At 45.0% G+C, this 141,453-nt stretch overlaps 9 protein-coding genes and 1 long non-coding RNA gene across 12 annotated transcripts; 8 read left to right on the top strand and 2 right to left on the bottom strand.

Annotated features, from left to right (window-relative positions):
* The first annotated feature begins 102 nt into the window (after positions 1-102).
* Positions 103-39,739, top strand: LOC114785734 (noelin-2-like). Of its 2 annotated transcripts, none has more exons than XM_028972278.1 (7): positions 103-189; positions 15,465-15,614; positions 25,137-25,292; positions 28,088-28,307; positions 29,085-29,191; positions 37,732-37,846; positions 38,554-39,739. In XM_028972278.1, the coding sequence occupies exons 1-7, from the start codon at positions 133-135 to the stop codon at positions 39,114-39,116; spliced, it is 1,368 nt and encodes a 455-aa protein (XP_028828111.1). In that variant the 5' UTR covers positions 103-132; the 3' UTR covers positions 39,117-39,739. The 2 variants fall into 2 exon arrangements, with proteins under 2 accessions (XP_028828111.1, XP_028828110.1); XM_028972277.1 differs by lacking the exon at positions 103-189 and adding an exon at positions 2,268-2,866.
* A 22,218-nt stretch (positions 39,740-61,957) lies between these two features.
* LOC114785941 (uncharacterized) lies at positions 61,958-63,255 on the top strand. Its single transcript, XR_003749143.1, has 3 exons — positions 61,958-62,001; positions 62,109-62,147; positions 63,189-63,255. It is a non-coding gene; the product is annotated as an uncharacterized LOC114785941 (long non-coding RNA).
* Positions 63,256-65,571: 2,316 nt separating this feature from the next.
* LOC114785443 (microfibril-associated glycoprotein 4-like) lies at positions 65,572-67,664 on the top strand. Its single transcript, XM_028971722.1, has 5 exons — positions 65,572-65,577; positions 65,671-65,859; positions 65,932-66,028; positions 66,097-66,264; positions 67,393-67,664. Exons 1-5 carry the CDS (start codon positions 65,572-65,574, stop codon positions 67,662-67,664), a joined length of 732 nt encoding a protein of 243 aa, XP_028827555.1.
* Positions 67,665-68,349: 685 nt separating this feature from the next.
* LOC114785853 (microfibril-associated glycoprotein 4-like) lies at positions 68,350-75,537 on the top strand. Its single transcript, XM_028972490.1, has 7 exons — positions 68,350-68,491; positions 68,597-68,638; positions 71,272-71,460; positions 71,559-71,655; positions 71,905-72,072; positions 72,184-72,424; positions 75,504-75,537. The coding sequence occupies exons 1-7, from the start codon at positions 68,486-68,488 to the stop codon at positions 75,535-75,537; spliced, it is 777 nt and encodes a 258-aa protein (XP_028828323.1). The 5' UTR covers positions 68,350-68,485.
* A 457-nt stretch (positions 75,538-75,994) lies between these two features.
* Positions 75,995-87,125, top strand: trip10b (thyroid hormone receptor interactor 10b). Of its 2 annotated transcripts, XM_028972265.1 has the most exons (15): positions 75,995-76,161; positions 78,191-78,306; positions 78,414-78,467; positions 78,571-78,718; positions 78,819-78,881; positions 79,789-79,893; positions 80,491-80,619; positions 81,507-81,653; positions 82,211-82,378; positions 84,184-84,207; positions 84,770-84,879; positions 84,974-85,106; positions 85,451-85,512; positions 85,902-86,014; positions 86,096-87,125. In XM_028972265.1, exons 1-15 carry the CDS (start codon positions 76,138-76,140, stop codon positions 86,236-86,238), a joined length of 1,539 nt encoding a protein of 512 aa, XP_028828098.1. In that variant the 5' UTR covers positions 75,995-76,137; the 3' UTR covers positions 86,239-87,125. The 2 variants fall into 2 exon arrangements, with proteins under 2 accessions (XP_028828098.1, XP_028828099.1); XM_028972266.1 differs by lacking the exon at positions 84,184-84,207 and having other exon boundaries at positions 75,997-76,161.
* A 266-nt stretch (positions 87,126-87,391) lies between these two features.
* sh2d3a (SH2 domain containing 3A) lies at positions 87,392-97,414 on the bottom strand. Its single transcript, XM_028972112.1, has 15 exons — positions 97,246-97,414; positions 96,664-96,768; positions 95,874-95,991; positions 95,206-95,464; positions 93,460-93,493; positions 93,261-93,377; positions 92,972-93,115; positions 92,593-92,867; positions 91,970-92,052; positions 90,618-91,285; positions 90,012-90,127; positions 89,758-89,929; positions 89,563-89,674; positions 89,298-89,483; positions 87,392-88,222 (listed from the first exon to the last, which is right to left on the bottom strand). The coding sequence occupies exons 2-15, from the start codon at positions 96,751-96,753 to the stop codon at positions 88,047-88,049; spliced, it is 2,550 nt and encodes an 849-aa protein (XP_028827945.1). The 5' UTR covers positions 96,754-96,768; positions 97,246-97,414; the 3' UTR covers positions 87,392-88,046.
* A 6,696-nt stretch (positions 97,415-104,110) lies between these two features.
* vav1 (vav guanine nucleotide exchange factor 1) lies at positions 104,111-126,061 on the top strand. The gene is made up of 28 exons (XM_028972113.1): positions 104,111-104,513; positions 104,618-104,734; positions 105,506-105,622; positions 107,633-107,691; positions 108,065-108,133; positions 108,382-108,490; positions 109,220-109,315; positions 110,088-110,156; positions 110,251-110,354; positions 110,500-110,599; positions 110,693-110,788; positions 110,893-110,961; positions 111,267-111,353; positions 111,473-111,555; positions 111,651-111,786; positions 112,503-112,612; positions 114,371-114,472; positions 114,787-114,881; positions 114,988-115,010; positions 116,296-116,335; positions 116,424-116,560; positions 119,353-119,418; positions 119,637-119,668; positions 123,652-123,762; positions 123,850-123,937; positions 124,024-124,150; positions 124,239-124,387; positions 125,584-126,061. Exons 1-28 carry the CDS (start codon positions 104,427-104,429, stop codon positions 125,635-125,637), a joined length of 2,532 nt encoding a protein of 843 aa, XP_028827946.1. The 5' UTR covers positions 104,111-104,426; the 3' UTR covers positions 125,638-126,061.
* Positions 126,062-126,307: 246 nt separating this feature from the next.
* On the bottom strand, positions 126,308-127,313 carry ubl5 (ubiquitin like 5). The gene is made up of 5 exons (XM_028972553.1): positions 127,218-127,313; positions 126,937-127,002; positions 126,760-126,843; positions 126,635-126,672; positions 126,308-126,557 (listed from the first exon to the last, which is right to left on the bottom strand). Exons 2-5 carry the CDS (start codon positions 126,990-126,992, stop codon positions 126,514-126,516), a joined length of 222 nt encoding a protein of 73 aa, XP_028828386.1. The 5' UTR covers positions 126,993-127,002; positions 127,218-127,313; the 3' UTR covers positions 126,308-126,513.
* Positions 127,314-127,624: 311 nt separating this feature from the next.
* pin1 (peptidylprolyl cis/trans isomerase, NIMA-interacting 1) lies at positions 127,625-131,294 on the top strand. The gene is made up of 4 exons (XM_028972528.1): positions 127,625-127,752; positions 128,375-128,575; positions 130,676-130,786; positions 130,862-131,294. The coding sequence occupies exons 1-4, from the start codon at positions 127,695-127,697 to the stop codon at positions 130,969-130,971; spliced, it is 480 nt and encodes a 159-aa protein (XP_028828361.1). The 5' UTR covers positions 127,625-127,694; the 3' UTR covers positions 130,972-131,294.
* A 5,052-nt stretch (positions 131,295-136,346) lies between these two features.
* On the top strand, positions 136,347-140,476 carry LOC114785839 (uncharacterized). Its single transcript, XM_028972473.1, has 8 exons — positions 136,347-136,457; positions 137,143-137,293; positions 137,392-137,506; positions 138,062-138,221; positions 138,351-138,418; positions 138,573-138,676; positions 139,237-139,329; positions 140,196-140,476. Exons 1-7 carry the CDS (start codon positions 136,347-136,349, stop codon positions 139,323-139,325), a joined length of 798 nt encoding a protein of 265 aa, XP_028828306.1. The 3' UTR covers positions 139,326-139,329; positions 140,196-140,476.
* The last annotated feature ends 977 nt before the right edge of the window (positions 140,477-141,453 follow it).

Genomic DNA, 141,453 nt, shown 5'->3' with positions numbered 1-141,453 from the left:
TCTCTCCCCCTCTGTGTCTCTCTCTCTCTCTCTCTCCCCCCCCACCTCCCTTTCTCTCTCTCTCTCTGTGTGTGTCTCAGGTGGCGCGCGGGGACACGGCGCGCGAGTGGCTGGTGGACGGACACGGACAGGATGCGCGCGGACCCGGTGCTCGTGACCCTTGTGACCTCAGCCCTGTCCTGCTGTCGGGTGAGTCGCTGCTGCTGCTGCTGCTGCTGCTGCTGCTTCAGGTTCCTTTGAGAGGCGCAGAAAGTTCGGGCTTTTATTTGCGGCCAGTCGGGGACTTTAAACCTGGAAAACGTCCAGCAGTACACATAATGGACACAATTTTATCATTATTGTTGTTTTTGTTCACTAAAATTAAAAAAATAGTTACATCACAGGCTGCTGTCAGATAAATGGCCACCCAGGTTTTAATGTATATCGACCGCACGTGAAAAAGGAATCTATACAGTCTGTGTATGAAATTGGCGGAAAGCACATCTCCTCCTCCCTCGCTTTCATCGTGGCCAGCCTCTGAATTATTTAATCTGACACTTCATCTATATTCCGCTAAAAGGGCATCTTGGCAGTTTTTTTCAGAACAAATAGAGAGGGGGGGAGCAGGGAACAGGAACAGGGATAGGTGTAAGACATGCCGATGGACGGTTTATGAGACAAACTAGAGAAGAGAAGGACACAGACACTGACCTTTCTACTCTTAAAGTGTACACACACACACAGAGACACACACAGCATACACAATGTAGTTACACATATAAGTCTCTAACGTGTCTAATCCGTCCTCCCACAAGGCATGTCTCTACATATATTAAGCGATGAAAACAGTCTTCGCCCCTTAAATTGGCATCCTTTTGGTGCATTAATGATCGTAATTCAGGCACAAGATCGGGTCATGCTGTTAGACCCGCTTCTTCTGGACGTGTGGACGGGTTTGTCCAAATGCCTCGATCCCACCATCCATCCATTTCTCACACCCACATTCCAGTACGGGATCATGCAGGGCTGGACATCTGTCACTTGATAGATAGATAGATAGATAGATAGATAGATAGATAGATAGATAGATAGATAGATAGATAGATAGATAGATAGATAGATAGATAGATAGATAGATAGATAGATAGATAGATGTGTAGTTTTCTAAGCAAAGAACCTGATTTTATAATCTATGCAATGGCAGTACCATTGTTATTACAGGACTAGATCTAATATCTGGCCTAAAAGGCAAACCCAGAGTCATATGATTCCTGGTATAATGAATTGAACCAGTCACATGGGGTAGATTTATAGTTTTCCCTTAAATATTCAGCATATATAGAAATAAGTATATTCTATGATGCACCTTGAAGAACTAAATTAATCAGCATCTACAGCTATGAAGTTGCTTGCAGGCATTTCTGGGCCGATTTTTTTGTGAGTTATAGTTTAGCGTGCTGACATTGAGGAGTCGGCAAGCCTGAAAAGGCAATGGAGAGAGAAACTCACCAGACGCTCCTGATGTATTGATCGACACTTTGTAGGGAATCCAGGTCCAGCGCCACCCACTCTTACATAACTTCATAAAACCTGTGTGCACGAAGAAGTGAATTTTGTCCTAATTTTACATAAAACATACTAAGTGGTGGACAACACTGGGAAAATATTTAGAAATTACAAGCATAATCTGCATGAGCCCATGCAAATAATGCCAATTTTGTTACTACAATTACTGCGTGTTCCATTCTGTTGATATGGTAAGGATTATGTTAATATATGGCAGGGCGACAGTTTTGCTGACAGTACGCTGCACACGATAATGGTCTCTGGTCTCTGTGTGTGGTTTATTCCGTGTGCGGAAATGTAATGTAAACTCCTCGGCAACTTGCTCTTTTCCTTTTTTCTCCTCTGCCCCCTAGCGGTCGAGTTATGATATTACGTGTGCAGTACCACCAACCGGCCACCAGAGGCCAGTGTTGCTCTCCGCTGGAAACCACTTGGTGGAGTATTAAGACTGTTCCGAGTGGACTTCTGCTAGTACCGTTAATAGATGTGCTTTATCTTGTGCTAGATTAGGAAATATGGATATAATGGATGAAATAATGTGATTGTCTGTGTGTGTGTGTGGGGGGGGGGGGGGGTAATGGGAGAAAGTATGTTTGCATTGAAGGGATAATGAGGCTTTTCCACAGGAGGTGGGGAGGGCATGTGGGAAGAACAGAGGAAGAGAGAGAGGGAATATAAACCAGCAGACGGCGGTGAGAGTCACAGTCTCTCTGGCTGGCTGAAAGAGAGCAGAGCTGCGCCCTCTCTGAGCCACATCTCTTTCTCTCCCTTTTTCTTTCTCTTTCTCAGTTCCTCCCCCTTTTTCCTCTCCATGTTTCCTCTCTTTTCTCCCTGTCTCATGCATTCATTTTACGTTCACATCTTATCCCAATTTCTTTTTCCATAGGCTTTTCACTTTCCCCTTCTTCCCAGTACCTCTCGTTTTCTATCGTAAAGGAGCGAGGGATGAGGCTCTGCTGAAACGCCGTGGACTGCTGGCTGTGCACCGGTGGCATCGGACGAAAGGTCGGAGAGGGTCTCCTGAATGTTGTGGAGCGCTGTGAAGTTGTCAGGAGAGCGTGCAGAAGTAGCCGAGGAGCACCGTTAGAGCGCTGGGCCGACGTTCGGTGCACCTTCACAACGCTCCTCGAGGAAAAGCGACTTTATTTGCACTCTCGGAACATTGCTCGAGCGTTGTGAGATGAGCGTTCCTCTGCTGAAGATCGGTGCCGTACTGAGCACCATGGCAATGGTGACAAACTGGATGTCCCAGACACTGCCTTCTTTGGTCGGCCTCAATGAAACCATCGCCCATGGGGGCACTTCGGAAAAAATCATCAGTGTACGTATTCGCTGTGCGTGTGTGTGTGCTGTTGGTGGGCCTGGGTGTTAAAGCATTGGAAAACGTGTCTTCTCTCTGGACCTGGCTCCGGTCGCCGCGTGCGGTGAATTGATTGGAGCAGCACGACTCGGGTGGAAAATGCAGTTTGCTCGGTTGTTGAGGCGCTGTCATGGTTTGTTACCTCCGGTTTTGGGTTGGACGAGACTGCGCTGATGGCCGAGATCTTTCGCTCTCCCCGGTCCAGTCTAGAAACAGAATCTACCGTCATAAATTTGGTGGGCAATAGTTACATGGAATTAAATGCCTGTCTATATTAACACAATACAAAAATATAAATAAAGCACGCAACATAAAGTCAAACATTAAAATATGAAAAAATAGATTTGTTTTATATCTGGAACTGAGACAAAAATATATAGTGTAACTAATTTAGCTTGCTTGATGCTTGCATGTGCATTTGCAGCACAGCACCACCACGGTTGAGGCGTTTAGTCAAAAACACGCAAAACCACGTTTCCGTTACAGATACCATTACAAAAAAAGATATACTTTTATAAGCGAGCTAACTTGTGTCTGCTGTTTCTCTGAGTGATTCTCATCGTGCAAACTTGGATGACCGTACGTCTGCAATGAAAAGGCTAAATCGAGGGACTGGTCCAGTGAGGGGCCTGAGAGGTATCTCTGAATGGAACGGAGGCTTGAAAGATGCACGAGAATGACATTTGCATGACCCAGAACCCAACCGCAAACCCAAACCTCAGTCTTTAAAGGCTTATTGTACGCCTTATATGTGATATGTGCAGAGATGCTCTAATTTATTTGTATTATTTCGAAATGTGTACAATGGTCGTTTTTGACAGGCAGTTCTCCCTGATTCTTGACTCTTCCAGCATTTTCCTTGTTTTGTAAAAGTTTAATGTTCATTAATGTTCACATTTGTGCCCCAGAATGACCCGATATGTCGACTGTCACTCGTATTTGTGCCGCGCCGCAGCGGAACATCCAGCGTCTCTGTGACTGACAGCATTTCATTTCACAATGAGCGATGGAGATAAGAGTGGATGTGGGGACATGGGAGAGATCAGTAAATCACCAAATCACGCCTTGTCTTCAACAGCAACAATGTCAGCAAAAGATGTCAAATATTTTTAATGAAATCCCAACTCAACCTTAATGTAATGTAAAGTGTCATGTGACGGCTGAACATGTCCTTAATGAGAGTGTGAGCTTCTTCTTGCAAGACATTATATGGAAGGAGATCAATCCAACATAAGAAGTCTTGCCGGAAAACTTTCTGGACTCTTCAATACTTTATTAATCTGAGGAAGCGAGGAAGGAGCACGCATACGCACGACGTCCCAAGACAGGGGACAGGGGAACATCCCCAGACAATGACCCGACAACCAACAGACACAGCAGGGCAGCTTTATACACTCATATAATTATACACAGGTAAACACGATCAGAGAACATTGCACAAGACTAGCCCATGCTGGACCGGATCATGACATTCACCCTTGGTGAGCAGTGGTCAGCCATGACAGGCGCCCAGGGAGCAGTGTGTGGGTGTAAAGTGTAAAGTGTAAAGTGTAGTCACATGTGATACACAGCAGCACAGCACATGGTGCACACTCTGCATCAGTGTGTGGGGACGGTGCTTTGCTCAGTGGCACTTCAGTGGCAACTTGGCGGATCGGGATTTGAACCAGCGACCTTCTGATTACGGGGCCGCTTCCTTAACCGCTAGGCCACCACTGCCCCGGTACCTTGCTCAGTGGCACTTCAGTGGCACCTCAGCAGATCGGGATTCAACCTGCAACCTTCTGATTATGGGGCCACTTCCTTAACCGCCAGGCCACCCTCTGCCCATGAAGTCGATGTCTCGTTCCAACTTTCAGCCTTGTCGAAGAATTACAGCCACTTTGATCCAGTCACAAAATGAGATTTCCCAGGACGTGACGTTTCTGTAGCGGTGTCTGTAGCTTTAAATGCTAATGAGGAAGAGAGAGGTGGGACGAGGAGGTGCGCGGCCTATAGAAGTTGAGAGAGTGTCATCTATTCCATTCACCATCCAGAAAAAATTAATTCCCTTGTGACGACATAAGGGGACAAATTCCAGATCCGACCGTCCGAGCTGCCGCTCTCTGAACGGTGAGGCAGAATGAACAAAACCTGCTTTACACCCATCGCCATTTCTAGCCACTGCAGGACCATAGACAGGCTCGGGGTCGTCGTCTCACAAAGTGACATTTTCATGTCCGGGGACCTTCAATGAATCTTTATGCTCAAAGCTCTTCTTTATCTGATCCACTTAATCTGAAGGCATAAATTCGATGAAGAATGACACACGACTTTTATTTATTTATTTATTTTTTTGTGGTGGCCTAGCGGTTAAGGAAGCGGCCCCATAATCAGAAGGTTGCCGGTTCGAATCCCGATCTGCCAAGGTGCCACTGAGCAAAGCACCGTCCCCACACACTGCTCCCCGGGCGCCTGTCATGGCCGCCCACCGCTCACTAAGGGTTATGGTTAAAAGCAGAGGACACATTTCGTTGTGTCACTGTGTGCTGTGCTGCAGTGTATCACAATGATAGTCACTTCACCTAAAAAATCTCAAGAACGCAGCACAGTTTCATCTTTAAATTTGTTTTTTTTTACTCAGAAGGCGTGTTGATCTTTCATCTCGACTGAACTCAGCTGCCATCATCATCCAGCCGCTTATTTACAGTGGACATAAATTTAAAAAAAGCCTTTTTGCATTTACAGCAGAGTTGCATTTCTCGTCCTGCAGCCCCCTCCCACCCACAACAAGACCAAAGGGCCCCGACAGCAACTTGCCAGGATCAGCGGAAAAGCACTTTTATAAGTCTTCAAGAGAAGTATTTCCGTTGCATCAGTGGCCTAGAAAAACACAGAGATTCCAGACATTAAAAAAACAGCAACAACAATGCCCTTCACTGTCTGCCCGGGATGTTTGGAAGTCGGAGAGCTGCACAGGTCGGTTTGGGTTTTCATTTGCAGCATTTATCAGACGCCCTTATCCAGAGTGCCTTACAATCAGTAGTTACAGGGACAGTTCCCCCCCCCCCGGAGACACTCGGGGTTAAGTGTCTTGCTCAGGGACACAATGGTAGTAAGTGGGGTTTGAACCTGTGTCTTTGCGGTCTTCGGCTTGCCCACTAGGCCCCTACCAACCTGATTCTACCAAACCGAATCAGGAACGTACCTCCACCCTCAAATCCACATTATGCAAAATAAGAGATGCTTGCAGCACACTCAGGCAATGCGGCATCTCCTGACTGTCCCCGCCAAAGGGAACGTTAAAGAAACGTTCAGCCGATCATCGTCTTCCAGCCTGTCACTCTCAGAGCTCAACCGGTGTGTTTACTGCAAGGCACATAAATCAGCTGCAATTACTAGTCCCTGCTCACCTCGGCTCTTTTCGTCTCGATCCATCATCTGTCCTCGCCTTTGTTTCGTTTTTTTTGGCTTCTTTTTTAAGCCCTGACACATATGCCTCCTGCTCCCTCAGCTTTGTCACTGGCTCATTATTTTCACTCATTTCTCCAAAAAAAACAGACGGGCTTGAGAGAAATTCCCGTAGAGGCGTACGCACCAACCGTTTCACGACACGACTCGAGCACGTGCCTACATTTTCACTCGCGTCCCCCCTCTGCCGCTTTTCATTCCAGTACATCTGTGTCCCATGTAATATATTGGGATTCTGGGATTCAATTCCATCTAATAAAGAGGAGAAATGCAACTTAAACTAAATTTATGTCCACTGCAAATAAGCGGCTGGATGACGATGGCGGCTGAGTTCAGTCGAGGTGAAAGATCAACACGCCTTCTGAGTAAAAAAGTTGAAAGTATGCTGCATTCTTCAAAAAATAGAATATTATGCGATTTTATGTGGTTCCATACTAACACTATATTAAAAAATACTACTAAGTTATTCTAGAATATTAAAGTATCAACAAAAAAATTAGCTTTATTGAACCGTCACTGCATTTAACCCGTCACCCTTGGCGAGCTGTGGGCGGCCGTGACAGGCGCCCCGGGGAGCAGTGTGTGGGGACGGTGCTTTGCTCGGTGGCACCTCAGTGGCACCTCGGCGGATCGTGATTCGCACCGGCAACCTTCTGATTATGGGGCCGCTTCCTGAACCGCTAGGCCACCGCCGCCCGCGCTGTGTCTCACCCTCATTCTGTCATACGTCGTTTTAACGTGCTCCATGTCCATGTGAGTGTTTGATTAGATCACTGCGCTTGTGAATTTTGCACTCGCGTCCTCCTTCGTCCCCGCCACATCGTTCAGGGGTCCTTCTTTTCTTGACCCTTAAACGCCAACAGTCATGCTGCCTAGCTATAAATTAAAAAACAGGTCAAAGTCAAGTGGTGCAACCTTGTCTAAACGACCCAAATATGACCAAATAAGTCCCCAATGTGTCTTCTAGACCACTTAAGACAAAAGCGTACCATTCTTTGCGATCAGACTTTGCTCTGCATGTTCAGTTTCTCCCATTATTGGGCTTTACATATTTTTTACACAGTAAATTGAAGTACAATACTACAAAACGTCAAAGCCCACTTCAAAATGTACAAGTGCTCAAAAAATCTGTATGCAGGTTTATTAACACACACACAGATACAGATTCCGGCCCAGCAATGTTCTCCGTGTCCCGCGGTTGTTGTTTTTTCATTCCCGGCCGCCACCGAGGATTTGAAAGGGGCGAAGGTGTCTGTAGATGAGGCAGCAGAGAGATGTGAAGTGAGAGCTGAGTCTGTCATGGCCAGGAAAGCTGTTTAGGCGGCGGGGATGTGGGACGAGGAGGTCGTGAAGACATGAGCAGGGACGTGACGTGGGAGGGCGGCGGTGTTGCGGGGCGTTGCAGATTGCGATGGAGGGCTCACCATTTGTAAGCCCTGCTGTGGCGGTCGATGGTGGAGCAGTGAGTCATCGGCTGTCATGTTCTCACACACACACACACACACACACACACACACACACACACACATACGGCAGAGCTATCCATATTATATTATACAGATATTATACAGATATATAATTCAGATATAATCACAGACCCACACAATTTTCATTAAAATGTTTAGGTAAATGTTAATACATTTTTTATGACAACACAGCGAGCATGATCCAACTGGCGCTTGAAAAGTTGAATGTCTAGAACTTTCTGCCGCAGGCAACATGAAGTGACGGACCCATAATTCAGTTTGGTGGCGCATGGCATGACCTGTTGTTGCCTCCACCACGTAGGTGTGAGCGCAGCCCGTGTTGCTGGGGAAGGTAAAGCTGGAAGGGAGCAGAAGGAGCAAAAGAGAAAGTGATGGTGGACAAAATTAGGATGTCTCCTCCAATGCTGACGTCACCAGTGTCATGATCCGGGTTCCGGACCGGAGTTTCACTGCTGTCCTGTGTAATGTTCCCTAATCTTTTTACCTGTGTCCAATGTATAAAGGCGCCCTGTTCGGTTCTGTTCGGGTCTTTGATATGTTAACATGTTCACAATGTCTCGGATGTCTCCCCTGTCTCCCCCGTCCTGTTCTGCACCATTAAACCCCTGTATCGTGACGTCGTGCGATCGCGTCCTTCTTCCTCGTCATCTCGTCACCTCTTCGTCCTCCTCTCTGTTCACCTGCCTCGTCGTGCCTAAAGGTTGTGACAACCAGAGACTTTAGAAAGTTACAGAATCTCAGTTGTGCAACAGGAAAATCATGTTGAATATTTTAGAGATTTGTTAATTTGCTATTTACATGTAAAATTGGAATAAGAGCAACTGTTTTCTCATAATTCTTTATTTTTCCTTTTTTAACTTGCTATTTTGTTTTAGATGTTGTTTAAAACTTGCCAGGGTTTCTGCTTTCAGTTCAAATGGTCAAAGAGTAATAAAAACTGGAAAATATACTGTCAATATATCACCCAACCCTAATATAACCCTTAACCTTTAACAAAAACTTGAACTCCCCTCTAGTTTTAAATCAATAAGCATGCGGCCTTTAGAGGACCAAAAAAGGACCCCACATTTACACACACACACACACACACACACACACACACACACACACACACACACAGTTTTGATTTACGCTCCTCTTTCTTCTTGCTTCCCTTTCCACACATGAGCACAGTATAATGCATTATCACTGACATTTCCTCTTCGGTCCCAGGGCGGTATGACCTGAAATCCAGACGTTCTCGCTCCATCATCACATAAGGGATCTAAGTTACATTTAATAAATGTTATTAATACCACAGCCAGTCATTTTGGATGAGAAAAATCCAGGAAATCTATTCATTCCATTTCTCTTCAAATTATAGAGGTGTCATGAGCCGGACCGGCAGGGGTGACTCCGGGTCCGGAATCCGGACCGGAGTTTCATTTTTGTCTCGTGTAATGTTCCCTGATCGTGTTCACCTGTGTATATTTAAATAATTGTATAAAACCCTCCTGTTTGTGTCTGTTCTTCATCAGGTCACTGTGTGTTAATGTTCCCTTGTCTCGTGCAGTTTGTATTAAACCCCTGTCGTGTGAAATCGTGCGAATGCGTCCTCCTTCATCGCCATGTCCAGCCCGACCGTGACAAGAGGGTTTACTCAGGGACTAAAATTCTGCATGAAAAAATATATGTTCGAAAATACTAAAGTGCCATATTTTCTCAATTAATTGGGGCATTGGACGTCTTTATAAATATTTAGTTATATTTAGTATTATTGCCCAGGGACTGTAATCTCGCTGCCATTCAAATATTTACTGATACGTATTGTACATTTTGAACAATCTGAAAAAGGAATGTATTATAATGCATCCTATTGTACTGTAGACTTGTCTTCTTTCCATCGTGTCCCTGAGCATGACACTGTATTGACAGTAACAATTGATTGTAAGTTGGATAAGTTGTCGACATTGGTGCAGGTTAAACAGTTCTGATAACAGGAGGTCTAATGTTTGGGTGACATAGGGCCTAAAAGTGGGGGACGCTGATCCCCGAACAGTGCATGCTAGTTAAAAGCTTCCCACGATCCATTCATCATTTGTTCTAGCCATTTACCAAATAACCTTTTTCCCCCTGCTTTACTAAAACCCTACACACATCACTCAGTGCACGCACCCACAGCATGAGGTTAACAGACAATTGTCATGATGTTTCTCAACTCATTTTACAAAGCCCATCATTAGAACAATGGCCTAGAAATTTGTGTTATTTAAGCTCTTAACCTCTCTATCCATTTCATGCCCTGTCCATTGCATTTATAGAGCAAAAACATATGAGAGGTAGTACTGTTGTCACGACTGCGTGCAAAGATAGAGAATCTCCAACTCTTAGGTTAAAGGGGTGGTGGTAGCCTAGTGGGTAACACACTCGCCTATGAACCAGAAGACCCGGGTTCGAATCCCACTTACTACCATTGTGTCCCTGAGCAAGACACTTAACCCTGAGTTGCTCCTGGGGGGGACTGTCCCTGTAACTACTGATTGTAAGGCACTCTGGATAAGGGCGTCTGATAAATGCTGTAAATGTTAAAGAGGGATTGTGTCCGCTTTTGGACTTTGTAAACACCTTGCCTCCAAAGTGGCTGAAAATGTCAGATGTATCTTTGTATCAGAGATGTTTACAAGTTATTTTTACAAGTCCAAGTCAAGTCTTGAGTCTTTAGTCCCAGGTCCAAGTCAGATCTCAAGTCTCAAATTAATGAAAAAGAAAAATCTCTCATCAGATGCTAAGATAATACTGCATTGCTGTATGTTTTAGATTAAAGGCATGTACTGTGCTATATCATCTATTAGCATACGCAGTATTAAATTTGATCAGAACATGCACTTCAGAGGGCTATGAACATGCAAATTCATTTACAAACCGGATTCCAAAATGTTGGGACACTATACAAATCGTGAATAAAAACTGAATGCAATGATGTGGAGGTGCCAACTTCTAATATTTTATTCAGAATAGAACATAAATTTAAACTGAGAAAATGTATCATTTTAAGGGAAAAATATGTTGAATCAGATTTTCATGGTGTCAACAAATCCCCAAAAAGTTGGGACAAAGCCATTTTTACCACTGTGTGGCATCTCCCCTTCTTCTTACAACACTCAACAGACGTCTGGGGACCGAGGAGACCAGTTTCTCAAGTTTAGAAATAGGAATGCTCTCCCATTCTTGTCTAATACAGGCCTCTAACTGTTTAATCGTCTTGGGCCTTCTTTGTCGCACCTTCCTCTTTATGATGCACCAAATGTTCTCTATAGGTGAAAGATCTGGACTGCAGACTGGCCATTTCAGTACCCGGATCCTTCTCCTACGCAGCCATGATGTTGTGACTGATGCAGAATGTGGTCTGGCATTATCTTACCTGAAAGAGATGACGTCTGGATGGGAGCATCTGTTGTTCTAGAACCTGAATATATTTTTCTGTACTGATGGTACCTTTCCAGACATGCAAGCTGCCAATGCCACCCGCACTCATGCAAAGCCGCTGAGAATGCTGAAGAAGTCCGTCACCTCTCATGCAAACTAGTGACAGCATAGTGCAATTTGTCATCTGTTCACTAATAACATCAGCTAGCGAAATAATAAGTAGTTTTAGAAAGACAATTCGAAAAATACCATTCAACTAAAACACATAATGAGATAATGCACAGACCAGGGGTGGGCAAACTTTAAATCTCAGGGGCCACATTAAGTAGTCAGACGGGTCAAACCAGCACCAGATGACATGTCAGACATAAACATAAAAAAGTCATTACAGTGTTAATATTTACATACACCTTCAGTGGGAACTGTGTTGCTGTGTTGTGTTGTGTCCACTTTGGAGAAAGGCTTGCTAGACTAAGAAGAAAAAGAAAATATGCAGGGAAATGAGTGTGTGTTCGTGTGTGTGTGGGGGGGTGGGGGGGTTGTTGTAAATAGTTGAATGTTGCATGGGGGTTAAACACAGTTTAGTGTAGGTTGGCGGTTAGGCACTGTTTTCATCACGCAGTGCCAAAGAATAATGGAATGATGGAATCTTTTTTTCCATCATTTCTCCGTAAGTAAAAAATGGGCGTGTTATTCAGATGTGCACATGCACACAGCTCTTTTACTTTGTCAAAAATGTGTCATTTATACACTTATTAAGTTCATGGTCAAAGTTTTTCTTCACCCGGTTCAACCAAAACATAATCAACAGTCTGTTTCAACTCCGCACCTCCTCACCATTCCTGCATCTTTCCCGCTAGTCGAAAGGCATCACCTGACCGCTCATTTCAGTGTAAAAACCTGTCGGGTTCGAGCTCCATCTGCAACAAGGCACTGCAGGAAAAGTACAAATGAAAGCAGTTATAATTATGACTATATTTCTGCCATAGTTCACCCACCCCTGGCTTAGATGTATCATGTACGTCTCCATAGGCTAGAAATATGGAGCTGTGGGAAGAGGGGGACGCAGTATACATTCGTTATGTGACTGTCCTGGGCAAAATATAATACATCTGAACTGAGTTTTTGGCTTCCATGAGCACTGATTAATCGTATTCGTTAAGTAAGGGACACCGGTACCCACAGGTAAAAGAAGAAATATTAATAGAATAAAACAGGGAACAACAAATCTCTAATCTACATGTAGCCTATCCTCTACATGACCTGTCCGTTTGCGTTTCGAGGTGCCTGATGACGCTGGACTTGACTCAGGTTGACTCGGCATCATTTATCCTGACGCCATACTCTTCTCAAGTGGACATTCGCTTGTTAGATGCCTGTGTGACAGCTTTATAACCAAATGTGATAATAAATGGCATGGGTGAACAACAACTGAAATGAATGAAATAAATGAAACAATGTTTTATTCCATTTGAATGCAGGACAACAGGAGCTGTAGGAATGTACTTTTAAAGATAAAGTGAAGTGATTGTCACTTGTGATACACAGCAGCACAGCACACGGTGCACACAGTGAAATTTGTCCTCTGCATTTAACCCATCACCCTGAGTGAACAGTGGGCGGCCATGACAGGCGCCCAGGGAGCAGTGTGTGGGGACGGTACTTTGCTCAGTGGCACCTCAGTGGCACCTTGGCGGATCAGAACTTGCAACCTTCTGATTACGGGGCCGCTTCCTTAACCGCTAGGCCACCAGCTGCCCCTTCAAGGCTTGCCGTAGCCGGGATTGTGCTCTTGTGAGAGTGGGGGTTGGCGGTCGGAATATTCTTGTGTTTTTGCGTGTGCCTTCCGCTCGGTTACATAAATAATTCCATGATATGAACATTGTTTATGAGTTCAAGTTCAAGTAAACTTTATTGTCATGTCTTCTATATATTGTGCAGATATACAGAGAGACGAGAAGACGTGGCTCCAGTTTACACAGTGCAACATAAAAGTAGACAACAAAAAACAGATGCGTCACATGAAATACAATATATAAATAAATAAGATACAAATATACATTTTGGCTAAAAATGAGTGTTAAAAAGTGACCAGTGATATATACATGTTTAGACTGTGCAAATAAACAACAGTAGTGATAGTACAGTTATTGGTTTCAGTGCAACAAGAAGAGGTAGTCCGTATAGCAGCGTGTGCTTAATTGCAGCAATGAGGTGTCTCAAGTCACAACGTCCAAGTCTGAGTCAAGTCACAAGTCCACTTTGTGTCTCCATCTCTGCTTTGTATCTTTCACGCTGGAAAGAGTTCCCTCTAGTGCCGCCAACGCCAAACCAACACAGAGCTGCACTCATCAGGTTCCTTAGGGTTCAGGAGAAGGAATCAGTCTTTCACCAGTGAGGATACACAATGCATACAAAGGAGAAGAGAAGGAAAATAAATGATGTTCTGTTCATAACAGATTGTTTGATTATTTAGATGCCCCTCCTAAGGTCAAAGCACACCTACACGCCACATGAATCATGTTGTTGTAAATATTCTAGGGCTGTAAATCAATTCAAATTTGATTTAAAAAAATCGCAAGGTTTGCGATAACTTGGGATTCATTCTTAAGCTTGCTTAAATGGAAATTGAAAACAATGACAGAGACTTCTGTGGGAAAGAGGCTCAGACAGGGGGTGACGAGGAGATGATCTGGTCAAACCCTGTAACAGTAAAAACAGTGTAATAAAGAGGTGCTGATCTTTAATGAACAGTGAGTTTGTATGTTTAGGTTGGATTGATATTATAATATTAAACTGGTGATTGTTTTCAGCATGAAATATCTAGAATAATTTACAGAAGGCTGCTTTAGTAAAACTTGTGGTGGGGATTTTCAAATCTTGCATCACAGTTCTGCAGAATACATTTTGTCTTTGTGTTTATTTTCACATTAGATAACATATTGTTACACTAAAATACAAATAGAAGAAGTCAATATTATGAAAAACATGATTTGATATATGAATATTTATAATGAGTATAATGTTGAGCCCAACATTACTGTGTATGTGTGTTTTAAAGATGGGGATATCTGGTTTTGTGTGTGTTTCCCTGATTTACTAGGGGCTGTGACTCACACACACTCACACACTCACACAGACACTCACACAAAAACGGTAATTGGTTTAGAGCAGATGGGAGAGGTGTGAGAGGTGCAGTGCTGCTAATTAAAGAGCTCAGCATGACTGCCGTGTGAGAGAGAGGGTGATGTGTGTGTGTGTGTGTTACATTAACAATTTTAAATTTGTGGGGTATTTTTTGTCTATAAGCTTAGTCATGACAGAATTCCACCTCTTGGGAATGCTTAGCAGATGCCAGATTTAAAAATGACTTCGAGGCTCATGTAGTTTAAAATGTGTCAGTAATAGTTTATCCTGAAATGAGCAGACATTTTCATACGGGTCACGGTATTTGGTAGGGAGATGAAAAATTGGTTACAAATTCAGAAACCAGAACAAATTTCATAACTTTTTGCATATTTATCACCTTGCTCTCCGGGCAATAGGATGCAGCTGGTTGCAACAACCCTCACCCAGGACCAAAGCCTATTTACGATAGTTACAGGGAGATACTCAGGGTTAGGTGTCTTGTTTAGGGACATAAAGGTACTAAGTGGGGTAAATCTTCATGGGAAGTTTATCCAGTGTATTCCGGTTGCTCAACTTGTACATTTACATTTAAGGCATTTGGCAGACGTCCTTATCCAGAACGACTTACAACGTGCTTCCATTTTACCATTGATGAAGTGATCAATTCTGGTTCACTAGGACCCCCAACTATGAATACAATCTTTTTATTCACTCTGTTGTAGATTCTATACATAAAACGGTTACAAATTAATCTAATATTCTCTAAAGAGGAAGGTCTTGAGCTGCCGTTTGAAAGTGCTCAGTGACTGAGCTGTTCCGACCACCACCAAGACAGAAGAGAGTCTAGATGAGTGTCTTCCTTTAGATTTGTAGAATGTTTGCGAACTGATGGGACTGATTAGCGATTCAACGTGTAGATATTCTGGCTGCACGCCCAATCCCTGCTGCTGCATATCACAGCAGGGGTGCCGGTTATCCCACAGCACATGCACGCTCTATTCCACATTACAATCGGGAGCCAGTAAAATGAATTTACTATCAAGACATGCTAGTGTGTGTGTTGGTAACAGCGTGTGTTAATTTCCCAGGCGCTGTATCCCGGGCCTGATGAAGGCTGGCAGATCTACAGCTCCGCCTCCGATGCCGACGGCAAGTGCGTCTGCACGGTGGTGGCCCCCGCCCAGACTCCCTGCGGCCGCGACCCCCGCAGCCGCCAGCTCCGGCAGCTGACAGAGCGGGTGAGTGACAGCCAATCAGAGCACGGCCGAGCCGTACGTGCTCCAGTACAGACACCAGCCACGCGTGGCACCTGCTGCTCGGAACTCGGGCAGGGGACGGTCTCGGCAGGGCCGGGCCACTGGTAATTGCTGAAATCATGCTTCGTTCCATTTCCCGGGGGGTGGGGGTCATGGCTGACAGACAGGCGCACCTGCCATCACAGTGCTGAGCCTCCATCGCTGTGTCCCTCAGCATTCACCCACTAAATGAATGAACATGGAAAGCGATTAGGGGCGCTGGCCTGCTCGGCATTCTGGATCCTGTTCCTGATGTCCGTAGGGAAAATGCCAGATTGGCTGCATCTATCAGCACTTTAGTGCTGGGAATGTGCCCGAAACGTTACAACCTTCATACCACAGAGCTGATTCAGAGCTTCTGTGTTGATTCTATTATTTATATATATAGTATCTCACAAAAGTGGTTACACCCCTCACATCTTTGTAAACATTTTATTTTATTACCTTGGGTCCTAGACAGGCATATGTGAAGAGGCAGACAGAAATGGAGCACACAGCCGCAAAAGAGGTGGGAAATTGTTGGGGGGTTGTGCTCTGGATGACTGTTTTTGTCATTTAACTGGATTGCACTTATCAGGCCTCTACCATAAGACCTGTCCAAATTGGCTGTCCCACCTGAAGGCTGAGCTACAAGACTGAAACTGTGGGAAGAACAATGGGCTAGTGCCCCATTGTACAATTATAGATGTATTTGTAGATGTATGCATTTATCTCACCAGTCGCCAACATTTTTAAGTGAATCGGTGATCATAGATCATGTACACTGTACAATACACGACGCACAGCGCATCACTTTTTCAAGACTTATTCCAAAGATTTCAATTTCATCAGGATTCATCACCCAATAATGACAATGTGGAAAAAAAAAGTTTACTTGTGGTTTTGGCAAATTTATTAAAAGAAAAAAATGAGAAAGCACAGCCTGAGCTTTGTATTCGCAGCCTTTGAGAATACTGAGAAAGTATTCACAGCTTCAACTCAAAGGCGCATCCTGTTTCCCCTGATCGCCATTGAGATGTATCTACAGCTTAATTGGAGTACACCCGTGGAAAAAACACTTGATTTTACATGATTTGGAAAGATACACGCCTGTCTATATAAGGTCCCACAGTTGACAGTTCATGTCAGAGCACAAACCAAGCATGAAGTCAAAGGAATTGTCTCAAAACCTCCGAGACAGTATTGTCTCCAGGCACAAATCTGGGGAAGATTACAGAAAAATATCTCCTGCTTTTGAAGGTCCCAATGAGCACAGTGACTTCCATCATCCATAAGTGGAAGGACTCTTCCTAGAGCTGGCTGGCCACCTAAACTGAGCAATTTGGGGAGAAGGACCTTAGTCAAGGAGGTGACGAAGGTCCCAACGTTCAGAGGAGGATCTCTAACCATCTCCTGCATACCTTGTCCTACCTGCTGTCCTGGAATGGGGGACACAAACGGAGATGACCGCTCCCTATGTGGATTCCGGGGCAGCAGGTTACTTCATTGACAGCACCTATGCCTGGCAACTCCCTCCCTCTCCCTCCACCACCCTGTCACCATCACCTCAGTCGACAGTCAGCCGGTAGGTTCTGGTCCCATAACACACCAGATGACATCCCTGGCACTTCGCATGGCCTGCAAAGCCGAGAATGGACATCTGTCCACTGTCTCTGGATCCGCCATCTCCTCATATCATCGGCGGTGGCCTGGCCTACACGGTGGAGCTGATCCTGGTGGCAGGGGCCTGGACCTGGGACGGGACTATGGGCCTGAAGAGTTGTCCTTGGTCCCAAGCCTGTTCATCCTGGATCCGGCCCTCATCACTGAGTACCGTCAGCGAGCTGCCTCCACTCTGGGGCCATCGGGGGGGACCTGAAGATTGAGGAAGTGAGTGACGCACCAGGTATTTAACGCTGATGAGTGCCAGCTGTCATTGCTCAGTCGTTGTTTGACTCACCAGGACTCGGCTCCTTCAACCACCACTAAAGTGAAGTGAAGTGATTGTCATTGTGATACACTGCAACACGGTGACACAAGGAAATGTGTCCTCTGCTTTTAACCATCATTCTTGGTGAGAAGTGGGCAGCCATGACAGGCACCCGGAGAGTAGTGTGTTGGGACGGTGCTTTGCTCAGTGGCACCTCAGTGGCACCTTGGCAGATTGGGATTTGAACTGGCAACCTTCTGATTACGGGACCTTAACCTATAGGCCACCACTGCCCCCCACTAAGCCTGATCCTCATCTTATTTCTCGCCTTCTTGTCTCCTTGTTCCAGTTCTGTCTTTCCCCTCTTTTAGTTTTCCATGCGTCAACACCCGTGTATGTTCTTTTCAGGTCATTTAGCCATCTGTGAATTTCCTTATTAAAACCCCTTTTGGAGGTAAATTCATGTCATGTGCCTCATTGACATGGCATGACAATATATGTATATGTGTGTATATAATGAGCATCTCATGAAGCGGCTTTTGATGATGATAATAGTAAACAAATTGTGAAGCGATTGTCATAATGATGCACAACAAGCACAGCACACAGTGACACAGCAAAATGTGTCCTCTACATTTAACCCATCACCATGGTGAGCAGTGGGCAGCCATGAATGGTGGCCAGGAAGAGGTGTGTGTGGATGGTGCTTACATTTACATTTACATTTAAGGCATTTGGCTAGACGACCTTATCCAGAGCGATTTACAATGTGCTTTGTATGAATACAGTCTTTTTATTCACTCTGTTGTAGATTCTGCACACAAGTTAATCTAAATATTCTCTAAAGAGGAAGGTCTTGAGCTGCCGTTTGAAAGTACTCAGTGACTGAGCTGTTCTGACCCCGAGGGGAAGTTCATTCCACCACCGAGGGGCCAAGACGGAGAAGAGTCTAGATGAACGTCTTCCTTTTACTTTTAGCGATGGGGGGACCAGGCGAGCAGTACTGGAGGCTCGGAGTATACAAGGTGCAGTGCGAGGTGTAATAAGGGCTGTGAGGTAGGCTGAGGCTACTCCATGTTTGGTTTTGTAAGCCAGCATCAGTATTTTGAATATGATGCGTGCAGCTACTGGGAGCCAGTGGAGGGAACGTAGCAGAGAGGCGGTGTGGGAGAACTTGGGAAGGTTGAAGATCAGTCGTGCTGCTGCATTTTGTCAGAGTTGTAGAGGTCGGATGGTACATAGAGATAGACCAGCTAGAAGGGAGTTACAGTAATCCAGTCATGAGATTACTAGGGACTGAACCAATATCTGGGTGGCCTGTGTTGACAGATAAGGAGGGATTCATTTGATATTGTAGAGAAGGAATCTACATGAGCGGGAAAGATTGCTAATGTGACTCGAGAAGGAGAGTTGGTTGTCTATTGTTACTCCAAGGTTGCAAGCTGTTGTAGAAGGAGAGAGCTGTGAATTGTCCAGGTAAATAGCAAGATCCTGATGTGGTGAAGAATCTGCTGGAATGAATATTAGTTCAGTTTTGGTGGGATTGAGTTGGAGGTGATGGGCTGCCGTCCAAGATGAGATGTCGGTAGACATGTAGAGATTTTGGAAGCAGCATGTAGATCAGAGGGAGGAAAGGAGAAGTGATTATGTGTGTCAACTGCATAGCAGTGGTTTGATAATCCATGTGAGGAAATGTGATCTCGTGTAGAGGGAGAAAAGGAGAGGGTCTAGCACCGAGCCTTGAGGGACACCAGTGGAGAGTCTACATGAGGTAGAGGTGGATCCTTTCCAAGTCACTTGGTAAGATTGCTCATCAAGGTAGGAAGCAAACCACTGCCATGCTGAGCCCTGAATTACAAGCCTCTTCGGGATAGACAAGAGAGTCTTGTGGTTAACGGTGTCAAATGCAGCAGAGAGGTCGAGGAGAATAAGAACCGATGACAGTTTTGCCAATCTGGCCGCATGTAGCTGCTCGGTAACAGTCAGAAGAGCCTTGTAAGTAGAATGAGCTGTTCTGAAGCCAGACTGGTTAGGATCCAGAAGGTTGTTCTGTGACAGATGAAGTGATATCTGATTGTAGACACAGCACTCAAAGATTTTAGAACGAAATGAGAGGTGAGAAACTGGTCGGTAATTGTTGGTGTCTGTAGGATCAGCGGTTGTTTTCTTTAGGATTGAAAGAACCCTGGCTGTTTTAAAGGCAGATGGCCAGATGACATAGAGCTGTTTATGAATGAAAGGGATGAGGTCAGGGGAGATGGTTTGAAGCATTGCTGAAGGGATTTGATCTAGTGGACAGGTGGTTGGGTTGCCTGTAGATATTATATGAATGATTTCATCAGATGTGAGCTTAGATGTGAGCTTGCTCAGTGGCACCTCAGAGGCGGTTCGGGATTCGAACAAGTAACCTTACGATTACAGGGCCGTTTCCTTACTCGCTAGTCCAACCACTGCCCCACAAAAGCATGTTTCTTAAATTTGTTTCTTGTATTGGATTGTCCAAAATGGCTCAATCTTATTCCCCATAACTGCCACAGTGAGGGAATTACAAATAGTAGGTGTGTCCAAACGTTTGACTGGTAGTGTGTGTGTTTATATATATATTTATATATAGACCTGACTTTGCATCTGAGACGTCAACACATCCTTCCCCCTCACAACCTCAGGAGCAAGTTGCAGTGGCCTGCAGGGACTGGCGCTTTTAGAATGTCTTGAGAAAACATTATAAATAATGAGGCATCTATGAGCGAGTTATTTACGCATACATAATTCAGCGCATTCCTCAATGAAATCATAAAAAATGCATGTCAACGACCCGAGGGACTGTGCTTGAGAAATTTAATAATGTAAAATGAATACGGGCAACAATACTCATTACGGAACTCTTAATGAGAACAGATGATGGACACTGAAAGAGATTCACAAACTTTAGAGGCGTTGTAATGTTGCATAGTTGCGTTTCCGTGCTTGTGCAATCACTAATGCCGAGTTGGAAATATGCCGAATGACCGCAGAACCACTGCGTTCATCTGTGTGCACGGAAGCCGTTTTGACTCAGGCATAATGCACCATCAAAGCCTTCAGGTCATCGTCAGGCAGTTTGTGGTCACCACACAGGGGACCATTTTCAAACTAGCACTAAACGTCATTGCTAGTGTGAGGTCAAAGGCGTCAGGATTCAGAACAAAGAAGGATAATAGAGAAGCCTGCTTCCTTAAATGATGTGTGAGAGCTGCCAATCATCTGGCTCCTCCCCTTACAAACTTTGTGTATAAAGCCCTGATGAAACGTCTTGTTCAAGGCATGATAACTACCAAGCGATTCTTTCTTGTTTCATCAATACGTGTAAACTCTTTGACCTTAGCACGTAGCGCCGTGCTTAGCGCTAGTTTGTCCATTTTAGCTTATTGTGCTTCACACGCATACCTTGCCTTCAGAGGGGGCCCATTGAGTTTTAATCGTCCTCTGTGCTGCCCGAGGGGCATCATGGGTAATTTCACGGTGAGGAATGTCTTGGGCAAGAGCAAAAATGGAACTAAAGAGAGGATGAACGGAAGAGAAAAAGTAAAGAACATGTGATCCGACCCAGTATACTGGGTGTGAAAGAAGGGCAGCTTCCTGCCAAATACAGCTCCGTTTGCTGTCAAACTCAGCTTCAATTACGCGTCCACTTCCTGACAAATCCGGCTCCGTTTCCTGGCAGCGACCACCCGCCTTTTTGCCAAATGCCTCCTTAAAGTCTCCTGGCACCTTATTCATGCTGCGGAGGAAGCTCTGTGCATTAGTATGTGGACCGGCATCCTCCGTCCAGCCGGCGAGGAGGAAGTGAAGCCGGGAGAACCGCAGAGCCGCACGAATTGAAAGAGGCCGAGTCGAGCCGAGCAGAACGATGGGCTGAGGTTCTGGCAGGAGGTGGTGAATAATTAAGTCTTCAGGGAACCAGATAGATGCTGTTGCGCGCACCCCCTCCCGCCCACCCGCTCATTCGGATTCTGGGTGTTTCTGTGTGTTCTAATGCGCCATATGTGTGCGTCTCCCATAAAGAGTCTCTAATGACAGGGATGTCACATGTTGTGTGCCATGTTTTTACGAAAATGCTTGTTAATGACAGTGTGTGTGTGTGTGTGTGTGTGTGTCTCAGTGAGTGTTTTGTATTCGGGAACATCTGGCTGGATGCCTCACTCTTAAAGATTTACTGCTTCGTTCTTGTCGCATGGTGCTTCGGCAGTAAAACTGAAACTGTGTGTGTTGGTGTGTTGCTTTCATATGCGCTTCTTTGTTGATGCATGTGTCACTCTAGACTTTGTGAAAGAGGACCTGGTACTTCACTGTTTTTAGTAGATGTAATTTTCCATGATCAGCAGAGTGAAGCTTGCTGAAAGAAAAAAAAGTGCACCACGGCACATGGTGCTCACAGTGAAATTTGTCCTCTGCATTTAACCCATCACCCTGAGTGAGCAGTGGGCAGCCATGTGTGTGGGGACGGTGCTTTGCTCAGTGGCACCTCAGCGGATCGGGATTCGAACCGGCAACCTTCTGATTACGGGGCCGCTTCTTTAACCGCTAGGCCACCACTGCCCCATAGGGTTAGAAAGGTTCTGATTCAGAAAGATTCAGAAAAGATTCCGAAATATTCTGATTCCGAATGCCGACCAGGATTCATCTGGTACAAAGTATGGAAATATTTGTGCGTCCAGATTAATAACTGCTTTGACACCGGTACTCTGGTATTAGCCTAGTGGGCAACGTACTCGCCTGTGGACCAGAAGACCCAGCTTCGAACCCCACTTACTACCATTGTGTCCCTGAGCAGGACACTTAACCCTGAGTGTCTCCAGGGGGGGGACTGTCCCTGTAGCTACTGACTGTAAGGCGCTCTGGGTCAGGGCGTCTGGTAAATGCAGCTGTAAACACTGACACTAGGCGTGACACACAGCCTGGCAGGAATTCAGGGGTTTATAGTGCAAACATAAATGTGCAAAACTGTACAAATATTTAACCCCCACAATGACAACTGGAGCGGAACTGATGTGAATACGATGCGAAACGAAGTGGAAATGAAGACTCCCGCACTTTCGTTCGGTTCCAGTAACCGCTTTATCAGCGCTAGGGTCATCAGGTGCAGGGCCAGCTGGCCACAGGACACACACACACACACACACACACACACACACACCTCCGGCCAGGTTAGTTGCCAGTTCACCTGGTGTGCATGCTTTTGGACGGTGGGTGGAAACTGCGGTGCCGGGCGGAAAGCCACGCCAACTCGGGGGAAGCATGTAACGGCACGTGCAGAATATGATGTAGCGGTATGAATTGATGACACATTTAGCAAAAAAATCCATTGGGATTCTTAAGACTGGAGCTTAAAGTAAAAAATGTGGGAATTGAATTGTGGGTCAAAAAAAAAATGCCAAGCAAGCGTCAACCAATCAAAGCCATTTGTGCGATTTTCCCGGGGAACACGTTTTTTCTTGCGTTATGTCGCCACGAGCGAGGAGCTCACCCTGACATGTAAGAGTTTAACATTTCACATTTAACGCAGCGATTAACACATTCGTTTTGACAGCCCTGCTTAATATAAAAGATTTAATGTTTGATTAATGGCCTAGGCCATGCGTCTACAAGCTTTGGTATTAGTGTGATATCAGGGTATTCTGTGGGGCGTAGCCCTTGTTTAGATATGCCCTGATAAAGAGCATTCATATATTTATCTGTTTTTTTCACACAAAAAAAACAGCCTTTGGCTAAAAAGTGTGAAATAAAATGAGTTTTTAGACTTTTAAAGAAATGAATGTGTGTGTGTGTGTGTGTGTTTGCATGTGACATGAAAGAGGGACAAGTTATGCACGTGTGGCATGTATTTATGTATTTAATAACTGAAGCTTATTAGCTGCGTCCCAGACCGGGGTTTTGTGCCGGCTCTGCTGTCCGAACAGATCAGTGTTGACGTTCGCTGCACTGAAAAGAGGAAGCATAGCTGCCATTTGTTCAATGTGCTTTTACTCTTTTATGCTTGTGTGTAATTTGTTTTTTACTATAATTTTTAAAGGGTGGTAATAGCCTAGTGGGTAACACACTCGCCTATGAACAAGAAGACCCAGGTTCAAATCCCACTTACTACCATTGTGTCCCTGAGCAAGACACTTAACCCTAAGTTGCTCCAGGGAGACTGTCCCTGTAACTACTGATTGTAAGTCGCTCTGGATAAGGGCGTCTGATAAATGCCATAAATGTAAATGTAAATAACTGTAAATGTTGAGCCAGTGATTTTTTTTTCAGTATGTGCACATAGAAGCGCATACAAGTTCATACTCGTCCCCCACTCATTTATACAAGTTCATACTCGTCCTCCAATCATTTATACAAGTTCATATGCATCCTCCACTCAAATATACAAGTTCATTCTCATCCTCCAATCATTTATATACGTTCAAACTCGTCCTCCACTCATTTATACAAGTTCATACGCGTCCTCCACTTATTTATACAAGTTCATACTCGTCCTCCACTCATTTATACAAGTTCATACTCGTCCTCCACTCATTTATACAAGTTCATACGCGTCCTCCACTCATTTATACAAGTTCATACGCGTCCTCCACTTATTTATACAAGTTCATACTCGTCCTCCACTCATTTATACAAGTTCATACTCGTCCTCCACTCATTTATACAAGTTCATACGCGTCCTCCACTTATTTATACAAGTTCATACGCGTCCTCCATTTATTTATACAAGTTCATACTCGTCCTCCACTCATTTATACAAGTTCATACGCGTCCTCCACTCATTTGTACAAGTTCATACTCGTCCTCCACTCATTTATACAAGTTCATATGCGTCCTCCAGTCATTTATAGAAGTTCATCTGTGTTGTCCACTCCTTTATACAAGTTCATACTCGTCCTCCACTCATTTATACAAGTTCATACGCGTCCTCCACTCATTTATACAAGTTCATATGCGTCCTCCACTCATTTATTCAAGTTCATACGCGTCCTCCACTCATTTGTACAAGTTCATACTCGTCCTCCACTCATTTATACAAGTTCATATGCGTCCTCCAGTCATTTATAGAAGTTCATCCGTGTTGTCCACTCCTTTATACAAGTTCATACTCGTCCTCCACTCATTTATTCAAGTTCATATTCGTCCTCCACTCATTTATACATGTTCATACGTGTCCTCCACTCACTTATACAAGTTCATACGTGTCCTCCACTCATTTAAAAATGTTCATACGTGTCCTCCACTCATTTATACAAGTTCATACTCGTCCTCCACTCATTTATACAAGTTCATACTCGTCCTCCACTCAAATAAAAATGTTCATACTTGTCGTCCACTCATTTATACAAGTTCATACTCATCCTCCACTCGTTGTACGAGTTCTTATGTGCCCTCCAGTCTTTATACGAGTTCATACATGTCCTTTTTTATTTTAGATTCCATGCATGTGTGTATGTTATTTTGGCAGCGGTTCGGTATTTGCAGTAGTAATTTCTGATCGAGATTTTAAGCATGTTTGTTTCTGTTTGTGCTTTATTGGACAGGTCCAGAACGTGACGCAGTCGATGGAACTGCTTGACCTGCGGACGTCGAGAGACCTGCAGTACGTCAGAGACTCTGAGGTTCTACTCAGGAGCGTGGAGAATCGAGTTAAAACGGCCCATAGCAACCCTCGCAGCCTGAGCCCCAAGGGCTTCCAGGTATCGTCCCACATTCTCACTCAAAGGAGCCTTCATAGAACCTTGAATTGTTCAGGAAAATAAAAGTTTGCTAGAGCCCCTCACTCAGTCACAGCATTGTGGAAGAACAAGTGCATGAAAGGCCAAACAGTGCACCAACGTGGTTGCTAATTCACTGTTAATTACCACCAGGGATTAGAAACATTTAAAAGAACTAAAGTGACAGCTGATATGCAGCAACGAGGCCTTCAGTACATTTCTAACGATGAATCCAATGACATGTGTGAAAACCTAGTTCAGTTTTATGAGGCCAAATCTTCTCAAAGGTCCTAAATGTGCACCGATGATATCAACATTTAGACCCTTCACTGGTCAGCCCACATTTCAGAGGAGAGAAGGATGTTTTATTGTAGTCCGACGAGAGCAATTAAAAATTATTTCAGACATTGCTGGAACATCCCTCAAGCATACAGAAGCAGGACACACATATGGGGATTGTGTGTGTGTGTGTGTGTTTTGTGGAAAAGGTCCACTTCTATTTCTCAGTTCCCATAAGTCATTTAGCTAATTACACTTTCTGCGTTAGTCTTTAATGAGCTGGTGGGAACTGAGTGTTCAAGTGAAAGAAGAAGGGAAGAGAGCGAGCGCGGGGAAAAGAATGGGCCAAAAGGAGCATTAAGATGAACGTCTGACGTGTTGCACTGTGTTTGTGGAGAGACGAGGAGACAGACAGGGAGAGGGGCCGGGTTGGTGGAAGATGTCGGCTCCAATCACGGTGATGTTGCTGTAGCAGCAGTCTGGTCTGCAGTGTGTCGGCTTGCTGATGTCTCTCTTATGCAGTGGAGAGGATGAGGCTGGATCATGTGCACATTTGAAGACTCTTCTCATTTCTTAGGCATGTATACCTTTATGCGTTATAACACATGAAGGGCTGCTTGCTGATTATTTCATTCTGTTATTTCACACTTTCAGAGGCGTCACATGATATATGCAATTCATTCAGTTGTCCTTTTGGTCTGGAATAAATATTACCAAGTTATCCTGCTTCCATGTATGACACTAAACCATCTCTATAGGTGTCACGACTGACTGTAGGTGGACTCTATAGGTGGACTGACGGGGGAAGGAAGCGCAGAGGTGTGACATGCTGGGAACGGGGTTTTATTTCAAATAAACATGGCTCGGTGGCCGAAAACAATTTAACTTAATGAAAGAACATAAACTAACCCACAGGCGTGTGGCGATTGCCAGAACTCAAAATCCAAACACATACACGGTTGCAAAGTCAAGTTCACAAAAATGCAGAAGATTCCGAAGGGGCGGAGATCTCCGGCTTTTATGCATTGTCAGGATTGGGTACAGGTGATGAGCCCAGCTGCAGTCAAATCCTGACAATAAGACAGGAGCTGCTGAAGTTCCATGCTTTTCAGATTCTTCACATGATTTGTGATTATGATATAAACGTTTGATTAGCCGGTGGGATTTCTGTAGTAATGTAATGCGCTGCAAAATCTGATGTTTCAGAAATCGCCTTTTCGTTTTCTCAAGACCATCAGACAGCACATTCCAGTATTTCACACCTTTTTTTCCGTTCGACACGGTGATGCTTTTACATGATGATTATGGCATAGGGATGACAAATACACGATAAAGTCATATTTGAGTTCACACCGAAAGCACTAACAAGATAAATGTCCTCGCAGCACACCGAGCCTGGAATGGAATTGTTAATAGTGACTATTTAAATGTATAGGCTTTTCTCCGACCCATTTACCCAAACTTGATTGAAACAATTAATTACCTTTAGGTGGCATTTACAGAAAAAAATTACAAAATGTGTTTCTGTTTTTCCGTGTTTGTTTGTTTGTTTATTTACAAAGCATCTCTATGCCTGACTCTGTGTGTGTGTGTGTGTGTGTGTGTGTGTGTGTGTGTGTGTGTGTGTGTGTGTGTGAGAGTGTTCCTGGCGGGCATTGGGAAAAACTCATTCACTTAAGCCTCAGTTTAACTTTGCCTGCTGCCCACAGTGAAACATCTCACAGCGATTATGAATATTTACACAGCATGCGGCTAAAGCGCGGCAATAACTAAAGCATACAGACGTGGAGAGGGGGAGAGAGGGAGAGAGGGAGATTGATAACAGGGCCAGGGAAAGAGAGAGAGGAAGGCCGGGTGGGAGAGCAACATCGTCAGTGAGAGAGAGAGAGAGAGAGAGAGAGCAGTGAAGGGCACAGGCGTCGTTTTTAAGGCGATAATAAAACTTTGGATGGAGGGGTGAAGATTAGAGGAGGGGGAAAGAGGAGAGGCAGGGATGAAAGGAAAAGATATGGAGCGAAGGATTATCCACGTGAACGGGGGTGCAAGATGGCATGCTGTTGGCCTTTCCAGACTGTGCGTGTGTATGAAAGGCAGAAACCGAGATGGAAGTTATTGGCTTGTTAAAGAAATGATGAAATGACATTTTTTTGTCATGGTTTAGTCGTATCCATGGGGGTCAATCGGGGAGGTTTCGATTATTTTTGGTTATATTACTCGCAAAAATGTTTAATACTTTAGGCATCACATCAGTGCCTGAGACCTTCACAGCCTTCTGTTTTGAAAAGACAATAGTGGAGTCCAGGGGTTGAGTGGACAGGTGAACACTGGACAGAGGGTGGGATCTTTAGCAGCTTTTCCTCACCTCAGGGTCACCAGAATAATCAGTAACACCAAATAATAGACGACCGAAAGCTTTTTTTAATTTTATTTATCTCATTCACCCTCGCAAGTCCGCTCCCAGTCTCATCCTCTCCATCGCTGCCCCGCTTCCTCCTCAGGACCTGAAGCGCAGCGTGTCTCAGCTGCTCCCCCTGCTGGGCGTGCTGGATCAGTACCGCGCCGACGCCGCCCTGGTCATCTACCTGAAGGAGGAGGTGCGCAACCTGAGCCGGGTGCTGGCCGCCATCCAGGAGGAGCTGGGAGCGTACGACTACGAGGAGCTGCAGCAGCGGGTCGTCCTGCTGGAGACCCGCCTCCAGTCCTGCATGAACAAGCTGGGTGTGTGTGTGTGTGTGTGTGTGTGTGTGTCACAGCAGCTCCTGTGTGGGTGGCTGGAGCGCACGCTGACTTATGACATTAATAGTGTGTGTGTGTGTGTGTGTGTGTGTGTGTGGGAGGTTAGAGCTCATGCTGACTTGAGACATTAATTGTGTGTGTGCGGTGCGATGTGAGTCACAGCTTCGGTAGGGAGCTGACAACAGTATGTTCTAATCTGCTATCTTTCTAAATTCACAATAGAAATGTTCAGTGCACATCAGAAAAGCTGTTCTGTTAAACATTCTTCGTTTTGTCGGGATGTCTTTGGGGACGGCATAGGGCCTATTTTCATCCGTTAGAGGAACAGGAAGTGGCCGCGGGATAGATATCTGCCTGGTGGGGAGGAACTAACTACCCTCCCAGACCTTTTTGTGGGTGTACCCAGAAGATCATGTTTTTTTATTTTTTACACAAAGTTTAAAAGGGGGAGGAGCCTTTAGGCGTGATTGGCAGCTCTCACACGCCCGACCTCCTCATTCTGGATGAATCAGACCCCATCCGGTCAATCCGTGTCCATCTCCTCCCTTTTCAGTTTCCTTTTGCTCAAAATACCACCAAAACGCTGATAGTTTATCAGCATCCTGGTTGAACTGGTGAACGTGACGTTTGGTGAACACAGGCCATGCACCACGTCTTATGTAGAGCCACCAAAATATGCCACTTGAAGTGACTCTGCGCTTTGCACATGCTGCTGTGTTTGCACGCGTCTCATGTGTGATCATGCATCCATCCTTTCAGGCTGCGGGCGGCTGACGGGCATAAGCAACCCAATCACCGTTCGTGCCTCCGGATCCCGGTTCGGCTCCTGGATGACGGACGCCATGATCCCCAGCTCCGACAACAGGGTGAGGGCTGCCAGCTCTTCGTCACGTGCCGCTTGCGCCGTGGTCAGAAGTGTAAAGTCTGTGAACAACAGGCTGCGTTCCGGCGAGATTATTCATGAAGCAGCAATTCTTACTGGCCCAGATAGCTGAAATTGGAATTTGTGGTTTGGAATTACATTTAGAGGGATAAGGTAATAGGATTATTGAACTGATTTCTATCAGTTGTTATGGGTGCATACAAGCTCTGGACATGGGTATATATATTCGTGTCGTGCCTGTGAAGCTATGCAATGGTCAAGAGAAGGTAGATGTCAGGTCGACCAAACATTACCACTGGGAAGACAACAGGGTTTTATTTTGTAATGGGGCCGCAACTAACGTCGAGTAGTCATTGACTTATATAACGATTAGTTGACTAATTGCATTATAAATTGCATAATTATAAAGTGGCTGTTATTTACCTACCAGCTTTTACACTCAAACTGAGGTTATTTAAATTATGTAGCAAATAATAGTCAGATGTTATTTCACTCAAAATAGATTTTAATATTATATTATATTTATTTTGCGTTAAAAGATATGTATTTTTATATAATCATATTGATTATGATATTGGGGCGGTGGTGGCCTAGGGACCTGTAATCAGAAGGTTGTGGGTTCGAATCCCGAACCGTCAAGGTGCCACTGAGCAACCGTTGGTAATAATAATAAATAAAGTGAAGTGATTGTCACATGTGATACAGAGCAGCACAGCACACTGTGCACACAGTGAAATTTATCCTCTGCAATTAACCTGAGTGAACAGTGGGCAGCCATGACAGGCGCCCGGGGAGCAGTGTGTGGGGACGGTGCTTTGCTCAGCGGCACCTCGGTGGCACCTTGGCGGATCAGGATTCGAACCTGCAACCTTCTGATTATGGAGCCGCTTCCTTAACTGCTAGGCCACCACAGCCCCAGTGGTGTTCTTTGTATCAATGTGAGATATTTATAATGACTGAGAACAATACTACACTAGTGAGTGAGTTTAGTGATGTTTAATTTTATTTACATATTCTCAGCCTTCCAATGGATTCAAATTGTCCATGTAGAGGACAGTAATGGGTGGAGTCAGGGGGTGTTTATGGAATTACGTGCGCTGGGTTACATGGGCTGGTGATGGCAGTATCAACTATTTGGAGCTGGAAGTGGTAAATGGGTGATGGGGGAAAGTGTACTTTTGCTGACCATTATTACCAACTGGTTGTTTTAAAGATGGAATTCTGTACAGAAGTAAAGAGTTAACTGAAAGACTACTGCTTCAGAGTTGTGCACATCAGACAGGTTAGCTTCAGTCGCCTAGTGACTGCATGAAAACCCTTAATGGTTTGGCACGGGTTTCTTCCAGGTTGCTGGATTTATCTACTTATTTTAAATTTAAAATGCGGCAATTATAAATGATCAAATTTTAATTTGTTGTTTTTTTTCCCCACAATCTGGACTAGTCATTGCACCCCTAGTTTGTAGTCAAAGCATTGGATTTCATGTTGTGTTACATTTGAGTCGAGGAAATAGAATTCATCAAAATCATTTATATGTATGTGCATTTTCCTAGATAACCAGACAAGGTACAAAGTAGTTGGGAGTTTTTTTAGATGCACTAGAATTTGAATATTTACAACCAGCATATTCGTCTTCACTGCTCAGAATCAGATGCGGCTTGGCTGATATGTTGCCGCCTGGTTCAGACGTCTAGTCGAGGAGTGCACAGGTTGTGCTATTTTCTGGGAAAACGTGCCCCGAGGATTTTCCCATGGATCTTCTGCAGCCACAGAGCATTCAGAGCAGTCAGCCCCGTCGACCTTGCGTGTGACGAGATGCTCAATCAGAGACATGGAGGCTCTCAGGTTCTCCTTTTACCTGCCGTGTTTGTCCATGCAGACAGGGTCAAATCGGGGCCATGTACTGTTCTTCAGGGCATCTATGTTCTACAGCATGTATCTGTTTCTGTCCGTCTCGTTTTGGTTTAGTGGTGATGTGCCATCGCAGTGTTTAATTCCTGAGTCTGTTAACAGGTCCCACTCCACATAGAGACCCCTTTACACAGATCCCACTGAATCTTATTAGCTGCAATGTTGACAACAGTGAAAGATTCTCAAGAATGTTTCTGTTCCTTGCCTGCTGTGTAAGGTCCAAATAAAATGGTGGAGGACTGGAGGTCCTCCCGTCCCACCTCACTTTGTTTTAATCTCTGCTGAAAGATCATTCATGCTTAATAAATTATGCACCCTGCCTGTAAAACGGATTTATCTTATTTTTCCAATCTCGGGCCCAGTGCCACATCGGTAGATCAGTGATGGCAGGTTTGCTTTCTGGGGTTAAATCAGGCATTATTAATACGCAAATCAGGCATTAATCAGCTGCTAGGTAGCTGTGTATACATGGTTTATCAGTGTAAAATGTACACATGTATGGTACAGTTCAGGTTTGATAGTTCATAGGTTGTCATATAGTTCACTTGTTGTTATGAATCAGTTAGGTCCACTCAATGGAGACTGTCACGTGATCCCGCTCATGTGACCGGGAGCTCCATGGAAACGAGGTGACGTGACTCCTTTCAAAGGGCAAGATGGCCTGGCTGATGGCTTTGGATGAGTTTACATTCGCAGATTAACGTTGTGGTAATTCACCAGCCTCCTCCCGCTTCCAGCGCCCCTTCTCCTGCCAAGGAGCCACCCCTGGAACAGCTCCACTCCCACAAGCTTCCCAGTTCCCAAGATCCAGCCATGACAATTTACAGTAGTTACAGGAACAGTCCCCCTGGAGACACTCAGGATTTAGTGTCTTGCTGAAGGAGACAACGGTAGTTAGTAGGGTTTGATCCATGTGAATCTTTGTGGTTTTCTGGTTGGTAGGCGAGTATCTCCCCCACTAGGCTACTACACTGCAGATCAAATGTGCAGATCAAATTACTGTGCAGATCAAATCCTGTATCTACTGTAGGTTCTATCGATGTGTATTGGCAAGGGTTCCGTTGAGAATTATCAAAATGGTTTTTGGTTTACAGCCTGGCTGTCCTCTGTACTTCAGATTACAGTATGCTGTGAATCACTTGGCGGATGCTTTTATCCAAAGTGACTCACAATGCAAGAGCAACACTTAAAAGCCGGTGCTGTGGGAGACCTCGGGGTGAGCAATAAGTTAATAAGATATGAGGCATGCTGCGTGCAGATCCAAGTAAAGATATGCAATTGCATGCGAGTTACGTTGTGAAAGGTCTAGGAGGGGAGGTCCGCAAAGAATTTAGATTCATATTTCATCTTCATGGTTGCTGTATAACTCTTGACATGAACATTATATATACTGCTCCAAAAAAGGCAACACTTAAAAAGGGGCATTTAAACTACGCAACATAACAAGTCAATCACACTTCTGTGGAATCAAACTGAACAGTGTGTGGGGACGGTGCTTTGCTCGGTGGCACCTTGGCGGATTGGGATTTGAACCGGCAACCTTCTGATTACTTCCTTAACCACTAGGCCACCACTGCCCCGTGACAGACGTGATAGAGTCTGGAGACCCATGGAGAAAATCTTCTGCTGCCTGTAACAACCTCCAGCATGACTGGTTTGGCAGTAGGTCAGTAATAGTGTGGGGTGGCATTTCTTTGGGGGGCCGCACAGACCTCCGTGTGCTCACCAGAGGTAGCCTGACTGCCATTAGGTACCGAGATGAGATCCTCAGACCCCTTTTGAGACCATATGCTGGTGTAGTTGGCCCTGGGTTCCTCCTAATGCAAGACAATTCTAGACCTCATGTGGCTGGAGTGTGTCAGCAGTTCCTGCAAGACGATGCTGTGGACTGGCCCACCCGTTCCTCAGACCTGAATCCAACTGAGCACATCTGGGACATCATGTCTCGCTCCATCTACCAGGAATTGACGGAAGTTTGAGTTCAGGTCTAGGAGGAGACCTCAGGAGACCATCCGCCACCTCATCAGGAGCATACCATAGCGCTGTAGGGAGGTCATAGAGGCACGTGGAGGCCACACACTACTCAGCCTCATTTTGACCTGTTTCAAGGACAATTTGGTGTGACCTAGTTGTCAGCACATTCAAAGTATTTATTAAGAATATCATTCATTTGAGTAGTGCGTATGTGTGTGTATACATATATTCATATATACATATGAAGGTTGTGTTTATTGATTGGTTTGGGTAAAGAACTCAACAGCCTTTCCTAGCCTGATGTGACCATTAAATCCATACTGTCTGAAATGTGGACACACCCATGGACCTATTGAAGGTTTTTACATCTGCTGCTTCAGATTGAATGTAGATTTTTCACTTAACACTCTTGCCTCAAATGTTGAGCCCCCCCTCTCCAAAAAGCCACAGAGGCTACGTCTTACGTCCAGTGGCGGCAGAACCAATTTTTAGCCAGACCTTGCCAAAGGCATGGGCGAATGTCAATTGCTTAATTAACACAGGAACCACACGCGTGCGGAAGGCCCAGCTCACGTCAGCTCACCCACTGGCTGCAGCCAGTAAGCTGCCGGGGGTCGTCTGGCAGCGACTCCTGCTGAATCCTGATGCCCCTGGATGGCGGCGCGCACTGACTCACCGCTGATGTCCCAACGGGCCGTTTCTCATTTACTACCGTCTGCAGAGGCGAACACACACGCACTCAGACGAGTGCAGTTTGAGGGGATGTATGTTGGGTTGGCCGGCACGGCAACTGTTCCCCAGATGCCCAGGTGTGATTTATTGAGTGTCTTTGACCCACATCTGTCCCCCTTTTATAGTAACCATGGAGACCAGGGGTGTTCTACATTCCGGAACACAATCCCAGCTGCTGCCAATTTCTGTAACCCGGTTTCCACGGCTCCCTTAACCCGGTTACCATGGACGTGGCTGCCTGGTTGTCATCCAGGACGGAGAGCGGGTCTCTCCGAAGGTCATTTGGTACAAGTGCTCAGCCTAATGGGGCAGTGTTGGCCTTGCGGTCTAAGTAAGCGGCCCGTAGTCAGAAGGTTGCCGGTTCAAATCCACTGAGCAAGGCACCGTCCCCACACACCGCTCCCCGGGCGCCTGTCATGGCCACCCACTGCTCACCAAGGGTGATGGTTAAATACAGAGGACACATTTCACTGTGTGCACTGTGTATCACAATGACAATCACTTCAGTTTCTTTCTTAATGGGGCGGCGGTCGCGGTCGTGTGACGTCAGGACTGTCAAGAATCGAATTTTGGTTCGAGTCCGGTGCCTTTGGCCTTAAAAGGAGCCTGAAGATGGAGGAAGAGAAACAGGTGGACTGGCGAGTTTTCTCTCATCTCTCACCGCGGCGCAATCTTTCTTCCTGTCTCCATGACTACGGTGTCAGTGCATTGGCCTGGCGTGGCATTTATAAATTGTTCATCACTGTGTGTGTGTGTGTGTGTGTGTGTGTGTGTGTGTCTAAGAAGTAAAGGAGTGTCTACGAAGGCTTGATATTTATTGATTTAGGCAAAATGATTTATTATTAATTGCGTACATTTTACCAGCGGGGACCCTCGAGGCAAACAGGTCCATCATCTGCCTTTCTGTCTCACACACACACACACACACACACACACACACACACACAGAGCAGTACAGATTTTCATGTGCCTGGCTTCGTCCAGATGTCTTTGTTGATAGCTTTTACCCTGAGAGATTGGAAGGGAGCGAGTAAAGGGTGGTATTGTTTGGAGGGGTCGTACGGCAGGAGAGGGATGGTACCAAGGTCAAAAAAGACCGTCGGTATGAGGAAGAGGAGAAGATTGGACGAGAGGTTGGCAGGCCTGAGATGATGACGGGAGAGAAATGGACAGTTTTAGAGGCAAACAGATAGAGTATGCAGCAGGACACCCAGTGTACGTTTGTGTGTCCAGCGTCCCATGTCTCCTATGAATGGCCTGACCTTATTAATGTGATGTGCGGCAACCAAGTACATCGATTTGCTTTATCCACCTCAGCGGCTCATAAGCAGAGCAAAGCAAGTAGTCACGTGGGACTGACCTCCCCGTCTATACGGCCACCACAGAGGAAGCACCGCGACCGCGCCGCTGGGTACGTCCTAACGAGCTTCACGGAGCCGGCAGTAATTCACTTCCCAGCGTCTGCCGAAGCCATCGATTATTCAAAGCTGGTCGTGGTGTAGCGTCCCTCTGGCGATCGGCCCGTCTCAAGAGTGAGTCTTGATGGGCCAGATGGATGGGCCCGTGGCTGGATTGGTAAAGGGCAGAGAGCTCCAGTCCGACTCAGACGCCAGCAAGGTGGAGGTGGAGTACTGGTTTGGGCTGGTATCATCAAAGATGAGCTTGTGGGGCCTTTTCGGGTTGAGGATGGAGTCAAGCTCAACTCCCAGTCCTACTGCCAGTTTCTGGAAGAGACCTTCTTCAAGCAGTGGTACAGGAAGAAGTCTGCATCCTTCAAGAAAAACATGATTTTCATGCAGGACAATGCTCCATCACATGCGTCCAAGTACTCCACAGCGTGGCTGGCAAGAAAGGGTATAAAATAAGAAAAACTAATGACATGGCCTCCTTGTTTACCTGATCTGAACCCCATTGAGAACATGTGGTCCATCATCAAATGTGAGATTTACAAGGAGGGAAAACAGTACACCTCTCTGAACAGTGTCTGGGAGGCTGTGGTTGCTGCTGCACGCAGTGTTGATTGGTGAACAGATCAAAACACTGACAGAATCCATGGATGGCAGGCTTTTGAGTGTCCTTGCAAAGAAAGGTGGCTATATTGGTCGCTGATTTGTTTTTGTTTTGTTTTTGAATGTCAGAAATGTATATTTATGAATGTGGAGATGTTATATTGGTTTCAATGCTAAAAATAAATAATTGAAATGGGTATATATTTGTTTTTTGTTAAGTTGCCTAATAATTATGCACAGTAATAGTCACCTGCACACACAGATATCCCCCTAAAATAGCTAAAAATAAAAACAAACTAAAAACTACTTCCAAAAACATTCAGATTTGATATTAATGAGTTTTTTGGGATCATTGAGAACATGGTTGTTGTTCAATAATAAAATTATTCCTCAAAAATACAACTTGCCTGATAATTCTGCACTCCCTGTATATCTTTTATTTCTTTGTGGCTGTCTCTCTTTGTAGGACATTCGAACACAGACACTGAGAATCCAGAACCGCTCAGTCTTTAGCAGGGATTCACCGTACGTTTACATCATTTACCAGACGGCCCTTATCCAGAGCGGCTTACAGTCAATGTAAATGTAAATGTAGTGGTGACAGGGACAGCCCCCCCCGGAGACACTCAGGGTCAGGTGTCCTGCTCAGGGACACGATGGTAGTAAGTGGGGTTTGAACCTGGGACTTCTGCGCGTACATCAGCGTTTGAAGGGCTTCTCAGCCCGTTGCCATATCACGTATTCTGTCTCCCGGCAGCATCGCGTGCTTCGTGCCATTTGACGGCAAATTACCTGATTAAATTAAGATTCTCTGCCCGTCTCCGGCGCCGGCGCGCCCGACTCCCCGCAATTAAGGCGTAATAAACGCCGGTTTAATTAGGTGCGCTGGTGGTGCACGAGATGTCGGGCCTGTTCGTTCCGCTGGTTGCAGGCCTCTAATTTAGCTGTCTGCGCCCCCCTGGTCGGCGGGGGCCGGGTGGGCGTGGCATGGCGTGGCGTGGCGTGGCGGATTGAGTCGAAGCCGCGCTTGTTCCTTGCTGATAAATGTGCTTGTTTACATCAGTATGCAAAGCCTCGGCTTGGCGCCGCTTCTGCGAGTTGTAACATGCCGTCTCGCCGGACGGACGGGAACAAACAGCAGTTCAAAGAAAAGACATCAACTCGGCCTGTGATTTCATTTCATTTCCGGAAATTCCGCAAATCGGATTATTGTTCTGTGCCAATTGCGTTTTATTGTCGTGCTCTTTTTGGTTGCATATCCCGGTAAGGATGAAGGATGGTCGCTATGGTGACAGCTGATGGAGATGAGAAGAAGGTGGGGGGGTGGGGGCACAGCTGCACAGTTATGAATTACGCCGCCGCGGCTCTCAGCCATATTTACCATCAGCGCTGATTGTGAAACGGTTCTGTTTCCCTCTTGTGTAATGTCAACATGTTCTACGCTTCTTTTTTTTATCCGGCAAATGCTTGAAAGCGCGTCTCTGCAACAGAGCGCTTGTACGTTTCTTTAGCAAGCGTTGGGATTGAATCATAAATATTCCTGTTCCTGGCCTGTCTATCGACATCAGTTCTTGTTTTCTTTTATTCATACGTTCTTCTCTCATTTTTCCAGCTTCTCGTGTTTTATATCAAACATAACATATTAAATGAATAAGGCTGGGCAACATATCACTTTAAAAAATCCTATTTCTGAGCATTAGTATTCTGATGCAGAATAAATAGTGATTTTTTTTCTAATCATTATAACTGTCCAGTTGCTCGATTGAGAGATTGAGAGTTTTCTGCATGTAAAATATAATATGCGATCAATGTATATGAATACTGTTCTGATATGGATTACAGGTAACCATGCCTTTCATTCACACGGGGCCACACACCCCCTCTCTTTTTCCTTTAGGTCTGGTCTATGGATGGATATTTTAAAGGCCGCCGGGTTTTGGAATATCGCACCCTTGGTGACTTCACCAAAGGCCAGAACTTTGTGGTTCACCTTCTCCCGCACCCTTGGGCAGGTACGTCCAAATCTGTTTAATACTTAAAATATTAATCATGCATGCAGTTTGTACTATAACATAATAATAATTAAGTGTTTTAGTAGGCATTTGCTTCTGAATGAATCTTGCCTAATCAGAACACAGTAGATATGATGAAAATTCCCTTTTAAATAATTTTCAAAATCTGCAATTTATGCAATTGTTTGCCACATTGTAATGGGAAATGTGTGGATTATTTTTAAAAATATTCAAAATATTTCAATAATTCTATGGTTACTCGTGTTTACTCTGCCTGCTTAATTACTTTAGGCAAGATGGAGTTATATCAATCACTAATCAAAAATTGTCATGTGTATCTGCCACAACGTGCCATTTGTAAGATAATAAGGCATACAATAGTGTCCAAATCGAGGATAAAGCCGGTCAACTAGTCAAGTCACCAAATCTTCAGAAAGCTGCGATGACGTGGGGACACCTCAGAGCTGAAAAAAATGCTCGAGGTTTGAGTACTTGCCGTAATTAGATTCATATTCGGGTAAATTCTACTTTCATCATTCGAATGAATGATTTACGACACGGGTTAAACAGCAGTTTTCGTTCGGTTCTCTTGAGACCTTTGGTTATGGAGTTACTATTTCCAGACACCAGCCTGTGGTTTTAGTGAAGGACTCTGTTGGTGTGAGTTGGGTGGGGAGGCATCAAGTCACCTTCTCCCCTTTCTTTAGGTACGGGCCATGTGGTCTACAACGGCTCCCTGTACTACAACAAGCACCAGAGTAACATCATTGTGCAGTACCACCTGCGTTCCAGAGTGGTCCTCCTGCAGCGCAGCCTGGGCGGAGCCGGATACAACAACACCTTCCCGTACTCCTGGGGGGGCTCGTCTGACATCGACCTCATGGCCGACGAGACGGGGCTGTGGGCCATCTACACCACCATCCCCAACGGCGGAAACATCGTCATCGGCCGCGTCGACCCGCAGACCCTGGAGGTGCGGCAGACGTGGGACACGGGCTTCCCCAAGCGCAGCGCCGGAGAGTCCTTCATGATCTGCGGCACGCTCTACGTCACCAACTCGCACCTGGCCGGCGCCAAGATCTACTTCGCCTACCACACCAACTCGTCCTCGTACGAGTACACGGACATCCCCTTCCACAACCAGTACTCGCACATCTCCATGCTGGACTACAACCCCCGCGAGCGGGCGCTCTACACGTGGAACAACGGCCACCAGGTGCTCTACAACGTCACGCTCTTCCACGTCATACGCAGCTTCGGCGACGCCTAAGAACACCGCCGACGAGTCGTGACCGCGGGAGGGTGGGACAGTAATAAGAATTCGTGCCGAGGGAGGAGGAAGATGAATAAGACAGCAGATTTGGTGGACGCGTAACCACCGACAGAAAGGAAGACCCCCCCTCGGCACACCAGACGCATCAACAGACTAGACGGAGAAATTAACATATCAAACGACACTATATGGGGCTTCCGGGACGTCCCTCAACTGTCAGCGGGAGACATGAACGGACAAACGTAAGAAACGAAGGACGAGGGTACAAGGGACGCTGTCCAGGCTGGGCGAACAGCCGGTGTCACCCATGTGTTTGTGTCTCGTTGAGTGTCGTGACCGTAAAGCGGAGCACTACGGCAACATGCCGTGGGACAAGGAACCAAAAAAAAAAAAAAAAAGAGCGATTATTTATTGGTTAAGTTATTTATTTATCGATTTGCTAGGCATGGTTGGATTTTTGTGATGAGAATGAATAAATCCATCTTTATCACCGGCGAACATGACGTGACCTTTCATTGACGAATGGCAGACAGGGAGGGACCCGTTCCTGCAAGTCCTACCAAGGCCCATGTCCCTTCATTTGGGGATTTTTTTAATGGATGCTTGCAGTGATAGAGTTCGGGGGAACAGGGCTGTCAGTCAAATACCTGCTGGCAAAAGAGCAGAGAGGAGGTCTGTGCCACAACGGCTAGTGAATCCTCAGGCAGCGTCAGCATAAATTGAGACAGAGAACTTTAAAAAAAAGGACTGAAAAGCCAGCAGCAAAATATCCCCAACATCTTATTTTACATTTCAACGTCTTATTTTTTTTTTCTGTTTCAAATTTACATTTACGGCATTTACCAGACGCCCTTGTCCAGAGCGTCTTACAATCAGTAGTTACAGGGACAGTCCCCCCCTGGAGACACTCAGGGTTAAGTGTCTTGCTCAGGGACACGATGGTAGTAAGTGGGGTTTGAACCTGGGTCTTCTGGTTTATACCCGCTTGGTGTGTTACCCGCTAGGCTACTACCACCTTACCAAATTTTTAGCACAAATCTGATTCCATACATCTGGGAGATTCTTAAAGTAAAGGATCCTTCCACGTTGGAAACATGACAAGACTTCTTACGACCGTTTGCAGGCCACACCATGGATAGATCGACAAAACTATATTTCTTCAAAACCGAATCCACTACACACAATGTACTCGGTATTACAAATTAGAATCTTTAACCGAGACAAACTCAGAATTCCGAAAAGACGCAGTATGGGCCAGTGGTGGCCTAGTGAAGCAGCCCCGTAATCTGAAGGTTGCCGGTTCGAATCCCGATCCGCCAAGGTGCCACTGAGCAAAGCACCGTCCCCACACACTGCTCCCCGGGCGCCTGTCATGGCTGCCCACTGCTAGGGTGATGGGTTAAATGCAGAGGACAAATTTCACCGTGTTCACCGTGTGCTGTGCTGCTCTGTATCACAATGACAATCACTTCACTCACTTTAATTTAATTGTGTCACTCGGATGAATTCATGTAATATTGTGGTTTTTTATTATAATTCCTGACTCTACAGGGAGATTCTTAAAGTAAAGGATCCTTCCACAATGGAACATGACAAGACTTATGTTCACATACAAAGTATATTGCTTTACATTTGCTAACTTACGCTAGCAAATACGTAAGCAACTCTGCAGAAGGCCTTTGCAAACTGGTTTATACTGCACGGACCAGTTGTGCGTCATTTCAGATGTCGTGGCCTCACATCCACGCCACTTCCCAGGGTTGCCATGTCAGTGTAAACTGCGCAAATATGAACATGTTTTTTTTTTGCTCTATAAAGACAGACATGGGAATGTCTGACAATGTCAATCTTTTAAGGGAAGGTGGGTGAAGAACAGAACATGAGTTGGAGAACGGTGTTGGTCAAGTTGGTCCAAAAGTTCCTGTTTTTCACCCACCTTCCCTTAAAAGATTGACACAACTACCGAATCCACTTTACACAACATACTCGGTATTACAAATAAACCTCCAACAATACACAGTATCACTTGGATGAATTCATGTAATATTGTTGTTCTTTATTATAATTCCTGACTCTATTAGATTTTGGAGAAAAGATGGAGAGACGAGTAGGAATTTGCTACTCTAACAGGCCGACATCGGTGGAGGAGAGCGGAGGAAGTGCTGTGTCCAGCAGGTTGTTTCCCAAAATCCTGGGAAAATGGATGTTGAAGCGAGAAGGACGAAAGGAGGGAGAAAGTGGCGGATTATGGAGCAGGGAGGAAGAGGTGTGTGTGTGTGTGTGTGTGTGTGTGCTGGGGATAAAACGAGAGAATATAGATCACTGTGGAAATTGAGATGACACAGCAGAGATCAGCCGCATTCTCCTCTTTTTCCCCTGTTCCCGTTTCCCCCTGTCCTTGTCGTTCTATATATGCTTCGCACACACAGTTTTGTTTGAGATCACTCTGTCTTTCTTCTTTCTGTGTTCTTGTTTTTAGTGACGCAAAGCCTTTCCTTTATCTACACCGATGGTAAATTCCGATAGCGACCGTGTGGTCCGTGCTCCTCTGATGTGTCAGAAACGTTCCGCTGACAAGATGGCTGATAAAACGCTGCTGGCGGGTTGTGAGTAATTCGAAATGACTCAGCTGAACTCGTCTTCAGACTCGTCTTCAAAGGTTCGTTTTACTGTGTCACTGCTCGGTTTATGGCTGCGAGTGGACTGGACGATGACTCAACTCCATTAAACCGGCACCCCACCGCTGACCCTAACCCAGCAGACGCCTCGCTCGGGGACAACAGGAAAATGAGCGTCCGGCCACCGCTGAAAATGTTCATTTGTTCGTTTAACCCTTTTCATTGTTGATCCATCTGATCCACCTACATGACCTACAGGCACGAAATGGAATCAAATCATCATCAAATGGAATCAACACCGAATCGAATTGCTTTTATTGTCACACGACATCAGTACACAGGCACAGTGTACTGATATAAGTGCACAGTGCACATATAAGTGAAACTCTTCAGCAGTGGTGCTACAAAAAGGATAAACACTCCATGTGAACGGGAACAGGAACGCTGCCCTGAGGCCGGTGCCCAGTCATTGAGTTCCATACCCTTTCGTTTCAAATCTCCAAGTAAGTCTCATCCTGTTCTGTCCATTTTTGGCATGTTTATATCAGCTGCTTCACGTAAACCAGCAATACTCGCCGACTCCTTTGCACTCTCCAGCAGTTGGGTTCGGCCCATGTTGCTAACAGCCTTATTCCACGCTGCCGAAATCCGTTTAGCCCGTGACAAATGTACAGCAATAATTGAGTTGCACGTGCTACAGTGGATACGTATGCAGAAATATACCTCAACAGTCCATGATTATTTTGGCCGTACCATTATAGCCAGTATGTTATTGCGATTATACTACAGATAAGCCATTAAAACCAGGTAAAACCTCTGCACTTTATCTTCTGTGGTGATACAGAGGCATCTATGATGCAACATCGCGCATGCAGCAAATGGGCCTGTAAACAGTGGAATGAGGTGGAGGTGCAGTAATTCCTCTCGGCCCACCAGAAGGAGAAGCGGTGCTGAAGCGGTGCTGGGTTCGTTGCCTCGCTACAGTTACACGGCTGGTGGCATGAAATCAGAGCCACTTTACAAGAAAGGCACTTTTTTACCCACTTTGAGCACTGACTATGACCTTCTACATCATCTGAGGAACCAGACTACTGTTCTTTGACCTTCTACACATTGCTGAACTCACATCCCCTTAAAACATCTTATTTGAGTCCCTCTAGTCCCTTTACGTGACATCGATTCTGTGAACTGTCTTTTGGGATCGTTTTCGTTTGCTGCTCATGTGAAGGGAGATGAGAAGGTCGCCGGTGAGTCAGGGTGGATGCAGCAATAGCGCCGGCGATGCTCACCATCTGTCTATGAGTGGAGGGGAAGAGGCGGGCGGGCGGCCGGGCGAGTGGGTGGTGGATCGAGGGGAGGTGGAGTGGAACTGGCCCAGGCCATTGGCATTGGGCTTTTCCGCAGTGGAGGGTTTCCGCCCACTCTGTTGGCATCCATACGTCTGTGGAGCTCAAAGGGAGGAGAGCCGATCGCGGCACGGGGAGATTCCGGCTTGCGGTACTGACACCGGAACTGGGGCGGGGGCGGATGGAGGGAACCCTGGGAAACATAAGCAATGAATATTTCAGCAGTGTCAAACCGAGCTATGCTCCTCTCATAGGTTATTTGATATGAGGGTTCTCACCACCAGCAGAGCGTCCAATCAATAAACTTTATTAATGAGGGAGGATAGCAGAGCATAACGAGGAAAAAAGGTAAGGAAAGTCGGCCAAAAAGCAAGGGCTCCAGCAGAGGAGGAGCAGGACGCAGAATTGAGTGTGTGTGGGAGGCAGGCCCAAGGGAGGGGTAGGATGAGTTCAGCTAGACCCACATCCACAAGCTCACACACTCTCACACAGCACCTCCACTGAAAGAACGTCAGAAGGAGACGGAGGAGAGGAGGTTCATCGCCGACGAGTCTGCAGACTTCAATGGAAAAATAAAATCAAATCAGCTTCTGACTCAAACACACACAAGCACACACATTCCTGAATGTGGCTAATAACTATATCAAAAATAAGATATAACTGTAACTAATTTTACCTGAATGTAGATGAAAAATAACCCATATGGACCAGGAAAATTTTCCCAATTTTACTAAAAACTAACATTTGGTGTTCTAATGTGGAATGGTTGTAGCCTAGTGGGTAACATGCTCGCCTATGATCCAGAAGAGCCAGGTTAAAATCCCACTTACTCCCATTGTGTCCCTGAGCAAGACACTTAACCCTGAGTGTTTCCAGACTGTCCCTGTAACCACTAGTTGTAAGTTGCTCTGGATAAGGGCGTCTGGTAAATGCCATTAATGTAAATGTCAAGTTGGGCTGTACATGGCAAGGAAGGAGGACGCATACACACGACGTCACAGGACAGGGGTTTAATACAGAATGCACACAACAAGGGAACATCACTAGATAATGACCTGATGGCAAACAGACACGAACAGGATAGCTTTATACAATTCTATAATTACACACAGGTGAACACGATCAGGGAACATTACACGAGACTAACATGAAACTCCGGTCCGAACTCCGGGTTCGGAGGTACCCCTGTCGTACCGGATCATGACAGTAAATGTAAATTCTAGAACAATTTTCAAAGCACATTTATATCATATGATATCGTAAACATAATTTTTTCATGCAATCCAATCACCTGTCCATTGGACTTAATCCCCTCTAAAATGCTTCAGACCTTCTCCCCTTCATTTCTTCCATCACAAATGGTTGTATTACATCCAGGCATGTGCCAAATGCCTTTAACACAGACAGGGTTCTTCTAACCCTGCAGACATCAACAACTACCGACAAGTAGCTCTTCTGTCATTGCTTTCTACTGCTTGCCTGGTCCCTCCACCTATGAAGGTACAAGAAAGACACTCATCTAGACTCTTCTCTGCCTTGGACCCTAAGTGGTGGAATGAACTTCCCCTCAGAACATCACAGTCACTGAGTATTTTCAAATGGTAGCTTAAGACTTTCCTCTTTAGAGAATACTTACACTAACCTGTAACTTTCTAATAGTCTGACTTATTTAAGAAAAGTTTTCTATCAGGATGATAATTCTCACCAGGTGACTTAGAAGGGGACCACATCTGCACCTCACAAGGTCTCGACTGGTGTCCCTCAGGGTTAAGTACTTGGTCCTCTCTTGTTCTCCCTTAGGTTAACTTAATTCTTCATTAACTCAATTATGACACATATTTCCACACATTTGAGTTATGCTATTTGAAACCAAGGCAAATGTGACCCTTCTATAATTATAGTTTCAAATAGCATAATTCAAATGTGTGGAAATAGGTGTCATAATTGAAATAAGTTAACTCAACAAATCATTTTTTGAGTGTTTACACCTCACTATCTCTTGGTGAGGTCATATCTTTGTATGGGTTATCCTATCACTGCTATGCACCATTAGATGTAAATGTGTCCACCAAAACCATCCTGGATGGCAGGGCATCATCTGAAACTCAATCCAGCAAAACTGAACTGACATTCATCCCTGCAGATTCCACTCCACAACAGGACCTTAAAATCTCCCTGTATAATTCTCCAATCTCTCTCTGTGCCACTGCACATCACCTCCAAACTAGACTTCTCTAACTCACCCCTGCCTGGTAAACCTTTAGCGCTACTTGACTTCTCCAGCTGATCAGTATGCTGCCGCACGACTTGTTTACACCCTTCCCAAAATGTCCCACACCACTACACTGCTACATTCCCTCCACTGGCTTCCTGCTATTAAAAATACTCATGCTTGCCTACAAAGCCAAGGAAGGGTCAGCAGCACCCTCCTACCTCAGATCTCTTATCACTCCTTGTCTCTGCAACTCGATCTCTTCAACCCTCCAGCACTGCCCGACTGGTACCACCATCTCTTAAGGTACTAGGAAAGTATTCATCTAGACTCTTCTCTGACTTGACACCTTGGTGGTGGAATGAAATTCCACTAGATGTCCGAACAGCTGAGTTATTAAAGATCTTCAAGCCCAAACTATTTTTTTTTTTATATTTTGACTTTAACGTACACTATATATTTTTTTTAAAGTTTGGGTTCTGAGCTCTTATGCAAACATTATGTAGAGATGATTTCTAGTCAACCAAACAAAGGAGTTCATTGATGGATATTTTAAAGAATTTTAAGAACACTAAGAGTGTCTGCCAAATGCTCTAAATGTAAAATGCAAATGTCTTCCAAATGCCATAAATGTACATTTTTCTCACTAAGGGGGGGATACAAATGAACAAACATTTCTTATTTGTCTACTAACTATGTACTAAATAAATGTGTGTACTTATAAATGTGTGATTTATTATTTATTAATGTAAATAAACATTTTGTCACATAAGGAAAATGTTCCCGGTTTTACTGACAACTGACATTTGGGTGCCACAGAGGCAGGAGGGCACACACACACACACACACACACGCACTATCATCACGGCACCACAGCATTCTTATAGATACTGGCTTCTCTATAAAAAGAAATTCACTCCCATAAGCCCCTCACCATGTTCCAGGCTGATCCCAAAATCCCCCTGATTTGGCCCGTATTCGGTTCTGCAGAGCAGGTGCAGGACCTCTTTGCTCCTATTAAATCGTCAAGCCAATTAATTAGCGCCTAACGAGAGAAGCAGTGGGCAAAGCCCTCATGCATACAAATGAGGATGGAAGATGGATCATTCCTTTTGCCCCTGTTTACTGAGTATGTGTGTTTGTGTGTGTGCTTGTCTGTGTATTTGCTGTGTACCCTGATGTATGGGTTTGGTGCATGTTTGTTTGGTGTGTGTGTGTGTGTGTGTGTGTGTGTGAGCAGATTGTATGTCAGCAGGGAACAGGAGGTGGATGTGATGAGTACAGGGCTCCCTGTATTCCATCCGTTACCAAACAGAACTGCCCGTTCAAAACATTTTGTTTCTATTTGGACTCCGCCCCCCCCAATTGCCCCTCACACACACCCTCCAACACACCCCAGCTCCATCTCTGAATCCACTGCCGACATCTGACCTTCTCACACCAGGAACCAAGACAGGAAACTTGACTCATAGTCCTGACCTTCAGGGTCTCAAAACTTCGCACCCCACTCCACGAAAGGCTCACAGTGCATTTACTTCATTTGTGTGTGTGTGTGTGTGTTTGTGAAATCTATGTTTTATTCATGTGTACTTTTTTAAGATTAAGGGATCGAGATGGAGGCAGAAAAAAGAGAAGGAAACATATTTTATTTATGTGTGTGTGTGTGTGTAAGTGTTTGAGTAATAGAAGAAGGAAGGTGAATGCATGTCTTTTTATGGGGCAGTGGTCGAATCCCGATCCGCCAAGGTGCCGCTGAGGTGCCACCGAGCAAAGCACTGTCCCCACACGCTGCTCCCCGGGTGACTGTCATGGCTGCCCACTGCTCACCAAGGCTGATGGTTAAACGCAGAGGACACATTTTGTAGTGTCACTGTGTGCTGTGCTGCACTGTTTCACTTTCACTTTTAAAAGAGGGAGTTCTGCATGTTACATGTTTATAGCTCTATGTCCTCATAAAGCTGTAAAATCATGTGTGTGTGTGTGTGTGTGTGTGTGTGTGTGTGTTTATTTATAGCAATGGGTGGGATTCAATTTCGTTGAAAAAGTTATTTGACAGTCGCAGTTTAGCATGTCCAGGGTGAGTTTGTGTTTGTAATGTCCTTTTGTGAAATTTTGGCATTTTGTTTCCTTCCGGAATTCAACTTTGTGTGTTTGTGGAGCCAGTCTCTGTGTCTCCTGTGTGTGTGGAGTAGGAATAGAGAGATGAAGCGAGTAGAGAGAAAAGTGATAGAATTAGCAGAACAAATAGATGGATACTAATACATCTACGTGATCAGTCTTTTATGACAGATTCATAAAACCCGACAACAGGTTGTTGCAATTCTGATTGAATTCTGTATATGTGAGTATAAAAACAACAGTATTTTTGTGCGCATATTGATCTGACGACTTTGGGTGTGTGTGTGTGTGTGTGTGTGTGTGTTGAGGGACCGGATCAAAGAAGCAGACAGAGGAGCACAGCAGAGTTGCGTGGGTGAGACTGAAGAACAAGACGCTCCCTAAAGAAAAAGACAACAAGCAAGCGTGCACACACACACACACACACACACACACACACACATGCTCATTACTGTTGGATGTTTTCATGCATGGTGTGATTTGCGCTAGAAGGAGTTTACGGGGGAAAAAAAGACTTTATTTCTTTTTAAACCTGCCACATGACTTAACCCTGTCTGTCCCACAGAGGACACCGTCAGGAGCTCGCGTTCTCACAGCAGCGGCTCAGGCAATGTTAATGACGAAAGTGTCCCGAAATGGCCGCGGAAACGTGCCACTTCCCATAGTTAATGTCCCTCTTCCCCCAGGTTGTTCAGCAGATTTATCGTCCTTTCAGCCATCCATCAATCCACTGTTCTGATATTGACAGAAAGACAACAGCGCCTCCCTCAGTCGGAGATGGGAAAAGAATTGGCAATATACAACCACAAGTTTCCCTTGAACTGACTTTCTCTTTTAAAAATTAGCATTGCATCCTGTAGAACAAGCACGCAGACTCATGCTCAGACTCAGACTCCATAAAACAGTGAACAGAGCATTAGCATTTAGTCCTTTAGAAGATGCAGCTAGTGTAGTGTAAAAAAAAATAAATAAATCAGAAGGTTGCCGGTTCGAATTGCGATCTGCCAAGGTGCGACTGAGGTGCCACTGAGCAAAGCACCGTCCCCACACACTGCTCCCCGGGCGCCTGTCATGGCTGCCCACTGCTCCCTCAGGGTGATGGGGTAAATGCAGAGGAGAAATTTCACTGTGTGCACCATGTGCTGTGCTGCTGTGTATCACATGTGACAATCACTTCACTTTCACTAACACAAGTAACGAGCCCGCTAAGTGGAACAAGCTACGTGACACCTACAAACGAGACAACAGAACACTAATAACATGTTAGCATGCTACATAGGCTAAAGGCTAATTGCCACCCACAGCTTGCGTGAAAGAAAGGTGCTTATCACAGGTGACATTTTTAAAGACGCAACTTCAAGAGCGTGGTGAACTGTCGCATTTACATTTACAGCATTTATCAGACGCCCTTCTCCAGAGCGACTTCAGTAGTTACAGGGACAGTCCCCCCCTGGAGACACTCAGGGTTAAGTGTCTTGCTCAGGGACACAATGGTTTGGGTGGTAGTAGCCTAGTGGGTAAGACACTTGCCTGTGAACCAGGAAACCCAGGTTCAAATCCCACTTACTACCATTGTGTCCCTGAGCAAGACACTTAACCTTAAGTTGCTCCGGGGAGACTGTCCCTGTAACTACTGATTGTAAGTCGCTCTGGATAAGGGTGTCTGATAAATGCTGTAAATGGTAGTAAGTGGGGTTTGAACCTGGGTCTTCTGGTTCACACTCGAGTGTGCTACTACCATTCTTCACGTCCATTTTCAGATGTCAGCCAGTTCTGATCCTGGCTTGAGCACCGTTTTGGTGACACGGTCCCTGCGAAACGTTCATCAAGCCGGGCAATTTAGAGGAAATAAAAATGCATAATGGAAGGCGTAGCGCTGCCGTAGATAAATTGGCTAATACGGCTCCCACGGAGGCTTTTTACCACCGCTGCCGTTGCGCATTCTGTTGACATGAGTAGTGGTGACGTGTCATTGGGACCCGGCAGATTACGACGACCTGATAGCGCAGTAATGAGTGCTGACTAGAAAAAAAAACCCAATTTGGATTATTCTGCTCCCTGCCCTCCCGAGCGATGCGTGGAGCTCAAGGTTCCATTCGACGGACCGAGTTCATTGGCCTGCTTTTGGACAATTTTTTTTAGATTTAACGATTACTGTGGCCATTTATAACACCGTTAGGCATTGTTAACAAGGCTCGCACTGCAGTTAAGTTTTTTTTTTTTTTCCACTGGGTTAACATGGCAGCTTGAGCCATATGTGAGGGAAGGCTTGCCAATAATTCTGCGATAACGGTGACAGAGTTCAACTAGGCCTGCCAAAAATGATGGATTTTAAATGTCTGGTACATACACTCGTCCGCCAGCGTTGCACCAACGATCGAGGGAGGGTGTGTCTGTGTTTCGTTGTGTCATGTTTCACAATGACAGTCACTTCACTTTCACATGTGGACATTAAAGCACAGGACAAGGGAACTTGATAAAGGACGTGGATTTCAGGGACAGAGTAACAGACATACAGCCAGACCAGGCTGCAGCCACTTGCGGGCAGAACCTGAGAAGTCGTTACTGAACATTTCTTCATTTAATCATATCCTGTTTAGCAGAGCCCATGGATCTCTGGTGCTATCTACCGCTCAGTCATGTTGCACGCAGATGCCAGTTTTTCAATTTAGCCCCCAGATATTAGAAAACTTGGCCTAAAAAAACAATAATTTGTGAGTTGTGCATGTGAGTTGGTGTTGTGCAACAGCAACGCAGGTGTAAGTGTGTTGTCTAATGGAGCATGACACTGTAAGCCCCTCCGCCAAGATAAAAGATGGAATGTGTGATTAGACAAAACACAGTCTGGTTCAAAGTTATAGAGATGAAAGTGAAAAAATGAAGCGAGGGGATTTTATGGTAATCAGACAGATTACCAGAATTCAGCTACACTGCATTTCCATCTTAACTGGGACTTAATTAATAAACACGTTCTTTATGCCTCAGTTGCATGGGGAAAAGGAGAAAAACACCATACATCACCATAATTCTTCCGAAAGATGTGAACTCACCCCCGCCATCTACATGAGGCAGTTAAAAGCAATATATGTAATGTTAATACTTATCATCGAACCTGGTGCTAGATTACATCGGATGGTTGCCTAGAACCTAGAAAATATACATTTCTCAATCACAGTGTAAATGCAATTAGCTATGCATGTATATAATATAGCATGCAACATGGTGTAAAACTGGGGAGAACAGAGTAAAAAAACTCTCTCTACACTCAAAAGCACTGTATTCAAACCACTCCAACTTGATGTTACCTGGCAGAAAGAGGCGTGGCACAATAGAGGTTAAAAGATGAACAATTTCTAATTTATTAACACCGGTAAATTATTATTGCAGTTACATGTGAATATTGTATGTAAAAAGGTACCAAGGTTACAGATAAAACCAAAATGAAAGGAGGAAAGATAGAAAAGGACAGCACAGCCTAAACCAAGTTTCAGAGACATCACCAGGAGGAGGATCAGGTGATGGGAGGAGAGCAAAGACTCGGATGCCGGAAGGCTTCCGATGGAAAAAAGCTGAGAAAGAAATAAAGGGCCCCTTCCCCACATGTGAAGAGATCTTTATACCCCTGGCCTACAGGAAGCTGTCACAGACCTATCAGAACCTGTTGTTTCTGACGTCACGCCCCCGGTGCCTCCCCGATGGCCGACACCTCACACGTTTGGCTCGGGGGAGGGCTGGCAACTGTTGCAATGCCGTTCGGCAAAGACATGCAAAAACGGAGGTGTTGAATCTCCATGCACAACAAAGGCACAAAAATGTCATGGCTCCGCGACGTCCCATCTTACAATGGCTGCCCACTGCTCACCAAGGGTGATGGTTAAAAGCAGAGGACACAGTTCACCGTGTCACCGTGTGCAGGGTTTCACTTCACTTTTTTTGTCATTTAATTATGTCATTATAATGAAATTCTGATTTATTCAGATTTTATAGGCCATATGCTCAAGTGAGAAAAAAAGGCTACATTTTTTGTAGATGTTTATTTGATTTGCTTATATGGTTGATTATTGTAGTTCTGATGGTTTCTATAGATGGTTTGTTGGTGATTTTGTTGTTCCAAATTGTTTCTTGTTTCGAATTCAAACATTAAAATAAAGGAAAACCATTCATTTACGATTCGGTTACCAAGGCTATGTTTAAGGATAGGGGGAGGTTTAGACGTCTTATGTAAAGGTATTGACAGGCAGTTGGTGCCTAGCAGTTAAGGTCACCACCGTAATCAGAAGGTTGCTGGTTCGAATCCCGATCCGCCAAGGTGCCACTGAGGAAAGTATCGTCCCCACACACTGCTCCCCGGGCGCCTGTCATAGCTGCCCACTGCTCACTCAGGTTGATGGTTAAATACAGAGGACACATTTCGTTGTGTCACCGTGTGCTGTGCTGCAGTGTTTCACAATGACAATCACTTAACTTTCACATTAAAGATGCAAACGTTAAATAGTAAATAAAATGAAACTCTTGTTTGTGTGTGTGAGATTTTTCTTGGCTCTTGATTATTCTCTTACCTCCTGCACTGGACTGATAGGTGAACTTAGTGAGTTTTAATTAAAGTTAGAGCAGAAATTGAATGAAAGAAGATAGTTAGTCAGTAATTAATTGCATTCCCTCTCCCTGTCTGTCTGTATTCTTTTCATTCATTTTATCAGAATGCTGTGCAAATGCAGAGGTAAGATTTTCTTCTGCAGTTTTCAACACTGACATACAGTAATTAAAATGAAGAGTGCTGCTAATCTCTGGCTAAGTTTCCTATAAAGCCTTGTTGCATATTTATGGTCATATTTATGATATTAGGATCAGAACCAACAATAGCATTCTGTGAAAAGCTTAAAGATACTCATTTTATGATACCTCATGTTTCACTATTTCATATCACAGATCATATCCTACAATATGAATTAGAATATGTGCTAATATGCTCCTTTGATAGAAATTATCATATTGGCCCTCAGTAATGCTTAGGTTTTGTCAAAATCAAAGTATACTTTATTGTCATCTCAGGCATATACAGTAATATAGATGTTCATGTAAAAGACATTGTTCTAAGACAACAATGATATTCAAAATCACCAACAGTACTCTCATTACTTCAGTATTGATAAAACTATTTTTTGGGCTGCTGAATGGAACGTTGCGGGCTCATCAGGGACAATGATTCATAAACAATGACCCATTCTCATCAGGGACCCATTCCAGAACAATGATTCTCCGCCCAGTGGGCATGAATCACCTGGTAAAGTCTCACAAGAAGACATGTCTCAGCCCAGAGTGTTTCCAGCACTGACAGTCCTGTCTGCGCTGTCTCTGCCTGGCTTGGTTGGCATAGGACCGGTCTTAAATAATTAAGGGTATGATTTGGCAGAAATAATACTTGGTTATTAACAGGTCTGCAGAGTTAAAACAAGGTAGAGAAAGCCTATTCATTCAATTTTGTATATTAGTCACAAGCATGTGTACCAGACAGAACTGCAAGGGCTTTAATTTGTCATTCGAAACATCGTCATTGAAATTGAGGAATTGAAAACAGTGAGAAAATGATGGAATAGTATACAGTAGAATTTGATAGTTCTGAATATACCAGCAATCGCAAACATACATAATCACATACATAACCTTGCATGCTTGTTTATTTTCCCGAATCGTAAGGCAGATGACTCCAGATGCTGCCATTAACAGGTTTCCATGGCAATCGACTCCAACGCATTCTCCATCTGGACCAAAATCCTCGCCGTCCTTGAAGTTTCCTCAGCACTAACACAAGGACGATGCACTTCATGGTGTTGATAAAGCACCCTTCTTTTCTTATCTGTGGCCAAATATGCTACAGCGCTGGCTCATATATCATAAAGCCATTTATGAATAACCCAAAAGACCAGACAAATCCTGTAATGGTGACTTTATGAACTCTTAAAAAGCAGCGTAAAACTGCACAAGTCCTCCAGGCCTCCAGAGAAATTCCAGGCATTAAACTGTTATTATAAATCAGGTTTCTTTATCAGGTTTCTTATTAGTTCTTATTTCTCAATATTTCGTTTTTTGTCTGTTCCAAATGTTAATTTTTTTTTATTACTTTTATACTTACTATCTTTAATGTGTAACTTTAGAAGGTACAGGTCTTTGTAACTCTGTACCATGTTTACTGTGCGTTACCTTATTTTTAATTAATTCTGTAAATATATTTTGTCATTAGTCAAAGTCTGAAAATCTTGTTTTGGGACGTTTGCACGTCTTCATGAGATTTTTTGGCACACACACTTTTGGCTGATGTCATTCAATACATGGTAGTAATTTAGTTTATTTTTCCATTTCTAGAGTGCGTGTGTGTGTGTGTGTGTGTCTTCATCAGTAATGCAACAGGCCACCACACTCATTTACCAGTATGGATTAAACGTCAACGCCAGAAAGACGTGCATCTCTGAGATCCAGCTACATCCCCCACAAAGACACACACACACACACACACACACACTTCTCTCTCATCTTCCATTCCTCTCATTCACTTGTCTCTCCCTCTGTGATTAGCCTTTTTTCCGTTGTCCTGCTCATCTCTTCTCTCTCTCATTTGTTCTCCCCTGACTACTTTCTGATTTCACTCACCACTGGATCTGTTTAGTCTGTTGAAAAAGGCACACACACACACACACACACACACACATCCACACCGAGCCCTTGGAGTCTTCATCTCCAGACGAGATCCATCTAGGCCGGACTGAGCCTGGAGCTCCAGTTTGACTCCTGATGATTCATCTGTATCTGGGCTTGGCCAGACTCCACGTCCATCGCTGCCAACCCTGAGACAAATTCACCCCGATAGCTGAAGTGGTTCAGTTCACATGCAGCTTGTTCTATCAGCTCGATGTTAGTAGTGGGGTTTGGGACGTAATATTTACAATTATGCTCAATTAATTTGGTTGAACGTGTGAGCCAAAAGTTGCAACCTAGCGAGTAAGGAAGCGGACTCGTAACCGAAGGTCAAATCCGGAACTGCCAAGGGTGTCGCAAGGTACCATCCTCACACACTGCTCCCCGGGCACCTTTCATGGCTGCCCACTGCTCACTAAGGATGATGCAGGGTTAAATGCAGAGGACACATTTTGTTGTGTGTGACAATGACAAATGTCTTTCTCTTTATTTGTGCCACCTGGTGAGCATCACAATGTGTATACAACAGACGCAGCATTTAATAGATTACAGCAGGCCATCCAAGATTGCAAAAATTAACACAAGTTCAACCAACCCTCAAGAAGAGTAATTCAGTAATTATCCACCCTGTAAGATTGAGGAAGTGAAAATGTCATTGTGAAACACTGCAGCACAGCACACCGTGACAACGAAATGTGTCCTCTGCTTTTAACCATCACCTTTGGTGAGCAGCCCGGGGAGCAGTGTGTGGGCATGGTGCTTTGCTCTGTGGCACCTATGCGATTCTGGATTCAGACCGGCAACCTTCTGGTTACAGGGCTGCTTCCTAACAAGCATGTAAGATTTTACATGAACTATGAAGAAGTAAAAAAGTCATCAAAATTCCACACAGTGCCATAAACTGAAGTGGCATGAATTCCTCAAACGTTTTCAATGAATCATACCACATTGACAGGTTGATACCCCCACAATAGGACCTTCGGACCCAGAACATTGGTGCAGAAACTCCTTTAAAGGAGGGAAAACAGGTGTAGGGGATCGGGAAGGGGCGGGACCTGCACTCCAGGACCAGCAATCACACCAGGGAATACCATCGTTACAACTTGTTTTCTAATGGATCGAAATGCTTAGCTGTCATTACAAAGAACTGATCTGTAGCCTCTGATGGAGCATAGGTATTGTTCTAGCATAGATATGATCATTTTTTTCCCACAAAAATGGATTTAAAATATTTGTGCTGAATATAGGATCATAGAGAGTGGTTTTAGTTCTTTATGTTTGTGTTCTGTGTTTATGAAGGAATATTTATATTTTGTGCACTTTTCCCCTTCGCGTCCTCCCGTTGTGACCACTTTGCTTGTCCTGGGTAACATGACATGAGTCTCAGGTGGTAAACTGTTATTCTAGAGCTCCTGTTAAGTTCAGCGGTCTTCATAAATAAAACTTCTACATAGTCCACCTTTAAAGCCACTTGTGGGAATCACTATTAAATGAGGGGCTATTTTAGGGAATTGCAAATGTTAAATTAATGGCATGTAAATACCTGATTATAAACAGTGTTGTGTTTCCTGACAAATGTCCATAGAATGCCCCTTATTTGCTAAGATTGAATCGAGTTCTTCAATCTGGTCACAGTGAGTGTCAGGGCTGGGTGGGACTAAATTGACCTTATGCTGTACATATCTCTCCACAGCCCATCTTGAACGCAGTTGTGCGTCCTGGAGCCCCACAGGCTGTTGTCATTGAAACTTCGCCAGGTTCCTCCTATGGTGGGTTCACTTGAAAAAAGAAACGCTGAACTCGTAGATATGGAGTCTCCAGACCTGCTGTGTTGGTGGTCCTCTGTGAAAGGTCCTCAGGTACCCATGACCCTGTCACTGGCTTACCTGATGTTACCTGAATACCACAAACACCTCAAACTTTAGCTTTTTCGTTTGTCCAGTTTTCAACATCTAAATTAAGTTCTGTCTGCTGCTTTGCAAACTTGGGGAAAAACAGACAAAAATATAACAGGCTTCATTTATTGCATGGCAATTTATTGCTTTAGTTCTCTCATTATCTCATCAGTACGTACAGGAGCATTGCTTAAATTAAGCTTTTCTGGTGAGATGTGCGCATTGCTGAACCTTCATTTGCTAATTAAACAGTATAAAATGCATGCCGGCAGCTGATTGGTGAATTGTATGACCAGTCAACATTTACAGCATTGATCAGACGCTCTTATCCAGAGCGACTTACGATCAGTATTTAGGGGCACAGTCCCCCTAGAGACACTCAGTGTTAAGTAGGGGTGTTGAAATTAATCGTATAGTGATTCTGCATCGATGCAGCGCAGAACATAATCGATTATTTCGTAATAATGTTGCTCGGTGACTTTTCTCGTTAAAAAGTAGTGCTAGTCGTGACTGTGGCAGCCTGATCTGAGTACAGCCCCGTTCCAGGTAGGAGTTTCACACTGCGAGGTGCGGCACCCCGCGGCCTTGCTCTCGCAGCCTGGTCATTTTTTGAACTTTGAACTTTGACCTCTGCATGCCGCGACATGTTTTTGCGCAACCAATGGAATCCAAGCTGGCGAGTTTTCTTTCTGCCACTTCGAAACACACACATGAAGCGGGAGGAAAATGGAGGAAAAGCTGATCTTTCTCCGAGTGTCCAGAGATCTACAACACGACATTATCATCAGTTTAAAAAACCACTTTTGACTTTTTGCGCTGAGCCCTGCGGCGCTGATGCGGTTGGTCTGATCTTCTCCAGTGAGCAGTAAAACGGTCTTTTACTGCTCATTGTAGCAAATCAACGAGTCCACACAGGCGCATGAGACCTTAACTCTTGTATTTGAAAACATCATGTGACCATGTAGAAAATTAATGGGCTGCATCGAGATTCATCGAGGCGCTGATAATCGTAATTGTAATCAAATCGTGAGACCTTTTTTGGTGTGATCAATAATTTCCACCCATTTATTTTTCTCTCTCTCTCTCTCGACCCCTTGTTTGTTCAATTTTTAGACATTTTATTTGTATTACAGAGTTCGTTCTAAAATAGTTTTAAGTGAATATGGTATCAAAACTTGGTAGAAATGGATGCAGATATGTTGAAAGAAATATTAGCTCAGTGTTTTTAAGAGCAGTGGATGAGAAATAAATCTATGACGGGGCAGTGGTTGGCGTGGCGGGTAAGAAAGTGAACCTGTAATGGGAAGATTGTGGGTTCAAATCCCAAACCGCCCTTGTGCCACTGAGGTCCCCAAGGTTCCGTCAACACACACATTCATGGCTGCTCACCAAGGGTGATGGGTTAAAAGCAGAGGACACATTTCGTGGTGTCACCGTGTGCTGCGCTGCAGTGTTTCACAATCACTTTCACTGTAATATAGAAGGAGAAAGTATTAAACTTTTTGTTTTACAGCTGGGAAAGTCAAGCGGTCAAATACTGTCGTATGAAACAGAGGACATGCCCAGACCTTCTGCCCACCTTCATCATTGTATGTGTCTCTCCTTTAACTCATGGCCCACGCCCCAAACAAACCAATACACTGCATCCGTTACTGCCTTTTAACCTATAACTACATTTGTAAGGATGTCTGAACCAAGATGGTGGCGTGACAGTAGCTCGCAGCGGCCTCTCTGGTTCCACAATGGTGCTTTTTTTTGTATTTATCTTTCTTCACGGAGTTCTCAGAAACGTCCCGGGAAGATGCTCAGAGAACGTGCAGACCAGCTGGCAGATGTTCTCACTGTCTTCTACAACATCTCGCCGAGCACCATCATCGTGCCAACGTGTGTCAAGGCCACCACCATTGGCACCGCCCGTGCCTAAGAAGTACTGAGTGCCGTGTCTTAAAGACTACCGTCACGATGAAAGTGCTTCTAGAGGCTGGTCATAAGACATATGAAGACACTGCTGCCCTCCAGCCTGGATCCACTGCAACTCGGCCGTCGTCCAAACCGCTCCACGGACGATGCCATCGCCACCGCCCTGCGACCTTCACCCACCAGTAAGGACACAAACGCTGTTCATAGACTTCAGTTCACATTCAAGAATACAAAGTTCCTCTGTGTTCATCTAGAGGAATGGTCCTGTACCGTGGAGGTTGTAGCCTCGAAACAACCAGAAGACCCAGGTTCAAACCCCACTTACTACCATTGTGTCCCTGAGCAAGACACTTAACCCTGAGTGTCCCCAGGCGGGGGGCTGTCCCTGTAACTACTGGTCGCAAGACGCTCTGGATTAGGGCGTCTGGTAAATGCAATAAATGAAAATACATGGAGGGAGGTTAATATATGGTGGAGATGCTCAGAGTTTATGAAAGTTAGTGAAAGTAATTTTTTTTGTTCTGAAAACTATGTTGGGGGCAGAGACAGATTTACCGACCGAACGCGATGCCTCTATTTGTTGTTTTCTCCTTCTGATGTAGCTTTGAACCGCATCCAGCTCAGACCTCTGGGGTTTCGCCGCTGCTGTAGCTCCATCAAGAGCCCAGGGGTGGAGGAGGAAGAGTGCAAAGCCTTAGCTCTGAAATAGCAGGCCTCAGGCAAAAAGATAATTCCCTGTTTACAGGTGCAGGCGCCGGATCCACTTCCTGTGGCGGTCCTAGCACCACGCGGTGTGCCGAGTGTGTTGCAATTTTGCATGTGGGGTGAATTAACAGCAGCTGCTGGAACAACATGTGTGGAAGCACAGGTAACATCTGGAACCTTCTCAGGCGCTGTCACATACATACAAATAAAACACACACACACTTTGCCTACTAATGTCCTTGTAACATTTTGTGCAACATGGTGTTTTCCTGATGACCCACTTTCCACACATGCTGGTGAAGCAGCTATTTTCGTGTGAAATCACAACTTAGTTTTACACACATCTACAGGGTGTGTTCTCCGTACGGAAACGAATTCTTCACGCTGCTAAATGATGCCTTTTCACCATTGGCTGTTGAAAGAATAAATACATTCATGTGTGTAATGCTGTGTCGGGTAAAGTAGGAGCTACACACACAAAACATCATGAAAATGGTGATTTAAAAAAAAAAAAAACCTGGTAACTCTGACGCAGGCTCCTCACGCCTCCATCACCCTTCCCTCCCCAGCAGGCCAGAAACACACGGACCAAAAAATATATACACCTCACACATGGGTTTGGGCTCTTCCTTATGTTTTTTGGGTTCTAATCTGTGGCACCGTCCCCACACACTGCTCCCCCGGGCACCTCATGGCAGCCCACTGCAGAGAACACATTTCATTGGGTGCAACGTGGCATCACAACGTGTACACAACCTCTGCATACATCACAATTGACCAAATTAAACAATGTGTGAACAAGCAAATAAGATTTTATATGAACTATAAAGTAGTAAAAATGGCATCTAAATTCCACACAGCGCCATAAACTGAACTGCGCCTGTGCACATGCACACACAGATCATGCATGAATTCTTCAAATGCCACAACAGAAATGTCAGTGCTGTTCTCACTGTGTTCAGTTTTTAATAAATCATACCACTCTCTTCCAACCACAATTCCCAGTACAGCACTTAAAAATCTGGAGGGACTGATTAAGGCTTTCGTCATTCAGTGTCAAATCATCAATCAGTTCTGTCCCACCCTGTTTATGATTCATTTGCCCATAATTACCCACTTGAGGTGTCAAACTGGGCCAGTTCATCATTTTCGGCTGTTAATAGAAGACTATATCTATTGCCTAATTACACACTCAGCAACAATAGTGTGTCAAAGATTCCATTATGAAAGCCACTCAAGTTTTAAAATGTCATGGACAATTATGCAAATGGTCCCTTAATTGTATTTCTCTCTGTGCAGCTTGTTGTGTGGGGACAATGGGGGTAGGTGATGATGACTGGCACATCTACAGGGAGGAATATGAGGAAATATAGCAGAGGAATGGTGTTTATGTGTTTAATAATCTTTTTTAATCTTCATTTTAACAATCATTCTTGTTTTGAAGAATTTATTGAAAAATAAATGCAAAAGTGTCTCGATTCAGAGACACGGCTTCTACCTTAAAACCACACACATTAAATGTCATGCCAGAACAAAGGCATGAGGCGCAAGTGCACAAAAGAACTAAACATGGGGTTCGAAAACATGAACAGGGCGGGTTTAGTCACGGCAAACAATATAGGGGTACAACACACAACCAAGGGATAGCGGGACAATTGACCCTATACCCCAAGGTTCACCAACCCTGGTCCAGCACATTTTTATGTTTACTTTCATTTAGCACAAGATCTATGTTTGGCAGGACTGGCACTTTCCTACACAAATTCTAAATCACACCAAAGGGGCAAAAGACATGTGGGTAATTAGGACAGTTAACTATAGGTGCCACCTGGTAAAAAGGGGCAGTGGTGGCCTAGCAGTTAAGGAAATGGCCCAGAAATGGCCCAGCAAAATGTTGTCGGTGCCAATCCCGATCCGCCAAGGTGCCACTAAGGTGCCACCGAGCAAAGCACCGTCCCCACACACTGCTCCCCGGGCGCCTGTCGTGACTGCCCACTGCTCACCAAGGGTGATGGTTCAGAGCAGAGGACACATTTCATCTTGTCACCGTGTGCTGTGCTGCAGTGGATCACAATCACTTCACTTTAAAGAATCTCATTGCACTTACTCTTTGTGTAGCTGTGAACTTGGGGCTCGAACGTGAGGCCATTTTGTTGTTAATGATGATGATGATGATGATGAAGTCACGCTTTATCAGCACTTGATTATGATTTTTTCATTGATCAGTGCCTCACATTGTGGCGCCCACCACCGGTTCAGCTGCTGCACTACAGGCAGCCATTTATTCCAGATCACTCTCACCTGTGATTTAATAGGAGATCATTACAGACCACGCCTACCCCATACTGAGGTCATGTGACAGCACAGTTATTGAGACTCAACCCAGATGTTTCTTTGTTGGTGTAATAAACTCACAGGTTACCTGCACTTGTGTTCCTCACCTTGTTCCTTGTGGTGTTTCTTGTGTCTCCTTGAGAAACATCTAGTCTGACTGCTGTCACAAAAGCCCCCCTTCCCTACATTATCTCACACATTTGATGCAGTTTAACTGATCCCGGTGCAACGCTGCAGAATGCCCTGCAGACCAGGTTGTTCTGTCTGACCAACTGGAGGTTTGCTTCAAACTAGGCTCAATATAAGTTTCTTGCAGGACAGTAGTGTTTTCTCATAATGGCATAGAAAACTATGCAGATTTATCATTTAGAAAATGAATATGCTTTTAAACTATGCCAAGGAATGCTTTCAAAAACAACAATTTTTTCCCAAAATCCATTTTCCAGACCATATCTTTTCACGGTTCAATCAGACTTCAACCAGGACTTTAAAAGTCAGACAGTAACAGCAACTGCACACAGTTTTCAATTTTGTCTGCATTGTACAGAATCTACAATCACAGACAAATGAAAGTAAGCTTTTGTATTTTACTGTCGCAGGTCAAGGAACTGCAGATGAGGAATGGACTGTCATTTTGAGCCATACAGAAGGCATTAAATATGACATTGTGCCATGAATTGAGTTGAGTTTCCCAATGGTGGATTCAGCAAAAGTGAAAACTGCAATAGGGAAATTTTAAACACATTTCTGACTAATTAAATCAAAGCTTTCATGCATTATCCTTAGAATGGGTTGACAAGGAAGCATTGCTGGAACAAAGCTGTGCAAAAGAACAGTTCATGTAAGCTTTTACACCACCAGGAGGCAGTGCAGAGCAATAGCATGATTGGTGTTAGTGATTGTGTGAAGTCATTGGTCATGAGTCAGTTGTGGTGTTGATAGACATACCCCTTAAGCGTGTGTGTGTGTGTGTGTGTGTGTGTGTGTGTGTGTGTGTGTGTTATCAAGGGATCTCATATTCAGCTCCTGCTGCTTCCCAAGGTATTGCACTCCTAAGGTGTTTGTGCCAGTAACCTGTGCCGAGATGCTGGGACCAAATCCAGCGAGTCTACACAATTTTCCCAGGTTGACCTATCTCCCCCCTGCAGGTCTACTGCAACCTGGACAGTGGTACAGGAGGATGGACGGTGAGCATGTACAGGGAGTGCAGAATTATTAGGCAAATGAGTATTTTGTCCACATCATCCTCTTCATGCATGTTGTCTTACTCCAAGCTGTATAGGCTCGAAAGCCTACTACCAATTAAGCATATTAGGTGATGTGCATCTCTGTAATGAGAAGGGGTGTGGTCTAATGACATCAACACCCTATACCAGGTGTGCATAATTATTAGGCAACTTCCTTTCCTTTGGCAAAATGGGTCAAAAGAAGGACTTGACAGGCTCAGAAAAGTCAAAAATAGTGAGATATCTTGCAGAGGGATGCAGCACTCTTAAAATTGCAAAGCTTCTGAAGCGTGATCATCGAACAATCAAGCGTTTCATTCAAAATAGTCAACAGGGTCGCAAGAAGCGTGTGGAAAAGCCAAGCCAAGAAATATCTCAAGACTGATTTTTCTAAGGTTTTATGCACTGATTAAATGAGAGTGAGTCTTGATGGGCCAGATGGATGGGCCTGTGGCTGGATTGGTAAAGGGCAGAGAGCTCCAGTCCGACTCAGACGCCAGCAAGGTGGAGGTGGAGTACTGGTTTGGGTGTCCTTTTGAGTGTCCTTGCAAAGAAAGGTGGCTATATTGGTCGCTGATTTGTTTTTGAATGTCAGAAATGTATATTTGTGAATGTGGAGATGTTATATTGGTTTCACTGGTAAAAATAAATAATTGAAATGGGTATATATTTGTTTTTTGTTAAGTTGCCTAATAATTATGCACAGTAATAGTCACCTGCATACACAGATATCCCCCTAAAATAGCTAAAAACTACTTCCAAAAACATTCAACTTTGATATGAGTTTTTTTTTTTTTTTTGGTTCATTGAGAACATGGTGGTTCAATAATAAAATTATTCCTCAAAAATACAACTTGCCTAATAATTCTGCACTCCCTGTATTTACATCTTTGCATCCAATAATCCATTTAAAGCATATGTGTTTTTTTTTTGTTTTTTTTTTGTTTTTTTTTACACCTAGCATGTGTTTGCTCTGCTCACCCCAACTGCAATGTTTTTCAGCAAAGATCTGATGGTTCCGTGACTTTCTACAGAAACTGGACAGTATAAACAAGGCTTTCGGAATCTAAACAGTGAATTACGGTAAGTTAAGTCCTCGTGGTGTTGTGCACCACTGAAAGCTGCCTATCAAAAGTCCTACCAAGTTTAAATGAGGGGACTTGTTTCACAGCTTATCTTCATGAAGCTTACATTCATCAGATGCCCTTGAACCTGGGTCTTCTGGTTCATAGGCAAGTGTGTAACCCACACTTTTAGCTTTTAGGCCTTAGTTACAAAAGCCAGGTAGCATAGAAGCCTTGTCTTTTAGAAATGTTTTAAGTGAAGTGATTGTGAAACACTGCAGCACAGCACACAGTGACACAACGAAATGGCACCTTGGGATTCAAACCGGCAACCTTCTGATTACGGGGCCGCTTCCTTAACCCAGTATGCCCCAGAGCATACTGGACCCATCAGAGAAATGAATACATTTACTACAGGTCCGGACAACCTAGTCCTGCTGACAATGAGGAAGTTGAATGAGCTGAGAGTGGACATGGAGGACTGGAAGGAGGGGAGGGGGGTTTGTGCCCATAACAACCACTTCTCTGTGGACCCAGAGACATTTGGCTACACCTTGCGTAGGAAGCTACATTGATGGAGGAGCAGGTATGTGAGTGCATGTCTTCAGAAATAAAATATATGAAGATTTTTTTTTAGGACTATTCATTTTCATCTCATTACTAAGAGAATAAATCTTTCCTCCATGTGCTTTCAGGTGATGGCCTGGCTATTCACAATGGCCTGAAGTTATTCATCTTTGACAAAAAACCAAGACCTAGAAGAATCTTCATCTGCCAAATATCACTCATCAGGGTTTTGGCTAAATAACTGTGCCCAGGTAAACCCTAACGGCCTTTATGTACCACACATAGATGCTGTGAACAAAAATGTGGAAATGACCTGGAGCCCTGTTACGCTCCCACGTGTTCTGTGTGTTTGGCTGTGTTTTTGTGTCCTGTCCCTTTTAGGTTGACTTCGTGGGAGGAGTTGAGGCCTACCAGCTCCATCTGTCATTGGTCACCTCCACCTATTTAAAGAGACTTCAGATGGTCTTCGGGAGGTCCCCAGGGTCTGCTAGGCCCTTATGCTTTTGGGAGGTCCCCAGGGTCCACGGAGATCTGCATAGAGCTCCGTTGGGGATCTCATTCGTGTTTCTTGTTTCGTTGTGTGATAGACCCTTTGTTGTTAGCCTGTTAGCTGTTAGCTTGTCATGTGCCGTTTTTGGTAACTTGTACGTGTTTTAGTTATCCCTGCTGTTATCCCATCCCTTCCATTAAGCTGTTTTGATGTTAGTTAGCTGTCCTGAGTCCTCGGTCTTATTGAACCTGTTAGCACACTGTAAATAAAAGCACTGTTTGTATCGTTTGTTTGGTTGCATGTGTAACAGTGGACCTCCTCCTCTCCACACCCTTGTTGTGTTTATGAGACCCCTTAGGAATAGTGACATGACAAGCCCATGGAAAGGGTGGAGCTATTATATGAAAAGCTTGTCTTTCAAGATGGGTGGGATGGATAGGAAATGGGTGGGATGGAAAGTGCAACTCAGTGATGCGTAGTCTTCTTTCAAATGTCTTGATGCTGTTGGTTTCAGTATTAAATATGGCCCATCAAGTGTCGTGGTCACATGTTTCTGGTTGTGTTAGAAGACGCTGGTGTAAATCAGAGTAAGTTTGAGTTGAAATTACTTTTCAATTGGCAATAAAAAAGCTAAAAAAAAATCAAATGGCAATTCATTTAGCAATTTTGCTAAATGCAATACGAATTGCAAATACGAAATGTAATTAAGTGCCTCGTTATTCAATTTTTTAATGAATTAAGGATTGCGTCAGCACTTTGCACATTAAATTGCCAATTGCAAAATGACATATCAAATTACACGCTCAGATTGAATATTGAATTGCCAATTGCAAAATGAACTGCTATTTGATGTTTTGTTCTTATTATCTTCCATAGTCCTCGTTGGGTCCTTGAATGGTAAAATCTGAAGGGATGTATGTCTCTGTTCCCCTGGCCTTGTATTACATGCTTTGTTCCAAGTAAAACCCCTGTTTCATGTAAGTTGTGCCTTTTGCGTCTTTCCCTTCCTGCACTTACCCGCTGTCCCTGACAGTCCTGTTTTACGCTGCACAATTCTGTTGAAAGAGTGATGAAAGTGAAGCTTTCCGAAGGTCTGTCACCTTGTGAGATTGATCAGAGTTTAACCTGTGACTGTGATCTGTCTCTCTGAACTGCGTGGACAGTTGCGTAAAAGACACACAGTCCAAACATTCACCAGAGAGTGGGAGGGAACAGCACTGGCCATTACGCCCTTGCAGCATAGGGGGAATACAACAAAAAAAAGATGAAGGTGAGGTAGTTTTGTAAAATTTCATTTTTAAATCATAACTTTACACATCCAATCACTGATCTGTTTTGATCTAAATGAAATTGTGGTTCTCAGACCCTGCTTGTCCTCCTCGAGTTGCTCCCCACGACTCTCTGTCTTCAACTGCTTCTGCCTCTGGACTGTTCAGACATCCACAACCACGACAGCACCAAGCCCAGTGGGGTCTACAGCATTTACCCTGGTGGTCCCATCTCCCCCCTGCAGGTCTACTGTGATATGGAGACTGATGGAGGAGGATGGACTGTGGGTGTATTTTTTATTTTTTGGTGTGTATATATTGCATCCACATTGTTAATACATCTGTCTTCTCTCCAGGTGTTTCAGAAACGACTTGATGGATCTGTGAACTTCTACCGACCCTGGGACCACTACAAGAAGGGTTTTGGGAATGTCAATGGCGAGTTCTGGCTGGGTAGGTTCTAAGCACCTCTGGAGAAAATACATACAACACACAGGAATTCATGTGCTGACTATCTGCAGGTCTGGACAACATCGTCTTGTTGACCCTGAGGAAGAAGAACGAACTGAGAGTGGACATGGAGGACTGGGAGGGGACGAAGGTTTATGCCCAGTACTCTTCTTTCTCTGTTGACCAAGAGGCCTTGGGTTATGCATTGCATCTGGATGGCTTCGTCGATGGAGGAGCAGGTGTGTGTGTGTGTGCGCGCGTGTGTGTGTGTGTGTGTGTGTGTTTTGTGTTAATGTAGCAGAATGTAAAAGATCAAATCCGATGTAAACATAACAGTCAATTACCTTCCATTGAGAATGAGTGGATAAATATTCCTGCACTCACAATGAAAGAGATTCATGGATTAAGATTGAAAATCAGTGGCTATAAATAGAAAAGAATATAGTAAGAATAAAGAGTGACAAAATGGTGAAAGCTCTAGATAGATACAATTGTGTTTCTTAAGGCACAGACAGCAACAGTTGGATGCACTGATATCATGATGTGACGAAGTTTAGGATATGACATCATATTCAAAGCGCAAAAAAATATGGCACAGGAAGAGCAAGAAGCCCCTCGGAATCGCCCTTGGAATTGAATTGAATCATGTATCGTTTTCCACCGTCGGCGTGGGCAATCTTTGCTTCTAACCATGCATGAACATGAACATGGACAATTACACACAACTTAACTTCTGATTCTGATGAAGGGAGTGTCTCTCTCCAACAAAATGCTGCTTCAACAGGCTGCTGAATTTCAATAAAAGGACCGTTTCATAAAAAAAAAATCTGAAAACTACATGCAGTAGTTTCTGGAGCATTATCACTTTAAAATGTGTAAAGTGGAGAGTGGAGACTGTGGAAATGTCCTCTTTAAAGAACATTTAGATTAACTTGTAAGTTTCTTATTGTCGAACTTGTGCACAGAATCTACAACCGAGTGAATAAAAAGATTGTATTCATAGTTGGGGTCCTAATGAACCAGAACTGATCACTTCATCGATGGTAACTTGAAAGCACGTTGTAAGTCGCTCTGGATAAGGGCGTCTGCCAAATGCCGTAAATGTATTTGACAGCTTATGTCATGCTACAGCTGCGCAGGCGTGGCACAGAATTTCAACAAAAGGGGATTTGGCTTTCGTGCACAAAAAAAGCTGAATTTAAAGAAACAGCGATCGCTGTAAGAGATGGCTCAGGCAGAATGAGGCCTGATGGAGATATCATGTTGCTGCAGGCCGATTTTCAAGGCCCCATGCTTTGTTTTTCTGACCTTTATTCTGTATCTCCCACTGCTCATATGACAAGTGTCAAAAAAAACTGCCTGCTCAGGTGATGCTCTGAAGAACCACAACGGCATGAAGTTCTCCACCTACGACAAAGACCAGGACACATGGGACAATAACTGTGCCAGACATTTCATGGGAGGATTCTGGTTCCTGAACTGCCACGATGCGAACCCCAACGGGCTCTTCATACCAGACTCCGCCACGCCACACGGACCAGTGCTGGTCAGCTGGGACACGTGGAAAGGGAACAAGTACTCACTGAAGGGGATCTCCTTTAAAATGAGGTCACCTTGCACTGGGATAACCCGCTTTTAGAGCAGTCTTGTCATTCTTACATGAATTCTTGTCATTACAGCAATCCTTACAAAATCCAGTTATTGAGCATTTCACCATCAATTCATTTATTAGACTTTTTATTTTATTTTATAGAATTAATTTCAATGTAGTTAAATTGAACTGTAATTTTCAGTCGCCCGTGTCTTACTTTGATTAATGTGATGCTACGTGCCTGTGTGTTCAGTTGAATTTATTGCAACCCTAAAATTTCATTGTGTCATCATTCTCCCGATGCGGAATTATGTTAGGTTTTATGCAGAATAGAAATACATATTTTATCATTTTGACTATTTTGTTCTTCCCTTTACGCTCTGTTGTCTTTTTTCCTTTTTGTCATTTGACCAAATGTTTGGGATCCCGATTTCTCAATTACAGAGTACGGCTGTTTTAATTAACTGTTTTCCCTGACTTGTGTACAGATATATATGACTATAAATTGCCCTAACTAATTATGAAATGTTGAATTTTTGTTTGTCACTTTCTCTATAACTCGCTTACAGCTCCAAGCCGAGCCCTGTATCTGACCAAGCACTTTTCTCTGCAGCCCCGCCAAGGCTGTCATGAGCCTTATCAGAAAACCCCACACATTTTACGACGTCTTCTGTACGCTTGTGCAAACCTTAAAACAAATATTTAAATGTGTGTTGCAAGCGAGGGAATTTTCGCTGAGAACATTTGTTTACATTGGGGGTGTCCTGTTGAGTGTGTGAGTGTGTGTATGAGAGTGTGTGTGTGTCTGTATACAACAGAGTATAAGTGCAGCACAAACAAAAGAGAGGCAGTGTGGACACTTCTCAAAAATGAAGGTAAGACAGTCAAATTTTTTTTTTTTGTCCAGTTTGGACTGATATATGATAATACTGGGGTCCCCACAGCAACTGTTACAGCAGAAAATGTTTTGTTTTTTTTAGTGCCAAAAATGGGCAGACGACCTGAGTGTTTTCATAATCGAGGTGGGTAAGACATAGGTAGTAATGATGAGGCTATCATAGTTAACATGCCACTGAAAAAAACTAGTTAATCAATCTTACTGTGGAATTATAATAAAAAAAATAGCTTGATAATAGAGATAATAACCACATTTCTGTTGATGTGTGTCTCTACAATCTCTGCATGTATCATCAAGAAAAGAAACAAGACTTAATAAGTGTTCATTTTTGAAATATAATTCTATTTCTCATCATGAACAGAGGCAGTGGTGGCTTAGCGGTTAATGAAGCGGCCCCGTAAACAGAAGGTTGCCGGTTCGAATCCCAATCCGCCAAGGTGTCACTGAGGTGCCACTGAGCAAAGCACCGTCCCCACTCAGGGTGATGGGTTAAATGCAGAGGACAAATTTTACTGTGTGCACCGTGTGCTGTGCTGCTGTGTATCACATGTGACAATCACTTCACTTCATTTACATTTACGGCATTTCTGAGATGCCCTTATCCAGAGCGACTTACAATCAGTAGTTACAGGGACTACTACCACCCCAGACCTAGAGAGTGGGCTTTGTCAGCCCCCTGGTGGTGGTCCTTGATGTAGGCATGTCTTGTGTAGACACAGTCGGGGTTCTTTTGTTTAGCAGGAGCGTTTGACAATGGTGAAAAATATGTATACAAAAGATTAAAAAGATTCAACAGAGGTTTATTGTCAGTACAACAGTATACACAGCATATAGTGTCTTGAAATGCTGTTTCACGCATACATTCTATAGTACGATTGAACAAGGAACACACACACAAAAGAGCTTCTGAAAGAGCTTCTTTCCCCATAAGCAGTCAGAGCTCTCAATGCACCGCCATCCCCAAAATACTATTAAACTTTTCAACAACAATAGACTTCCAGCCTCTTTTGGCACATCTCTTCTCTTTTTGCACATGTTTGTCTTGTCTTGTGTGTCCTGTTTGAAATATCCAGCATGCCCTCTTACAAGCATCTTACATGATTTGGTTCTGTTTGTCCTGTTTATTGTACAGAAAGTTTTATAATATTCTTTTATTGTCTGTACAGTATTTAAGTTCTCAAATTCAAATTTTATTTGTCACATACATAGTCATACACGGTATGATATGCAGTGAAATGCTTTTAGTGACTGTTACAGACCACAGTATTGCAAATGTTACAAGTACACAATGCAAATATTGCAAAAACCAATATGCAAATATTGCAAACATAAGCAAATATTACACTTTAACATAAAATATGTGTAACAGGTAGGGTGGAGGTGTGCAAATGAGTCAAAGACAATGTATACAATTTAAAAAGCAAAAAAAAAAAAAAGAGTAAAAAGAGCAGAGATTGTTCAAAGAGAAAAAAGCGCAAAGATTTTGTGCAAAGTGATTTTGTGTAAAGAGTCCGGAGTGATTGAGAGTGAAAGTGCTGGAGTGTATTGGAGTTCTATGTAGTGTTGAGGCTGAGAGCCTCAGCAAACTTGATGATGGTGGTGGAGTTAGTAGTGGCTGTACAGTTGTATGTGTACAGGGAGTACAGCAGGGGGCTCAAAACACAGCCCTGGGGGGCTCCAGATAAAGGCTGAGACATGTCCGCCCATCCTTACTGCCTGTGGTCTCCCGGTTAGGAAGTTGGAGATCCACTGACAGAGAGATGAGCTGAGTCCCAGGTGCTCCAGCTTGGTGGTGAGTGTGGAAGGGATTATCATGTTAAACGCTGAACTGTAGTCAATGAAAAGCATTTTAACATAATTTCCCTTCCGAGTGTCCAGGTGGGTGAGTGCTGTATGGAGGAGATGTTAGTTAGTATCGTTTACAATATATATATATATAAATTGAGAGCTCGGACTGCTTGGGGGAAGAAGCTCTTGCAGTGTCTGGCAGTCACAGTTCCGATGCTGCGGAACCGTCTGCCAGACGGTAGGAGGGAGAACAGGGCATGTGAGGATCTGACGATCTCAACATCAGATCCATCGATGTGCAGTGGGGTGGGGACAGTCGGTTTCTTCCCGAAGTTGACGACCGTCTCTTTTTGTCTTGGTGACCATTGAGAGTCAGGCACCAAGCCACCAGATGTTTTATCTCCTCTCTGTAAGCAGACTCGTCGTTGTTGGTGATGAGCCCCACTACTGTTGTGTCATCTGTGATCTTGATGTGGTTGGAGCTGTACTGTGCAGCACAGTCGTGTGTCAGCAGAGTGAACAGCGGTGGGCTGAGCAGCATCCCTGTGTGGAACCTGTGCTCAGGCTGAGGACCTTGGAGGTCTTATTTCCTATACACACAGACTGAGGCCTGTCTGTTAGGAAGTCCAAGATCCAGCTGCAGAGTGGAGAGCTTATTCCCAGCAGGTCCAACTTCATTACCAGCTTCTGAGTGATGACAGTGTTGAATGCTGAGCTGAAGCCAATACACATCATCCTGGCATAAGTGTCTTTTTGTCGAGGTGGGAGAGAATTGCGTGACGAAAGGCCAGACAAAATGGCATTTTTCTGTGGAGGCGTTGTGCCAGTAAGCAAACTGAAGCGGGTCCAGATTCTGTGGGAGTTGGACCTTCATGTGCCTCAGTACCAGCCTCTAAAAAGCACTTCACAATGATGGTGTGAGTGCTATGGGCCGGTGATCACTGAGGCAAGTGTGTTTGTGATTCTCAGATGCTGATTTTCCTCCTCGAGTTGCTCCCCGCGACTCTCTGTCTTCCTCTGTCCCTGCCTCTGGACTGTTCAGACATCCACAACCACGACAGCACCAAGCCCAGTGGGGTCTACAGCATTTACCCTGGTGGTCCCATCTCCCCCCTGCAGGTCTACTGCGATATGGAGACTGACGGAGGTGGATGGACTGTGAGCATAAATATAACCATCAAAATAAACCAGAATTCATATTTGTTATAATCTGTATCATCTGGATCTATCTATCTATCTGTTTGTATTTTTCTCAGGTTTTTCAAAAAAGGTTTGATGGGTCAGTGAACTTCTACAGACCCTGGGACCACTACAAGAAGGGCTTTGGAAACATTGATGGCGAGTACTGGCTGGGTGAGCTTCACCATTATTCTTCTCAAAGTTTGCTTAGTCGTTGATCCACCGATTGCGGTTGAAAAATGAAATACATCTTGACAGTGTCGGCATCCATCCTGCAGCACAGCACACGGTGACACAACGAATCGTGTCCTCTGCATTTAACCTTCACCCTGTGGGCAGCCATGAAAGGCACCTGCGGAAGGGACCTCAGCGGCACCTTTGACCACTGCTAATCTGACATGTTGGTGTTTTGTATTCCGACAGGTCTAGAGAACATTCTCCTACTGAGCATGAGGAAGAAGAACGAGCTGAGAGTGGACATGGAGGACTGGGAGGGGGAAAAGGCGCATGCACAGTACCTGTCCTTCGCTGTGGACCCTGAAACGCTTGGATATGCTTTGCACCTTGGGAGCTTCACTGACGGAGGCGCAGGTGTGTGTGTGTATGTGTGTGTGTGTGAGAGAGAGAGAGAGAGAAAGAGAGAGAATGTAAACACACAGTAGATGCCTTGACATACTGAAAAGATATGAATCTCCCCCTCAGGTGATGCTCTGAAGAACCACAATGGCATGAAGTTCTCCACCTACGACAAAGACCAGGACACATGGGAGAATAACTGTGCCAGACATTTCATGGGAGGATTCTGGTTCCTGAACTGCCACGATGCGAACCCCAACGGGCTCTTCATACCAGACTCCGCCACACCACATGGACCAGTGCTGGTCAGCTGGGAAACATGGAAGGGTGATGACTATTCACTAAAGAGCATCTCCTTTAAATTGAGGTCATTGCCTTGGTGTAGCTAATCAACCTTTTGGACACCCATAATATCTGTTCATCAACAACAACAAAAATTATTAATTAATCAATTTAATTATTAAAAAATGAAATAAAGTTGAAATTTATTGTCATTTCAGATACATACATATTAGACAGTCCATAGTAAAACGAAACAACGTTTCCCCGGAACCTGGCGCTACATGTAACATTTCAACAATTAAACAAGGTTACGTACTGACATAAAGTGCACGTGTGCAACATAGACAATTCAAGGAATGTTGTTCATTGTAAAAAATGATAGAATTCATGCTAAATTTATGTAAAATAATTTCTTGACCTGCTGATCAATGTTTAGATTGTCTTTAATGTATTGATCACTGTGAAAACTTTGCAAATGTCCAATAGACTGGTTTAAGGATTTATTGCATCAAGTATCAAACTGAATTACAATGTTCAAATAAAAATGTTTATTTGTCACGTACACAGTCATATATGGTATGATATGCAGTGCAACAGCTATTGACCTCAATATTACAACTATTGCAAATAATCAAGAATTACAGATATGCAAATAAAACAAATATTACAAATGTATGTTTTAAACATAAATTATATGTAACGAGCAGGGTGAAGTTGTGCAGATGTGTAAAGTGAAGCTGTGCAAATGACTTCAGAAATATTTGTAAAGGCGTGAAGATGTGCAAATGTTCCATATATGAGTCCAAAAAGTTCATGTGACAAAAGGTTTACTGTATTTGAATAAAATTATTAATTATGATGGGTCAAGAGAGGGTCACAATTTTGTCTTTTTGGCATGTTTTAATGCCACACATGCCTGACATTGGTGCCTCTTCGTTGTCATTGATCCTGTTCAGATGACTCTGCCTGCAGCCGATGTGAGGAGAACCCTCGCCAAGGTTGACCCACGAAAAGTTGCAGGTCCAGACAACATTCCTGGTCATGTGCTGAGAGACTGCGCTGATCAGCTAGCCGAGGTGTTCACAGACATCTTCAACGCTTCGCTGAGCCAGATGATCGTCCCAGCGTGCTTCAAGTCCACCACCACCATCATCCCAGTGCCGAAGAAATCTTCAGTTTCCTGCCTGTATGACTACCGGCCCATCGCTCTGACCCCCATCACCATGAAGTGCTTTGAGAGACTTGTCATGGCACAGGTGAAAAGCAACCTCCCTCACTCACTGGACCCTCTGCAGTTTGCTTATCGCACAAACAGGTCAACTGAGGACGCGATATCCACTGCACTTCACCTTTCCCTCTCACACTTGGACAATAAAGACTCTTACGTTAGATTGCTGTTCATAGACTTTAGTTCAGCATTCAACACCATCATCCCCCGGAGACTGTGTGTGAAACTGAGCGAGCTGGGACTGAGTACCTCGCTCTGTAAATGGATACTGGATTTCCTGTCAGAGAGACCTCAGTCCGTCCGAATCGGCGAGAATGTTTCCAGCACCATCAAGCTGAGTACCGGAGCCCCTCAGGGCTGCGTTCTCAGTCCACTTCTGTTCACACTCCTGACTCACGACTGCACCGCCCTGCACAGCTCGAACCACATCATCAAATTCACCGACGACACGACCGTGGTGGGGCTCATCAGCAACAACGATGAGTCGGCTTACAGAGATGAGGTAAAGCAGCTGGCCGCCTGGTGCAGTGAGAACAACCTGTCGCTGAATGTGGACAAAACAAAGGAAATTATCGTCAACTTCAGGAGAACTCGCCCCACACACACCCCACTCAGCATCCATGGTTCCACGGTTGAGACTGTAAAAGGCACCAAGTTCCTGGGAGTCCACATCTCAGACGATCTCACTTGGACCACCAACATCACCTCCATTACCAAAAAGGCCCAGCAGCGTCTCCACTTTCTGAGACGGCTGAAGCGAGCAGACCTGTCCCCTCCCACCCTCACCGCGTTGTACAGGGGCACCATAGAGAGAGTCCTGACCAGCTGCATCTCCGCCTGGTTCGGTAACAGTACTGTTGCCGATATCAGGCAGCTTCAAAGGATCATCAAAGCAGCTGGTAACATCATCGGAGCGTCTCTTCCGCCGCTGCAGGACATCTTCTACAAGCGCTGCATCAGAAGAGCCTCCTGCATCGTGCTCGACCCCTCACATCCATCACATGGACTTTTTACACTCCTCCCATCCGGCAGACGCTACCGCAGCATCAGGTCTCGATCCTCCAGGATGCGTGATAGCTTCTTCCCACAAGCCATCAGGCTCCTGAACACACTACCTGCACTCATACTTCCCCCCACACACACTCGCACTGTGGACTAACTCTGTTGCACCTCTGCACTTTACACCTCATTGCTGCAACTATGCACACGCTGCTATACGGACTACCTCTTCATGTTGCACTGAAACCAATAACTGTACTATCATTACTGTTGTTTATTTGCACAGTCTAAACATGTATATATCACTGGTCACTTTTTAACACTCATTTTTAGCCAAAATGTATATTTTGTATCTTATTTATTTATATATTGTATTTCATGTGCCGCATCTGTTTTTTGTTGTCTACTTTTATGTTGCACTGTGTAAACTGGAGCCACGTCTTCTCGTCTCTCTGTATATCTGTACAATATATAGAAGACATGACAATAAAGTTTACTTGAACTTGAACTTGATAATAGCTGCTGCAACTCTGTCGCATCCACTAGATGGCGCTGCAAGACAGCAAAATGACGGTTACTGTGTCTGTGCACTAGCGTGCTCACCTTTTTTTAATGGAATCTGGCCATAAGTGACAGGTGACACACCTAGAAGTAGCTCACACCCAAGACTGGAAGGATCTGCCACCTCCCAATGGTTTTTAAATGACAGAAACATTCCAGTTAAACCAACCAGTTTATGCTGTCATCAATCATTTCATTTCCGATGGCTGCAAAACAGTTTTAAGCCTGAACTATTAAAAAGGTGTAACCATCACCCTCGGGGAGCAGTGTGTGGGGACCTCAGTGGCACCTTGGCGGATCGGGATTCGAACCTTCCGACTACGGGGCCGCTTCCTTAACCGCTAGTGATCTCCTATCCGTCACTCGTCCGGCACAGGCAGCAGGCCCTGGAGGAGCTGATCTCGATCTGATTCTCAGCAAGGCTTCATCCACTCTCACAGGGGAGCGGCTGCCTGACGAAAACTATTGAGGACAGAAGCCAAACCCGAATGGTTGCCAAAGCTAGGATTTTGATGCCAAACTAGAACATTTCAAAAACAAACGTGGGGGTGAATTGTTTTCATTTTTTTATTATAAAGCACGCTCTTGTAGCCAAAGGAATACTGCAGGCGTAGTTTAAGTCACATTTAGTCATTAGTTTGAAATTAATGGTCAGCCATCCGTAGCTAAATCCATTTTCCAAAAAAGAAGCTATGCGTTTTTTTTTACAAAGCATTTCATGCTTCCGGTCCCCTACACAAGACACGCCCATTAAATGTCAGTCTCACCTTTAGTCTTTCCTGGCAACAGTTTTGTCATTAGTTGACGTGTGGACGCGTCACCTGGTACTGCGTGTCGGGGATTTGAGTCCCGACCTGGCAACCCACCGCGGCCGCCTTAAGTGGGCGGGGCGCCACCGTCGACTCCGCCACAACTTGCCGGACTCTCAGCTCGGTCGCGACGCGTCGAGCCTGCGATGTCGCACCTGTCCCGCCGCGACGACGAACAGGGACAATAAACGCCTCGGAGCCATGACGTGGGGCAGGGACTTGTGGGTGAGTTCTGCGCGGCGCCCTCCCTGCTTATAAAGTCACTTTTCTGCGTCTCGGCGGTCGCCTGGTGGAGGAGGCGAACAGGTTCTTCTGCTTCTGGACCACTGGCGTGTTTGCGTTGAACGGCGACTCGTTTCGATAAAAGGTAGCCGGAAACCGGCGGCTTTACGTTTCAATTCCAGTTTTTAGTAAAACCCCGACACTCGGGGGTTAAGGGGGGGGGGGGGCTGCCATGGGAACGCGCTCACCTTTGGAAATGGGCGGGGCTCCGGCGTCACGTGGTCGCACCTGTGCCGGACCCCGCATTACAACGCGCCCACTGCAAGCGGCGAGAGAACCAGTTTCCACTTATAGCCAGATTTCTGGGTCACTGTAGCGATTTACAGAGAAAGGATGTCATCACACACACACACACACACACACACACATACATGCACTTTTCTTTTGCCTTAACCGAGAAACGCAGGCCTGCTTTAAACATAAACTAGGCCTTCGTGTTCTCTGTGGAAAGAAGCAACAGTGTCCTGCTTAAGGAAGGACACTGGGATTTCCTGGAAACGTGTGTGTGCGCTGTGGGCAGAACGTGTGACCTCACTGGGCCAATAAAAGAGAGGTGTGACTGTGTGTGTGTGTGTGTGTGTGTGTGTGTGTGTGTGTGTGTGTGAAAAGAAAATGAGTGAGAAAGTCAATGTATCTTGATTTTTGTGTGTGCTTATTTGGGAGGAATTTTGAGTGTGTGTGTCTACCAGGATCACTGGGAGTCGCCCTCAAAAAGCAGCCAAGTAAGATGATCTAACTGAGATGGCAGTGTGTGTGTGTGTGTGTGGATAATTGGGGGGAAATGCTTGTTTTTGTGAGCGAGTTGTGGATCACCGTGATCATTAAGGAGCACCGCCCCTTTGTTTTGCCTTTGCCAGCCAATCACAAGCATGCGCTGCTGTTCCCCAGAGTGCAGCGTTGCCCATGATCAGTGATGAAGTAGAAGTGTAGGTCTGGGGGAGGATCTGAAGAGGTCTGGTTGGGTCCGAAGCTCTTATTTAAAAAAAAAAAAAGATATGTGATCAGAACAAGGAGAAAATTATTATATTTTCTGCATGGGATGTAACTCATGCATCCTTTGTATAATCAGGATGGTTTTTTTTTTTTTTTTTTTTTTTTTTTTGGACCACCTTCATGATGACATCAGTATTGTATCTCGATATAAACCACATGTATTTGTTTACATATTAAGATAAATAGGTGGTGAACGGTCTGTGCTATTTAAATAGGAATTTCCCCTTTTAATTCAATTCATTTCAGAGAAATCGTCACTATCGTTTCACCAGTTCTCCGTCCTTCACCGAACGTCGCTTTGTTGCTTTAGTTACAAGCCATTTCACGTCCACACAATAGAGAAGGTTTTCCTGTCCTGCTGGTTTTGTGTGTGTGTGTGTGTGTGTGTGTGTGTGTGTGTGTGTTTACCAACTCAGTTCTCCTTTAAGCCCCGGTTAAGGGTACAGGTCAAAAACTCTTATCAATTATCAAATTTTCATTCTGTTTTTTACGGCAACAGCAGAAAACTGGATTTCATTGGTCCACGATGTTTTAAAAAACCGAACCAATCAGATGTGACATCAGGCCACTGAGGCTTATAAGAATGTCATGATGGTAAACCTCGCTGGTTTTAGTAGCTTTCACCAGATGAAGCATTTTATGGGCACATAATAAATTTTACAGAATCCTCTACTCATATGCTCAATCCGATTGAAAAATCGTCTTTAACAAGTCACATACGATTCTAAAGCATGTTTTACATATAGGCAGACTTTATATAAGCTTCAGAGACATTAATTACCAAATAGCATTAATTAAAAAGTTCAGAACTCAATTTAGATTTAACATGGCACTTTTGTATATGTATTATTTTGTAAAATATAAGGTGTTTAGCTTGCGTTTGAAGATCTTTAGAGACTCTGGTGGTTCATTCCACCCCCCAGGAGCTATAGATACCATGCATGTGTACATATATACATCCATGTTTGTATTTATTTAGGACCAGTATGAAAACATTGAGAAGCACACACAGTCGGGCCTGGACCTGACTGAGCGATACGTGAAGTTTGTGAAGGAGAGAGTGGACATCGAGCTGAACTACGCCAAGCAGCTGCGGTAAAGCTAGAGAGATTTTTTTTTTTTTTTTTTTTTTCACGTCCATTCCATCCAACATCTGAAAACAAAAAAAACATGTTTGTCCCTTTCGGTTGCTGTCCTAACAGGAACCTGTCTAAGAAGTACACCCGGCGAGGAGGCAAGGAGGAACTGGATTCTAAGTGAGCAGACAAAAAAAAAAAAAACATTATAAGTTTTTTTTTTTTTTTTTTTTTTTTTTTTTTTTAATGCACATTTGCTTCTGATTGGTCCTTCCACCTTCAGGTTCTCCAATCACCAGGCATTCCAGGACATCCTGACCGAGCTGAACGACTATGCGGGCCAGCGGGAGGTGGTGGCCGAGAAACTGACCACCATGGTCTGCGCAGAACTCACCAGACACCTCCACGAGCTGAAAATAGAGCGCAAGGGTGTAAGGGAGAGGGGTGCGGGGTCAATGGCTAAATGGTCACGTTGCCAGGTGGTGGTGGTGGTGGTGGATCTTTATTTTTTGTTTTTCTGTCGTTGTGTAGCACCTTGCGGAGTACAAGAAAGCCCAGCAGAACCTGGAACTCAGCTTCAAGTGTATGGAAAATGTGAGCGACGTTGGTGAACAGAAACCTGGAGTTTTTACAGAAAAATAGGGTGTAGCTGTATTCAGTCTATAAAGAGAAATTATGGCAAGCTATAAAAATCTGTATTTATAGACGAGGACATAAAACAAATGGACATAATTACTTTCATTCTGTCTGTAAAATACAAAAATTACTGAGTATGTCTTCCCATAACATAACATAGTCTGGAATATTAAAGGTCCCCTGACATGAAAATGTCACTTTGTGAGATGATTTAACATTAATACTAGTTCCCCGAGCCTGCAGTGGCTAGAAATGCGGTCAGACGGTCAGATCTGTAATTTGTTCCCTTATCAATTTCTATTGACCAGGGGCAGTGGTGGCCAAGCGGTTAAGGAAGTGGCCCCGTAATCAGAAGGTTGCCGGTTCGAATCCCGACCCACCAAGTTGCCACTGGGGTGCCACTGAGTAAAGCACCGTCCCCACACACTGCTCCCCAGGCGCCTGTCATGGCTGCCCACTGCTCACTCAGGGTGATGGGTTAAATGCAGAGGACAAATTTCACTGTGTGCGCCGTGTGCTGTGCTGCTGTGTATCACAAGTGACAATCACTTCACATCTATAGGCCGCTTTCCTCTTCGTCCTCTCCACCTCATTAGCAGACACCGAAACTTCGCATCCGGGGACTGGATCAAAGTGGCTGTAATTCTGCACCAAGGCTTCAGATACAGAATTAGGGGACCGACAAGACCGATATAAAAGCAAAAAAAATGTATGCCAGGGGACCGTTGAGGCAACAGCTCTCCGTTTTCATATGCAGATAACAATGCAGCATTATTTCCTGTAATAACATTTTCCAACGCATGGGTTGGTGTGAGCGATGGCTGTGTGGTTTCGTCTGTAAACTCTCTGGTTTTGTTGTGTGCAGAGCAAGAAGAAATTTGAGAAGGAGTGGCGGGAAGCAGAGAAAGCAATACAGCAAGCAGAGAGAATAGAGCAGGAGAGCGCATCAACCAAAGCAGATGTAGACAAGGTACATACACACATGCAGTGAGGGCGCTTATTGTAAGCAACTAAAAAAAAAAAAAAAAAAACACAACTCGTTTACTTCAGGCCCTGACGAGAAATCAATCTTGAAAAACACCCCCACCTGCTGTCAGAACCACACACTACACGAACATCCTCCTTCGCACACACACACACAGAGCAGATAAGCATGGGCAGTCACCTACCTGAAAGACATTATGTGGACACTCTCAGGAGCTGCTGCAGACGCTCCGATTTCTTCTTCTGGGTGGTGGTGGTAGCCTAGTGGGTAACACACTCGCCTATAAACCAAACCAAATTCAAACCCCACTTACTACCATCGTGTCCCTGAGCAAGACACTTAACCCTAAGTGTCTCCAGGGGGGGACTGTCCCTGTAACTACTGATTGTAAGTCGCTCTGGATAAGGGCGTCTGGTAAATGCCGCCAGCTGACCACCCATCAGGGGTAAAGGGTGTCAGAAGAGACGCACTATTACACATAAACATGCAAAACAGAGGTGGACAGACACATTTACACAAAGATGTCTGGCATAAATACTTCCACCTCTCCGTTCTGATTTGTGTTTTGTGTGTGTGATCCAGGCCAAACAACTGTCACACTTGAAGACGCACATAGCAGATGAGTGCAAGAACGATTACGCTGCCAATCTTCAGAAGTACAACACGGAACAGAAGGGCCTGTACTATATTGAGATTCCCAGCATATTTAATGTGAGTACACGATTCCCCCACCTCAACACACACACACACACACACACAGAGTCTCATAGTTTCTTAAAACATTTTTTAGATTCATTTAAAACTGGAAGATGAACAGAGATGTCTGGAATCACATATTTACCGCTGTAGAAAAAAAGGTTTTCATATGTAGACTTATTATCGTCATTGTTCAGTTGCCTGGACAACGGAATTTGCAAGCAAGTGACAAGTTTCAGTACAAGATATATACAAGGGCATTCTATACAACGGCATCATAAATATATAAGATTGGGGGAGGGGGCTTTAGTCAGTAAGAATAATTATTTTGATTAATTACCTGTGCCAAATAAATCAAAAAGGAATATAATAGAACTTGTTAGCAGGCCTCAGAGAGGGGAAATGTGTCCGTATGTTACGCATCTGCAGGCAATTAGAGAGCGTTGTGTTCCAGAACTGGAACGTCAGTGTGTCGGAGTGTCAGAGACCAACTTCTTCAAATCCTCACCACTACAACCCACACAACCTCACTGGGGATGGGAGTCACGCCGAATCCAAATCAATATATATTCCCTACAAGAACACTGCTGATTTCACAATACCAGCAATTCTGTGATCTTCAATATTTGATTGACCAGGATACATTTATAACGAAGAAAAAAACAGAGTTTCTCACTGCTGTCTGGTGAAACTGTATGTATGTATATTATATACATATGTACTGTACTTATGAAGTTACCTGTTGACTTCATTTTTACTACTTTGCTGCTGCACAAATGCAAACTGATTTATCAATTAGTTTTTGTGCTATCCGTAGCTTCTTTTTTTTTTTTCCATATTCTATCCACCTGAATATGAGCACATCCTAATTGTTCTGTGCATGTGTGTTTGTGAAAGCATAGAAGCTGCAGGACATGGACGAAAGGCGGGTGGTCAAGTTGGCTGAAGGCTATCGGCTGTTTGCTGAAACTGAGAAGGTGGTCATGCCCATCATTGCCAAATGCCTGGATGGCATCAACACAGCCAGTTCCAAAACCAGTGAAAAGCAGGTACAACCACACACACACACACACACACACACACACACACACACACACATACTTCTTTGATGTATGTCTTTTCAAGGTTCTTATGGTCATGAATAACCTGGAAAAGTAATGGAATTTGGAATGCGAAATAAACATAAAATTATGGAAAAGTCATTGAAATCTGATGCACACAAACACACACATATGAGGTACATAGTTCCCGTAACGTTTCTCTGCGGTTACAACTACAACGTTTAAAACGACACATGGTGCTGCGTGCGTTGCTGCCATATTCCTGCACCTCCGTCAGCTTTTAAAAAGTCGTGTAAATTACAGCTGATCTATGCCGGATCATGATGGGTCCATTTTACTCGGCCTCGGGCTGCGCGACCTTGGAGGAAGAAACACTGTTTAACTTAAGCTTTTCAGGCTTGTCGTAAATTTAGTTTAACAGTATTTCGGTAAATCTGGCTTCTTGTGAAATTCTTTTCAAATGGTCAGGAATACTTGCCTTGGCATAATTTAAAAGTCATGGGAATTCTTTTTGTAAATGTGTGTAAGAACCCTGTCTTTCGCAGGACTCTCAGCTGTTCATAGAGCTGCACAAGACGGGCCTGGTTCCGCCTGCGGACGTTGAGTTTGAAGATTACAGCCAGGGCATCAAACCTGCCGGCTCCGACACCGCGGTCAACCAGACCAAACTCCGCATTGGGAAAAAGGGCTTCTTCAACAAGAAAAGGCAAAAGGTACATCCCAAAAAAACCACAACACAACCTCCCTGCCACCGCAGGTGGGACAAGGACCGACACGCTGCACGCCATGATAGCGACTAATGGTGCTTTTATTGTAATGTTTTGAAGTGAAATGATGCATAGAATAATCCGGACAATGCTATTTAAGCTCCCTAAACCAAGCATGCACAGGGCTGCCATTTACGTTTTTTTTTTTTTTTTTTTTTAACCACGCTGTCCCTTTAAGAAGTGGAGTCTACAATTAATGATTATCGGGGGGGGGGGGCCTTGACGCTCTTCCTGTCAGAACATTCTTTCTCCTCAACTCACCCTTCCTGTTTCTGCGCTCCCTCGTGGGCATTTAGCACCTTTCACCTCCTCTCTGATCGCGGCGGTGTGTGAAACTGCGATCTATGAATTGGATCACACAATAAAAACATTCTGTGTGACACGTACATATCAAATGAAAAGTCTTGATGAGTATATGAAAAACAATAAGATAAAATATGAATAGTTTTGGAGTTATTAAACAAAACCAACTGCAGTTGGTGCACAAAAGGCACTCGTGAGTATTTGAAATGTAAAAACTATGATTGAATAAAATATAAAATATTGCTATGTATACCATCATCCAATGTTTTCTTAAATGAGATCAAGCAATGTAATATGAAATATGGCCCATATTGCCAATATGGTTCTCAGCACATGATATTTTGCTTGAGCATTTCGGAACATTACAAAACACACAGAATTTTAAACAGACGTGTGCCGGCAGGAGTAAAACCACGAGAAGAACACGCGTAGGTCTGGGCTCAGCCCACAGCACCACAGAACAGAATCGGCATCATCACCCCGACGTTTAACACGGAAGGATAGTAATCATGGATGGACCCGTGGCAGTTTTACCAGGTTTCACACTATTAACTTCAAAATTAATATAAATGTTGGTCTTATTCAGATTTACTCATGAGCATGAAGGGCAACGTACATGCTGGATGTTTGGAGCAGTGTGTGAAGTATGCATATCTCGGCACACCACATTCCACACATGCACGAGCATGTCACTGGATGGGTAGGAAACGGGAGGCCCATCTGTTCTTCTCCCCTTTTTTCGAGCTCCTGCGTGCGGGTTTCTCGGCTGTTCTCTTCTGTCTGAATGCTAACTTCTCTCTTTCTGTCTATGTATTTTCTCTTTGATGTTGTCGTCTGTTCCTCCTCCTCCTCCTTTTAGCTCTTACCCAACACCCGCAAACCCCCCGACTCCGGCTACGGTCCTCCTAATGGACAGACGCTGTCCAAATTTGGCCACGCCCCTCTATCATACTGTCTCTTGTCGCTGCGTCGGCCGCTCAAGTCCGTGAAGACCGTCCACACCATCAGTAGCCCCCTGGTGAGCTGGACGTGTGGACATGTGAGGGGTCTCAAGTCCTACCTGATGGCAGGAGACGTTCACTTCCTGTCACTCACCCAGCCACCGTAAAGTCATGTAAACCATTGATTTACACCGTTGTGTCCAAAGCATCTTAAAAGCATGGGGAGGGGTCGATATCTGAGCGGAAGAGTGTTGAAGAAGCTTGAGAGTCACCGGTATGATGCTGAGCTGATGGAGATGCAGAGAAAGCAGTGTGTGCTTTGTGTGTGCATGTGTGTGTAATTTAGTCATTTAGAATTAGATGTTTTAATAAGGCCAATTCTAAATGATTGGTTTAAGCTTTGAAACAAATCATATTATTAACTGAACACTGGTATATGAAAATCAGTGCATCCCCCAATTCCCATACATTTATTGTACATATACACCATTTTCTCCCTCTTCCCAGATCTCTAGCCCTGAGAAGGCAGTGGTACGGTACCTCCCGTTATCTTTCTTTTCAGGGCTTTAAGAGGTTTAACTCATACTGAGCTTGAACGAATCTGAGTGTTCTTGCTTTGAAGCGCATGTATAAACCGCATTAACTGCAATACATTTCATCTGGTTACTAGTCCATTCACTAATGTGCAAGTGACTCGTGGCTTTTACTGTTGGGCATGGGGGTTGTTCACCTCTGATTTGGCCCTGCTAGGGCTGCATTAATATATTAGTATATATTAATGCAATTTATTCAATGCAGATATAACTCTTTATCTATATATGTGTATGTATTTTTTTATGGTTAATTTTATACTGTTCTGGCAAAAATTTTAAAGGTGATTGTTTCCATAAAACTATAAGAATTCTGAATGTGAAAGTAATTTTGCTTATTATATCGATTCATTTGTATAGTAACAGTCTGAATAATGTTTTTCGCAATCGTGCAGCCTTACCTGCTGGTGGAGGTTTTAGCTACACAATGCATACTAACAGTTAATGGTGAAGCATTGCACGTGTGGGAAATATGTATTTGGTCTGTGTGCTACCTTCCGAAGCCTCCTTCTCTTGAGGACTTCTCCCACCTCCCTCCGGAGCAGAGGAGGAAGCGACTGCAGCAGAGCATCGATGAAATTAACAAAGAGCTACAGAAAGAGAAAGATCAAAGGTGAGCGTTGTAGCCACGGCCGCAGTTCTTTTGACTTTTTTTTTTTTTTTTTTGGTGTGTGTGTGTGTGCTGAACTCCGCGGTGTCTCGTTCAGTGTGGCCCTGGAGAAGATGAAGGAGGTGTACGTGTCCAACAGTCAGCTGGGGGACCCCAACAGTCTGGAGCCCCAGATGACGCAGACCTGTCAGACAATCCACACACTGAAGGGGAAGCTGGCCAAATATGAGGTGTGTATAAATATGAGGAGTTTTCATCAGAAAACATAGCAGATGTACAATTTTTTTACTGGCTTCTTCCTTAGGGGTACGGGTGTCCATAACTTTCCATTGAAATCAGGCCTGTGTTGTACTGTACTGTACCGGTTTAAGAATTTTCTCTCCACATTTTTGCTTTAATGATTTCAAGTCTTCTGTGCTTTTGAAGAAGTCATCACTTTAGCTCATCAAGACTGGTTTGTGCAATGAAATTTTCAAATATTGAGATCAGTCTCTAGTTTTTTTTCCTCCCCTGTTCTACATGATAAACAGCCCATGGGCACATATGGACTCACCTGCTGAACTTTTCTTATCAGGCATGGCTAAGTGAAGCAGGAGGTGAAACAAACACTTCTGCCATCAACAACAACCAGAGCAGGTGAGAGCATTGCATTAACGCTTTCAGAACGTATCTAGAGGGGAAAAGTGGAAGAGTGTGATGCGTTCAGGCCCTGTTTAGAGCTGATTAGATAAGCGATAAAGAGGATATCTTTGGGTTCATAGATCAAAATCAGAAAACTTTATTAATCCCGAAGGAAACTGAGAAGCTTTGAGAACAAAGGAACGATGACCAAAATGTTGTTTTGAACTGAGAATAGAAAATGGTTCAGATTGGAGGCTCAGGTCACCTGCTTCATCTTCACTTTAAAAGCTTGTCAAGCCTCCAGCATCACCAACTTTCCCAGGACGATCCGGAGTGAAATTCATGCTTTTCATACTTTTCGTGTGTGTGTGTGTGTGTGTGTGTGTGTGTGTGTGTGTATATAGAACTGTACCTGTTAACACATCACATAATCAGGACAACTTTTATGAGGACGATGACTTTTATGAGGACTTTGATGACCCTCTTGGTCAGTGCACAGCACTCTATAGCTTTGACGGTAAGTTGGCGGAAGTCGGCTTTATTTAGCAAATTGTGCAGGATCATAATTAAATATCATCTTTTGTTTTGTTTGGTTCAGGGTCCGGTGAGGGCACAGTCTGCATGCAGGAAGGCGAGCTGCTGACACTGATGGAGAAGGACCAGGGTGACGGCTGGGTGCGCGTACGCCGCCGCACTGGAGACGAAGGCTATGTTCCCGCCTCCTACGTTAAAATCTCCTGAAGAGGTGCATCGCTGTCACCCATGCCACATCAGCCGGAGAACCACCACACTGCTGCGACCCTCGCTTTGTGGTCCATAATCAGTGTTGGAATGGACAGCTTGAACAGCCCTCTCTTTCCCCAAGCACCCAAACACTCCCTGCAGCAACATATTTCATAACAGAAATGGACATTATTTCCTAAAGCGTGGTGACATTTTTTTTTTTTCTTCCTTCTCTCCCACTTTCAAGCAAGCAATCAAGATGCATTTTTACTGTGGGGAGGTGCAGCCTCCACCGGCATCAGAGGTTTTCCAAATGCTGTGTGCTGTATTCTCGAGTTATTGTACACACAAATGCTAACCATTCTCACCACAAGCATAACACATTTATTATATTATGATTTCTCATGATCGCAATTATTTTGGATCTTACTAATTTAAGGCTTACAGCGGTTTTTGTACTTGCGTGTATTTATTTCTCAATTGATGTGGGGACTGAGAACGCATCCCCTGTGCCAACACTTGTTCGCATCACATTTAAAAGTGGTGTTAAAGGCCCTCTTAATGTAATTTTTTTTTTCTGCTGTTACATTCATCATTTTCTTCTCAAACATGGCTTCTCTTATCTGGCTTTTCTGCAGAAGGTATTTTGTCAATTTAAATTAATCAGCAGAAACATTTTTTAAAAATGTGATTGGGAATGATAAAATGTGCATCAAAATCATATGGTGGTCTTTACAATGTTTCTCCATCACATCCAACCTCCAAACCAACAGCAATTGGTATCATCAAATACTTTTGATTATTATTCATTTTTAAATATGTTTAACATGTTGACATTCTAACTTTTGATCTGGTTTTAACACTGACATTTTGTCATCCTCTGTAAATAAAGTCATATATACATATTTACATGTGGTTATATCAACTTCTTCAGACACTTTATGAAGATTAATGCATTATTAATTATTATGTAAAATTATCTGTACTGTTCCTTATTTGCACTGAATTTAAAACATCTGAATAATCTGCAAAGGTTATGAGGATCTTTATACAAAATGTACACATTTGTGTTATTTCAGGACATTCATAGTCCAGCCCCATAAGCCTTTTTTCCCCTCTTCACTCATTAACAATGTAATTTTTTTTTCTTGTACAAAAATTGATATATTAATTTATGGTATCATCAGAAAGCTTTATTTAACAATTAAAATCTTTAACAGTTAAAATCTTTACATTCCAGTGATTTTTTATTTTTTTTTGTAAATTCCAAGAGTATTTGTCACAATAATTAATTCTCAAATAAAAGACAGAATCATACTGTAAAAGAACATTGCACCAGAAATTATGATAATTATTATTTTTAGGTCATCCTTGCTTGAGTAAAATTAAAAGAAACCATCAGACCCCGCCCCCATAAATGTGATAAAACACTGACTGGTAAACACTATGACCGTGGACATTTATGCACATAGGTGCAAGTAAACAAAGATGCATCATTCCAAAAAAAAAAAAAATTGCACACCTAATAAGTCAACATTGGCTGAAGGCTCTGCGGTTCATACCTGGGCGTGGCTGCGTCGGCATTCCTTATAGCTCCTGACGGGAGTCAAGCCGTGCTGGAGGTTCTAGACCTCCCTTAAACCCCCTTCTGTGGCCTCACTGGTTGCTAGAGCAAGAACTGCGTTTTTCCGGAAGGCTTTAAGGCTACACGTTTTGTGAATGTACCAAACACGTTGTTGTTGATCCGAGGCCAGCGCTGGGGTTTAGCTCCTAATTCTGATTCTGAGACCACACAAGGACTGCCATCGAGAACAGGAGTTTGGAGGTCAGACTTCAGAGTCCTTGACCGATTCCAGTCTGCTGGAGAGCACGGTGAGGATCTTGTCGAACTTTGTGTAGCGCTCCTCGCGCCCCACTTTGGCCCCGGCGTGGCCCCAGAGAAGCCGAAGCGCGAACTCCGTCCTGAACGCTTCCAGCAGCTCAGGGATTGGCTCCCAGCCTCCTGCACGTGGAGGGAAAACGGGTCAATTGCAGCCTTTCTCTGGTCACCAAATTCCGCTCCCTTCCTGCCCGAAATGTGTGAATGTATTTGGCGGTTGTGCGGATGAAGTCATCCTGACTCCTGCACCGAAGAGCCGAGTCATCGCTGTATTGCTGGTGTTTGTCGCCGTTTGTGGGGCAGTGTTGTGCAATGGCTTCAGTCTGTGTTCAGTGTGTTTTGTAAGTGGAAGAACCCATGAGATAACATTTAAAAATTAAGATGTGGTTATGACCTGGAATGGACATTGAGCAGTCATATGCCACCCCACAAGGTTGAAAACTGCCCATGACCTTGACCCTTAAACTTTCAGCAGCTAATTCCAAGGAAATTCAGGAATGAACAGTGGGCTGGACAAGCCAAAAAAAATCCTAAAGGTCACAGCTGAGGTTACGGTTATGTGAGACCAGGGTTGCGGGTTCCAACTGCCAAGGTTCCACTGAGGTCCCCTTGATCAAGGGGCCATCCCCACACACTACTCCCCGGGTGCCTGTCATGGCTGCCCACTGCTCACCAAGGTGATGGGTTAAATGCAGAGGACACAACACTTTGACATGTAGGTGTAAGGTTGCATTTTACTTTACTTTACTTTACTTTACTTGGCAGACGCTTTTATCCACAGCCACTTACAGGAGGAAGACACCAGAAATTCTCATTTGGTTTCTATAGATATAGAGTTTACAAACTAAGAGCCCTGATAAGGCCCAACTTGTCAGGAATAGAACATGCCGGGGAATTGTTAAGTGCTAGACGATTTTTTTTTTTGTGAGTGTATGTGGGTGTGTTAGTGTTGGACTCGTTTGAAATACTTTTCAAATGTTTCTTAGAGGTGGTGGTAGTCTCGGCTAGTCGAATGGAGCAGGGCAAGTTGTCCCACCAGCCAGGGACAACAAGGGAGAACTGAGTCGATTGGGACTCGGAGACCCCGTGAAGAGCGAATTTTTAGTCTTGTTTCGTTTGCAAGGGCAAAGTTACATATTTATGATGTGTGTGTGTGTGTGTGTGTGTGTGTGTGTGTGTGTGTGTGTGTGTGTGTTACCTGACAGCAGGTTGTGGGCGTGCTGCTGGTACTTCTGAGCATTGAGGGCGGAGTGGCGCGCTGACTGCAGAGTGTTGTAGAGGAGCTCACACCCTCTCTCCGTGTGCTCGTCGTTGTCCTCCCCCTCCATCAGCTTCAGCAGGGGCACGATGTGGGGCACGGAGAGCGGCCCCGGGGCCACTGAGTCTACAAAACACACACTCACACACGTTTCCATACATTTCACACACACCAGCTGTAGTACTTTACCCTGCGATAAACTCACCATCCCCCTCGTTCAGAGACTTCATGAAGGGCTTGTGTGTCTTCTCAAAAAGCACAGCACTTTCTGTGTGGTTCCTCCTCAGAGCTCTCCATGTCTGCTCCAGCCGCACCACCTAAATGCACACGAACACACACTTCAAATGTTACCTTCTTTCTGTTACCTGAAGTGATGTTTAGTCCAAGCCTCCTGTCGTACCTGGGGCATCTCCAGGGCTTTCATCACAGCAGAGAACGCGTAGAGGTCGTGTGCTGCGCTCCTCAGCTCCTCGGCCAGCTGAATGACCTTGTGCAGGACGGCCGCCCTCTGAACCATCGTCCCCGTGCAGCCCAGGACGTCCACGGCAATGGCCAGCGCTATCACGTGATGCCTGGTCAGAGGGAGGGGTACAGTCGGGGGTTTTACTCCGAGCAGCGGCACTGGCGGGACGACCAGCAACGCAACCAGCGCACCTCTCCAGGAGATCCTGCCTCAGCTGGCTCCCGTGCGGCAGCGTGATCAGCTCCAGGCCCGAGCCCACTCCCATGAGCCTCCTCTGCTCCGCCGTTACCCCGGTGATGCGGGCCACCTGTCCGATAGGGAAGGGCGGGGAGGAGGTTGTGAAATGTTTGAAGGCAACACGCCACTGAAGTTAATGACTCACCGGGATAAGCCGGACTTCGGCTTGTTAGCGCGCCTCGCGTTAGTACGGAACAGAGTACCCGTGTGCGTGTGTGTTTGTGCAAGTGTGACCAGAGGCAGGAGGAACGTGTGTTTACATGTGTCCGGTGGTTTTGAACACACACCCCTTGGTTAAAATGTTCCTTTAACGGAATGGGTAGTAGTAGCCAAGGGGTAAAACACTCGACTATGAACCAGAAGACCCGGGTTCAAGTCCCACTTACTACCATTGTGTCCCTGAGCAAGACACTTAACACTAAGTTGCTCCAGGGGGGGGACTTGTCCCTGTAAATACTGATTGTAAGTCGCTCTGGATTAGGGCGTCTGGTAAATGCTGTAAATGTAAATGAGAAGTGGCCATGTGATGTGTTGCCAGGTCTTCGAAGCCGTGGCCGTACCTGGCAGTCCACGCTGAGCATGTGCAGGGCGGTGGTCTTGGCGCTGGTTTGAGAGAACAGCTCCTTCACCTTCACCAGTACGCTCTGCTCCAGCGGCCGGTTGTTCTCCGGCAGCAGCAGCGAGTTGAACTGGTCCAGGTGGAAGCAGGAGGTCGTCTCCAGCTGCGGACGCTCGAACGCCTCCCCTTCCTCCTCCTCCGTCACCTCCTCCGCCACCTCCTGTCGAGGAGGCGGCAGCAGCGGGTCAGGTTCTTCTAGGAAGCCGAAGCTGGTATCGGTGACACGGGCGCGGCTCTGCCACTTCTCCTCGGCACGCAGGCGGGCCGCGTGGCCCCGGGGCTGCAGGGAGGGTGGAATCTGTGGCCTCAGCTCATCATAGATGTTTGACGGGTCCGACTGAGAGTTGGATGGTGACGGCGGTATCCCAGGTAACAAGATGGAGATGCGTAAGGGTTTGGGTGGTGCCCGCGAATGGAGCTGTCCATCAGAGCCTCGGAGAGTGGAGCCTCCTTGGGAGAGGGCGGAGCCTACGGAGGTCTGGGACCCTGTTTGGCTTGTCTGTTGATGACGGTTGCCACATGGGCTCAGAACAGGGTCACTGCCGGTGCGGAAGACAGGGGAGATGGGGGAAGGGCTGGTGGTTTCTGATTGGCTGCTGTGAGGAGTAGCTATAAATCAAAAGGCACAAATAGTAAAGTGAGCGGATATTTTTCAATCTGAGGATGGGCCAAAATTTCTGGCCTAAATCTATGTATTAGTGTGACCCTAATGCCCTAATAAACACTGTGGTCCCCAAAAGGTTTTTGTGGTCCCCGAGGGGGCGGGTAATGATTACGTTTGTCAGATATTCATTGCATTTTACAGTCCTCACAAAAATTATACAAGTGTGTGCATGTGTGTTTCCACACTTTACCAGGACTGTAATGTATATATTAGTATAAATGTATATGTCAGTGTGGCCCTAATGTCCTCACAAACACTGTGGTCCCCAAAAGGTTTTTGTGGCCCCTGAGGGGAAGGGTAATGATTACGTTTGTCAGATATTCATTGCATTTTACAGTCCTCACAAATATTACACAAGTGTGTGCATGTGTGTTTCCACACTTTACCAGGACTGTAATGTCCTGTAAAATATATATTAGTATTAGTATACTAATATAGTATACTTTATATTAGTATAAATGTATATGTTAAGGTGGGCCTAATGTCCTCACAAACACTGTGGTCCCCATAAGGCTTTTTGGTCCCTGAGGGGAAGTGTTATGTTTAGTTTGTTACATAGAGGTAGTTAGATATCTATTACATGTTACATATAAATTACACACGGTCCCCACAAAAAAACTGTGGTTTACCAGGACGCAGGTTGCTGTCGGACTGGGCTGACTGTAATGACGGTCTTCCTACGTTCTCCAAGTTAGCCGGCTGACTCCCACTTCTGCAACACAAATATATAGGGCTGATATTGTTATCCTAAACCAACACACACACACAAACACATTTCAGTGTCATTTCATCTATAGCATTTCAGTTGTCATTTCAGCTGTATACGTGTTAGACAGTACATAGTGAAACAAAATAACCTTTCTCCGGAACCTGGTAATACATGTAATGGCAAACGGCAGCTCAAGACCTTCCTCTTTAGAGAATATTTAGATTAATTTGTAACCGTCTTATGTATAGAAACTACAACAGAGTGAATAAAAAGATTGTGTTCATAGTTGGGGGTCCTAGTGAACCAGAATTGATCACTTCATCGATGGTAACATGGAAGCACGTTGTAAGTCGCTCTGGATAAGGGCGTCTAGCCAAATGCCTTAAATGTAAATGTAACATTTAAACAACGTTACACACCGACATAAAGTGCACGTGTGCGACAACGGCGGACACAGGCAGAGCAGGAATAACATTTAACAAAAAAACATGTAGACAGCAGTGAGACCAGAGGGGTGAGTTAGGGAATGGTGGGTGTGTTTACCTGAGCAAGGTGTTGTGCACCTGCAGGGTGTCCATTTGGTTGGTGTTAAGGCTGCACCGCTTGCTCCTGTCCCTAGAGGTGGCGCTGGATGTCCTCGCCGCTTGGCGCTCATCGATGACGCGCAAGGGCACGGTGCGAGTGACCGGATGATGGATGATGACGCCCGCCGAGTGTGAGATGGGCTTCTTGCCCCCGACGTGAAAGCGCACCAAAGCTGGTATGTTGTCGAACTGGTCGTCTTCAAACTGGAAGCGTTCCATTAACCCCGAGGAACCCTACATAGACACGCACACAACGACGGACCGGCTGGTTTGAAAACGTTCACGGGCAAAACGAACCATGGAGCACACGCGGAAAAAGCTGGACGATGCCAGTGCACCTTCTTGGGACGAAGCATTATCCGGATGATCTTGAAATGCATCGGCTCGTCCTTCCATCTGCAGCTCATCACGTAGTCTCCTGTGCTGGTCTTTGAGTCCCGGACCAGGAAGTCCCCGTCCTTCTCCAGCAGAACCTCGGCGCTCTGGCCAGAGAAGGAGAGCGGTGGAACCACGTGATGAATAAGGAGAACCTCTTTCCTCCTGCCTGTCTCAGATGACTCAGGACCAGCTCCTGGTCCTCCAGGCGTCTATTTCAAGCTGTGAGTAAGCGGCAGGAAGTGCGTGTACCTCTCTGCTCAGCGCTCCGTGGTACCAGGCGTGGCTTCGCACATCTTCCGTGCTCAGCTTGAGCTCCTCTTCCAGCTCCTTTTTCAGGGCGTCCATGTCTTTACGCCCACCGAACACCTACAGGCGTGAGGACAGTTACCTGATTGTCCCTCCTGTCCTGCTTCCTCCCCGGTGGGGGACTGAGAGGTCCAGAACTCACCTGGCTTATGAAAGCAGCAACACTTCTCCTCCGACTGCAAGAGCAAAGCAAAGAAGAAACACGTTGGCATGATGTTCTGAAGTTTTGGCAGGAGGGCGTGGTCATTTACATTTACATTTACAGTATTTATCAGACGCCCTTATCCAGAGCAACTCACAATCAATAGTTACAGGGACAGTCCCCCCCTGGGGACATTCAGGGTTAAATGTCTTGCTCAGGGAGCAAGTGTCTTCTGGTTAATAGGCGAGTGTGTTACCAAACTATGACAGGGCAAAGGTCACGGTTATGGTTCGGACCGACTCGGAAACGGACAGGCGCTCCGACGAGGGACGCGGGTTCGAACCTCCCTGCCGCGGCAGCGCGACGTGGGAGTGACACTGGGTCAACTCGGTTCGGGGACATTATACACCCGGCGACACATTACTGTAGTGTATAATAAATAGAACCCGGGAGGCACGGGGTCTACTCGGTGGACAGGGTCGTTTTAGGGAAGTACCCGCGACACACATGCGACAGAGTGACAGCGGGACCTGTTCAGCGCGACATCGAGGACCCCGGGGGACCCCAGGAGGGAAACGTCGCTTACCTGCGCGCCGACGACGCCTTCAAAGTTCGGTGTCGCGTCCCCCCGCGTCCGAGGTCCAGAAGGCAGAGTTAGAAAAAGAGCAACTTTCCGCGTCTCCCTGCGTCTCGACTCGCGGTTTTCCGACGAGTCCTCACACGTCCCCTCGTTTCCTGGATTTTTTTTAACCTCCACGCCTCCGAGCGGCAGATCGCCGCGACCTGCATTCCGCGGATTCCGCCGTGCGCTGCCGACACCTCCGTCACACCTCCGCGACCCCCCCGCCACCGGACCCCGAAACTAGCGACACCCCCCCCCCTCCCCACCACCGGACCCCAAAAACCAACGACCCCCCCGCCACCGGACCCCGAAACTAGCGACATCCCCCCCCCCCCTCCCCACCACCGGACCCCAAAAACCAACGACCCCCCCGCCACCGGTCCCCGAAACCAGCAACCCCTCCGCCCGGTATATTACACAAGATCCCAGCTGTACAAAGAGCAGGGGGTCCAGCCACAACAAACAACAACAATATATTTTTATTATTATCATTATTGTTATTGTTGTTATTGTTATTATTAATGTGACTCCTATGTGATTTTAAAAAAAGTATATAATTATAATTATTGTAATTTGTCATTTGCTATAATAATGAGAATAGTTTTTAATAGTTGTCCATAAGAGCCAGAGTTGTAGCAGTATACCTAATGAAATTCATATGAACAAATACTGAGAATTTGGTTTCCAAATGATCAAAACGTAAAATAATGTATTCAAATAAATGCATTTTATAATGCGATGTGGCTGATTAAAACTGTGTAAAATTAATATTGAGTAAACAGCTCCATTTTATGAGGTTCTGATTGGACGTCTTTAATTTGCATTATTTTGTATTTGTTCGGGGTTGGGATTGCTCAAGAGCTCAGGATCTTTTCCAGCTGTAGACCCGTGACGCATTTGGAATGTCTGACTACATCCGGGACCCTGGGGGGCGCAGTCCTGTAGAAGTGGGCCTGGCAGCTCACTGCCCCACCCCGGCTGTGTGCTGGTGCGTCCAGCAGAGGGAGCCCTGACCACACGCCCATTTACAGCTGCTGCGGTAGGAAGTCACTGGCTACCTGTCCCTGGCCTCCCGGAGACCCTGCAGTGGTGCAGCATGGGAATTTTGCACACATATCACACACCTGGCCTTGTTTCTTCGCTTGTACACTGGGGGCGGAGGCTGGTCCTCGGGAAGGGTCTGCAGGTCATCGCAGGGAGTTATGACCACCTCGTCGGGTGGGCGGAGCTGAGAGCAGGACGAGGACAGGGTGTTGTAGTCCTGGCGCTGCAGACGGGGGACGATGTTCTGGCGGTACAGACTCGTCCTCGGCTTTATCAGGTCCAGCGAGGAGCCCAGGGAGTACTTCCTGCTCACCCGGCCCCGAGTTACAACAGGCGGATCTGGGGCAGACAGGGGGACATTTTCATGCTGGACAAGGTACTAGTGTGTAAATGCTCCCAGTTTGTGATAATATTACAGAACACTGATATACGTTCCGAATTATATTTACGGCGTTTATCAGACACCCATTTATCCAGAGCAACTTACAATCAGTAGTGACAGGGACAGTCCCCCTGGAGACACTCAGGGCTAAGTGTCTTGCTCAGGGACACAATGGTAGTAAGTGGGGTTTAAACCTTTGACTTTGCGCTCTTCTAGGCATCTACCACCAATTAGATGAGCTCCTTTACCTCTGTAATAATTATGGCGTGATTTACAGCTTTCACAATGCACACTATATTCCAATTATTGTCCATTGAAATGTCACATTAACTAGAGTGTGTGGTACGAACTCTTGTGTGTCCATACCTGTCTTAGGCAGCAGTTTCTGTCTGTGTTTTTGTATCTGGTTTAAGAGGGTTGCTCTGTGGTCCGCATCGTCCACGCCCACCTCTTTCAGATCACCATCAGTGATGTTAAACAATCCCTGCACCACAACACGTTGTATGCATTATATGCAACGATGAGGGTAATAACATTCTTACAAATATATTATAAATGTGTAACTTGTAGACTGAAGGCAGTCCCATCTCTGTAGTTAAACTAAGTGAATGAACCGAAAGGGTGTGGGGCTCATTCAGAGATATTTTGGAGGCGGTATTTAAAAACGTTGGATATGTTCAAGAACGTCAGAATCCTCAGCCGATCACTCATCACAATTCCTAGAATCTATTTAATGCCAGATTGGGGAGGCAGCAAAATGTTTCTCAAGAAGGAAAAGTGAAAAAACAGGATCTTGGTGTTGCCAGATTGGGCAGTTTTTAAATTGCTATATTGGGGAAAATTGCTGGTTGAGAATAGGTGGCAATTTTGCGTAATAACAGGCAGGTATCTGGCAACGCCGCTTGCACTGCTTTGCAGAAATAATCACACACCAACAAATGGGAAAGTTCCCTTGTCGCAGTTATTTCAGGTTCAGTGTATGGTGCCGTCGTGCTGTGTTCAACATAAAATTATTTCGACTTTCCCAGCGAATTTCTTGCGAAAACAGACTGAAAAAGATCCAGTCACTCTTGTGGCACAGGCCTAGTCGGTCCATGAGAGCAAGAACGCTGCATTTCGCATCGACTGCCACGGGGGACCAGGCGGAGCATCTCACCTCAAGCCCATAGTACGAACTCTCCAGGGTCTTGGTGTACTGCGGGAGCCCGATCTGTCTCAGCCACCATGCGATAGAGCGATTATTCATGCCTGGGTTTACTGGCTGAAAGAGCATTATCAGATGGTTTTTGCATACACCATATAGTTATAGAGAAGATTCAGACTTAATCACGGAAACTCTTGCATTGTTGCGCTACCAAAAGCACACACTAAATTGTACTATTTACACAAGCAACACAAAATCAGCATTAGTTTATCATGTTCTAATATTATCACAATGTACCAAGCCTCACAATGAACCACCAAAATCCGATCTTTTTTTTCCTGCAGTTTGTACTGTTTGTCTAGATTTTACTGTCCTTTAGACATTTCCCTTTGTAGAATCAGTAAAAGTCTCAGCTTATCTAACCCTGTGACCTTTAGTGACCGAAAATAACACTTTAAAACATATTATCTTAATAAATCTGATTTATGTAACTTTGGTCTAACTTAGTGTTCTATTTAGTGCCAGTAGAAGTTTGGCGAAGCCACAACTAATAATTAGACACGTGAAAAGGCTGCGCTGACATGTGACACGTACCTGTCTGAGGTGCCACAATGAAATCTTCCTTCAGTCTGATCTTCAGGCTCTCAGAGTCTCTCTTTTTAGCAGTTTAGCTGTCTGTGCCTCTCCGCCTGCGTACGTTTGAATACCAGAAGACCATGATGACCCCAAGGTGCAGCCAATCTGAGGCATGGGACTGGAAACGGGGCTCACTGGCAGCCAGTCACAGCGCAAGAATTTGTCTGCGAGGTGAGGGGGTGGAGCTTGCATGTTGGGGCAGAGTTAATGTTCTCAAGAAGAAGACAGAAGATGAGATGAGCACACACACACACGCACACACACACACTGCTCTGTTGGCTTGTGTTCTTATTATGTCACTTTTATCTCAATCTATTCTCATTTAATCTCATTTGATAATGAAACTGCTTCAGTTGCCACTGAATTAGGGGCTCACTGCTGCCCATGTCCCATGATGCACTTCAGCAATGAGATCTGGGCCAGGCGTGCTGCGCGGTTTCCACTGACATTCATGCAAATTTTTTCTGGGCATTCCAGTTTATTTCCACCATCGGATGACAAGTGTGTCTGTTTGTGTGTGTTACACACCCAGGGTAATAAGTACAGTTGTATCATCCACCAGCAGTACAGGTGATTCTGACTTATGTTTGCATACGTTGTGACCTGACTTTACGGGGGTGCTCCAGTTCTGTATTCCAGTCCGGACGTTGGTGTTGGCTGTGTGTGTTCCTGTTGCCCTGATTGTGTGCACCTGATGCTCGGTTTATAAATGTAGTCAAGTCCTCCTCGAGCTGTTGTCATTTACCTCGTCCTGTCTGTGCATTGTTCAAAGTACATCCCCTGTTTTTTGTGAGTTGAGCAATTGAGTCCTTTTTCCTGTCCTGTCGTGCCATTATGACAGTATTTCAATATATTACATTATGACATTGTCACTATACAGTGGAGGAAATAATTATTTGACCCCTCGCTGATTTTGTAAGTTTGTCCAATGACAAAGAAATGAAAAGTCTCAGAACAGTATCATTTTAATGGTAGGTTTATTTTAACAGTGACAGATAGCACATCAAAAGGAAAATTGAAAAAATAACTTTAAATAAAAGATAGAGACTGATTTGCATTTCATTGAGTGAAATACGTATTTGAACCCTCTAACAAAAAAGACTTAATACTTAGTGGCAAAACCCTTGTTTGCAAGCACAGAGGTCAAACGTTTCTTGTACTTGATGACCAAGTTTGCACACATTTCAGGAGGAATTTTGGTCCACTCCTCTTTGCAGATCATCTCTAAATCACTAGGTTTCGAGGCTGTCTCTGTGCAACTTTGAGCTTCAGCTCCCTCCATAGGTTTTCTATTGGAATAAAGTCAGGAGACTGACTAGGCCACTCCATGACCTTAATGTGCTTCTTTTTGAGTGACACCTTTGTTGCCTTTGCTGTATGTTTTGGGTCATTGTCGTGCTGGAACACCCATCCACGACCCATTTTCAATTTCCTGGCAGATGGAAGGAGGTAGTCGCTCAGGATTTTATGATACATGGCTCCATCCATTTTCCCGTTGATGCGGTGAAGTTGTCCTGTGCCCTTAGCAGAAAAACACCCCCAAAGCAAAATGATTCCACCTCCATGCTTGATAGTAAGGACGGTGTTTTAGGGTCATAGGCAGCATTTTCCTTCCTCCAAACACGGCGAGTTGAGTTAATGCCAAAGACCTAAATTTTGGTCTCATCTGACCACAGCACCTTCTCCCAGTCACTCTCTGAATCATTCAGGAGTTCATTGGCAAGCTTCAGACGGGCCTGCACATGTGCCTTCTTGAGCAGGGGGACCTTGCGAGCACTGCAGGATTTTAATGTGTTTCCAATGGTTTTCTTGGTGACCGCGGTCCCACCTATTTTGAGGTCATTAACTAACTCCTCCCGTGTAGTTCTAGGATGATTTCTCACCTTTCTCAGAATCATTGAGACCCCACGAGGTGAGATCTTGCGTGGAGCCCCAGACCGAGGTCGATTGATGGTCATTTTGTGCTCCTTCCATTTTCGAACAATTGCAGCAACAGTTGTCACCTTTTCTCACAGCTTCTTGCTAATGGTTTTGTATCCCATTCCAGCCTTGTGCAGGTCTACAATTCTGTCTCTGACATCCTTGGACAGCTCTTTGGTCTTTCCCATGTTGGAGAGTTTGGAGTCTGCCTGATTGATTGATTCTGTGGACAGGTGTCTTTTATACAGGTGACTAGTTAAGACCGGTGTCATTAATGAGGGGGACTAATTGAGTAGGCGTGTCTAACCAGAACTCTTAATGGTTGGTAGGGGTTCAAATACTTATTTCAATCCGTTTCTATATTTTATAGAATTTTTTTCCTTTTGATGTGCTATCTGTCACTGTTAAAATAAACCTACCATTAAAATGATACTGTTCTGAGACGTTTCATTTCTTCGTCATTGGACAAACTTACAAAATCAGCGAGGGGTCAAATAATTATTTCCTCCACTGTATATATTGTGACATTTAAATTTACAGCATTTATCAGATGCCCTTATCCAGAGTTACAGGGACAGTCTCCCCCCTGGAGCAACTTAGGGTTAGGTGTCTTGCTCAGGGACACATAGTTCATAGGCGAGTGTCTTACCCACCAGGCTACTACCACCCCAGTGTAATTAAATGTGTTATTAATTTATGCGGACCTCGGTGGCACCTTGGCAGTTCAGGATTTGAACCAACCCACTTCGAGTCTGCTTCTTGACCCTCTAGGCCAACACTACTGATATACATATATGTGTTTGTGTGTTGATATATATTCATAAATGTTTATGGTTTATGTTTTTTTTATTTTTTTATTGCTTCCAGCTCAGAACAAAAAAGAAGCCATCTGATGAAATTTTATCTAGTGCAGTAATACAGATCGTGCTCCAGAGGCTGGTACTTTTTCATTTTTATTTTTGTTCCAAGGTGTCATCGTTTGACAAGATGAAACTGACGAACAGAGACGAACAGAGAGACAATGAAAAAAGTCCTTCACCATGGTCAAGAGAAAGAAAGAAAGTGTCAAGAAATAGGAGACGAACAGAAACTGAAAGAAAAAACAAAGCTGACAGAGAGAGAGTGAGAGACCCTCATAGCGTATTCACTTCTGCAGACTATTTTTTTCTTGTTCTGGTAAATCAGTCTGAAACAGGAAGGGGGGTGGGGGGGTGGACATTTACATACTCACATATACAAATAATCTACATGCAAAATTTGCATGCAAGCTTATGCATTCCTTTTTTTAATTCCATCACATGCGTAATTATACCAGTACAACACACAGTGAAATGCATCTTGAAGTTAGAAATTCCAAAATAAAATAAAACGAGAGCAAAAAGTAAGCAAGCTGAAAAAATATTAATGTTCAATGACATGACAACTGTCATGGTTCCCGTTCCACCTCCCCGCCAGCGGAGGGCACGCAGACGCCGATGAGGTCGGATTCCTCTGTAAACACTTGATGGCCATCTTGAATCCTTGGCCACTCATCATCATGCTTTTGTCCCATTGCTCGCTTTTTTCCGGCCTTCGGACAAACGCCCCTTTTTGCCAAATTTATTTTTGAAATTTCCCTTGTCTCTCTGCCATTTCGGATATATATGTTGCCGGACTCTCGCTTGCCTACCAACGCGCTCCAGTGCAGGCTGTGATCGGCCAACTGCATTTACATTTACAGCATTTACCAGACGCCCTTATCCAGAGCGACTTACAGTCAGTAGGTACAGGGACTTGAACCCGGGCCTTCACAGGCGAGTGTGTTACCCGCTAGGCTACTACCACCCAACTGCCCTCCACGCTGGCCCTGCAACAGCACATGCGGCAGCAGTCATCCCTTCAGCTGCTGGTAACTGCAATGGCCTCTCTCACCCCTCTACTGCAGTACTTTTTGCCTCCACCAGGCTCCCCATCAGCCCCCTGCGGTCTAACAGGGCTGCCTCCACCTGCCCTTTTACTACGGCAATGCAGTTGTCTACTCCTCCGCCGCCAGGCAGCCAACGAAGAAACGGCGGTGACTTGCATTGTCACATGACTGACCGGCCGCACTCTGGACTGGGCCACACCTCTGTGGGAGCATCAGGTCCCTGTGTGCCTCTCCACTTCTGCCTTGCTGGAGAGCATCAGAACAGTCTTCCGGGGCGACTCTGGTGGCCGAGCCAGTGCCACTTGCCAGTGACAGCCCTCCCCACGGTTTCTGCACTGAGGTGACAGCTGTTGCCCTCCTGACAGGCGCTGCTTCACGTCCCATGCCATGCTCCTTACCGTGGTCTTCAGTAAGGAGCCGACCCAAATAGAAACCACACCCCATAGGGGTCACCTGTACTCCTTTGAATGCCCCAATGAAAAGGCTTCTCTGGCCAGTGGCATCATTTGCCCACCTGCCCCCTTTTTCTTTTTCGGGGCAGCTGGTGGCCTAGTGGTAATGAAGCGACCCCGTAATCAGAAGGTTGCCAGTTCGAATCCCGATCCGCCGAGGTGCCACTGAGCAAAGCATCGTCCCCACACACTGCTCCCCGGGCGCCTGTCATGGCTGCCCACTGCTCACTCAGGGTGACGGTTAAATACAGAGGACACATTCCGTTGTGTCGCCATGTGCTGTGCTGCAATGTTTCATAATGACAATCACTTCACTTCCACTTTCACTTCTTTGTGGGGAAGAAAGACAGGGGTCTCTGACCCTATTTAATACTGCTTTGGTCTCCTCACCGGTGCCCGCATTTTTACAGAATTGGATCTCCAGAACACGTATCACCTGGTGGGAATAAGAGAAGAATATTGATGAACTCTGGGAGGCGTGCAAGACTGATTTCTTTGTTATTCCTGCTGACTTCATCAATAAATTGTTTGATAAATATAAATAAATAAATTGCCAAACCGCATGGATGCAGTCCTTCAAGCTCATAGAAGTCATACAAGATATTAAAATATGGATCTCACAGCATTACATTTACATTTAGAGCATTTATCAGATGCCCTTATCCAGAGCGACTTACAATCAGTAATTACAGGGACAGCCTGGGGGGGCCCAGAGCAACGTAGGGCTAAGTGTCTTGCTCAGGGGCACGAGTGTAGTAAGTGGGATTCGAACCTGGGTCTTCTGGTTCATAGGCGAGTGTGTTACCCACTAGGCTACTACCACTACTTAATTTGCTGACATATTTTTGTGTTTGCAGTAAATGTGTTCAATTTCTGTATAGGCGCCAAAACTTTTGTCTTGCCAAAATGTTACCTTTCTGTCTTGATTAAATGATAAATTGTTTTTCAGTGAAACTAATTCATTTCAATCAATTAAACATCATTTGGGTCGTCATTTTGGGCCAGGGTCAGTTCAGTATTTTACACATATCTCCTCCGGAAGGCCCACACACACGCCTCCTACACTGTCTGTTGGCTCCTGGCTGTCTAATGGACTGGAAGGAATATAGCCCCTGAGGAGCACTCCTGGGTCCTCGACCCTGCACCCATCCGGGAGTTTCATGACACACATCCATTGATCCACAGAGGGCGCACGGACGCCCATGAGGCCGACCACCCGGAAAGAGATGAGGGAGAGGTCGGCTTCCCCTATAAAAACTCCACCACATATGTACTGCACTGACACCGTAATGTAAAACTCAAATAAAGTAAAGATTCAAGCTTATTCAAGCGCTAAATGTTTATTATAGAAATAAAATGCATTGAGAAATGAGTCCACTATTTAAGTGTATTATATTTACATCCATTGTTCTTTTAATTGTAGTTTGACATTTTAAATGTGCTTAATTTTTTATCCCTCAAAGTATATGTCACAAATCCACAGGAGTGGCCAATCAGATTTCAATGGTGAGTAAAGAGTTGTTTGCAATATTTAGCATTTAATGATTTGCATATGCTGACTCGAAGTTGATAAGTAAGTTGTGTGGAGTTAGCATAGCGCCTCTAAATTCGGCCCTTTTCCCTGAACAGTTAACACGTGGAGATCATTCCAACCGCCATTCAGGCTCAGATCACCAAGAGGAGCCAGGATTTATTGCCTCTGGTTCAATTCCGAAAAACATGCCGGATTTAGGTCTAAAAAGTGAAGTCATTCTACTTTTCTCGCCCAAACTCTCTCTTTTTTTTTACGTTTCTATCTCCGTAAAATACTTTTTTAAAAGCCATCTTTTTGGCCTCAGTAATGGGGTCCAGTCACCCGTCCCGCATCTCCATATAGCTGCTGAGCAGTAAAGAGGAGGCGCTGTCTGTGGTGCTGATCATTTGGATTTGTTCTAATAAAACCTCTTTTTTTTCAGGTCGGTGGGAGGGTGTGTTAACGTCAGTGCAGCTTCGAAACACCGATAACATGCCCATAACCAGTCGGGCGCTTGTAACTGCGCTGCTGAAAGAGCACTAGTGTGCCGTGTGTGTGTGTGTGTGTGTGCGTGTGCGCCCCTTCTCACTGCCTCTACCACACTTGTGTGTGTGCAACTGCAGGCTTCCTGTTGATAGTGTGGTTAATGCTGCTCACACACAGTCCCCCTGCGCACACACACACACACACAGGCCTTCAGACTGCAGCAGCGTGCTGCACCACCCACCCGTTCACATGTTGCACACACACAGAGGAGAACTTTGCATTTCTCAACCTCTCGCTCTCTCGTTCTCACTGCCTGAATAACTGTGTGTGTGTACTGGAGTGTGTGTTCATCTGTGTGTGTGTGTGTGTGTGTGAGTGTGTGCAAGGCAGAGGAAAAAGGAAGTTGCCTGGTGCAGTTTAAAGGCTTCCTCCTTCTGCAGCCGTGCAGAACACCCACCAAGGAAGTCAGAGAGTGAGAGAGCGAGAGAGAGGGAGAGAGAGAGAGAGAGGGAGAGAGAGAGGGAGAGAGAGAGAGAGAGAGAGAGAGAGAGAGAGAGAGAGGGAGGAAGGGAAAATAACGTCAGTTGGGTGACGAGTGGCCGTCGGGTCGGACGCAGCGGACGGCCAGAAGAACCGGGGGCCATCTGAAGAAGGCCGCAGAGGGAGCAGAGCGAGGGATGAAGAGGGTTTAGGGTCCTCGCTCCTCTCCATGCGAACGCTGAAGCCGGAGCAGGTCAGTTCGGGGCCGCATCAGCCACGGTGAAGTCGCGGTAGGCGCGGCCCTGTCCGCCCACCCCCACGCTCCGGTTCCTGTTCCGATGAAGGTGTTCTAGCCGGTCGGCAGCTGCTTGCGTTCTACCGGATGGAGCTGTGGAGGCAGTGCACCGCCTGGCTCATCCAGTGCCGGGTTCTACCGGAGAACCACAGAGTCACCTGGGACAGCGCGCAGGTGAGGGGCCCGAGGACAGTCCTCCGATACTCTGCATCTCCCGCATACATTTACCTGAGTGTGTGTGTGTGTGTGTGTGTGTGTGTGTGTGTGTGAGGGGGCAGGTGTGTGAGCTCGCCCACGCTTTGAGAGATGGGGTGCTACTCTGCCAGCTCCTCAACAACCTGCTGCCCCACGCGGTCAACCTGAGGGAGATCAACCTCCGGCCACAGATGTCCCAGGTGATCATCCGTGTGTGTGTGTGTGTGTGTGTGTGTGTGTGTGTGTCCATCAAGCATAACCAGTACTATATGGTGGTCTTGACGTTATAATGTTCAATTATATATTCATGTATATATTTTCAATATTTTTTGCAGTATATGCAGGAAACCAGCACAATTATGGAGATTGGCAGTATGACTAACAATTCAAAAATCCTGCATGTAATGATGCTTGAAAAATAAACAGTAAAAGAGTGAACAGTGTGAGGAGGAGGAGGAGGAGGAGGAGTGATCAGGTTCTGGCCTGGTCACGTTTCCTCGTCTTGCTGATAGGGAAATCACATGATAGAAATCAGACAGTAAAGTGAGAGAGAGAGAGAGAGAGAGAGAGAGAGAGGATGACTATAACACTGGGAAACCCTGTGAGGTCACAGCAGAAATGTCCTCTTTTCCTCACTGTCCACTGTCTGGTTCCCATCGAGAGTCATCCAAACGTTTAGGGAACTCATTTTCCATGTGTGTGTGTGTGTGTGTGTGTGTGTGTGTGTGTGTTGGATGGAGGAGATGCTGTCGCTGCTGTTTAATAAGCTCACGTTTCCCTCTTCTAAAAAAGAAACTTCCTCTTTCCCCAGCGCCCGCTTTTTGGCTTCTTCTGATCGTGGTCTTGTTGTTTTTTTTCATGTTTCGTTGCCCCCCCGCCGCGGGCAAATTGGACGTAGTCTTCCGTCAAGGCGACCCGACTGTGACTGGCAGCTGTCTGAACTTGCCGGTCGATGTTTGTCTTCTCTGCAGTTCCTGTGTCTGAAGAACATCCGGACGTTTCTGTGCACGTGTCAGGAGCGCTTCGGGATGAGGAAGAGCGAGGTGTTCGAGGCCTTTGACCTGTTCGACGTTCGCGACTTTGGCAAGGTTGGCAAACGGAAAAAAAATCACCGATAAAAACCACGAATCTGAGACACAGCTGATAACAAAAGGCAGAAACGTGACTTTTGCCAAAGTCTTCACGTTGTTGCCTTTTTTCTATTCTCTGTCCCTTTGTGTCTTTCTTCCCCCTCCATTGTGTCCACGGCCACACAGGCCAAGACCAGACCCTGTTCTCACCTGTTCCTCTAAACAGGTTTCCTCTTCAGGATGGAACTCTTTTTTATTTTTTGAAAGTGAAGTGATTGTCATTGTGATACACAGCAGCACACGGTGCACACAGTGAAATGTGTCCTCTGCATTTAACCGTCACCCTTGGTGAGCAGTGGGCAGCCGTGACAGGTGCCCGGGGAGCAGTGTGTGGGGACTGTGCTTTGCTCAGTGGCACCTCAGTGGCACCTTGGCGGATCGGGATTGGAACCTTCTGATTATGGGGGCCGCTTCCTTCCTGTTAGGCGAACGTGATAACCACTACGCCACAGAAACTTAAGACAACGCACAGTTTTGCTCCCCTGTCTGCATATCGTGGACTCGTAAAACGTAAAACACAACAGAACAATAGTCAATCAAATCGATTTATGTAAAAAGAATTTTGTGCTCGACTATGAACCAGAAGACCCGGGTTCAAATCCCACTTACTACCATTGTGTCCCTGAGCAAGACACTTAACCCTGAGTGTCTCCAGGGGAGGACAGTTGCTCTGGATAAGGGTGTCTGGTAAATGCTGTAAATGTAAATAAGCAAGCTTTCATCTTAAGAATGAATTGCACTTAATTCATAGCAAAATGAATAATTCATTATTTCAGCAATTGGCAGCCCTAGTCATTTTGGCCGTATTGTGTGCTTCACCGGCTGAGATCATAATAAAGCTCAGATTGACCTGACTTTTGACACTCATGGCCTTTTTTTTTTCGAAACACTTACACACGGAGCCAAAAGAGCCAGAAACAACTATTGGTTCCCCCGTTATCTCATCTTCACATCTCAATTATGTCAGTCAACCACAATCGGTATTGGCTGCTGGTCAGAATTGGCCTCTGGCTTTAATGAATCATTTTTTGTTTTTTTTGGCACTCTTGGTCCATTTTGTACTGAGGTTTGTTGAGAGGTTGCCTACAGCTCCCTCAGGTCCCTTCTGCAGGACCCCCGCTGATGTCCTTCTAACTCATGACTGAGCAGATTAGTGCTGTGATTGAGTTCCCTCAGGTTTTTCTTTATTCATTTATGGGGAAGTGATGTCAACTGGGTAACAAATTCTTAGCCTCATCTAAACCGGGTGGTAGTAGCCTAGTGGGTAACACACTCGCCTATGAACCAGAAGACCCGGGTTCGAATCCCACTTACTACCATAGTGTCCCTGAGCTAGACACTTAACCCTAAATTTCTCAAGGGAGACTGTCCCTGTAACTACTGATTGTAAATCGCTCTGGATAAGGCCGTCTGATAAATGCTGTAAATGAAAATGTAAACCACAATCATGATAATGCAACACATTTTTTTTATAAGCAACAATTTCATTGAGTTTAAAGGGTGCTTCTAGGGTCTTAAGTCTAAAACACTTACATAACAAATTTGCTATTTGGATTGTTCAGTAACATTTGAGGTTGGGACTTGTATTTAATGCTATTTTTTGGGATGCAAATTTGTTATTTGGAAGGTTAGCGTGAGAGATATATAAACTTTTTGTATATTGTATGTCTTTGTGCATAAAGACAGACTGGGCCAATTAGGGACTGGTTTTTGCAAACTGGTATTTCAATCATTTTGTATTTTGTGCCATAGTTATAGTTATAGGTACAGTTCCCATCTCACCGTATCCTAGGTGCTTTTTACTTTTCTTGGTACAGGGGAGGGGCGGAGTTTGTGTTCCTTCCTGTCCACCGCTGGTAAATGTATTTCACCCTGATCCATGTTCATCTCCGTCTGTCCTCCATTCCCGCGTCCTGCCCCGTCTCGGATTTGTCATCTTGGTCTGATGGCCGTGTGCTTCTCTCTCAGGTCATCGACACCTTGTCTGCTCTCTCTCACACCTACGTGGCCGTTCAAGGCGGTTTTCGGTAAGTGCTTTTCACGTAGTGCCACGCATATCTCTCTACTGTTCAACGTGATGTCTTCTCCGTTTTTGCAAAAATAATCTCAGACTCAGAATTCACACCTGATTCACAAATATTAATGAAGAGGGCGGTAGTAGCCTATAGTTGGTATGAACCAGAGAGCCTCAAAGTCCCAGGTTCAAATCCCACTTACTACCATCGTGTCCCTGAGCAAGACACTTCACCCTGAGTGTCTCCAGCGGGGGGGACTGTCCCTGTAAATACTGATTGTAAGTCGCTCTGGATAAGGGCGTCTGGTAAATGCCAGAAATGGAAATGTAACAGTGTGAAAGTGAAGTCTGTGGTCGCAGAAGCCCTCAACCCCGCCTCTCTGCAGGCCCTTCCCAGAAGAAGCCTGCCTGGGTGATGACGAAGACATCTACAACGGCCTGTCCGACCAGATTGAGTAAGTCTGAGCGGCTTGTTGGAGTCCGCACGTGTCTGCGGGGCTACAAAATGCGTTGCAAAAACTGTAAAACTCACTCACAGATGCCCACATACACACCCCTTGCTGTGTCGCTGGGTCATCGTGTTCCTCTTTGCCAGAAGTTCTAAAGATTGAATCATCGGCGTAGTCCCTTCTAGTTATATTGTTTCCGGAGGTCGCTGTGGTCGGCGCATGATGTCTATTCGCAACTTCTCTCTCTCTCTCAGTGACACAGTAGAGGAGGACGACGATCTGTATGACTGTGTTGAGGATGAGGAAGTGGAAGGAGATGACATCTATGAAGACCTCATGAAGGCCGAGGAGCCTCCTGAGACAGTGAGGGTGAAACAGTCACATGCAGACACACACGCTTGTTCTTTTTCCTATTAAGGCACATTAATCCCATCTAGTTTTAAGGAACTATTATTATTTTTCTTCCTTCGTTTGTCGCGCCCCCTGGATGGGTGGTGCCCTTAACATGACCCTGATCCCCTCGTCTCCCACCGTAGTCACAATGAAGCCAAGCACTACATCATATTTCCTCTGCTTAGCTTTTCGGGAGACTTCTGTTTATTCACTGCGCTTGTATACCCCCCGTGCTCTTGTTCAGTGCAAGAAAACCTACTCCCTGCGTGACTTAAATGCGCAGCTCCCCTCCAGTCCTCCCCTTCAAATTTGGGGGTTTGAGACAACAGACCGAGACCATTTAATAGCTGTGACCTACTCACCACAAAACAAAGTTGATTCCCCCCAACCGTACGCTGCGTTTTCTCAAATTCATAATGATTCCATTGATACATGGATTATATTCATGGAGTATTGCGCGTTATGTTGCAATCTTCTACGGTGTGTAGAGCATCTGTGAGGTTTTGCTCAGGGTCGCTGTCTAAAACCACACTGAACAGCATGATACCAAACCCGGCTGCAGGCTGGGCCTACACAGCCACACAAACGCTACTTATACATGCGAAAATTCACCGGCAGCCGTGCACACTGAGCAGAAGCGGCACACTGGCCCATTTTAACAAACGCGCACCAACAACACGCCGGCTTCTGCGTCCACAGCAGCAGAAGGTCGAAGTCGACAAGCGGAGCTGCTGCCTGCAGGAGATTCGGCAGACGGAGGACAAGTACACGCAAACACTGGAGTCTATATTGCAGGTAACACGCAGTTACTGGTGGACTTAAGTTAAGTGTCTTGCTCAGGGACATGATGGTAGTAGGTGGGGTTTGAACCGGTGACCTCTGGTTCATGTGTGCTACCCACTCGGCTACAGTTAATTAATAAATCATTCCTTACATGTCACAATGAAATTGCCATATCCTTCCTGTAAGATTACTCCTACGCATCACGTCAATGCGTGACTAACATGCAGGGAGCACAGGAGCACAAACCCATGGTCGTTTCTCACCAGCAACAACATGGAATTGGTGGGGCAGTGGTGGCCTAGCGGTTCAGGAAGCGGCCCCGTAATAAGAAGGTTGCCGGTTCGAATCCCGGTCCGCCAAGGTGCCAAAAGCCCCGTCCCCACAAAATGCTCCCCACTGCTCACAAGGGTGATGGTTAAAAGCAGAGAAGCAATTTCCTTCGCGATTAATAAAGTTTAAAAACATAAAATAGTCACGTAATGGAAAAGTCACGTAAACCGCAAATGGATTTGATGGGTGGTAGCAGCCTAGTGGGTAACACACTCGCCTAAGAACCAGAAGACCCAGGTTCACATCCTACTTACTACCATCATGTCCTAGAGCAAGACACTTAACCATGAGTGTCTCTAGGGGGGACTGTCCCTGTAACTACTGATTGTAAGTCGCTCTGGATAAGGGCGTCTGATAAATGCTGTAAACGTAAATGTAAAGTACTACAAATCTGCTGAGGACAATGATGTTAACCTTTTTTGGACGTATTTGATCTCAAACCTACGTCTTGCAGCACTTTATGAAGCCTCTACAAGCCTTCCTCCAACCAACAGACATAGAGAATATCTTCATTAATATTGAGGTAAATAGTCCACTCCTCTTTCCATTTCTTCCAACCATCTAGCCATGCAGATCTTGAGGGCCTGTTTGGGTTTGGGCATTGATTTTCTGTACAGGATTTAGCCGTGATCCACCGCAGCCTCCTGGGAGAAATCCAAACCTCTATTTTACACCGTGGAGCCGAGAATCTCTACCAAATATTCGTCAATTACAAAGAGAGGTAATCGCACGTGGCCTCTCAAGCTTGGGCTTACAAAAAAAAAAAACTTTCAGAGTAACTTCATTTTCAATCTGGAATAAGGGTCGGGGAGTTAAGTGACTCGTCTCTGCTGAAACGACTGACAGTAGCTACGCTGTGTTGCCAGGTTACTGCTGTACGGCCGCTACTGCAGCCAGGTGGAATCGTCCACCAAACACCTGGACAAGATCTCCACCCTGAGGGAAGATGTGCGAATGAAGCTCGAGGTACGACAGAACGCGACCCACACATGAGAGATCGCCTTACCGTGGATCTCTGGGGGATTTTTACACTCTCCCCATTCCCTCTGTCTCATGCAGGAATGCTCCAACCGAGCCAACAGCGGGAGGTTTTCTCTCCGGGATCTGCTGATGGTGCCAATGCAGAGAGTCCTGAAGTACCACCTACTGTTACAGGTACCACACGCACACACACGTAAAAAGAATGTCTGAAAGTGTAATGTCTGTCTCTGTGGTTTTGCTCGAATTATCTGTGTGTGTGTGTGTGTGTGTGTGTTCAGGAGCTTATGAAACACACAGTAAATCCGGACGACAAGGAGAATTTGCGCGTCGCCCTGGACGCCATGAAGGTCAGAACGCACATGCGCTGCCATACGGCAACACAGATCACACGCACGCCACAGAGCCCCCAGGTGTCGGTGGCTGCTGGCATCTCTCACACTGGTGCCCTTTGACCCTAGATCTGTCATCTGGATGCATCTGAATGTGAACCCCTGACCACTCTATAATAGGGCACCCTATTAACGGTGGATTCTGTGAAACGTCTCGATGTTCGTGTCATTTGGCCTTTTTTTTGTACACGTTTGTGATGAAAAGCGGACTGTAATTTCTCTCTCTCTCTCTTTCTCTCTCTCTCTCTCTCTGCATATTCCAGGACTTGGCTCAGTGTGTTAACGAGGTGAAGCGGGATAACGAATTCATGCGCCAGATCACCGCCTTCCAACTGTCTATAGAGAACATGGTGAGGAGCACCACAGGAGGCTCTTCCTTGCCACTGTCATTCAGACAGCTAGTGTTAATATAGAGGAATTGAGGACATGGACTGGGTGTCACCGTGCTCTTCTCTTTCCCTGCTTTCAGACTCAGTCTTTGGCCCATTTTGGGCGTCCAAAGATTGACGGTGAGGTGAAGATTTCCACGTCGAAAAAGTCCAAACAGGACAGGTGAGGGAATTGGAAACCTTTATTTTTTATTTTATTTTAATCGGCATGATAAAACTAGAAACCACAAAGTACTTGTGTGTGTCTGTGTGTGACAGGTATGCCTTCCTCTTCGACAAAGCCATGCTGGTGTGTAAGAAGAAGAGCGGGGAGAGCTTTGAGCTGAAGGAACTGATCGACCTCCAGCTCTACCACGTCCGGGACGAAAGCGGAGGAGAGAGGGACAGCAAGAAGGTCTGAGAGCAGAAACATTTTACCTGCCACAAGTACAGCTTTAGTGAACAAAGGACATGGAAATGCACACAGACTTCTGGGAGTGTCCAAATCTCACCACCTGTCCATCTTATGGTTGATATATCCAAACTCTGGTTGAGGATGATCTTCCCTCCCCACACAAATGCTTCAACAAAGTCATTAGGTCTTTATTTTTGGCCTCTGGTGGGGCCGTCAGGAAGCCTCATGGGTCTTTTGCTAAATTCTACAGGCCCATGTTAAAAATCTAGGGCTTATCCTTGACTCTAATTTATTGATCAACTAAGATTTAGATTTAAGTCCGTTAGCCCAGCAGTGGCCTCGCTCCACCGGCTTCTTGTACAATACAGAACAAAAGTCCAAATTTGACCCGGCTGAGCTGATGGTCACGCTCACTTCTTCTGAACAGAAATTGTCGGTGGTCCCAAAGTCAAACAGGAAAACTAGGGGTGAGTGTAATTTTAGCTACGAAAGCTATGGAAAGCAGGTCAGCGCCATCAACTCAAAACTTCCGATCAAAACCTAAAACACACTTCGGCATTGTTTTTAACGGCGAGAAATTATTGTGTGTTTGTCTATTTGCATCAGATTTGTTCATTTTAATTGCACCGGCCTTGTACAGCATATTGGTATGACACTGCATTGCCTTTAATTGTGCTCTGTAAATTTTTTTTTTTTTTTTTTTATGATCTTCCCAGTGGACCCACTGCTTCATGCTGTTAAATTTCAACAGTCAGTCCGGCTTTGACCTGTACTTCAAGACCAGGGAGCAGAAGAAGAAGTGGTTGGATCAATTTGAGATGGCCCTGTGAGTGAACTTCCCTTCCATCCAGCGATGTCCCGCTTAATCCCACTCTCTCACACACTATCCAGAAGCTAGAGGTCCACCACGTCCAGCGAGCTTGTCAGATACACTACCAGTGTGGAGCATTTGAGGCTCTTTGCTGTTGCTTCTCTCAACCACCTTAAGTTAGACGAGGGGGATGGTGTTCCATCCATCCTGAAAAGTTCTCATGTTGAGATCATATGTTGCTGTGAACAAAAAAGAATAGGCTTCAATTCTTCATCATTCTTCACCTCTGTCACAGTCTCCATGAGTAGGTGTTTCACCCTTACAAAACAAACGTATTTTGCTAGAATTTATATTGCAATACATTGGTAAATATATTTCAATATTTGAGAAACTTCCCCATATATTTGCAACGCCTTTTTCAATATATAATCTCATTTAATCTCATTTTTTAGTATATATAATAATATATTAAATAGTATAACAATATATTTATTCAGTATATGAAAACGGCAATAATTGCAATATTTTCATATACTGTCATTTATCCTGTTTCATATATATATTTTTTTTACATATAAAATATGTTATTATAAAATATATTATCATATTATACTATGTATGATTCACAACATATGAATACACACGAAATATATTGTCACACAATATACTGAGAAATATATTTTTGTTGCGTATGGCCAGAACATTTGACTGGCCATGTATGAACTTTAAAAGTTGTCTGTAAAAGTTTTTATTTTAATTCTAATTACCAGTTGTGTGGACTGAGGTCGACCTCCAGTCAGTCAGGTTGAAGGTGGCCAGTTGCCTATAGGTCGTCAGGAAATGAAACCGCTAATTAGGAGTCAGCAGACAGGAGAGGGTTTGCACATAATCTTGTATCTTAGGGTCAAACTGCAAGGGAAGTGGTGGCCTGCCGGTTAAGGAAGTGGCCCCGTAATCAGAAGGTTGCCGGTTCGAATCCCGATCCGCCAAGATGCCACTGAGGTGCCACTGAGCAAAGCGCCGTCCCCACACACTGCTCCCCGGCGCCTGTCATGGCTGCCTACTGCTCACCAAGGGTGATGGTTAAATACAGAGGATTCTCTCCGGGATCTGCACAGTGTCACTGTGTGCTGTGCTGCAGTGTTTTATAATGACAATCACTTTCACTCAGTTTTCTGTCAAAGTACTGCCCCTGAGCTGATAGAACATTGAAAATGTTCTTAAAAACTTCTCCTCACTGCTCTGGCTGTGCTGTGCTGTGGTGTTGAGGTTTTGCTCGAGTCAGACTGTGAAAGGTCAAATGATGCAGGCGCAGTTTTTGAACCGTGCCAGTCAAGGCAGCATTCAAGTCTTTCATTTTAAAGCTTTAAAGGTCACACATCATGGGCGTGGTCTGAGGCCCATCAGTGATGCAGCTGGATGCATTTTTTACTTACTTTTTTTTTTTTACATACGCATAGCCAAACATAGTCAAATGACCCATTATGACTAAAGCATAATTTCCCAGGATGCCTAGTAACCGCATCTGCAGTGGTTAATGGCTGATAGACCTAAAAAATTCTACTAAATGCTCTGTGAGAGAAGAAACTTCTTTGACTGTATGAATTTGCATTTGTTATCTTGATAAGCCGACAATTACTAAAAGTGTGAATGGAAGGAACCTAGTGATAACTCAGCAACTCATTTCATGCATGTTGTGTTTGCACTGGTTCCTTCACCTTTCATGGCAATCGGCCTTGTCTTCTCACCAGACTGCCTCTGTGTCTAAATCAGGTCGAACATGAGCCCAGAAAACAGCACGGCGAACGGCCACGACTTCCAGATGCACTCCTTCGAGAACACCACGTCCTGCAAAGCCTGCCAGATGCTGCTCAGGTGACAGAGGACACGAGATAATAACGTTTCCGTTTTAGATCTATGATCTAAATCTATAGTTACAGGGACAGTCCCCCCTCCCGGAGACACTCAGGGTTAAGTGTCTTGCTCAGGGACACAATGGTAGTAAGTGGGGTTTGAAACTGGGACTTTGTGGTCTTCTGGTTCATCAGGGAGTGTCTTACCCACCAGGCCACTACCACCCCACCCCGATGTGTGTGTGAATGAGTGAGTGAGTTTGTGTGGGTGAAGTGAAGTGAATGAGTGAGCGTGATTAATCCCAACTCTGACGTTTCTAACATTTCTCCTGATAGGGGGACATTTTTTCAGGGTTACCGCTGCAATCGCTGCAAGATGCCTGCTCATAAAGAGTGCCTAGGGAGAGTTCCAATCTGTGGTCGAAATTCGGGTGAGTGTGTCAGTGTGTGTCTGGTTTTGGTGCACTAGTATTGTTGGTGTTTAATATGTACAAATTGATAAGCGAGTGTCTGTGTTTGTGTGAATTTGTTCTGCAGAATTCTCCGGAACCCTGAAAAAGGTGTGTATTTCATCAAAGTTCTGTCGTAATCTGTGTTTCTACCAGAGAAAGGGACTCGATTCTGAGACTCAAAGTCGCACAAGCGATGACTTGTGACTTGACTTTAGACTTGCCCTCAACGGCTTGAGACTTGACTGGAGTGGATGTTGTGACTTGAGTCATAACTCATAGACAATGTTCATTTCATGGAATTATTTATGTAACTGAGCGGAAGGTTCTGTGATACTGTGATACAGTGCAGCACAGCACAAAGTGACACAATGAAATGTGTCCTCTGTATTTAACCATCACCCTTGGTGAGCAGTGGGCAGCCATGACAGGCGCCTGGGGAGCAGTGTGTGGGGATGGTGCTTTTTTTTTTCCACAGTGGCACCTTGGTGAATCAGGATTTGAACCTGCAACCTTCTGATTTCGGGGCCGGTCTCTTAACCGCAAGGCCACCACCGCCCCTGCAACTATTTATTGTTTCGCTAGCTGATGTTATTAGTGAACAGATGTCAAATTGCACTATGCTGTCACTAGTTTGAATGAGAGGTGATGGACTTCTTCAGCATTCTCGCCGCACCCGGAGTCGAATAGAGTCCGAGCCGTTTAGGATTCAGCTGCTGCTGATTTGAGGATTTTATGGCTTTCTATAAAACTTGTTGGATGGTCAGATATAACAACAATAATAATAATGGTTAAAGGAAAATTAAAATAATTTAATAAAGTTATTGCGAGCAATGCAATAAAAATATTCACTAACATGACCCCTCCCGGACGCCGTACAAAACAGCAAAAATGCAATAGTCTAAAAAAATATTGCTGCAATGCAGTCAATATAAAATAATAGCAGCTTTTTTTCCCGCATGTACAAATTTGATATAAATTATAATATTATTTAATATTAGCTTTATCATCCAAGCAAGTAAAAGAACTGACCTGTTCATAGCCCTCTGAAGTTCATGTTCTGATTCATTTTAATACTTTGTATAATAATAGATGATATAGGACAGACAGTACATGCTTTGAATCTAAAACATACAGCAATGCAGTATTATTTCAGCCATTTGAGACTTGACTTGGGACTAAAGACTTGAGACTTGACTTGACATTGTCACTCTGGACTTGAGACTTGGAATAAATGACTTGTGAACATCTCTGATTATGTAGTTTCTGAATTTTACCATTAAAATTGTTTCTTGTTGCTTTAGCTTCACTGACATCTCGGTGTGCTGAAGTTGCGTACGTTTAATTTTATATTTCTTTAAAGTAGGCAGTCGTTTTTTCTTATTGTTCCCGTTAGAACAAGACTTTGAAGACAGCCTCTAGGCCAGCGAAAGCCGGTGAGATTTATTTATTGATCGTTCAGTTGCTTGACTGATACGGGTAATCCCGATTCGAGGCCTCCATCCGGCGTGTTTTCCTCTCCAGGTTTCCCCAAAATGGAGGTCTGTCAGGACTACTATGGAGTGCCGCCGCCCCCCGTAGCATTCGGCCAGCCACTGCATCTCTCTGTGGGCGATGTGATCGAGTTGACGCGTGCGGAGGTGGACCTGCAATGGTGGGAGGTATGTCAGTGGTCCCGTGCTGATTCTGAAGCCGCCGCGTTCTCAACCTTCAAGCTCCAGTCGACTAAAGCTCCCAGTCTTCTCTTGGTCAGAATTATCCATGACCGTGTTGGTCTAGTTTGAGTTCAGTGCAATATAACAACAGCAATTTACTTTTGTATAGCTCAAAATCACGAGCAGCATGTCTCAATGGGCTTAACAACCACTACAGACTCAGTAGCTCTCCGGACACAAGGAACAGCTCCCTAGGGAACTCACACGCAGAAAGAAAATGGAGGAAGCCTTGGGAAGCCGTAGTTCAGAGGGGGACCCGCTTCCAGGGTAGTGCTACTGTTAACACTGGCTCAACAGGACAATCCGAGTCTAAGCAGTCCATTATTTCCAAAGTAGTACAAGCACAAACCCACTTCGCAATTACAAGGCTATCTTGTTAGTGTATTATTGTTACCTTGTAGACTCAAGAATCCTCTCCATCCATTCCAGACACGGAAGACGCGAGAACGGTCCCCACACACTGCTACCCGGGCGCCTGTCATGGCTGCCCACTGCTCACTCAGGGTGATGGTTAAATACAGAGGGCAAATTTCACTGTGTGCACCATGGGCTGTGCTGCAGTGTATCACAATGACAATCAATTCACTTTCGTCACAAGCATTCTGGACAATGCACGAATGGGGATGGCGGAAGTGACGTCATCTGTGCAACCGGACGGGAGACGCAGGAATAATGACGTGACTGAACTAGAAGAAATAACGTCTCAAATCATTCATCAATGATAATGAAGAGACATTTTGGTACAGTTTTTAATCAACAATATCACATGATATGTTTTGTTATAGTCATCACGACCAGAGAACAGCAATGTCGCGTCTCATCTTGTTTCAGTCACAGTTAAAATGTTTGTCTGATGCTCCCGTGCTGATTCTGCAGCTGTTCTGCTGGTCAGGTGTGGAGTGACCAGAGGGAAGGGCGAGCTGTTCCAGGATCAGATTGTGCATGCGCGCTCCTGCCCATGATGTCAGGTTGTGTGTGATTGTGTGTGTGTGTGTGTGTGAGACGCTGTGTCGAGTCGTGCAGAAGTGTTCCGTTTGTCTGATGCTCCCGTGCTGATTCTGCAGCTGTTCTGCTGGTCAGGTGTGGAGTGACCAGAGGGAAGGGCGAGCTGTTCCAGGATCAGATTGTGCATGCGCGCTCCTGCCCATGATGTCAGGTTGTGTGTGATTGTGTGTGTGTGTGTGTGAGACGCTGTGTCGAGTCGTGCAGAAGTGTTCCGTTTGTCTGATGCTCCCGTGCTGATTCTGCAGCTGTTCTGCTGGTCAGGTGTGGAGTGACCAGAGGGAAGGGCGAGCTGTTCCAGGATCAGATTGTGCATGCACGCTCCTGCCCATGAGGTCAGGTTGTGTGTGATTGTGTGTGTGTGTGTGTGATGCTGTGTCGAGACGTGCAGATGTGGGCCTGCAGTGGTCCGTTTGTCTGATGATCCTGTGCTGATTCTGCAGCTGTTCTGCTGGTCAGGTGTGGAGTGACCAGAGGGAAGGGCGAGCTGTTCCAGGATCAGATTGTGCATGCACGCTCCTGCCCATGATGTCAGGTTGTGTGTGATTGTGTGTGTGTGTGTGTGTGTGACGCTGTGTCGAGTCGTGCAGAAGTGTTCCGTTTGTCTGATGCTCCCGTGCTGATTCTGCAGCTGTTCAGCTGGTCAGGTGTGGAGTGACCAGAGGGAAGGGCGAGCTGTTCCAGGATCAGATTGTGCATGCACGCTCCTGCCCATGAGGTCAGGTTGTGTGTGATTGTGTGTGTGATGCTGTGTCGAGACGTGCAGATGTGGGCCTGCAGTGGTCCGTTTGTCTGATGATCCTGTGCTGATTCTGCTGGTCAGGTGTAGAGTGACCAGAGTGAAGGGCGAGCTGTTCCAGGATCAGATTGTGCATGCGCGCTCCTGCCCATGAGCTCAGGCAGTGTGTAATTGTGCGGGTGTGTAATTGTGTAATAAATCTGGCTTGATCCTCCCCCTCGGCCCACTTCATTTCTCGCAGTGAGGGCACAGTACACCTGGAAACACCAGCCTGCGGCTGTCCGGCCAGGGGGCATCAGCAGATTCGGAACTGCCCCGCCATCGTTCTTACAGGGGAAGTTCTCTGTCTGGGACGCCTCCGAGGTCTCAGTTTAAGATAAAAGGCGAAAGTAAAACGTTCGCTTGCGGTTGTGGTCTTGCTCGACAGAAGCCCTGAAGTCCTTCTTTCTGAAGACCTCATGCTGTGGTCCTGGTCCTGTCAGCTGCTAAGCAGGCGTGTAGGCAGGCCTTCATCTCAAGGTCAAGTTCACGTGAGCTTCATTGTCATTTCACCTACGTACAGGTGATACAACACATACTGAAGCAAATCGTCTCCGGAACCTGGTGCAAAGCGACATCCAGAGCGACTTACAGTCAGTAGTTCCAGGGACGGTCTCCCCCTGGAGACACTCAGGGTTAAGTGTCTTGCTCAGGGACACAATGGTAGTAAGTGGGATTTGAACCCAGGTCTTCTGGTTCACAGGCGAGTGTGTTACCCACTAGGCCACCACCACCCTACATTCAAAATAAATATAAAAAATGAACTGTTAAGACCGATCAGATCCCAGCCGTGAGTGGGAGGAGTCAGGTTTGATAAAGTACTTGCTAGTACTGTGCGTTGTAGTACTTTGTGGAGGCCGGTGCGTCACTCGGCCTCGGCATGGCAGGCGTATACGGTAGGTGCGCAGTGGTCCGGCAGTCTCCCGCTCAACAGCGTGTTTGTCCATGCTCTCCACAGGGCAGAAACGTGACCGTGGGCGAGGTGGGCTGGTTCCCCTGCAACAAGGTCCAGCCCTTCAGACCGGTAAGCGCCTGCCCAGAATATTTTATGTTAGAGAAGTTGGTTATCAGTCACAAAGTTCAGTTCTATTTATGAATATGGCTTTTTATACGATATATGTATATATATATACACACACACACACACACACACACACAATTACTTGGAAATGTGCAAATCGGGTTTATACATATTTTTCCATGTGACCAATCTGCTGTGCTTCTCTGGTCTCATTTCCACAGCGACCTTCTACAGACCTCTCAGCCTTCCCGTGGTGAGTCCAGCACCCATATTCACAGGTTACGTGTGAGCTCTGGCCGCGAATAAAAACAAGCTTTTGAAGCACTCACCACAGTCTGGGGCTTCCAGTGGTTTCTACCATTCACGTATAATCTAGCTTATACACATTTATAACATGAAACTTTTCAATACAAATCCCAAACTATCCTGCACAGGGACATAACTGTACTCAAAGCACTCCCACTCCTACATACACTCTAAAAACTGCTGGGTTAAAAACAACCCAATTTGGGTTATTTTGGTAACCCAGCGCTGGGTCAAAAAGGGACCAACCCAACGCTGGGTTATTTTGACCCAACAAGTTGGGTTACACGTTTAACCCAGCATGCTGGGTTGTGATTATTAACCCAACTATTAGTTAAAAATGACTACGCTGCTGGGTTGAATGGAACCCAAAATGGGTCAGAAATTTAATATAGAAACTTGTGATTAAAATTACTAAAATAAAAACAATTATACAGCAATACATATTTCAATAATGGAATTTTATTAATGACAAAACATGGAAAAAAAAAAGTCTTAAATTCATATGGACACATTTTTTACATCTCCACATCAACATTAAGACAATTTTTGTGAAAATGTATCAAACTGTAGTCACAGTGTTTCTGGAATAAAGTCAGTAACAATGAATCAGATTGAAGCCAAATTAACTTTAGAAAAACACAATTTGACATGTAAATGTAATGAAAAAAAGTTTTCTTATCATGCATAAACTAAGATATAAGAGTCATCTGTAAGAAACACACAACAAAGCAGGCATTAAGAACATCTATGCAGTAAGGATCAGATTTGGTCAAAATAAACTTGCAACTTTCCTAAAATGTGCCCTCTGTAAAAAAAAAAATAATACAATACTAGACACATCAAGCACAAGAAGAATCAGATACAAAATGAACAACTGCAAGCCTATTTGCTCTAATCACTGCAAAGTAATTGTACAACAATCAGGCATGAAGAGCTGTGCTATAAGCATAATTGGGTCTTACCCTGCTAGCTCATTCTTCAGCTTCTGAACCTTTGGAGGTAGCTCACTTCTACCTTAATTTCACATTGCCTGCTGAATGAAGGTAAACGTGTTTTCAAGCACTTTGGGTGCTGCAGGTGAAGTGCGTAGGTTAAGCCAAACAAGAGGCACATTGCTTGAGGTAGGTTGGTGAGTGCTTCCCTTGCCCTCTTGGTTGATGCCCAGTCTTGAGGGGTTGAGTTATGGCAATGCTGGGCTTGCTGAACTGTTGACCTCATAATAGAGGATTCCCACTGGGATGTCCATGGAGTCTCCATAGACTCTACATAGTGCAAGAAACATGACAAAAAGAGAATATGCAGGTTAACAGCAATTTGTCTACAATCAACTGTATAGAATTATCTAATATTATAGATTTTGTAATTCAATGTGATTTTATTTTAGGCACTGTAAACAATCTATTTTGTGTGTTTATATATAGGCGTCTTTCGTGTTGTGACAGTAGGTGGTATATTACACAATTTGATATTTGAATGGTACAAATGGAGAAAGGGTTTACTCACTGAACTGCTCTTGAAGAACATAGATGCATCATCTCCAAGAATTATTGGAAGTCCTCTCAGGACAAGGCATCTAATGGCTGTTAGCTCTGTGCTCTGCAAAGTGGTATAAAACACACTTGAATGTAGAACAAAGGAAATAAATCTTATATCAGTTTATTTGTCCATATAGAGAAATACCACAAGAGAACAGTTTATGTATTGAACTAACCATCAATATCATTATGAGAAGAAAAGAGAAATATCAACCCACCGTTGTGTTGTAGCAGGTCAGCTAATTGCTTTTCTATCCGACCTGTCTTCCTCTTGAAACTTCCATCAAAATTGGACACAACCCATCAAGAACACCAAAGAACTATTCTTTAAAATTTCTACCAACAATCCTGTTAAATTCCAGGTAAACCTGAAAAATATTAAATATGCTCAGTTTTGATATTCAGGCAGAGTTATTTATAACACAAATAAACCTCTCTGAACATCATGTATGTAAAACAAGTAAGAAAAAAAAAACATTAAAGGACACATCCACAAACCTGGTTTTCAGTCAAAAAAGCACTGGCCAGCTTTGGATCATCTGGTTGATGTCAGGTTCATCCTTTACAACCTCCTCTCGTCTAAGAACAAACATGATTCCTGATGCAAGCAAGGAAAGGGCTTAGTTCCTTCTTGCATAAGTTCCATATTTTAGCCTGTAACGTTTAAAAAACTGTGCTCTTCTCGCAGATAGTACTTGCATTTCCAAAGCATATTAAAGTGGCTTTAAACAAAACTAGTAGTGCAAAAAAAAACTGGCATATGTTGAAAGTGGGTGTTTACTTTTTCAAACCTACATTGAAATAATTTGAATTCTACAAAACTGTATGTAGATAAGTAGAGAGCTACTCTAAAAACACATTGCTGCAAGTATCAAATGCTCACTGTTCCCTTAAGATGGCCTCATAATTAAATGCATGTTTCAAACTACAACTGTTCCAGCAGTTTCTAATTTGAATAGAGAAAACAACTCACCTTGTTCATCCACAAAATGGTTCTCGTTGCAGCAAGCAAAACCCCTTTTAAAAAAAAAAGTCCAAACTTGAGGGAAACAGACAAATGTAGACAGAAAGGTATACTTCTAAAATACAACATTAAACCCCAAAACCCCCTTTCACATTGTATATGCAAAATAAAGCTTACCTATCTCCGCGTGAGTGAGTACACACAAATTGCTGGCCCCAATGCAGTCGCAAGATATTAAGCATTGTTAGCATAGCAAGTGTTAGTTAGCAAGAAAAAAAATCTCCTCTGTCCTTCTACCCGCAGCTTTTGCCTCAGAATTTTTTTTTCCGCCCGTCTCCTAACCCCGCGGCTTTCGCTCATAAAATAATTTTTTCGCCCTTCAGAAATTTTTTTTTTTCGCCCCTCAGAAACTAAAGACGGTGCAAAGACAATGGCGGCTCCTCTCGCTGATGTCCCAGGTAGTTGACGTGACGTGCGTGCTCTCTTTCAGATCCGCGTTCCCAACCCAGCACCGCTGGGTTACAGATCGAGACCGATTTTCAACCCAAATTGGGTTAAATCAACCCAACAACAGACTCAACCCAGCATTTGGGTTGAAAAAACAACCCAGCGTTTTTTAGAGTGTAGATGATTCAGAAATCCCCAAATCCTGTTAACAAGGATCACAGGCTTACAAAACCAGGAATATCTGAGATATCAACATCTTTAAGAAAAATTTGCATGCATGAGATCTCTGGCCGAGGAATAGCACTGAACCATCCTGCTGTGGGGCATGGGGCACAACTGGTCATTCCAACTGGACAGTGACCCCATCATTACATCAAAGCTGTTTTCAGAATATTCTTACAATATATTTACATTTACGGCATTTATCAGACGCCCTTATCCAGAGCGACTTACAATCAGTAGTTACAGGGACAGTCCCCCCCCTTGAGACACTCAGGGTTAAGTGTCTTGCTCAGGGACACAATGGTACTAAGTGGGATTTGAACCTGGGTCTTCTGGTTCACAGGCGAGTGTGTTACCCACTAGACTACTACCACCCTACTACTGGAAAGGCTCTCGCAAAGTTCTCACCTCAACTCTTCCCGCTAATACCAGTGAACATTTCATGAAATGTTAGCAGTAACGTATCAATATTTTTTACGTTCTTCATTCTGGTCATCCTGCCACATTGAGATACGATTAGTTGGCGAAAACGCAAACACAGCTTGGTCTGTAACCACACACACATACAAATAAAAAAAGAGTGACCACAGCCAAGCTTGCTGATTTTAGTCTAAAAATGGCCGAACGGGCCGTAAATCGGTCCGCTTTAGGCTGAAATGATACCGCGGTCGCTTGGTCAGCATATTCTCTTCCCTTTCTTGGTCTCAGCAGCGCTCTTAGTTTGCCTCCATGCATAAAATCCCCGTGGTTTCCGGTGTGCAGGTTTGCAGGTAACATGGACCGTTCCGCTGCGAAGAACCTGCTGACGTCCCGGTCGGACGGGACGTTCCTTGTCCGGCAGAAGGATGGTGGGGAGTTCGCCATCAGCATCAAGTGGGTCTTCTAATTCGGTGACTGTTAGGATCTCCATTCTGGTGGAGCACTGGCTGAAGGCGAGCACTGCCGTTGCGCTGTTTGCAGGTTCAACGTGGAGCTCAGGCACATTAAGATCACATCTTCTGAGGGTCTTTACAGGATCAATGAAAAGAAGGCCTTCAAGGGGCTAATAGTGAGTCTCCTGCTGCTTGAAATACGGCGTTGGTGGCGTCCTCAGCTCCTGCACTGACTCTGTCTGGTGGCTTCTGTCTCCTGAAGGAACTGGTCGAGTTCTACCAGGCCAATTCTCTGAAGGAGTGCTTCAAAGACGTGGACACCAGACTAGAATTCCCTTATAAGCAACCGGAGCAGACAGGGGGGCCGCCGACGTACCCCTCCAAACAAGGTAGGCCCCCGGCCTTTGGCCAGATTTACCGCTACGCACACGAGCAGCTCTGACGCTCTCCTCTGGCTGGGCGTGGCGTGTCTTCCAGCTCCCGCGCGGTACTTTGGCACGGCGAAGGTGCGTTACGACTTCTCCGCACGGGACCGCACGGAGCTGTCGCTCCGAGAGGGCGACACGGTCAAGATCCTCTCCAAGAAGGCCAGCAACGGCTGGTGGAAGGGAGAGGTGTACGGCAGGGTGAGCGCATGAAACCTCTCGAAAAAAAATCTAATATTTCTCATTGTATTGCAATTGTGCATCGAGTGTATAAATGAAGATGCATTTCAGGGTTTTAAATCTTTGTTTGGGGGGGTTAATGTACAAGAGACAAGCATGGCCATAATAAATTATGATGAATTTTTAAATGATTTCACTTCATGTGTAAAGAAGATAGCCTATGAATAGGTACCTTTTTAGTTTTGTTTTGTTTTTTTTTTTAGTGAAGTGATTGTCACATGTGATACACAGCAGCACAGCACACGATGCACACAGTGAAATTTGTCCTCTGCATTTATCCCATCACCCTGAGTGAGCAGTGGGCGGCCATGACAGGCGCCCGGGGAGCAGTGTGTGGGGACGCTGACTTGCTCAGTGACACCTCAGTAGCACCTCGGCGGATCAGGATTCGAACCGGCAACCTTCTGATTACGGGGCCGCTTCCTTAACCACTAGGCCACCACTGCCCCTAAAATCACTTTTTAATGGCAGTATAAACATTCATATTCAACACACAGACTAAATCTGTATGCTTATATACAGTAGAGGCCAAAAGTTTGGATACCTTCTCATTCAATGTGTTTTCTTTATTTTCATGACCATTTACGTTGGTAGATTCTCACTGAAGGCATCAAAACTATGAATGAACACGTGTGGAGTTATGTACTTAACAAAAAAAGGTGAAATAAGTGAAAACATGTTTTATATTCTAGTTTCTCTGCTCTGATTACTGCTTTCTCTCGATGAGCTTCAAGAGGTGAAATGGTTTTCCAACAGTCTTGAAGGAGTTCCCAGAGGTGTTTAGCACTTGTTGGGGTCCAGCTCACCCCAAACCATCTGGATTGGGTTCAGGTCCGGTGACTGTGGAGGCCAGGTCTCCACTTTTTGTTAAGTACATAACTCCACATGTGCTCATTCATAGTTTTGATGCCTTCAGTGAGAATCTACCAACGTAAATGGTCCAAACTTTTGGCCTGTACTGTAGATATGAAACTATGTGTAATGACTACCAAATAAGGAGCTGCTTATTGGCCAGTCCTGACTTCTTGAAGGCGTCATAGGAAGATGGCAGTGTGGGTTCAGGGTCCTCCAGGAATGGAGGTGATGGGCGGAGTCAGTGGTGGGAGGTATGGTGTTGGTTTGGACGCTTGATTGACATGCTGTTAACTCCATTTCAGGTGGGCCTCTTTCCGTCAAACTACGTGGAGGAGGACTATTCTGACTACTGCTGAGTTACACAGACAACTCGCCACGCCACATAACTGACTGACGAAAGGCTGAACTCCTGAGCAAATCACTTTTTTTTTTTTTTTTTTTTTTTTTACCCATAATGCTGTGCAGCTTACCGTTTTAATTTCTCAACGCCGAGTGCAGAAAGTCCCACAACTGCGAATCATTTCAGGTTTCTGGCTGACACCACCCTGCTTTCATTACATTCACTAATCAGACGTGGTCAGTCTGTGTTGACAAGGGGCTGTTTTTTTATCTAGATACGGAGCAGAATTAATAATTTTACTTGTTTGTCTACCATGGGTGCCACCTGAACAGGCTCGAGTTTATTTTTATTTATTTGAGCGCCACGTCTGACTAAGTAAGTGCCTGTTCGATTTCTGATAGGAGCCTAATAAATCTACAGTAAATCTGTGCTTTACATGATCTAACATCACATGGAAAATCTTGCCGAATGAGCCAATCAAATTACAGAATGAGGATTAAAACTGTGGACTTGTAACCACTACGGTGATCTAGGTACCGTCCCCACACACTGCTGCCATATCACAAGTGGCTTCGCCAGGTCACCTGACCTGCACGTCTTTCCAAGCATGAAGAGAACAATCCAGAGGGCGTCTACAGCCAGACTATAATGAAAAGGACGAATACGAATCACACAAAACACGAAGAAACTGATATAAATTATATTTTAATTTTTAAAACGATATCAAAAGAAAGCCTCAGAAGAACAAAAAAAAAATAAATCCTTGTTGGATGCTTTTTGGGCCACAATGTCAATGCATTTGTACATACAGACACAAGGAGAACATGTGCGTGTGTGTGTGTGTGTGTGTGTGTGTGTGTGTGTGTGTGTGTGATGTCCAGTCCACCGCTGCTTACTGGTAATACAACTCCAGGTTCATCCCATCGTGAATCTCATCTGAGCAGCGACGGGTCAAGGGTCAATAGGACCGTTATAATGGGTGGGGTCTCTCCCTGCCTCGTTTGAAAGGATACAGTCTCCCAGCGTCACGTGGTCCTTGAAGATAGTGTACCTGGAGACGGAAAACGGGGGAGGAATGTGACACACGCCGCTGACGCCGAGCGAGCAGACACGCGTCCTGGCGGAGGCGGACACTCACCATTTCTTCAGGACGATTTTGTCCCACCTGGTGCCCGTCTGGGCCGCGATCAGTTTCTTTAGGTCGCCAATGGTGTCCTCCTGGCTGGAAAGGTTCTTCGAGTTAAAGCTTAAAACTCGAAACTGGAGTTAAAATCGCCTCCTTAACTCGGAGAAAGAACCGTTCACAGAAGGATACTTGCACTTGACTCGGACCTTCTTACCCAGGCGGTCATTACATACGACTTCAATCATCTTCAGGCCCCTGATACGAAAGTTGTGATTTTTATTTCTTCATTACAGTATTTATAACGATACAACAACGGAGGCTGAATAGCAGCTAGCCTTAGCTTTAGCCAAATCGACTCCTTTCCAATAAGCCTACAGCAATCCAGAATTCATGCAGCTATCGGACAATTATTAATTCACAACAATGATGGGGGAAAAACTAATCAATAAACTTTCCGGGGAAATACGAACCGTTAAAGAAATCAAATGGACTCGTGATACAAACGGCAGCCACACATTAGAGTCGCTTCTTACAGGCGGGAATGATGCAGTGACTCGGCCACTGAATCGCGTCAAAAAATGACTGACAGGACAAATTAACCAATGAAGTGCGCGCTCTCTGTTAATTCAACCTATGCCGCAAATCGTTGCGAAATGTCGCAGCATAACTGTCGTAAATAAATAGTTGTTTTTGGGTTTAGTGTTTTCGATATAAACGTTGCACATGAACCATGAGAATAAAGTTGACGTTTCTCGTATAAGTTTACTTTATTATTATTGTTATTATTATGCTTGTATTTGTTCACAAGACGAGATTCGTGAAATAAGTTTTAAAATTCGTCCACCACGCCTGCCGAATGTGCCGCTCTGTAGTAAAAGTGCAGGCAGCGCCAGGAGGGAAACGGACTAGTTAGCAGAGCGTTCGTACTCTTCCCAAAGCAACAAACCATGGCAGATGACGAGAAATTACCCTCCGGGTGGGAGAAGCGGATGAGCCGCAGCTCGGGTAAACGCACGGCGCGGCTGCGACTCGACAGGCGCGGTCCGGCTACAGGAGATGCGCTCTGCTGCAGCGCTGCTCCGGGTCTCATCCGGCCCGTTTACAGAGGCGGAGACGCCCTCTGCGGCGTCCGCAGGCCCGGCGTTTATACCCGCGGCGACCGCGGACCCGGCGTTTATAACCGCGGCGACCGCGGACCCGGCGTTTATACCCGCGGCGACCGCGGACCCGGCGTTTATACCCGCGGCGACCGCGGACCCGGCGTTTATAACCGCGGCGACCGCGGACCCGGCGTTTATAACCCTAAGTGACGAACATCTATTACTATAGTGATATATAACGACATAGAACATACGTTTCGCAAAGTAGGAAAAGAGAGTAAATGTTCATTCCATGTGCTGAAATAATTCGGCAGGCGCAATAAAACATATTTTCAGCGGACTCGGATCTTTGCAATATTTTATTTTAACCATTAGTTATGCAGGCATGTCAATTGTCACTAAACATATATTTCTGAAAATATGAATTATTACAGTGTGCCATGTTACATTGCTGCATTTAAGTAGTTATTAACACTCTGACCAGAGCAAAGGCCTCAATGGGACGATCTAAACCTTTCTTCCTTCAGGGAGGGTGTATTACTTTAACCACATCACTAACGCCAGCCAGTGGGAGCGTCCGGTGGGCTCGTCGGGTGACGGCCGTGGCGAGCCCGACAAGGTGCGCTGCTCTCACCTGCTGGTGAAGCACAACCAGTCCCGGCGGCCGTCGTCATGGCGAGAAGAGAAGATCACGCGCACCAAGGACGAGGCCTTGGATCTCATTCAGAGTGAGTAGCCGAGGACGCGGAGAAGCCGCCGCTCGTGTCTGGTAGACGTGGGCTCGTTGTGATGGAGCGGGACCACCGGGCCATACGTAACTTGGCAGTATCAATTCTCACGCTCAATTCTTCAGATGTGTGTCAGAGCAGAATATGAAAATTCTGCTGCGCTTGAGCATCTGATGGGCTTTAAAAGCGTTAAGGTTGAAGTTACTTTATTTAACAGCATATAGAGCTCATTTTTATTATCCAGTTGATTAATGTGTGCTTTGATATATATTCAGACCCCCTCGAATTTTTTACTCTGTAATATTGCTGCCATTTGCTAAAATCATTGAAGTAATTTTTTTTTCCTCATTAATGTACACACAGCACCGCATGTTAAGTGAAAGTGAAGTGATTGTCACTTGTGATACACAGCAGCACACGGTGCACACAGTGAAATGTGTCCTCTGCATTTAACCCATCACCCTTAGTGAGCAGTGGGCAGCCATGACAGGCGCCCGGGGAGCAGTGTGTGGGGACGGCGCTTTGCTCAGTGGCACCTTGGCGGATCGGGATTCGAACCCGGCAACCTTCTGATTACAAGGCCACCACCACTGCCCCAACTAACAGAAACAAAGAAAAACTGAAATATCACACGGTCCTACGTATTCAGACCCTTTGCTGTGACAATCGTTTATTGAAGTCGGGTGTCCATGTCTTCTGATCGTCTTTGAGATGGGTTTGATTCTACTGGCTGGACTTTTTATACAGAAAGCCACACCCCAGAGCAAATAAGAATCATGAACTCGCAGACAGAATTGTGGCAACGCGCAGATCTGAACAAAAAAAAAAAAAAAGGGAACTTAGGTTCCTAAGAGCACAGTGGCCTCCATAATGCTTATCTGGAAGACGTTTGGGACGACCAGAACCCTTCCTTGAGCTGGCCGTCCGGCCAAACTGAGCTATCGGGGGAGAAGAGCCTTGGTAAGAGAGGCGAAGGAAGAGCACCGTGTCTGAGCTCCAGAGATGCAGTTGGGAGAAGGGAGAAAGTTGTAGAAAGTTGGGGCTTTACGGCAGAGTGGCCCGACGGAAGCCTCTCTTCAGTGCAAGTTTGCTTTAAAAAAAAAAAAAACATGGAGGACTCAGAGATGGTGAGAAAAACGATAGAACTTTTTGGCCTTAATTGTAAGCGTGGAGAAAGCCAGGCGCTGCTCATCACCGGTCCAATAGGGTGATTTTCATACATTCTAAAAACTCTTAAGTGCTAAAATATTTGGCCGTCATCACAGAACCATCAAACGTTTTGTTGCATATAGTCAACAGTAGGGGATTTATAAAATATCGATACAGCAATAAATACTTTACGTGGTGATACAGGGACATTTTTGTATACAATTAAGTCCACCGGGTGGTGCTGTGGAGCGTTTAGCAGATGAGATGAGAATCAGGGTGCGACCTCCACTCCTGCAGATAATGAATACTAATGACATGGTCCTCTCCTCACCTGACCTAAACCCTACTGAGAACCTGTGGGCCCTTTTTAAACGGGAGCTTTACAGGGATGGAGAACAGTGCACCTCTCTGAACGGTGATCTGGGAGGCTCTGGTTGGTGCAGCACCAACTATTGTTCTCACTTTAACATATCTGAAATAGGACATTTTTATACACACGTGTATTCACATGACACGGTTTACTCTTACATTTCCTCTGCAAATAAATCAGGTTTCAGATTAATTGGCAGTGTAAGATTTTGGATTGATAGCACAGCATTCGCTCGATATTAACATTAATCCTCAAAATACTCACTTGTATAATAATTGTGTACACAATGTATATATCAGAAGGTTGCCGGTTCGAAACCCAAGGTGCCATTGAGCAAAGCACCGTCCCCACGTCATGGCTGCAGACTGGCATGGCTGCCCACTGCTCACCAAGGGTGATGGTTAAAAGCAGAGGACACGTTTCATCGTGTCACTGTGTGCTGTGCTGCAGTGTCTCACAATGACAATCACTTCACTCTCACTTCAACACATCAGTGGGGGTCTTAATATTGACATTTTCTGAATCTAGTATGGAAAAAGGTTTTTAAAGGTGCCACACCCTTAATCTTTGTGTGTCTGCAGAGTACATAGAGAAGATAAAGTCGGGTGAGGAGGAGTTTGAGGGTCTGGCGTCTCAGTTCAGCGACTGCAGTTCGGCTCGAAACGGGGGAGACCTGGGCACCTTTGGGCGAGGTACGAGTGATGCTTCCTTATTTAACCCCATGAAACACGCCTGCGCGCATGTCCATCTCTGACTGTCCCCCACAGGTCAAATGCAGAAGCCGTTCGAAGACGCTTCCTTTGCTCTGAAGGTCGGCGACATGAGCGGCCCGGTGTTCACCGATTCCGGAGTCCACATCATCGTGCGCACAGCATGAAGGGGCCTGCTGGGGGTCGAACCCACCAGTTTACCTCCCCACTCTGACCCCCAAAGAACTGTGCCAACACAACACACGTACACACACTAACACACTTACAAAATACAGCTTCCTTGAAATCCCCTCGATGGTGGGACATCTCTTACAGCAACATGGTTTCACCGCCCCGGGACAGCAAGGCGCGGCCAAGCAGAGCAACTCGTCCCGGCAGCTTTCCTCCCTCAGCCTGTGTGTGTGTGTCTCTCCCTCTCTCCGCAGCTGAAGGGCAGCCCTACATGTGCTAGTTCTGTCAACGATGATAATAAATCTAACGTGACCAGTTCCGTGCTCGTCTGCTTTGTCCGTGTTCGGATATTTCATGGGAAATTCCGCTCATCTTTGTCGAAACGTTGACTACGTTCTGAAATATCCAAATGTTCAATGAAATGGTATGCAGTGTATTCTGGGAGGCCCGTTCAGAACGTCTGTCTTTGGTTACTTAATCACAAGAGCAGAACCCAGGGGGCATTTGGGGATGTGATCACATGTGCACGCACCTAATAGCGATTCACTGGTGAATTGGGTAAAATCCCTAACGATTCAAGATTCGTATCAAGATTATACAGGGTGGGCCATTTATATGGATCCACCTTATTAAAATGGGAATGGTTGGTGACATTAACGACCTGTTTGTGGCACATTAGTATATGTGAGGGGGCAAACTTTTCAAGATGGTTGGTGACCATAGTGGCCATTTTGAAGTCGGCCATCTTGGATCCAACTTTAGTTTTTTCAGTAGGAAGAGGGTCATGTGACACATCAAATTTATGGGTAATTTCACAAGAAAAAAAAATGGTGTGCAATGGTGGTTTTAACGTAACTTTATTCTTTCATGAGTTATTTACAAGTTTCTGACCACTTATAAAATGTGTTCAATGTCACCAAACATTCCCATTTTATTAAGGTGTATCCATATAAATGGCCCACCCGTATAACAACGCTGTCAGTACTGTTACTGCTTTTATGTAGCAGCACAGTTGTGAATAATCCGTTTCAGAAGAAGGAAGCACAAAACTGAAGACACAGGACTAACTCACTTAAAGTTACGTAATAAACCACAAAATGGGCAAACGAGGCAAAAAGATTTCCAGCTCTCCAATGCAGGGAGTTTTTACGGTGACGGCATACAAACATATGTGTGGGTGGTATTAGCCTAGTGGGAAACGCACTCGCCTATGAACCAGAAGACCCAGGTTCAAATCCCACTTACTACCATTGTGTCCCTGAGCAAGACACTTGACCCTAAGTTGCTCCAGGGGGGGGACTGTCCCCTTTAACTACTGATTGTAAGTCGCTCTGGATAAGGGCGTCAGGTAAATGCTGTAAATGTAAATATCAATGAGACGCCGCCAAAGGAAGGATCATGGTATATTTTTTATTTACATACATTTACAAGTTGTCTGAACCAAAATCCATGTTGACCCCTAGAAATGACCAAGCCAAGATGTTGCACTCCACGTTGTCTCTGCATCTGAATACTGCGTGACTAGAGTCCTTTTCAGTGCAGCCCAGGTCCTGGTCCACCATGGATCCAACAAGTCCCAAAAGGCAGCCGATTGCTCCAGAATGAAAATTGAGCATTTTTGTATAGACAACCCTTTGTGGCTTCACTAAAAAACATTTGGGATGATAAGACTTGTCCTTTGCTAGAGAAATCAGTTCAGCATATGATGCTCTTGCCTGTGTGCGAGGACCTCGGCCGGTCCGTGGCATGGTCCGTGAGGAGCCTCCCACCAGTACACCACAGTCTAATACTTTGCCTACCATTAGTGCCCCATTAAAGGATCTGTGCCAGCATGCCGCCAGACATTTCCTGTCCTTCTGTGACGTAATTTGGAGCCGTTCTCATTAAATCAAAGGACAATTCAAGTATGACTTACTAGGCTACAAAGCAAGAGAACGTTGATCTGAACCATACTGATGGATCAGAGCGTTACGTCAAAGAAGAGGGGAGTGAAGAGGACAGCAAGGTCCATGAGGTCAGACAGGTTGAGAGAACATCCCGGATTCCAGAGACATGGAAGACGGTTATACGACGCAAAGACATTAGATGGAGAAGAACCAGTCAGAACTATCCTGACAAAGGGAGCGGCTGGCATCAGAACAACTGTCTCTGTGCAGAAGTGGGTACAGAGGTCAGATGTGTTTGTGAGCGGAATCGCCTGAACATCGGCATGGTGGTGTTCTTTGTATCAGTCTGAAGGCTTGTAGGCTTGTAACCTCACGGGCATCAGCTGTGAAGCTCTGGCCTCAGCTGTCAGATCCAAATCCTCAAACCCGAGAGGGCTTAACGTGATCGACAACGCACTGCAGGATTCAGGAGTCGAACTTCTCCGCAGAGAATCCGGACCGTGAACCGGAGACTCTAAAGTGGGTGCTGAGCATCATGTGATTCAGAAATGAAGCGTTTCTCATTTATTGCCATCTATCAGTTGAAAAAGCTGTGCTGTCTAGTGGCTTCTAAATTTTGACAGGTTCTCGAAAAAAACGTCAGGCCAATCTCCAGTTTAAGGGGTCCAGAAAAAAAAAGAGTGAGTGTTTAGTTCCTTTTCCCTGCAATGCAATCATCCACCACTTTTAAACGTGTACTCTAAAACCATATAATAAATGAGGGAATATCTGAAGTGCGCTGTATCTTTATGCCCAGGAGTTATCAACAGAGGAGGCCTGTGGAGAACTTGGGGCCTCCACGAGAGCCCACGTCACCAGCAGGGATGGGACGCCTCAGTGTACACCCACAGCTCCCCTGCAGGGAGGTTTGAATGTGTCACCTGGGACCTCTACGGTGCAGAGTTGGACCTTTGATGGACCTCACCCTGATCTCGGGTTGAACTGGAGGAGGTCCACCCGCCTCAGCTTTCTCTGTTTGGGGGATTCAGGCTGTGATTCGAAAGATCATGTCAAAGTTCTGCACGGGAAAGACAGCGGAGTCACACTGGTGGGGTGTGAGGTGACCCTCTTCCATGCCCAACTTTCCGCGTATATCTACTGCCAGAGGGTCCTCAGCTGGTAGAGAAGGTCGAACTACGAGAGGAAAGGAAAGGCTTGTTCATGCTCCTTCCCAGGCCTTCCGGACCACTGTGTAAGGACAGTTTTTACCGCCTTCCTCAGAAATCTCCCCAGACAAGATGAAGTTGAGACATAGTCGCATCACTATGGCAACAGACGGAGGATTGTGCTGACTTCAAAATGCACCTAACCAGTGTTGAAAGTGGAGAAAATGTTTGGGAAAGGGTCACGCCAAGAGAGATGTACAGCAGTCCCGGTGCACACAGGGAGCCCGACCTCAATCAGACAGGCAGGAGCTGCAGGAAAACACAAATCAGGCGGCAAAATATGACAGAAAAAAATATATATATATATAAATATATGTGTGTGTGTGTGTGTGTGTGTGTGTGTACATGTGTATATGTGTGTGTGTGTGTGTATATATATATATATATATATATATATATATGTGTGTGTGTGTGTGTGTGTGTGTGTATAACATACAGTTGGCACTGGGAGGTATGTCCGACAAAGGATCAAAAATTGATACCATGGGGGAATTGGAGATGGCAGACTGTGGTGAGATTGTGGACCTGATGGTGAAGAAGTACACATTGGAACGAGTGGGGGAAACAATTTTGTCTGTTTTAAAAGAAATGGGATGCCACTCATTTAGAGATTTCAGCTTTTGGTGTAACTAACACTTGATGGGCAGATATCAGTAAATTATAACCCATTGCTTATTATGATGTATCTGTACATTCCACAATCTGTACATTGTGGAATCTGTGCTTTCGTCTTGTGAATGGTACACATGGCAATAAAGACCGACCCCTTTCTACATTAAAAAAAATCTTCTTTAGTAATGTGTGTGTGTGTGTGTGTGTGCAATTATACAACAGACATCTTAAAATTATGTCTTTAGGTAACCATGTCATGTCCTTAAGCATTATAAGAAGTTATGTTTTTAGCTGAAAACATGTAGTTGCCTGAACATTCATTATATTGCCAAAGTATTGGGCCATTACACACTCATCGCGTTGTGTCATCTGCTTTTAACCATCACCCTTAGTGACGCAGTCAGTGATGCAGTGGGCAGCCATGACAGGGGCCCATCGAGCAGTGTGTGGGCACAGTGCTTTGATCAAGGGGACCTCAGCTCTGGATTCGAACCGGCAACCTTCCAATTACGTGACTTGTCTGCCCTATCAGAGCTTCAGCTGTTCTGTAAAGGTTCTCCCAAGTTTTGAGGTCAGGCACAGATGTTGGATGAAAAGTCGAAAATGGTTGAACTCGTTGTTTGTCTGAAAGGCGACGTGCTGACTACTCTGGACATCACAAAGGTATTAATACATTGAAAGTGTATTTCTGATTGCACAAAAATTCAATAGTCTTCATTTAAATATTTTAAAATGCCCATTAACAATCCAACTAAATGTGAAAAAAAAGGCCCAAAAGAGGTGAGAGAAACTTACCCGTCAGTCACATTTACATTTAATGCATTTGGCTAGACGCCCTTATCCAGAGCGACTTACAACGTGCTTCCATGTTACCATCGATGAAGTGATCAGTTCTGGTTCACTAGGACCCCCAACTATGAATACAACCTTTTTATTAACTCTGTTGTAGTTTCTATACAGTAGACAGACAATAAGAAGGTTACAAGTTCATGTAAATATTCTCTAAAGAGGAAGGTCTTGAGCTGTCGTTTGAAGGTGCTCAGTGACTGAGCTGTTCTGACCTCGAGGGGAAGTTCATTCCACCACCGAGGGGCCAAGACGGAGAAGAGTCTAGATGAGTGTCTTCCTTTTACCTTCAGAGATGGAGGGACCAGGCGAGCAGTACTGGAGGCTCGGAGTATACAAGAGGCAGTGCGAGGTGTAGTAAGGGCTGTGAGGTAGGAAGGGTCAAGTGTGGGGGGTGTCAACTGTAGGGCCTGTCAAAGCCCATTGAGACATACTGTATGCGATTTTGGGCTATATAAGAAATAAATGTTGTTGTTGTTGTTGTTGCTGCTGCTACTCCATGTTTGGCTTTGTAGGCCAGCATCAGTATTTTGAACCTGATGCATACAGCTACTGGGAGCCAGTGGAGGGAACGTAGCAGAGGGATGATGTGGAGAACTTGGGAAGGTTGAAGATCAGTCGTGCTGCTGCATTTTGTTACCTGTCGGAAAACGTTTTTGCCAAAACACTTGAAAGTCTCCCTGACGTAGAACAAGGAGCACAAATCGAGCGATTTAACAGAGTGAAGTCGACGGACTCAAAGTACTGCTCTGCAGCAAGAGAGGAAGAAGGCCATAATAACAAACGCATTTTGAAGCAGGCAGAGCCGAACACGCCGTCGCCATGGCAACAGGGCACGCGCGACGACGTGCGCGCGCACGACGTGACGACATTAATGCTCGACGTTCCAGAATATACGCGGTCGGAGCGGACGGCGTGCACAACATGTCCAAGGTAAGCGGGGTTTTTTTTTTTATTATTCTGTTTTATTTGCCTTTTCTTGGCGGGGTTTAAGGTGTTTTTTTTTTTTTTTTTTGGTTGGTTGGTTTGTTCTGTTCTGGTGAAAACGAGAAACGGCAGCTGGGATGCGGCTGGCATTAAAAAAAAAAAAAAAAACGGCAGGATTATCACTACAGTGGGGCAGCGGTGGCCTGGCGGGTTCAATTTACATCCCATTCCAGTTGCACGAGGGTAGTAAGTGGGGTTCGAACCTTGGACCTGGTTCACAGACTGGTACCTGTGTTCGGCTACTGCTGGGCCACCCTTACATGCAGAGGACTCGTTTCGTTTAGGTTTTCGTTTTTTTTTTTTGGTGTGTGTGTGTGTGCTGTCTATCACAATCCCTTTCAAAAACCGTATAATATGACTGATGAGGATGATGCTGATGAGCAGGTGGCTTCACCAAGAGCTACGGATCATGTGACTCGCGCAGTGAAAAGTCAGTATCATCCTATGTTTCATGTAGTGCTAGTATGTAGGTTCACAAATTTCACACAATCTCATTCTCTCATTGGCTGGTTTATTCCCGTATAAAGTTGCTAGGATGCCATTACATTGTTTTGCAGTTTGTCGCGCGCGTCACTTTAAATAAAGTTCGTTTTGGCGTGCGTCTGACGTCACACATACTGCTTTTCATAAGGAAAGGGGGAAGCGCAAGTCCAAAATGGCCAGCTGCGGTGGTCTCCACGCCCCTCCTGAGAAGCTCATGAAGCTGTCCGTGTTGCTGGAGGACTGCAGCACCATCCTGGGCCTGAACGGGACCTTCACCTTGCAGGAGCAGGGGGCCCGAGGTGAGAGCTGTAACGTACAGCGGTTACACCATGAAGCCAGGCCGGACCGGCTCTTCGTTATTGTTATAAGTCTAATCATTTCCAATTTGCTCCTGCAGCGGGTCGAGTTGCGAGCAAGTGGCAGGGAAAGGAAATGCGCTCACACAAGACGGCCAACAAGACGAGCCCGTCGCCACGACGGAAACATTCCGTTACCCTGGAGGACATTTGGAGGTAAGCTGTCTCTTATTCATATTCAGTTTGGTTAACAAACTGGTAACTCTGTTCCTCAATTAGAAGAATAAAAGCTGCATCTTTTAGGAGTCAACCATTAAAATTCCGTATGAAGGTCAGGGTTCCAGCGGTCATTTAAAAACCTGGAAGAGTCATGGAATTCGAGAGTTTTCCAGGCCTTGAAAAGCTTTGGAATACGAAATAAACATATAAAGTAATGGGAAAGTCTGACTGACACATGAGGGTATAATGATGTACACAGTTCCCCGTAAGAAACATTTTACCACATTTACAACAACAACGTTTAAAACCTCGGAGAACGTGTGGTCGTGAAAATTTGGGGAAAAAAAAGTCCTGGAAATTCTTTTGTAAAAATGTGTAAGAACCCTGGGTGTGAGTGTAGGGTCACCTATGAACCAGAAGACCCAGGTTCAAATCCCGCCTACTGCCATTACTACACTTAACCCTGAGTGTCTCCTGTCCCTGTAAATACTGAGTGTAAGTCGCTCTGGACAAGGGTGTAAATGTAAACGACATATGTGCTATGAAATGCAGGGAAATGAGTGAGATGACCGCCGCGATCTGTGACTTGAAAAGGCTGGTGGCCGAAAACGGCCACGCCATCGGCCAGCTGCAGGAGAAGTTGGACGGTGTGGTGGGGGGCGGACCGGCTCGGCACCCCGCAGCTGACGACGTCCCGCTCGAGCCGCCGCCGGTGAGTAGACAAATTGCATACGAGTCTGGTGCTTCTGGGGGCTTCTGTCTGGTCTACATTCTGTGGCCGTCCTCCTATGCACACGTCTTGTCTTTTTTTTTTTTTTTTTTTTTTTTTTTTTTTTTTAAGGCAATAATCCCACAGATTCACCAAGATTTGGGAGAGGATGTTCAGAGCGAGATGGCACCTACTGATGAGTACGTCCACAAGCATATTGCCTGTTCGTAGAAACGTTTCAGCCGTTACGAAATTAATCACCTTGTAATTGAACACATTTTATTCGACTGCAAGTTTATATATTAATGCGCGCATTTACTGCACGCGTAACGTGATTCTGTATTTCTGCCGCAGTATTAGTCGCGACGAGGATGGGGACTCCGCGATGGGGACTCCAAGCGTCATTGACGAAGCCGTGAAGTGCTCTGGAGAAAGCCAGGGCGCAGAGGACGTTTTAAGTAGGTCTGAGCAAGTGTGTAAAGCATCAATAGAGAATCTACGGAACTGTGCACCAATTTTAAACCCGTTGCAGCAAGCAATTCGGTTACCGTAACGAAAAAAACATTGATTTACCTAAACTGTTTATGGCTGAATGTCCTTGTTTTCATCCAAAAAGTTTAATTTTGTGACTCTGTACAACTACTATTGTTCTCAATCTGTAGACATTTGCTCATCTGAGATCATTTGTTAGTTTACAGAGCTGGGAGAGACCGACACCCAGTTCTTCTTGAACATCTTGACATATGAACATTATTACCACTTTCACTTTTTTAATCATTTGTATTTGTGTTTTACACTTTTTCCCAACTTGCTGTTTGGAATAAACTCATGCACAGTAATACATAAGAGAACATTTAAATGTTCATTCTTTAAATGTATTTTTTTTATATATATATATATATATATATATCTCAACCTTATATATATATAAATAAATAAATAACGGAAACATTCCGTTACCCTGGAGGACATTTGGAGGTATATAATATATATATATATATTTTTTTTTTTGCTACAGATGCCTGTAACAAGGGTGTTGAAGACCTAAAGGATGAGGAGAACCCCAACAACAACGAAATGGAGAAAAAGGTTGATGAGCAGACATAATGGGGTATGTACCAATTTAAATGCAATCATTTTTTATCAATAGTTTATTAAAATCCTGTTCGTTCAACCTTCCGTTTTGGTTAGACCTCTTTAGGTCTGGGCAGCCATAACATGGGCTGCCCTGCAGATAGATAGGTACCACAAAATGTGATCTTTATTATGAGGTAAAATCGTGTTTATTGGCAAAGTAGGTGAGTGAACACGTACAAGGAATTAGATTCCGTACAACGGTGTCTCTCAAGCAGTATAAAACAACAAGAATATTCAATATGATTAAATATTATATACACAAAAATACAAAGAGTACAGATTATTCAGCTCTGTAGTTATACAAAGACCAGAGTCTGGAGATCAGACACAACCTGACAAGGGGGTACAGGGGTGGTCTTCCAAGCCTACAGTTAAAGTGATTTGTCATTGTGATGCACAGCAAACTGCACACAGTGAAATGTCATCTGCATTTAACCCATAAATCTTCCGATTATGGGGCTGCTTCCTTATTCCACATGTGTTCATTCATAGTTTTGATGCCTTCAGTGAGAACCTACCAACATAAATGGTCATGAAAATAAAGAAAACACTTTGAATGAGAAGGTGCGTCCAAACTTTTGGCCTGTACTGTACATGCCATTGGCTTAACTGGACTCATCCATTCATGTTTTTAAAAGAAGTAAACTGTTTAACCAATGTGCCAAATCCTACGTTGAAGCAAGCAAACCAAACACCCAATTCAATACAACCCAATCACGCAGCGTGTAATAAGCCCACCATGTTGTGAACCGTTTTCTCACGCTTGCCTGGCTGCTTTCACACAGAATATGGCAGAAATGTCAAACGCGTTTCAGAGTGAGAACCCTCTTTACATTTCAGCTCGGCGGTGGGAATGGACCGGATCAGAGCGCTGCATCTGATGAAGAGTGCGAGGATGACGAGCAGCAGCAGTGTGTGTGTGTGTGTGTGTGTGTGTGTGTGGATGGACTTTTACACTGAGACACGGTACTTACAGTTTCAAGTTAATGTTGACGTTTTGCACTGTGTTTAATGTTTTAATGAAATTTATACAGGCGTATTTAGTTTAGACGTTCTATTTTCACCACGCTCCTGAGGAAATAAGCGGTATTCTGAGTTAGACGTGTCCCTTTTTTTTTTTCGATGGTTTTAATTGAATATCTTTTCCAGTCTTGGCACATATTGAATTAAATTAAAATGCTTAAACAGCCAGATTTCTTGTTATTTGTTACAAATGTTCTTCAGATAATCTAGTATAACGGTCGGCCATTTTGGGAGATCATGGCTGGCCAGGAAGTAGGCAGAAATCAGGAGTGGTGGTAAAGGCGACGTGCACAGTGTCAAGGTTCTTGCCTCCTTCTGGAACCAGGTCGGCATGGTGGACAATTAGCGTGACTGCGTGGTTGATCCAATTTTTCCTATTAATAATCTGAGAAGTCTTATTCATTTGGGATTAATTTCCCATGAGATCAAAACCATCCATCTAATAGGCTTTGAATTGCATTTAAATTTACAGCATTTACCAGACGCCCTTATCCAGAGCGACTTACTATCAGTAGTGACAGGGACAGTCCCCCCCCTGGAGACACTCAGGGTTGAGTGTCTTGCTCAGGGACACAATGGTAGTAAGTGGGGTTCGAACCTGGTTCTTCTGGTTCACAGGCGAGTGTGTTAGCCGCTAGGCTACTAGCGGGTAGCCTAGTGGTTTATTGCATAAACCTACCCCCCTCCTGCAGCCTGCCCTCGCCCCGCCCAGACCCGACCATCGGGGGATACGGGCTTGATGTGTTCGTTAATAATCTTACTAATAGGGTTGTTAATTGCTTAGACCCGTGGAAGAAAATGTTTCATACGTGGCGCAGACAATTCAATAAAAAATAGTTTAGCCTATTTGGAGAGGCGGATGAGAATGTGAGAACGTGTCAGTCATCCAGCGATTAATGAAGTATGGCGGAGGCTTCTTGTTCGGTGAACAGGCGGTAAAGGTTTAGGCTACGGACACTCGGCATTGGAATGCTGATTCTCCAACGGCAGTCGTGTCGCCGGGAGTGGATGTGCAACATTCCCGCTTCCAATTGAATTTAAGCAGCCAAGGCACGACGGACGGAAGCCGCCGGCG

Source organism: Denticeps clupeoides, chromosome 3 (assembly GCF_900700375.1).
Source record: "Denticeps clupeoides chromosome 3, fDenClu1.1, whole genome shotgun sequence".
In the NCBI taxonomy this organism is placed as follows: domain Eukaryota; kingdom Metazoa; phylum Chordata; class Actinopteri; order Clupeiformes; family Denticipitidae; genus Denticeps; species Denticeps clupeoides.
Note: the sequence above shows the minus strand (reverse complement) of the source record. Positions and strands in the feature narration are given on the sequence as shown.

Excerpts from the sequence above, each read along its gene's own strand:
- sh2d3a (XM_028972112.1), bottom strand. The coding sequence starts at position 96,753 with ATGAATAATCGCTCTATCGCATGGTGGCTGAGACAGATCGGGCTCCCG. Across the intron at positions 95,992-96,663 it reads GTTCGTACTATGGGCTTGAG|GGATTGTTTAACATCACTGA; the intron begins GTGAGATGCTCC and ends GTTGTGGTGCAG. Across the intron at positions 93,494-95,205 it reads AAGCGAAGAAACAAGGCCAG|TCGGAGGAGAAGTGTTGCTG; the intron begins GTGTGTGATATG and ends TTGCTCTTGCAG.
- vav1 (XM_028972113.1), top strand. The coding sequence starts at position 104,427 with ATGGAGCTGTGGAGGCAGTGCACCGCCTGGCTCATCCAGTGCCGGGTT. Across the intron at positions 110,600-110,692 it reads ATGTGCGAATGAAGCTCGAG|GAATGCTCCAACCGAGCCAA; the intron begins GTACGACAGAAC and ends TGTCTCATGCAG. Across the intron at positions 116,336-116,423 it reads CTCTAGGCCAGCGAAAGCCG|GTTTCCCCAAAATGGAGGTC; the intron begins GTGAGATTTATT and ends TTTCCTCTCCAG.
- ubl5 (XM_028972553.1), bottom strand. The coding sequence starts at position 126,992 with ATGATTGAAGTCGTATGTAATGACCGCCTGGGTAAGAAGGTCCGAGTC. Across the intron at positions 126,844-126,936 it reads AAGGTCCGAGTCAAGTGCAA|CCAGGAGGACACCATTGGCG; the intron begins GTATCCTTCTGT and ends GAACCTTTCCAG. Across the intron at positions 126,558-126,634 it reads CCACGTGACGCTGGGAGACT|ATGAGATTCACGATGGGATG; the intron begins GTATCCTTTCAA and ends GTCGCTGCTCAG.
- LOC114785839 (XM_028972473.1), top strand. The coding sequence starts at position 136,347 with ATGGCAACAGGGCACGCGCGACGACGTGCGCGCGCACGACGTGACGAC. Across the intron at positions 137,294-137,391 it reads GCAGGAGCAGGGGGCCCGAG|CGGGTCGAGTTGCGAGCAAG; the intron begins GTGAGAGCTGTA and ends TTGCTCCTGCAG. Across the intron at positions 138,677-139,236 it reads GGGCGCAGAGGACGTTTTAA|ATGCCTGTAACAAGGGTGTT; the intron begins GTAGGTCTGAGC and ends TTTTTGCTACAG.
- LOC114785443 (XM_028971722.1), top strand. Across the intron at positions 65,860-65,931 it reads CTGATGGAGGAGGATGGACT|GTGTTTCAGAAACGACTTGA; the intron begins GTGGGTGTATTT and ends TCTTCTCTCCAG. Across the intron at positions 66,029-66,096 it reads CAATGGCGAGTTCTGGCTGG|GTCTGGACAACATCGTCTTG; the intron begins GTAGGTTCTAAG and ends GACTATCTGCAG.
- LOC114785734 (XM_028972277.1), top strand. The coding sequence starts at position 2,726 with ATGAGCGTTCCTCTGCTGAAGATCGGTGCCGTACTGAGCACCATGGCA. Across the intron at positions 25,293-28,087 it reads TGAGCCCCAAGGGCTTCCAG|GACCTGAAGCGCAGCGTGTC; the intron begins GTATCGTCCCAC and ends CTTCCTCCTCAG. Across the intron at positions 28,308-29,084 it reads GTCCTGCATGAACAAGCTGG|GCTGCGGGCGGCTGACGGGC; the intron begins GTGTGTGTGTGT and ends CCATCCTTTCAG.
- LOC114785853 (XM_028972490.1), top strand. Across the intron at positions 68,639-71,271 it reads TGAGTGTTTTCATAATCGAG|ATGCTGATTTTCCTCCTCGA; the intron begins GTGGGTAAGACA and ends TGTGATTCTCAG. Across the intron at positions 72,425-75,503 it reads AGCATCTCCTTTAAATTGAG|GCAGCAGGCCCTGGAGGAGC; the intron begins GTCATTGCCTTG and ends CGTCCGGCACAG.
- pin1 (XM_028972528.1), top strand. The coding sequence starts at position 127,695 with ATGGCAGATGACGAGAAATTACCCTCCGGGTGGGAGAAGCGGATGAGC. Across the intron at positions 127,753-128,374 it reads GCGGATGAGCCGCAGCTCGG|GGAGGGTGTATTACTTTAAC; the intron begins GTAAACGCACGG and ends TTCTTCCTTCAG. Across the intron at positions 128,576-130,675 it reads GGCCTTGGATCTCATTCAGA|AGTACATAGAGAAGATAAAG; the intron begins GTGAGTAGCCGA and ends GTGTGTCTGCAG.
- trip10b (XM_028972265.1), top strand. The coding sequence starts at position 76,138 with ATGACGTGGGGCAGGGACTTGTGG. Across the intron at positions 85,107-85,450 it reads GGAAGCTGGCCAAATATGAG|GCATGGCTAAGTGAAGCAGG; the intron begins GTGTGTATAAAT and ends TTTTCTTATCAG. Across the intron at positions 86,015-86,095 it reads AGCACTCTATAGCTTTGACG|GGTCCGGTGAGGGCACAGTC; the intron begins GTAAGTTGGCGG and ends TGTTTGGTTCAG.